Source organism: Dama dama, chromosome 13 (assembly GCF_033118175.1).
Source record: "Dama dama isolate Ldn47 chromosome 13, ASM3311817v1, whole genome shotgun sequence".
NCBI lineage: Eukaryota > Metazoa > Chordata > Mammalia > Artiodactyla > Cervidae > Dama > Dama dama.
Window position 1 is genome coordinate 36,804,880 of NC_083693.1, and position 144,179 is coordinate 36,949,058.

Genomic DNA, 144,179 nt, shown 5'->3' on the forward strand with positions numbered 1-144,179 from the left:
ATCTGCATATCTGAGGTTATTGATATTTCTCCCGGCAATCTTGATTCTAGCTTGTGCTTCTTCCAGCCCAGCGTTTCTCATGATGTACTCTGCATCTAAGTTAAATAAGCAGGTGACAATATACAGCCTTGACGTACTCCTTTTCCTATTTGGAACCAGTCTGTTGTTCCATGTCCAGTTCTAACTGTTGCTTCCTGACCTGCATACAGGTTTCTCAAGAGGTAGGTCAGGTGGTCTGGTATTCCCATCTCCTTGAGAATTTTCCACAGTTTATTGTGATCCACACAGTCAAAGGCTTTGGCATAGTCAATAAAGCAGAAATAGATGTTTTTCTGGAACTCTCTTGCTTTTTTGATGATCCAGTGGATATTGGCAATTTGATCTCTGGTTCCCCTGCCTTTTCTAAAACCAGTTTGAACATCTGGAAGTTCTCGGTTCACGTATTGCTGAAGCCTGGCTTGGAGAATTTTGAGCATTACTTTCCTAGCGTGTGAGATGAGTGCAATTGTGCGATAGTTTGAGCATTCTTTGGCATTGCCTTTCTTAGGGATTGGGATGAAAACTGACCTTTTCCAGTCCTATGGCCACTGCTGAGTTTTCCAAATTTGCTGGCATATTGAGTGTAGCACTTTCACAGCGTCATCTTTCAGGATTTGAAATAGCTCAACTGGAATTCCATCATCTCCACTAGCTTTGTTCGTAGTGATGCTTCCTAAGGCCCACTTGACTTCACATTCCAGGATGTCTGGCTCTAGGTGAGTGATCACACCATTGTGATTATCTGGGTCATGAAGATCTTTTTTGTACAGTTCTTCTGTGTATTCTTGCCACCTCTTCTTAATATCTTCTGTTTCTGTTAGGTCCATACCATTTCTGTCCTTTATTGAACCCATCTTTTCCTGAAATGTTCCCCTGATATCTCTAATTTTCTTGAAGAGATCTCTAGTCTTTCGCATTCTGTTGTTTTCCTCTATTTCTTTGCATTGATCGCTGAGGAAGGCTTTCTTACGTGCTTACATTTTAAAAAAGTGAGTTTCCAAAGAAAACAACTAATCTTTACACATCAAGGAAGTAGAAAAAAAGAATTAAAGAGAAAATGAGGAGAAAGAAGTAGAGCCAAGATTAGGGTTTTTTAGTTCTAAGTTCTGCTCAACTAGACAGAACTAGAGAGAAGCCCGTGTGCTGCAGTGAGGGAGCCCACAGGCCCCAGAGCCCGTGCTTCACCGCAGCAGCTGCCTGCACACCTCGACTAGAGGATGCCCCGGTGCCACAGCGAAGGGCCCGTTCACAGCACCAAAGACCTGGCACAGCTCCTCCCGGCCCCCCTCAGAAAAAGTAGGATCCAACTATATGCTTTCTGTGAGACATGCCCTTTGGATTCAAAGACACAAATGGGTTCAAAGTAAAAGGATGGAACAAGAGATGTCACACAGATAGCAAGCAGAAGAGAGTTGGAGTGGCTATACTAATAATGTTGGTCAAAATAGATTTTCAGACCAAGTAATATTGCTAAAGACAAAGAAGGACATTTCATAATGCCCTTGTGTTAGTGTTAGTTGTTCAGTATATTCGACTCTTTGCGACCTCATGGTCTGTAGCCCACCAGGCTCCTCTGTCCACAGGATTCTCCTTCACTTTTACTGGAAAGTAAAAGTGAAGTCACTCAGTCATGTCTGACTCTACGTGACTCCATGGGCTGTAGTCTGCCAGGCCCCTCTGTCCATGGGATTTTTCAGGCAAGAATACTGGAGTGGGTTGCCATTCCCTTCTCCAGGGGATCTCTTCCTCACCCAGGGAATGATCCCAGGTCCCCTGCATGCAGGCAGACTCTACTGTGTGAGCCACCAGGGAAGCCCCTGAAAGTGTTAGTTGCTCAGTCGTGTCTGACTCTTTGTGACCCATGGACTGTAGCCTGCCAGGCTCCTCTGTCCATGGGATTCTCCTGGCAAGAATGCTGGAATGGATAGCCATTCCCTCCTCCAGGGGATCTTCCCGACCCAGGGATCGAACCCAGGTCTCCTGAATTACAGGCAGATTCTTTACCATTTGAGGCAACATGGAAGCCAGAGAGACCAAAAAAGTTAAGTTCAAATCGCACAAAATGTTCTTTGATCATTCCCAAATGATCTTTGACCATTTCCAAGTCCAGAATGGGATTAAGTTAGAAATCAGTAAAACAAAGTGATTGGGGAAAGCCCCAGATATTTAGAAGTTAAAGATGACACCTGTATAAGTTATATGAGTCACTTTGCTATACAGTAGAGATTGGCACAATATTGTAAATCAACTATACTTCAGTAAAAAATTTTTTTGAAATAAAAAGGAATACACTTTTAAATAACTCCGGGGTTAAATCATGGAAAATCAGAAAATATTTTCAGTCAGTTCAGTCGCTCAGTCGTGTCTGACTCTGCGACGCCATGAACCACAGCACACCAGTCCTCCCTGTCCATCACCAACTCCTGGAGTTTATGCAAACTCGTGTCCATTTAGTCAGTGATGCCATCCAGCCATCTCATCCTCTGTCGTCCCCTTCTCCTCCTGCCCTCAATCTTTCCCAGCATTATGGTCTTTTCAGATGAGTCAGCTTTTTGCATCAGGTGGCCAAAGTATTGGGGTTTCAGCTTCAGCATCAGTTCTTCCAATGAACACCCAGGACTGATCTCCTTTAGGATGGACTGGTTAGATCAACTGAATGTAAATACAATACAACATATCAAAATTTAAGGAATAAAGCTAAAGCCATGTATAGAGGGAATTTATAGTTTTTAAATGCTCATATTAGAAAAGACCTCAAATTGATGAACCTCTATCTTCAAAGGCCCAAAAAGAACAAACTGAACCCAGCTAAGGAGAAGGAAAGAATAAAAACTAGAGCAGAAACCCATTCAATGGAAAACAGCTGATAGAGAAAATTCAGTGAAATAGACCAAAATTGATTATTTTACACGTTTTCTGAGGTTGGTAAGTGTACTGCAGTTATGCAGAATACTTTGTGCTCAGGAAATACGCATCACACCTGTAACCTGTGTTCGGATGACTCAGAAAAAATAATCTGAGTGTCTGTGTGTCTTCTCCCTCCCCGTCAGTTTATATGTTGAACACATAACCTCCAGTGTGGTATATTTGCTCAGGGGGTTTCCATGGGAGTGATTAAAGATTTTTTCCCAGAGAATAGTAGATAAGTCCGTTTTTATTTACACTTTATAATAGGAGATAATTAAGAAGCAAAAATAGATGACAGAGAACAAGTATGTGGAAGAAAAATTTTAGTCATTCTTTTTTTTTATATTTGAGTGTAGTGGATTTACAATGCTGTGTTATTTTCAGGTGGACAGCAGAGTGATTCAGTTATATATATACACACATATATCCATTCTTTTTCATATTCTTTTTCCCATATAGTTTATTACAGAATATTGAGTAAGAGTTCCCTGTGCTATACAGTGGGTCTCTTTTGATGATCTGTTTTACATATAGCAGTGTATATATGTTAATCCCAAACTAGTAATTTATCCCTCACTCCCTTTTCACTTTGGTAACCATAGGTTTGTTTCCAAAGTGTGTGAGTCTGTTTCTGTTTTTAAAATAATTTATTTTGTAACTTTTTTTTAGATTCCACATATAAGTGATAGCATATGGCAATTGTCTTTCTCTGACTTACCTCACTCAGTATGATTACCTCTAGGCCCATCCATTTTACTGCACATGGCATTATTTCATTATTTTTAATGGCTGAGTAATATTCCTTTATATGTATATATGTTGTTGTTCAGTCACTCAGTCATGTCCAACTCTGTAACCTCTTGGACTGCAGGACACCAGGCTTACCTGTCCTTCACTCTCTCCTGGAATCTGCTGAAACTCATGTCCACTGACTCAGTGATGCCATCCAACTGTCTCATCCTCTGTCATCCCCTTCTGCTCTCAATTTTTCCTAGCATCAGGGTCTTTTCCAGTGAGTTGGCTCCCATTTGCAGTCAGTCCAAGGGACTCTCAAGAGTCTTGTCCAGCACCACAATTCAAAAGCATTTCTTTGGCACTCATCCTTCATTATGGTCCTGTTGTCACATCCATACATGACTACTAGAAAAACTGTAGTTTCCACTATACAGATCTCTGTTGGCAAAGTGATATCTATGCTTTTTAATACATTGTCTAGGTTTGTGATAGCATTTCTTCCAAGGAGCAAGCGTCTTTTAATGTCATGGCTGCAGTCACCATCTGCAGTGATTTTGGAGCCCCCAAAATTAAAGTCTGTCACTGTTTCCATTGTTTCCCCTTCTATTTGCCATGAAGTGATGGGGCTGGATGCCATGATCTTCGTTTTTTGAATGTTGAGTTTTAAGCCAACTTTTTCACTCTCCTGTTTCACTTTCATCAAGAGGCTCTTTAGCTGTTCTTCACTTTCTGCCGTAAGGATGGTGTCATCTGCGTATCTAAGGTTATTGCTATTTCTCCTGGCAATCTTGATTCCAGCTTGTGCTTCATCCAGCCCAGCATTTCGCATGATGTACTCTGCATATAAGTTAAATAAGCAGGGTGACAATATACAGCTTTGACGTACTTCTTTCCCAATTTGGAACCAGTATGTTGTTCCATGTCTGGTTCTAACTGTTGCTTCTTGACCTGCATACAGGTTTCTCAGGAGGCAGGTCAGGTGGTCTGGTATTCCCATCTCTTTAAGAATTTTCCACAGCTTGTTGTGATCCGCACAGTCAAAGGCTTTAGCATAGTCAATAAAGCAGATGTTTTTCTGGAATTCTCTTGCTTTTTCTATGATACAGCGGATGTTGGCAGTTTGATCTCTGCTTCCTTTGCCTTTTCTAAATCCAGCTTGAACATCTGGAAGTTCTCAGCTCAGGTACTATTGAAGCCTAGCTTGAAGGATTTTGAGTGTCACTTTGTTAAGCATGTGAAATGAGCATAGTTGTGCAGTAGTCTGAACATTCTCCAGCACTGCCTTTCTTTGGGATTGGGATGAAAACTGACCTTTTCCAGTCCTGTGGCCATTGCTTAGTTTTCCAAATTTGCTGGTATATTGAGTGCAGCACTTCAGCAGTAGCATCTTTTAAGATTTGAAATAGTTCAACTGGAGTTCCGTCACCTCCACTAGCTTGGTAGTAATGCTTTCTAAGACCTACTTGACTTCACACTCCTGGAATGTCTGGCTCTTACATGTACCACCTCTTCTATGTCCATTCTTCTGTCGATGGACACTTAGATTGCTTCCATGTCTTGGCTATTGTAAATAGTGCTGCTGCGAACACAGGGGTGCATGTATCTTTTCGAATTATACTTTTTTCCAGACGTGTGCCCAGGAGTGGGATTGCAGGGTCACATGGTAGTTTTATTCCTAGTTTTTTAAGGAATCTGCATACTGTTCTCCATAGTGGCTGTACCAATTTACATTCCTGCCTACAGTGTAAGAAGGTTCCCTTTTCTCTACATCCATTCCAGCATTTATTGCTTATAGATATTTTGATGATGGCCATTCTGACCAGTGTAAAGTGATACCTCATATACTTTATTGTAGTTTTATTTCTCTAACAATGAGAGATGTTGAGCATATTTTCATGTGTTTATTAGCCATCTGTATGTCTTCTTTGGAGAAATGTCTATTTAGATCTTCTGTCCATTTTTTAAAATATTGACCTGCATTAGTTGTTCATGTATTTTGGAGATTAATCATTTGGTCCCATTGCTTGCAAATGTCGTCTACAATGACAGTTTTACTACTTCTTTTCCAGTATGAATTCCTTTTATTTCTTCTGATTGCTGAGGCTAGGACTACCAAAACTATGTTGAATAAAACTGGCTAGAGTGGACATCCTTGACTTGTTCCTGATCTTAGAGGGAATGCTTTCAGTTTTTCACCATTGAGTATAATTAGTTATGGGTTTGAAATATATGCCTTTTTTATTGTCTTAAGTTCCCTCTATACCCACTTTCTCTAGTTTTTTTCATAAATGGGTGTTAAATTTTGTCAAAAGCCTTTTCTGCATCTATTGCAATGATCATATGGTTTTTATTCTGCAGTTTGGTTATGTGTTCTATCACACGGATTGATTTGCAGATACTGAAAAACCTTGCATCCCTGGGGTAAATCCCAGTGCATCATGGTGTATGATGATCCTTTTAATGTCTTGCTGGACTCAGTTTGCTATTTTTTTTCTGGGCGCCTGATGACCTCAGCTAGCGATCAGAAGTTGTTTTGCGAAGTTTGCTCTGTGTTCAGTTATTCTTTTGATGAATTTGTAGGAGAGAAAGTGGTCTCCCCGTCCTACTCCTCCGCCATCTTGGCTCCTCTCTCTCAGTTTGCTATTATTTTGTTGAGGATTTTTACATTCATGTTCTTCAGTGGTATTAGTCTATAATTTTTATGGTGTCTTTGCTGGTTTTGGTATCAGAGTGATGGCTGTCTCATAGAATGAATTTCACATTGATTCTTTCTCTGCAGTTTTTTGGAATAGTTTCAAAAGGATAAGGTGTTAGCTCTTCTCTCAATGTTTGATAGAGTTTACCTGTGAAGCCATCTGGTCCTGGACTTTTGTTTGTTGAGAGTTTTTCAATCACAGGTACTTAAGATTGGTTTGTTCCTGTTTTCTGTTTCTTCCCGGTTCAGTCTTAGAAGTGTGTACATTTCTAAGAATTTGTCAGTTTTTTCCTAAGTTGTCCAGTTTATTGGCGTATAGTCTCTTATAAACCTTTGTATTTCTGTGGTATCCATTGTAAACTTTTTTCATTCTAATTTTATTGATTTGAGCCCTCTCCCTTTTTTTTAACAGGATGCGTCTGGCTGAAAATTTTTCTATTTTTTCTTTTCAGAGAACCAGCTTTTAGTTTTGTTGTTAGTTTATTTGTCTCTGTTTCTGCCCTGCTGTTTATGATTTCCTTCCTTCTACTATATTGGGTTTTGTTTGTTCTTCCTCTAGTTGCTTTAGGTGTGAGGTTAGATTACTTGAGATACTTCTTGTTTCCTGAGGTAAGATTGTATTGCTGTAACTTTCCTCTTAGAACAGCTTTTGCTTCTTTCCATTGGCTTTGGATAGTTATACTTTTGTTTTCATCTCTGTAGGTAATTTTTTGTTCCCTATTTGATTTCTTTAGTGATCTGTTGTTTAGTGACATACTGTTTAGCCTCCACATAATTCTTTTTCACATTTTTCTTCTTATACTCGATTTCTAATCTTATGGCATTGTCAGAAAAGATGCTTGATAGGATTTGTTTTCTTAAATTTACTGAGGCTGGCTTTGTGGCCCATCATATGACCTATGCTGGAGAATGTTCCATATGTGCTTGAGAAGAATGTGTAGTCTGCTGCTTTTAGATGGAATGCTCTGTAAATGTCAAGTCCATCTGGTCTAATGAGTCATTTAAGGCCTGTGTTTCCTTATTGATTTTCTTTCTGGGTGATCTGTCTGGTGATAATAGTGGGGTGGTAAAGTCCCCTACTATTATTGTGTGGCTTTGACTTTCTTCTTTTATGGCTATTAGCATTTGCCTTATATATTGATACTGAGGTGCTCCTGTGTTAGGGGCATATGTATTTACAATTGTTATGTTTTCTTGGATTGATCCCTTGATCATTATATAATGTCCTTCTTTGTGTCTTATAATCAAGTCTTCATTTTAAAGTCTATTTTGTCTGTTATAACTATTGCTACTCCAGCTTTCTTTTGATTTCCATTAGCATGGAATACCCTTTTCCATCCCTTCACTTTCAGCCTGTATGTGTCCCTTTATCTGAAGTGGGTCTCTTAAAGACAGCATATATAAGGGATCTTGTTATTTGTGTCCAGCCAGTCTGTGTCTTTTGATTGGAGCATTTAATCCATATACATTTAAGGTAGTTATCAGTGTGTATGTTCTTATTGCAGTTTCATTCTTTCAGATTTGATTTTGCAGGTCTTTTTACTTCCCTTCCTGTTTTGGTCTCTTCTTTTTGATTTGATGAACATCTTTAGCATTTTGTTTCAATTGCCTTTTCCTTTGTGTGTGTGCATCTATTGTAGATACTTGGTTTATGATAAGCATGAGGTTTTGGTATAGCAGTCTATATATGTACAAGATTGGTTTAAGTTGCTGATCTCTTTATTTCCAATATGTTTCCAACATCCTGCATTTTTACTCTACTTTTCTTACAATTGCTGGTTTTGATACCATATTTGTGTATGGATGACTTCCTACATTTATTATTTGATTGCATTTATCAGTGAGCTTTCCCATTTGTAATTTTCTAGTTTGTAGTTACGGGTTTTCTTTTCCACCTCGACAAGTTCTGATAGCATTTGTTATAAAGCTGATTTGATGCTGCTGAATTCTCTTAGCTTTTGCGTGTCCATAAAGCTTTTCATTTGAGTGCCTTGCTGGGTATTCTTGGTTGTAGGTTTTTTCATGACTTTAAATATCATGTGCCACATACTTCTGGTCTGCAATTGCTGCTGAAAAATCAGCTGACAACCTTATGGGGATTCTTTATGTATTTGTCTTTCTTTTCTTGCTTTTAATGCTTTGTTTTTTTGTCAGTTTAATATGTGTCATGGCATGTTCCTCCTTGGATTTATTCAGTATGGGACTCTGCACTACCTGGACTTGAGTATTTCTTTTTCCATGTTAGGGAAGTTTTCAGTTAGCATCTCTTCATATATTTTCTCCAGCTCTTTTTCTCTCTTCTCCTTCCTGAACCCCTGTAATATGAATGTTGCTTTGCTTAATGTTGTCCCAGAGGTCTTTTATACTGTCCTCATTTCTTTTCATTCTTTTTTTTTGGTGATGTTCTTTTGTGTTGGAATATAATTGCTTTATGTTGCTAGTTTCTGCTGTACAATGAAGTGGATTAGCTCTATATATACATACATCCCCTTCCTCTTGGACCGCCCTCCCGCCCACCCCCTCTAGGTCATCACAGAGCACCAAGCTGAGCTCCCTGTGCTACCCAGCATTCTCACTAGCTAGCTCTTTTACACACAGTAGTGTATATGTGTCAATACTAATCTCCCAACTTGTCCCACCCTCTCCTTCCACCATGTCCACATGTCCATACTGTTCTTTCAAATAGGTTCATCGGAACCAATTTTTAAAAATTGCACATATAAGCATTAATATATTTTCCTCTTAACTTCACTCTGTATGACAGACTCTAGGTCCATCCACATCTCTACAAATAACCCAACTTCATTCTTTTTTAGAACTAATATTCCATAATATGTATATGTACCACAATCTCTTTATGCATTCATTTGTTGATGGACATCCAGGTTGCTTCCATGGCCTGGCTATTGAAAGTAGTGCTGCAGTGAACCTTGGGGTATACAGCTTTTTCAGTTACGGTTTTCCTCAGGGGTAAATGCCCAGTTGTGGGATTGTGCTGTCCATATGGTAGTTTTATCCCTAGTTTTTTAAAGGAATCTCCACAGTGGCTGTTATGTTTGCATTCCCCTGAAGGCTGCAAGAGGGCTCTTTTTTCTCCACATTCTCTCCAGCATGTTTGTAGATTTTTTGATGATGGCTGTTCTGACTGGTGTGAGCTGATATACTTCACTACAGTTTTGATGTGCATCTAATACATGAGAAGATGCTCGATATTGCTCATTGTTTATTAGCCATCTGTATGTCTACTTTGTTTAGGTCTTTTGCCCACTTCTTGACTGGGTTATTTTTCTGATACTGAGTTGCATGAGCTGCTTTGTATATTTTAGAGATTAATCCTTTGTCAGTTATTTGATTTGCTATTATTTTCTCCCATTCTGAGGGTTGTCTTTTCACCTTGTTTATAGTTTCCTTTGGCTGTGCAAAAGCTGTGTTTAATTAGGTCCCACTTGTTTATTTTTATTTTCATTACTATAGGAGGTATCATACATAGATGACCATAGGTGCATGGGTTTATCTCTGGGCTTTCTGCACTGTTCAGTTTGTCTGTATTTGCTTTTGTATCAGTACCATTCCTATATACAAACAACAAAAGAAAAGGAAGAGAAATTAAGGAAAGCATCTCATTTACCACTGCAACAAAAAGAACAAAATACCCAGGAATAAATCTACATGGGGTCACAAAGAGTCGGATACCACTGAGCAACTGAAAAAACAAAAGGAGGCAAAAGACCTGTATGCAGAAAACTTTTAAGACACTGATGAAAGAAGTCAAAGGCAAATGCGTATACCACCCAAAGCAATCTACAGATTCAATGCTATTCCTATCAAATTACCAACGGCCTTTTTCACAGAACTAGAACAGAACATTTTACAATTTGTATGGAAACACAAAAGACCCCAAATAGCCAAAGCAATCTTGAGAAGGAAAATGAGAGCTGAAGGAAATCAGGCTCCTGACTTGATACTGTACTACAAAGCTATAGTAATCAAGACCGTATGGTACTGGCACAAAAGCAATTATAGATGCAAACTGTACCTTAATTTACTTTATCTCCCCCAAATACAGCAGCATCAGAAAATGTCCATGTTATGTTTTTGGGAAACTGTAAGGGAGGAGACAAATTACAAACCAGTTGGCCCTCAGGAATATGAATAAACACCCATGTAGACTTGTCCTCTGCCAGGCTGCAGGGAATTCCCCCCACCCACCCCCACCCAAACAAGGCCCAACACGGCAGCAGGTGATGACGGTCAGTCTACAGGATTTTATACTAGGTTGTGAAGTTACAGGACACTAGAAACAGTGGGCAAACAGACCAAACAAGCACCTTATTTTAAAAAGTTTTATTCTGCAGATTTAGAAATTTGAGAGTTTTTAATAACTGTAAAAGAAATCCAGTCACACCTAATGATTAACAGAATGTAGTGGTGTAGTATCTAAACAGAAATCGTGCTGATGTGCCATAATAAATTGTCTATTAGTAAAAAAATACACTTTAGGGCACAGCATCGTATCACAAATTACAGTAGGGATACTTTGCAAGAATTTATTCAAACTAGAGAATTCTGAATAACTGTGTCTTCTGAATGCAGCACTTAAAAATGTAACAACTCTGTGCATTCTTTTTTCTTAAAAAATGACCTTGTGTGTGTCATAGAAATGCTGCTTTATTGCTGCAGAAGTCAAAGTTCAAGGCTCAAGAGGTACAGGAGAGAATACAAAGGTAGCCTTAAGAAACTTGGTTTTGTTTTATGTATAAAAAAGGTAAAGTTTATAAAAGTTAATTTACAAACCAAGAACAAAGTGGTATGCACGCATTATGTACAAGCATCCTTAAAACGTCAAAATTTATCAAATGCATTGCCAAGAGAAAAACAACCACTGCCTCTTGCCAAAAAAAAAAAAAAAACCACCCAAAATCATACCATTATTTTCTTCTGGGTGACCACACATTTCTGAAACCACCAAATCCACAATTTTACTCCATCTTTTTCATGATACAGTATCTAGATGCGCACAAGGCCATAAAACTTAGTGATACACAGACAGAATGAGCTAACAATTAAAAACATGAGGGTAAGGCATTCCTGCTGGTCAGTATGTCTGTGGTGATATGGTTAATTTATGGATCCAGAAGAGGCCACGGAACCAGTCTCATGCTTTGGTGTCCTTCCCTAAGAAAAGTGAGTTTTCGTATACAGTCATTGTCTTCACTTGACCCGCACCCCGCCCCCCCCCCCCCCACCAACACACCACAAATTCCCCTTGCTGTACATTTCTGTTAAATCCACTACACTGGTTATATATTTGAGGTGCATTTTTAAAATGTGTGCATATTACTTCATGCATAATAAAATAAATGTGTGTGCAGGCCAGGGCCATAGTAAAGTCTGAAACAGTGTACTTTGGAAAGACTAGAACTCAAATGCACCCCATTTACTGGCTGGTATTTTAACGGAAATCAATGTTAAGTTAAGCAGTGACCATATAAAAGTACAAAAGTCATTACAAAGCATCGCATCTCTAAGCCTCCAGCCCACACCAGCCCCAAATGGGCAGTGGGCAGCATGTTTGCAGGCACGCACACTCAGCCTCCCCCATCCAAACACAGCGCGTAAGACTAACACACTGCAGGATCAACTCCAGGAAAAGGTACTACTTGATAGAGTGGTTCCATTTAGATTTAGTAAGTTTAACCCAGTTTCACATTATTTAATCAAGTTCATGTATTTTAAGGATTAAAAGTGGTCAATAAGGACAGAAACACAGTTTGCTCCAACAAGATAATTTGGATCTCCAGGAAGACACTTGTTTTGCCAGGTTTTAGGATCACCTACAAGAGAAAAAAAAAGTCCACGTCATTTCTGGTTCTTAAATTGCTTGTAATCATGCGACAAATAAAACATTTAGACACAATTTCCCTCTATTCCTTTAGCATACCACACTTGCACCAAAGCTCTTAGTGCTTTTTATTTCATTGCAGACCCAGTGGAATTGAATGACCCAAAAGCTGTTGCAGATTTCTGTTCGTTAAGTTCATGCCTTTTAAAAAATAAATACAAGTCAGGGTGATTATATGCCTGGGACAGTTCCAGTTTGTCCAAGTCCAAACACTCATTAAAAGTACTTTTCTTTCACTTTCAAAAGTCTGGACTAATTGTATGATCACTCCATTTGAGCTGAGTATAAGAACACATTTCTCACACTTGACACACCAAATGAAATCCTCAATTTGGTTCTTAAAGACTCTCTTCTCTGGGAATTCTGGGGTGGTCCAAGTGGTTGAGACTGCTCTTACTGCAAGAAGTATGGATTCCATCCCTAGTCAGAGAACTAGATCCCACAGGGAATACCCCCACCCCCCTCCACACACCCCACCAAAAGACCCTCTCTTTCCCTCTACCCAAAATAAAAAAAGTGAGATTGGGCCAGAGATTCTCAGCCCGCTCTGGCTGTACAGAAAAATCATCATGAAGCAGAAAAATCATCATGAAGCTTCCAAGTCAGTGAGCTGTGTGAGACTGAAGCCAGGCCTGGGCCCTTAATCAGGTGACTTGACATTCACAGTTGCAGCTAAGCAGCCCTGGCAGTGGACTCAGCATGAAGGCTTGGGATGGCCTGTTGTCTCCTGTGTCCATGGTAGTGTTGGTGTTAATCACTCAAGTTGTGTCCAACACAACTTGTGACCCCATGGACTGTAGCCCACTGTCTATGGGATTCTTTAGGCAAGAATACTGGAGTGGGTTGCCATTCCCTTCTCCAGGGGATCTTCCTGACACAGGGATCGAACCTGTGTCTCTTACGTTGCAGGCAGATTCTTTAGTCTAAACCACCAGGGAAGCCTACAGTAAGTCACTGTCAAAGTTGCTGCCTGCATAGCAACAGTTATTCACCAAGGGCAGTTGTACACCCAGGGGATGGTGTCCAGAGGCAATTTTGGGGTCCCAGCTGGCATCTAGAAGCCAGGGAGACTCTCAAACACCCCACAGAACCTTCAGACAGTAGGCTGTCCATTACCTCAGCAATGTGATGGATCACATGAGTTCAGAGGAGTTCAATTCAAAGATACATGTAGGTTTATGTAATACTGCAGACAACAAATTGTTCAGGCACTGAGATAAGCTTTTCCTCAGAGTTGTTGTTAACTATCTTTAGGTTCAAAATTCTTTTCAGTATGCTCGTTTTTCTTGGATTAAGTCAGTAGCTATCAAAATCTACCCTTGACTTTTTAAAAAAGAAATTTATAGCAGAAAAGCATTCCAAAGTCACACAGAATTACACGGAAGCACATTTCTCTTCCAGGTGTAAGTATTCAAATTTAACACAGGAAAAAGTTGTTGCAATCTAAAAAAATAACGTGTTTTATGGCACAAGGAGAACTATTTGAAGCATACTGATTTTCACTTACAGTTAGGCCTCTCAACGTTTTTTGGATTCAAGGACAGTCACAGCCCATACTGAGACCTGACTTGCAGGATATACATTTAAAGTGTAACTTTATTATTAATGTCAATTCACTATCTCAAACTAGGCTAATACAATGTTCTCGGTGGAGGCCCTGAAGAAACAGCTTTAATATTTACTACGTAAAAATTAACTTTTCCCAGAAAATGGGGAACTTGTGAATATATGTAGTATTTTATGTTAGATAGTATTAAAATATGCTCTTTACACCATAAAACTTTTACTCATACTGTACCAAATTAAAAGTGCATAATGGGTCATCTGATTTATCAAAAATTCAGAAGGACTTTTAAATTGTAAAGTGATCTTATACCAAAACTATAGGAAGTTCTGACTTAGTCACCCAAGGAAGTGAGAAATGTGAAAATGCAATGGAAGCCTTGAAATTCATGATCTTGACAGCAAAAAGCCATTTTCAGATAGTGTATTACAGAAATATTTAGGGTTTTACATGGAAAAACCATGGCCAAGTATGATCACAGTGGAAGGTCTTTTATCTCTTAAGTTTCTCTCGTGTATGTGTATACAAACACACACTCTACAAAGTAATATATATACACTTTGTACATTGAGAAATTAAAGAATAGTAACCAAAAACAAGTTATTACATAAATTAAGTCCTTTTTATAAGAAGATGAAAATCCCTATGTATGCAGGACAGTATCAATTCTCCCACCATATCTTAGAAATTTTGACATAATTTTGTTGACCATCATGAAACTGTCCACTTTTGGCCAAACCATCCATGTTAAGAGGCAGAGGCTTCCCCACCTTGCCTTTCTCCTTTATGACAGATGTGCCACAAGGAAACTCCACAACACTGGTGATGCCTACAAGGCCAGAGGAATGGAGGGCGATTGGCTCATGATCAGTGTGGGCAGCGCCATCAGCCCAGGCTCAATCAACGACAGCACCCGAAGCCCCAAAGGACAGACAGAAGACAGCGTACCCGACGAGGAGTCGGATGATTTTAGAGCAAAAGACCAACCGTCAGGAGTCATGGACGCACAGTGTGGTAGGCGCAGCTCCACGGGCTTCAAGAACTTGAGGCCATGGGGCCCACACATCACTAGGGGGCTCAGCAAGGTCTCACCTGGGGGAGGGGAGAGCAGGGAGAAGAGGTTAGACAGCCACTCCTTCTGGACACAGTCTTCTCACCCTTCTCCTAACCACAGGCCTTAAAGCCAAAAGGGGGTTAGTTCTCTGAGAGGCGCTGACCAAGAGAAACGTAACAGACTCCAGATGTAATTTAACATTTCCCAGTAGCCACGTTATAAAGTAAAAAGAAACAGGTGATGTCAATTTTAGTATTTTATATAACCTAATATATCCAAAACATTATTTCAAAAAGTGAGCAATTTACTACATCTCTGGAACATCTAGCCCATCTCAGTTAAAGCAGCCATGTGTCAGGTGCTGAAGAGCAGCACGCTGCTGGTGGCCGCAGGGTCCTGATGGTATGAGACACACGTAAATGTTTTACGGAGGTCACTTGTACCTTATGTTTTTTAATGTTGTATTTGCTACAGAGTTAAGTGAGTGAAAATGATCTATTTAAGGAAACAAGCAAACAATGCTGAAATACTAGAGTTGTAACACTGTTCATGCTTGTGTCATCCTGACTGACCCAGGAAGACTGTGAAAAAACTAGGGCAGAAGCTGCGGCAGCCACTGGGGATGCAGCCTCTCTGTGCAGGGTCTGGGGGTGACGAGGGCTGATCCAACAGCTTTACCTGCACCAAGCAGGCAGTTGCTCTGAGCGAGGCCTCTGGAGTGGGTGTTACCTGTTACCTAATCCATCTCTAGAGCTGCCAAGGGTAAGGGACTCACAGATGAATCTGGGGAAGGGCAGCCAGGACTGGCTGGCAGGCCCCTCCCCAGCAGAAGGAACCTGACAGCAGCCAGATATCCTGTCTCGCAGCCCGATATGCCTGCAAGAGCATGCAGGCTGCTTGAGGTGCGCACCCACCCTTCTCTTTGTCCAAAGGCGGCAGGATGCTGTTGTCGCGGCAGACCTTGAAGTAGATCTCCTGTTCCACCCCCTCAGGAATGGCTCCCTGGGGGATGATGATGCTGACACCAGTCTCAATGGAGCTCAGCACCCCACCATTGCTGTTGAATACGCCACGGGCAGTAGCCACCACTGTATGACCGTCTTCATCTTCATCCTCCTCCACGGCTGAGGGACTGAGTTCAGAAACAACCAATGAAGTACATTGCTAGTGACACACAGAAGCTCCCAGGGCTGTGCTAATTGAGCATATTTCTCCACATCATTAAGTTACTTTAGTAAGTGAAGTTTCAGTGACAGATTCTACTCACTGGGGTAACTAAGCATACACCTCCCAGACAAGTTTTGCAACCAGAACACACACAGCCTGATACACTGCTCACCCAACATCTTACATCCATGAAGCTGGTGTTTAAAACTGATGGTACATCATGCTTTGAGATAGCTTGTTTTTTCCTTCTTAGTGATATGTATGGCAACAGTGGCATCTTAGACATGACAGAATATACATTCACTGGCCCTCCTTTCTCTCCACTGCGGACTTCTGGTGTGCACACATTTCCCTTCCCACCCAGAGCACAGACATCCAGCTCCATGAAGTCATGAGGACCCTGGTGCAGGCAGACACTTGGAGAGGGGCCAGCCCGTTTGCGTGGTCACACAAGGCAGAGAGGATGCGGTACCAATTCTCCTTCAAAAGTGGGGATTTGGGAATCTCCCAGAGTTAGGTTCGAGCCAGGACTAAAGGTGAGCAGCAAGATAGGTGGATAAAATGAAGCTAAGTGTGAGGGCCTGCAGCCTCACTCCTGAGCGGCCAGAGGCAGGGGTGGGCCTGCTCCTTCAGGACCCTGACTGTCCCTCTGCTCCAGGGGCAGCCTGCAGGCGGCCCTGACTGTCCCTCTGTATCAGCAGCTGACGGAGGCTGTCACAGTGCAGACAAGGGAGGGGTTCAGGGAGCTGGCCCCAGGCAGGCGGGCTTCTTCTCATCTGCTCACCATCTGACCACAACTGTTAACAAAGCGTCTTTTTACCCTTGCTGCAAATGAACAATGGGTAAGGAAACAAACTCTTTCTGACACACTCTCCAAGTGTGCCTCCCCAGCTGGAGGTCAGAGGTCAGACAGGGGCCATGTCATGTTGAATGAGCTGCAGTGTCCCTCAACCTGGTTTTTCACACAGCAGGTACAGTGAGTGAGGATGGCTGAGCCACATGAGCAGCGGCTTCCGGACGGCACTAACATCATCTCTGCAGAATCCCTGCTATGGCAGTGGTTCTAGCATTTGGCATGGCGCCACTCACCATCAAGTCTGAGCTGAGATCATCAGGCAAGTACCCCAACTACACCTGACTCACATGAGGCCGATCACCAGGCCGGGCAAAGATAAGACTCTTACCTCACGGGCACTGCTCTCGGCCCTGTGCTAACACTGTTTACTTGGTATTTCAGCTTGTTGTCTGTGTGGACAGAGAAGGTCTCCACACCACTGTCAAACTCAGGAGGCTGCGCAGACTTCAGAAGGGTTTTTGGAGAAGCGGGAGCTTTGGAGGACAGGTCAGGTTTGTGTGTGGTTTCATTCGGCAGGAGATTGTGGTTGAATTTAGGACTTTCAAACTTGCGTTCGAATGGCCGTGCAGAGCTTGTGTATGGTTTTGGTGTGAATCGATTGTATGCTGGCGTGACCGTTTTCTGCGTCTGTTCGACCCCATTAGCTGGAGCTTTCTCTGGGAAACTCTTTTGGGGGTAAAAGGCAGACTGGACGGCATCCTCTCGGGGGGCTGGTCTGTAAGCTGCTGGCTTATTCTGAGATGGAGGTGGGTCCGGTTTGGACACTAATGAGTTCTGAAAATCCAACGACATAGCATTACCTATAAAAACATGCAGAGAAGTACTTCAAAAACTTCTGAAAAAAATTTAATCTGTAAAAATACTGACTATATAAAGTCAACTATACTTCAATAAGAAAAAGTAAAAAGTATATTCAGTGGCGTGAATAAAAACAGAATTAGAAATCCATCTCTCACTGACTATCATGGTTGGCGAGATGGAAAAGATGTTACAATAGGCCAAGCATAAATCCACCTGAATGAACAATTTGCTCATCAAAGTATCAACAAGTAATGTTCTGTGGAGACTATGGTATCTGTGATTCTAAACTTGGTCTCTAGGAATAAATCTTGAAACATTTTTCATCCAACAGAAAATAGAGACCAAAATGCCTTTCCTTCCTGAAACAAGCTTCAACACCACCACCTGGTTGTCTCTCCCACTGTAACTGGTCCTGGCATCGAGTCAGTGCCTGGGGCTGGTTGCCAGTCTGAGGACCACATGACCCTGGTGGCCGTGTGTGATCCTGAGGGAGCAGGAGAAAGCATGGTGTGATAGCTGGGACAGCGCTGATGCACCTGGAGCTGGGGCTGTGCCTCCGGAGACTGGCATCGGAGGAACCCCACTCCAGTGTCCATAACAAATCAGAAGCAGAATGACAAATGTGTCTATGTTAAATCAGCACTACAAAACTCACCATAATTAAAGTCAAAAAAGAAAAGTCAGATTGGGAGAAGCTACTTATAACATGCATAATTGATAAAAATTAGGAGAAAAAAACCTGTATGTTCATAAGCAGGAATCAACCAATAGGAAAACAGGCAAAAAACTGAACAGGCAAAAATACAAGTGAAAACCAGACTAAACCAGTAATCATAGCAACATCACTATTAATTAGGAAAATTAAAAACCAAAACAATACGATTTCACATCCTCTGAATTTGTGAAATATTGAAAGTGTGGTGGTACCAACTCCTGGCAAAGATGTGCACTAACAAGAGTTTCCATGTACAGATCTTCTTCAATTCCCCTCGGAGTGTTACAGCAGCATGGTGAGTATCTCATGTGATTTACTGAATAATGTCCTGAGAGTAAAAAACAAACTGGCTGTCTGGGTGCAGGACAGCTGTAAGGGTGTCAGTTGTTCACCCCTGTGATGGGGTGTCTAACTGGGGCTCTGCTCACTGCCGCTGCTCAGCATCACAAGGGATTGTACTACTCACTAACCTGGGAAAAGACTGAAATTTAAAGTACAGTTTCTACTGCGTGTGTTTTGCTTTTGCACTGCAGTAAAGTGAAATGAAGCGTCATTAAGTCAGGAACCTTCTGTACAGCTGGTGGCAATGTAAAATAACACCAACTGCATTCTATGAAATAATTAATATCAGTGTTTTGACACACTCTTCCAGGAATGAGAGTAAGAGGAAACCTCTCCCAGCTCTCAAGAGACCAGCACAACTTTGATACCAAAACCAGACAAGGACAAGAAAATTATAAACCCCAGTTTCTTGTGAGCATAGTAATATAACTTATCACAGAACAGAATAAAGGAAATCACAGAACAGAATAAAGGAAATAAATCATAGGATCCTCTACAGGAGGATCCTGCATTTGGCCTTCTGTAGCCTCGGATGTGCAGCCCAAGCGGGGGGTGGGCGCTGTGTTGCACCAGTCCCACCAAGGGACTTGTGCATCCACGGATTTCATTCAGTGTGCACGCAAAGTGGGGGTGTCCTGCGGATACCAAGGACAACTACACATAAAGTCAGTTGATAGAATGTTTTCAGCAAACTAGAAGGGACATTCTAAACGTAATCAAGGGCACCCAGAGAAGTCACACACTGCCCATCTGCTCTCCCAAAGTGGGAGCTGGAGCAAAAGAGGTGTGCTACTATCGCTTCTAGTCACACTGCACTGCACGTCCCAGACATTGCAGAGAGGCAAAAAAAACAGCAAAAAAACAAAACAAAAAGGCATAATATTTGGGGAGTAAAAAGTTAAACTTTGTCTGTAGACATGACAGTGTGTAAAGAAAATCCTTGCATACAGTAACATCAAATCACAGCCCTGGGAGTGGACTCCTGTGACTACAGAGCAGCACCATCTGCAGCAGTGGGATGTGAGCAGGAGACGTGGGCTGTGTGTGTCCTGTGAAGGCACCAGAGGGGGTGGGGGTGGGGCTACAGGCCCTCCCAGGGTGTCTAGGCTATGGGCTGGAAAGATGATGGCATGATGGCTCAGAAGAGGTGCACTTGCTGAGACGCAGGACAAAGCTGAAGGAAGCAGGGTGGGGGAGGAGGTGCCTTGGGCGAGGGTCGGCATGGGTGAGGGAGACAGTTTACTGATCACAGGTGTGGAGGACAAGACACAGGCAGACACGCAGGGACACCCCCAAGATGGCCCTGCTAAGACACCTTGTGTGAGGAGGGATGTCACCGTGATTTTTATAAACCACCCTTCATTTAGTTTTGGACATACTGGTAAAGCTCCACGGACAGAAATTAAGCTGTGTTAGGCAGAAAATAATCTATCTAGCTAAAAGGCAACAGTCATGAAAAAGATGTACTTTTAACAAAATCCTTATTTTTCACTGTCCTAAGCCCATAGGTTTCAAGTATGTCTGTCTTACATGTACCCACTTTTACTTAGAAAGTATGAGGCTAACTGTAGCCTTGTAAGTCTGACTGTAACTGCCGTCTGCCCACTCCTGAGCCATCTACCTTCACCGTGCGGCCCCTTGGTGTGTGCCTGGAGGCCGAGAGCTGTGTTGGGGCTGGGGTGAGCACCCTGGCTGTACTGAGTGGGCAGCGGCGGAGGGGGGGGCGTCGCCTGCAGCGGGTCATAGCGCTTCTCCCCGAACGACCTGTCCACAGCTTCAGCCTCAGCAGCCTTCCCCCTGTGAAAAAGTGAGGACACATCAACACCTTGAAGATGGATGCACATTACCAAAGAACTTCCCATTCTTCTAGGCATCCGTAAGTTATTTGCTTTCAATTGAGAATTTCATAATTTATCCCCCACAAGTATGGGTACTCAACCAAAATACACAAACTAAGTTAAGCCGTCATCAGTACCAGAGATGTGAAGACACTACAGATACAGTAAGAATATTAGTAAGACATCCAGAAGATGGCGCCAAAAGGCAGATGAAATTTCGGGTACACTCATAACATTGAAGATGGTTGTTCACAAAAAATTTTAATGGTTGGTAAGTTTAACAAAGTCTTGGCAGTATTTTGAAGAAACATTTATTGGCGTAAATCCTCCTCAGATTCCCATCTGCTTTTGCGTCTAAAGCACTAGCTGGGCACCAGAGGATGAGGCAGGAGTTAGCAGGCGTTTTTGCTAATGGCTGGGCAGGAAATGTTTCGGTTTCTTGGGCACAGTTTCTGTCACAGCTCTTCAAACTCTGCCCCAAAGCAGCCAAAAGCAGCGTTTAAGGGACAGGACTCTGCTGTGTTCAGTAACATGGACACTGTGGACTTTAAATCTGCCCTTGATTTACCAGATCCATTCTCTGTTTAGCAATTCCTTGAGGAGCAAACATTGCTTGATTTTAAGACTCATTTAAACCAAACTGTGCCATGTATGCTGCTTTTTTTCCAGATTGCCAACTGTTCACATGGGAACACGTTAAATTCACAAAGAAGAATCTTTACAACAGGACCCAGAATTGCAGTGCTGCCACCTGAGCGCTGCAGAGTCCTGCTGCCCCTGCTTTACGCACACACACAGTAGCACAGAACTTGGAATGCTCACAGTTTCTGGTCGCAGTCCAGTCACATGGTCACCTCAAAAAACTACACCCTTAGGATGAAGGAAGTCTGCCACGTGTGCACTCCAACAGGCCCGCATGGCATAGCTCACACTAGTATCTTACATGGATGCTCCTGGACCAGCAGTCAGAGCCAGTCTAAGAGTCAAGAAATTTAGGTGACAGCAAAGCCAGCACAAGAGCAAAGTCAAAGAAAACTGTCAATCTAAATTTGCCACAAACAGAACTATTTTTCTGCCTCATGTTATGTTAATGTCTCAACTTGGCTACACTGAACCAGTCCTAGTAGTTAATAGTCCTAGTTACTGAACCAAACACCACTACTGCAGGTGTCCCAAAAGACTATCTAGATGGAAGCTTTTTAAAAGGACATTAACAACCTCTCTGAGCTCAGACATGGCTCCAAATTTCCCTTTCCTGCTGACTTAGGACTTGCTTACCACCACTGTGTAAACGACTTCCTTGTAACACATCCACGTCTGTCTTCATTATTGTGAGTCTGTTCTGCTCAGGTATGGGCCCACCTGTGCCTGCGTGGGATTACACTCCATTCTCAGAACCAAGTTCGCCACCAGTCAGGACTCAACCAGAGGCAGAACCAAACCACACACAACATAGGAACCCCACAGGGGCACAGGTGAGCTTGTAGTTTGTAACCCAGCAAAATCCACAAAAAAGAAAAGCAACCAGAGGCCCAGTAGACAAGCAAACAGAAGGGTGCAGCACGGAACAGGAAGATGATGGGCAGGACCTCGGAGCTCAGTCCCCATGCTGCTCCCTTCACAGCACCCCACGTTGACAACTGGACTAGAAGTCACTAAGTCCCCTCAAGCTGAAACAATGATAGAAGGCAAGTTTGTTCTTGCCTTGGGAAAAAACCAAACTCTTCAGTATCTTCTCTCAAACAATGTCACTCCCTAGCATAGCCTGCTTTTATATTTTGAGAACAAAAACCAAGAAGAATGATGAGAAGCAGCACTGAGTGTGCCAGATGGGAAGGAGGGACTTCAAGGTCAGTCTCTTAAATGCTCACCCTCTTACCTTTGTCAAAGCAGTTGGACCCTTAGAACTCTTTGACATTTAACATCTTTTCTAATATAAGAACCTCACACAGATGACGCCAGGGTCTAAGAACAAAGCTACATACCCCAGGCTGGATAGCATACATGCTGAACTGCTTAGCACCCACAGAAATCAAGTAAGTATGACACAGCTAACATTTCCCTTCAGAACACACTGAACTTTGTGTGACTGACTCCACTTGATGCAAGTGATCCTTTGTTTCATCTTAACTTTGAAAATTTAACGTCTGAAATGAAGTGACTCACTTGGAAGAGTAACCAGCAAACTGTGGCTGAGATTGGGGGTGAGCTGGCCTGGTGGGCTCGGAGAGGTGGCTAGCGGGGACATGGGCGGGAGGCTTGGCCTCAAAGCTTCTCCGATCGAAGTAGGAGAGCTGCTTCCGGTAGTACTCCTCATCCTCCTCAGGGTCATAGTGATTTGCCCGAACGATGTCTTCAGGTGGCTTCATGTGAGGCCTCTGTGGTTCAGGGATCCTGACAATGAATGATAAATGGAACAACTTTTGAGATGTTAACTTGACAAGGAGAACAGAATAGGCACCTCTGACCTTCCACTGACACCCTGACTACTCATGACCTAGCTGAGCGGGGCAGCCATCAAGGCCGAAACTTGGGACCCACACCCACACATGTCACACTCGATCACACACACACGTTAGGAGAAGGGCAACCTGTCTACTGAGCTTGACAACCACCTGGTTAGAAGCAGCTTATCAGAGAAAAGAGAGAAGGGAAGGCAGACAGTGGGGAGCTCCAGCAGGTGCACCATTGTCAGAACGACTGAGAATTTAAGACCTTGATGCCAGGATCAACAGACGATCCTCAGGTAAGGAAGGAGCTAGACAATGATGAGGGAAGGACATGGCAAAGAAAGTCAACTATTAGCAAAGTGAGGTATTGTTACTTAGGCCCTGCTGAGTAATTCAGGAACTCAGCATCAAAAACAGATAAACTAGGTTTCACACCAAGAAGGAGAGCTAAGCTTTCAGTTATTACACATTTACTCCGTGTAGAAGAGCTTATCTGCTAATGATCCCAGCTAAAGGAGACACCATAGTAGTTTATATTTGCATGACAAGCACTAGGCATCAGGAAAACCAGAAGAAAATGTACAAATTAAGACAGTAGTTCCCTCTTTATTACAAGCACAAAAGTGAATCAAACATGCCAGAGAACTGCTGAAACGCAACCCATCACTCAGCAACAGCAGGGGCAGCCACAGTGAGGAGCATGCACAGCAGGTCCCCTGAAGCCTCATTCCACCCAGTCATTCTGGTGCTGACCGTGCTCCTGGCCACGGCAGGCACGTGTCACAGGCTACATGCTCACTAACAGATTATGTTTGGGTTTCCCGGGGTGCAGTGGTTACGACTCAAAGAGTTCCACTGCAGCAGGCATGAACTCTCCCTCCTCAGGGAACTAAGATCCCACATGCCACACAGTACAGCCAAAAAAAAAAAAAGATGAAATTTAGTTCACAGCTATCTGTTTTCTTGTCGCTAAAAACAGCCTGTGTGCCAACAGCACTGTTAAACTAAAAACATCCTTCAGAAGTTAGGGCTCTAAAATTGTATATTAGCATATGTTAGAAATTTGCTAGAAAATTGTTTTCAGATTTGTTTATGGAAAGGATAACAAAGATGTGCTGCAGAAGATAAAATGAAGTTATTTGTCTTTCTACGACCACTGTTTTAGTGGGGACATGGCAGATTTCAAGTGAAGACCAGCAAACCCCCTACCTCCCCGCCCCTCCCCAGCTGGGGCTTGTTCCCCATCCGTGAGGCTGCAGAGCACCCACCTATGTGCTGCTCTGTCATGTTCACTGAGCTGACTCGGAGCGGGGGCTTTTGGACCTGGGACAGGAGCACCTGCCGGTTTCGACATGACTTCTGGAGGCTGCAGAGAAAGAAGACACACATCCTTAGGCAGAGATCGAGAGAAAACAGGTGTCACTTAGGCGTGTTGCACACTCATCACTGAATGTGTTCTGCACACAAGGCAGGGAAACAGTGATCACATATTTACCTTGAAACTAGTGGAATGGCTCTCATCCTTCCTGTTCTCCATGGAAGCAGACCTCTTGTTCTCAAACATCTTCACTCTGGTGAGCACGGATTGTGGCTTCATGGCTGGGTCTTCCTCCTCCTCGGCTGGAGCTGGGGGTGGAGGCAGGGGTTTGGTGCCTGTGGGCGGGAGTTCGGGCTTGTGCTGGGACGAGGGGCCAAGTGGCGGAGTGAGCACGGTGCTGTGAAGAGGCTCGTAGTGGCCCGGGCCTGCCCTGGAGGGGAAGCCCTGGGCAGGCACTGGCTCGTAACTCCGAGGGTACTGGTCCAAGTACGGCTTGGGCTCAGGGGGCGCCTTGGGGCCAGCGGTGGAGTAGGGCTGCGCGTCAGGCCGGTACCTTCCGTGCACGTCGTACCCAGGGGCGGGGGCAGGAGGCTCTTCGTGCCGCAAGGTGGAGGTCCTGGGCAGTGGGTCGTAGTGCGCTCGGCCTTCATAGGACAGGGGCACTGGCTCTTCAAAACGGGGGAAATACCCTCGTTCTGTGGGCTCCGCGGGAGGCTGACCATCAAGAGGCCGGGTCTGGTAGGGCTGCTTGTCGTCGTAGTAGGGCCACTGCTCCTCGTAGGTGAGGAGGCGGTCGTCATAGCGCAGACGGTGGTCATAGTTCCGAGCAAACTGCTCCGGGTAGCTAGAGGCATCATATCTGTATGCGGGCTGCTCCAACTCCCTGCCGGCCTGTCGCTCTGTGTACGGAGGCTGCGGCTCGTAGCTCAGGCCTTGCTCCTTGTCTGGCCTCTGCCCAGGGTGAGCTGCAGCCGGCTGCTTCAAGACATGGTTCTGTCTCATCGTCTCCTCGGGGTAAGGGTCCTTCCTGTACACCTGTGTAAACAGCTACGCGTAAGGACACAGGCTGGCTTCAAATCCTAGTCTAGTAAGAGACAGAAACGACATGTTCTACCCTTTATTACCAGGACAGAAAGAGATTAGTGGAGAAAGCAAGTTTAAGTGAAAGCTCAAAATTTATAATGCAAGTAGGGGCTTTTATGTTTCAGCATGTATCGACACTAAATGAAGTTTAGTAGAAAATTAAAGCATTCAGCTGTTGATTCCACTTGATTGGGACACTGAAAATAAATCATAAAGAAAATTTATGGACATAATAGTTTAGAAAACATAAAGTAGTTTACAATGGATCTGAAACGATATATTAAGAAATTTTGTAAGATTCTCAAAGCCAAACATTAAAAAAACCTATAAAAGTATTAGGTACCAATCCCAATTAAAAGGCCTATTTAAAGAATCAGGCACCACTGGAAGCCATGCAGACTGCAGAACCAGATGACTCATAGTGATTTGAGAACATGGTGTTGAGCCCACAGTAAAAGCAGAGGACACTCGAGGGAAAGCAGACGTGCTCATGTGGCAGGCTGACGGGGAGCAGCGGGTGAGGGCAGCCCCCGTGGCACAGGTACCTTTGCTGGGCCCACATGCGACGACAGGGACGGCTCTGGACCTCTGAGCTGCACGTGAGTGGCCTCAGTGCCTGAAGCTCGTAAAGAGTCGGCGTGTGGTGAGTCAGAGGAGGGGGGAGCTGGGCTCGGCTCCTCCAGTCTGACATTAGTTAAGTCTACGTGAGGATTAACAGCAGAGGCTGATGCTGCCGGGTTTGTTTCAGGCGAAAGGTAAGGGCCTGGAGATGAGGCTTCTGCTTTCTGTGAAGTGTTTAAAATATTTTAAATATAATGCTTCTGTTCACTGCTAACTCCCCACTTCCATTTATAGTGGTTGATAGACATACATTTTAAGTGTGCTGAGTAAAAAAACTGTGACCTCATGTCCTGAATTTTTAAATTTCAGTATACTGCTGTGTGAGATTCTAAACACACAAAGTTTAGAATTAAGTCCTTGGTATTCTCAAGTTGAAATTAAGAGATTAAATCTTAACCTGGAGAAAGGACACCACATTCTTTAAGTCAGTCACCACATCCTAGACTTTGATAAAGTACCTCCACCTGCAGAACATTGATGCTGCTGCTTACCTGTTGAGAGGCTGTTTTAAATCCAGGGGAGTCTATTCTATGGCCTGGCTGTGGCTGCGCTTGTGGTGAGTAGGGAGGATATGCCTGGTGGTCAGGATGCATTCCAGAGGAGTCCTCTCTGACAGGCTCAGAGGACCGGGTAATGGCAGACTCCGGGGGAGTCCCCACCTCATCATTTAGGGTCTCATCTAGTTCTTGATCAGTGTAGGCCCCGCCTTCTGTATCTGTGTCTTCATAGTCAGAAGTGTGTCTACTGTCCGTGCTATACATTGAGTATTCACTACCTGGGGCTGACAGGTAGGACAGACGATCATCATGCAAATCAAGGTCATCACTTGTAGCACCATCCGCCTGGGTCAAATAAAAGTAAATTAAAAATTTTATTCAGTAGTTTTGTAAGAGATGGCCTTTATTTCACAAGGGGACTGAAAAGGATACTTGTCCTCGGAGAAATCACAGCTATGTCTAGAGGCTTCTGCTGAAAAGGTCAAGACGACTTCACAAGCACACATTGCGGACACACAGAGCACCCTCGGATATCTGAAGGGCCTGCATGAGTGAGGTCGGCTGGCTGGCGTGACAACACTGGACCCTGATGTCCAGCCCCAGAAGACAGCAGAGGAGCCCTGGCCCTCCTCTGGTTCGTGGAACCTAGTCACTTGCTAGCCTGTCAGCCCAGAGCAGGGTGAAGAGGGGGATGTGGCCAGGCCAAGCTCACAGAAACAAAGACACACCAACTAATAGAACATCGCGCATGAGACTGACTAGGAGATAAATGCCACAGTTCAAGCTGAGTAAAAGACCTTATGTATATATGAAGAAACACTACTTTTTAAAAGTTGGTATTTGGCCCTAGAGCTTTTATAAAACACAATGGAAAAGCATCAGCTAAGTGCGGGCAGCCTCACTAGGAACTGCTGTTAAAACATAACTCTGCAAAGATGCAGTCAGTGTCTAGTGGGGGGGGGGGGGGTGGCCACCGGGAGATGCAGGAACAATGCTCTACACAGGATTAAGAGCTGAGTCAGCTCCAGGCTCCACGGAGTGTCTCCTGAGCCAGTGAGAGAGAACACACAAGTCATCTGAGGGAACGGGAACAACAGGCTGTCAGCGCATACTGATGTGAAGCTACTGCCTGGACCACACACAACTGCCGCTCCCTGCCCTGGAAGACCCAGAGGTGGGGTATGGCTTGAGAGCTGGAAGATGTGGAATGCAGAATTCTACCAGCACGGACAGACAAGGCCTGAGCCGCCTGAATAGCACTGCCCCCAGTCTTGATCCTGGCTCTGCAGGAGCCTGATCCTGAATGCCTCTTCTAGGTGGGAAAAACTAGCTGTCCCTGACCAGCAGTTTGAAAGCCAGGGATGATGGGCAGAGTCTCTCCCACTGCAAAACATGCCTGCTCTCTCCACTCTAATCTCCACTTGCAGAGCCTGCAAGACTATAACCCAGGGGCCAGTCGGGGCAGTACTTACGGCCCTAGGGTTGAGCAACTCAGAACCCTCTGATCTGCTGCAGGGTATGAAATGCACAAGGAGCAAGAACCAAGCGCTTGGAGCCAGAGATGACATATGCCTCCTGTTAAGAAAGCCCCAGGATGACTTTTCTTGGTTCAGTAGGGAACATACAAGACCATCAGAACTGCAGAGAGGAACTCTTCCTGGAAACCAGGTGGAAGTAATTAATTAACTCAGAGGAGTTCAGGGTGGAAATGAAGAGAATCTGTTTAGTTTAAGAATCTCTTTAAACAGAATCTCTAAGTTTAAGAATCTATTAACACTAGAGTGGCAGGGGGGGCATAAGTCAAACTTGATTTAAATTGTAAGACCTTTTCTGATTTACAAAATGCATCAACCTATTATTCTAATTGTAAATGACTTACGAGACCTATTAATATAGGTCATTTTAATTAATTTTTATTAATTTTCCTCACACACAAAACTAGTTGGGGAGTTAGATCTTCATTTTAAAATCCAAGCAAAGGAAGCACACAGTAATATCAGAGAACTCACAGAAAACTAAGATTTGTGGAATAAAAAAACCTCTCAGATAGGTAGGCAAGTATATTTTGTGCGTTTATAAAGTAATAGCTAGTGCTAACAGTCTAGCTGACAAAGGCTGCTAGCGGAATTGTGTTGTCCTGGATGGTTAGTATGGAGTGGAGGTGATCATACTCACCCAAGGCCACAGAGGAAATAAGTTAGTAAGTATGTCGTGGGAAGTGCTGCAGTGAGTTGCTCCACCTCTATCTGTCAAGTTCCCGGCTGACACGTCAGTGGTCAGGGGGGGTCTCATGATCGCATGTGAGTGGTACTGACACGTGACTATGGGTGGGAGCAGCTAACAGCACCTCCAGATGTCAGCATTAGGACATCTCTTCTCGCAGAGGTGGTGTCTTCCAGGTAGGAAGCAGGGGTCCTGAGCATGCAGCATGCACTGCACTGGCCTCAGGGGCCACAGCCAGGCAGGGGAAGGGGGAGCGTGCAGGGGAAAACACAGCAGAAACAAGCCGACGAGGAAATACAGAAACAAAATCGAAGAGACATTCTCAACTTTCCCTAGCAGCAGAAACACACTAATAATGTATTCATCTGAAGGCAAAACACATTTATAACAAAAAGTTCTTTAACTGTGTATTCTGAGAAAAGTATTAACTCCCAACAAAATCAACATCCTGTGCCATTAAGAACTGCTAGAAGCCCAGACAGGCCAACAGCAAAACGTAGTGCATGCTACTGTACAGAACACCAGAATACAAAGCCAAAAGTCTGGGCTGCGTAACTGACTTTTCCAGTGTGTCTCAGGGATGTTAGTTAACAGGTACTGATGCAGAAATCCCTCAGGGACAGACTCAAGGCCATGCTTGCAGCAAGCAGCAGAGCCAAGTCCCTCACTGCAGCCCCTCCAGCCCCTACCCACGCTGCTGTGTGTCCATGCTGCCCCAGGGCCGGGTCTGAGGACAGTGGGCCCTGCCCATTCTCTGCCTTTTCCTCCAGACAAGTCCTGGATCTCACATGCAGAGGACAGCACTTTGGGGACCTTCATCAAGCCCATTTCCAGAGGAGGAAGGAAGCCAGGTTCACACTCATTCTCGGTCAGGTGGGTGGAGTTGGGAGCTCAGCCCTGCTCTTCAACATCAAGAATTCTGAGACAGAGAACACTGCCGGATGGTAGCTCAGTGGGGCAGGAAACTTCCAAATCCTTTACTAACAAAATGAATTCCATAACCCCACATGCTAATTGTGAAGACCTAGACACTAAAGCCGCTGATTCCTCCAGTACGTTGATCCAAGTAGAAAACGGTGTCTCAAAGGCTTCTTATATGAGTGATCAAATGGGTTAACAATAGGAAACTTCTTACCTTTCCCTCAGAAACCCATACCAACTGGTTCTGTTGTTGCTGGATTGCTTCTTTCAATGCACCATACCAGCCATCATTCATTGAATTTAAGTTAATTGTAGCTGAAAACAGACAACAGCATTGTTCTCTGGTTAGAACACTGCGACCAAATAAGAATTCACTCAACACTGCTTAGAGTTCAGCCTCCACCACTGAGTTCTCTGACAGATGATATCTGAGGACACACCCCTGGAAATGTCTATTTTGGCATCAAACCATTTCTTTCCATCAACATCTGCCATTAACACAAGAGCAAGCATAACAGGCAAAGGTTATGTGAGTTTTAATATTTAAACAACACAACATTTCTGCCCACATATTACTGCTCAGAAACTGTTAAGATGAAAGAAGGCCTTTAACGTACTCGTAAAAAGATGGTGATTATTTTTACGAAGTTTGTGAGACCGCTCATATAACTTCCTGGCGCTTTTCCGAGATTCTGGACATAACCTCATCCGCATTGTTTTCACACCCTGCTTAGAGTCCGGGTTTAGGAATACCACGATTGGATACCACTGGGCATAGTTCAGACGGTCTACTGCATTGGGCGTTACATCCAGTAAGGCATGTTTGTCCTACAGACAGAAGGAGAAAGCAGACACAGACACAGGTAACTGACAGCCATCACCTTTAGAAGTCCTACCCAAGACTATGCTCCGACAGGAACAGATGTTTAACTCCAAACTGTCTCAGGAGCATGTCAGGAAAACGTGTACTGTCAAGTTAATGCTATATACTTTCTAGCCCAGAAGTCTTAACGAGCTCACTTTTTTTTTTTGCTTACTCACAATGTTTAATTTATAAATTGAGTTGCACAAAGATATTTAAAACCATATATAGCAGGAAATACATTACATTTAGAAAGATTATTCTTTACCATTTTTATATTTTACACCACCTCTCCTGGCAGCTCACTTTTAAGACAGCCCCAATACTTGTGAGCAGAGAGTGAAAATAAGTTTAACACACATTCCTATCATTTGAGAACCAAAGGGCAACCTGAACGGTCCCTACTGTGACAGCCGCAGACTGCCCACGTGAGGACACTGGATCCCTTTCTGTGGTGCTAACAGCTCATCTTCTGAGGCAAGTACTACTTACCGTCCCTGACACCAACTGTTACAATGTCTGACTTAATATTCTCATGGTATGCCAGTAACAAGTTGAGAAAAACCACCTCTTACTTTCAATTTAGCCAGACTCATCCCACAGCGTAAAATAAACAGGTCAACTTTCAGGAACGTACCTGATCTATTATCTGCTTTATCGTGTGGAGGCGAATAATGCCGGAGCTGCGCTGGTCAGTTCCTGCATCCCGAGGTTCACTTTCTAGTCAGGAAGTCAAGAGAGAAACAAAACATCAGATTTCCACTGGTGAGACCAGGCCCTCGGCTTCTGGGCAGTAACGACACCGTGGGCTCCACCTGCTGGGTGTCAGCAGCAGTCCCGTGTCCCCCCTGGCCCACAGTGACAGAACTGCGGCCATCTGTCCTCTCTAGGGCTGCCCCGGCTGAGAACACCTGGTGACACCAGAGCTTCACACCAGAAGGCAGGTGGGCGCTCACCCCAGGTGCACTATTCCAGGGGTGCCCCCACCCAGCAGTTGAGCAACACTGGATGCAGTGTGATTAGTTTTAAAAACTAATATTGATGAACTTGCTTCCATTAAAGTCAAGAAAGTTAAATTATAAATTATATGTTTGGTCCAAATATTTAAGTTTAAAGTGATGTGAGTTTTTAAAGATGCATGTTTTAAAAAATGTTCCAGCAATTCTGAGGCAGAGACGTCGAAGTGAGGAGGTCAGGCTGAGGGACAGGGGAACGAGGCTCTCACAAGACAGAGAGGGCTAGCTTCCAGTTCGCTGGACACAGGCAATGATGGGGAAACCACCTGGGAGCTCTGGCTGGAGAAAATGCTACCAGTTTCTAAATTCAAAGACTCTCATTCAATTCAAAGAGGGTATATAACTAAGCAATCTGAACCCCTTTTTGTTAAGACCCTGGTTGTACAATAAACCCAATTAAATCCATTAATCAGTCCTTAAGACAGAACTCTGTAGGTCTTCACACTTGTTCTTCCTAAATTTAAAAGACTTAAGCTTGGTGATGGGTGTTATCTATAACCACCAACTTCTTTAGGCAAAGTGCTATCTATAAGCACAACCGAAAAAAGATCTCTTCTGAAAAGACTAACAAACTGAGTAGAGAATCAGAAGTGAACATTTTCTAAATTGCTCAAATTTTACTATCATTTGTCTGCATCTTCTGAGTTTCAGGACACACATGTCTTCATTCAGCTTCACCAGCAAGCAAATGAAAAGTAATGTATACAACACAAATACAAAGGCAACACCCTGCTCATGTAAACCAGTCCCTGGAGCTCACGGCGCCACAGGGGCAGTCAGAGCGCTACAGCAGCAGCAGGGAGTACACCTGTCTCCAGGAATTCTAATGAACCCAGCACACATACACACACACACACATAAAGCTATGTACTGGAGTGTTTACACCCAGCAAATTGCACAGATTTATGCATCCTCGTGTTAGTAAAATATTAATTTGAAACAAACTATAAAAACAAAGGCTAATCAAACCAGATTGATTATAGAATAGATAATAAAATGAAAAATGAGTTATCCACTAAGAAGGAAAATGGAGTATGTGCTTTTCTAAACAGTATAAAACCTCCTAAAAGTATGAAGGGTGGGGAGGGTAGAGGAAAATACAATAGGGTAAAGTTTAGGGTGATGATGAGATATGTCAAAACTAATTTTCTAATTTTTTCCAAATACAAAATGGTATATTTCTAATTAGGAAAAATGTTTTTAAAGTTTTTACATATAAATTAAAGCAGGCATAAGGGGTCGTAACTAAGTCTGTGGATTTAAACTACCATGGTAGTTAAAATAAGGAAACTGAAAGAATCTGCAAGCAAAACCTGAAGGCATTTAGAGCACTACTTCCTCAGTATCTACACATAATATCTACATGTAACACCAAAGCACTATAAATGTCTGCAGTGACCAACAGCATAACCATGCTTCTATTACCTTCTGACATTGATATTTGAGTTCTCTATTTGCTTAATGACTAAAAAAGCCGGGCTGGAGCCAGAAAGAGCTGGGTTCAGAGCCGAGTGTGTGACTTAACTGGTAGTCCTCATGACACCCCAACTAGGGAGGTGGGCAGTGCACCCAGCTTGCCGAGCTCTGGGTGAACATTTGGACAGCTGCCCCGGGATATTGTCAGGATTAAACGTGACTGTGGGCTAAGGGAGAGGGACCTGGTAAAGTAAGGACACCATCACTCAGATTTCCCTCCAATTAAACACGTGGGGTCAGCAGCAAATTTTCACTTACAAAAGTGTTACTTCTATCAGGTAAATGTGTCAGATCTACCTTTAGAGTAGCAGCTAGTAAAGAAACACCCTCAACCCCACTGAAAGTCTGCATCGAGACCACTTACTTGCGATCTGGTAAATATCTGGCTCCTCTCTTGCCAGCTTCTCCCTGGCAACATCAGCTATTGGTCCAAAAATGGTTACGGGCCTCAGGAATCCAGCTGAGAAGATTCAGATGAAAAAAACATAGTTTATGCTTTTTCTGTCTTAGGCAAACCGACATTAAAAGGTATTAGGCTGGTCGACAGGAAACAGACTACCTTCTCGAAGAACCACCCTCTCATACGCCGGGAACTTGGTCTGGACTGGCTGGGCCGAGAGGTCTTCTCGGCTCTTGCGCAGGTTTCTCTTGGAGCTGCGCAGGCCGCGGAACCTCCAGAAGTCAGCGCGGTCTCCCCCTGCTGTCTTGGGAAGTGTGTACTGCACACTGGCTAACTGCTCAGCTCTACACAAGAGAACACAGAACAAAATGCACAGACTGGTGGTGGAACACAACATCAAAACCCCGGACAGAACTTTGCATGGAATGTAAACCTTAATGCTTAAATTAAAATAAAGGAGTTTATAAAACTAGGTGAGTCTTAGACATGGTGAGTACAGTGAAGACTCCCCGTGGGGCTGAAACCTTTTCCTCATTCCTTTACATGCTCTGCGAGACGCAGCGGAGCGCTCATACCTGTTCTTGTTGGGAATGATGCCACGTTCCACCTCCTTATGGTTTTTGCCAATCCGAATGGCAAGCCAGGAGCCCAGCTTCCCATTGTACAGAGTGTCCACAACACGGAACACCTCTCCTTTGTTAAAACTGAGTCCATAGGGAGATTCCTTCTCATATTCAAAGTGGGTTCTAATATAGAAAGAATCACCCACATCGGATTCTACGATGCGACGATAAACTAAACGGAAACAAAATGTAATCAATAATGAGTGGAGAAAGAAATTAATATGAATAGAATACATTAGGTGAAGATTCTATTGATAACGTTAGCAATGACAAAAACAACCATATCCAACTAACAGTAGCTCCTTCCTAAATATTGTCTCGTGGGCATTACCGTGAGCTCATGACATGGTGACTATTGGCACTCCCCACTCCTGGATGAGGAAACTACTGCAGACACCCATCAGGCAACTCGTCCAGAGCCACATGTGCTTCCTGCTTCGGTCACCTAACAGGCCCACCTCAGCCCTGCACAGACGCTCCTGCTCTCTAAACTGTGGCTCTCAAATGAGGGCAAGTCCATACCCGTCGGGTGAGAGGGCTGGCATGCACTGAGACGTTTCTGATAGCAGCAACCATGTGCTGAAAGAAGGTGTGTGCACTACAGACACCTAGTGAGCAGAGGGAGGACATCTCAAACAGCTTGAAGTGTTAATACATGGGACGGCCTTCACAACATTACTTGGTTCAAAACATCAACAGTACCAAGCTTGAGAGACAATGTCTGTTCTAAATGAAAAGTGAATCTTCTTAATCACAGAAAATTAGTCATTCTCTTGAAATTAATGCCAACAAACATCAGAGCATACTGCTTAGGAAACATCAATACAAAATTCAGAAGCTGCCCAAGTACAGTTCTGTGTGGAAGAGTATACAATTTTCCCATGGATGGCACCTTAAACAGAAGACCAGAGACTGTGGCTGGTCCCATTATTGTGCTGTGCTAACAAGGACAGTGTAAGATTGTTGATGTTGTTTAGTCACTAAATCGTGTCTGACTCTTTGTGACCGCATGGACTGTAGACCACCAGGCTCCTCCGTCCATGGGATTCTCCAGGCAAGAATACTGGAGGGGGTTGCCATTTCCTCCTCCAGGTTATCTTCCCGACCCAGCGATCGAACCCGCATCTCTCGAATTGGCAGAATTCTTTACTACTGACCCACCAGAGAAGCGCCACAGTGTAAAGGCTGTGTGCCCCTAAATGACAAAATCCGTGGGGTTAAAAAACTCGTTTATCACTTGCCTTTGAGTGATTTATTAAAAACATTAACATTAAAATTCCTTTTTAAGTAGTCCAGCATATCTCCAGGTTTATTTTCTCCATTTCCTGAAAGTAACTCACCGTCTTTCTTTTTCTGAGCCAATATGGTCACTTCTTCTCCTTTTGGGAGGTCAAGCAGGAAGAGGACAGCTTCTTCTCTTATGATATTTGTGAAGTCTACATTGTTTACCTGTTAAAATAACGTTTCACAAATTACTACTGGCCATATTTTAAGATAAAAAGCATTTAACTACACAGGAAACAAGTATTTCTAGAGTTTATCTACTCCAGAAATATCACATCTCCACAAGTTAAAATATTTATTTTTGGAGAAAAGACCCTAGTTTCTAACAAGCAGAAACCAAGTATATAAAGTGAGTTAAAGTATAAATTCATTTAAACAGTGACAGTGCCATGCAATATTAGAGATCATACACTGCAAATTCCAATCAGTTCAGACCAAGAAAGCCAACATCTAATTCCAATGACTTATTATTGTAAAATCTCTTGATTTAAACTTTGAAATTAAAGTCCTGACTGTACAACAGAGCCCTACTTCTTAGGACTCTCCGAGAAGCAATCAGAAGGAAACACCGTGTGCGCTGGGCCACCTCAGTAAGAGCATGTGTACAACACAGGCTCAGAGTCTGCCAGGTCAGTGCTCACTCGTATCAGATACCCCTGAGGACCTAATGTAAATGTCATCAGTGACTGTATGCAGGTAACAGGGAGATTTCCTTCTACTTATCTTCTGGAAATTTTCCACATTAAGAGAAAATGTTTTCAATATATACTACCTTAATGATACAAAACAAAAATAAATTATAAGAAATATTTTTAAACGACATACGATTACTTCAAACAGCATATGGAGTGGGTAAGAGAATAGGTCTACTTAATTATCAACGTTGTATCTGAGAAAACACAAACATTGTAAATACAACATCGAGTGGAAATCAGCCAGGCAGAGCCAGTGAATGCCCTGACCTTCTTCCATGCAAGTGTGAAGGGGAAGGGGGACAGAGCAGCCACAGGTGGCCACCACGGCCTGAGGGAGCTCACCCCATGCTCAGAGGGTGGTTTCTGACTGTGAGCTGCTGCCTCAAGTGACCAAACCCAACATGGAGACAGGGAAGCAAGAGGAAACGGGGGTTGCTGAACATGTGCCAGGTTTTAGGAAGAATGATTAAAGAAGGTAGTGGGCAAAGAACTGAAACATTGATCAACTAGGAGGGCCAGAATGACAGTGTCATAGAATCCAAAGAAGAAAGTAATTACTTAAGGTTAAAACACGAGTAAGAAATACAGAAAAACGAGGGCTGAAGATGCCATCAGGTTGGTGGTGCCTCACGGAAATCCACCCTGAGCCGTGGTGAAGGTGGAAGGCAGGCCACATGGCCTCATGACACAAGCTGGCAGGGAAGGAGGCCACCTTACCTGCAAGTTCAACAGCCAGAGGAGAAAGACAGACAACACAAGGCAGATGAGGAACCAAGGGGCAAGGAGGGAGGACTCAGAACAAAGGAGTCAAGACTCTGGGGCAGGAGGAGAAGGAAGAAGAGAGCAGAGCAGAGGTGAGGCAGGAACTCCCACTTGAGAGCTGGTCCATATCCAGCAGGAGGTTTGGATATTTTAAAAAGAGAGGAGATGAATAAAGATGGTACTATGTTACTAGGTAACACTGTTTATGGAAAAGAAACAAAAACACAAAGAGCCCACTGGCACACTGCCTCTAAGCTGGGCCTTCCTGGACTCTCATCCTTGTGGATGTGAAGCTTCAGAGTAAGAGCAGCTTACAGGTGGACCCGATAGACACACCCGCCTTGGCACACCTGAGCCATCACTGGGTAAGGGGGCCCCACAGGCTGCATACCTGATGCTACCCTGCTGGCAGGCTGGGGCCCACAGCAGAGTCCAGCCAGCAGGAATGCTCAGCTGAACTGGAGATAACTAGGAGACCTAGTGGGCTCTAAGACTTGGTTTTTCCACATTCTACAAATATGAGTGATTAAAATAAAACCAAAGCTGCATACTGTGCAGTCACACTTAACATAGACGCGAGCACAGCAGAGGCAGGAACCTGATGGAGTCCCACGTTCTTTTAACACAGATTACAAGCTCATCATAACAGATCTGCTATGTCTGATGCCTTGCTCTAGAAACCTAAGTATCTGAAACCATGTGTGCTGATCACGGACATACCCTGAGGATCTGGTCGCCCTCCTCCAAGCCTTCTTTGGCAGCAGGGCTGTCTTCGAGAACACCAGCTACAAATATGCCAACATCGTTTCCACCAGCTAGCCGCAGACCCACACTATCTCCTTTCCTGAATTTTACTAACTTCATGCTGGGCCTGTTAAAACAAATACTTCATTTGAACCAGTTAAGAGAAGCTTAAACAGTTACAGCAAACTGCTATAATGAAAACCATATTAGAATAAAACAAAGGACCATCATATCTGGAATTTCCCCCATATCACTGATTTACTTAATAAAATTTAGCATTAGAACTCCAAATCAAATTTAATAGCACTTTCTTTTAATTTCTAGCTAACAAAAATAAGTTCTGAAATATCCAAATGTAATATGTTAGTACTGTTTTACATAATAACTGTAAAATTACTTCATGAAAACATGTTTTCCCAACTCTGACTCTTGGATATGTATATTAACAATGGCTAATAACTGAGAAGTCCTATTGTACAAAGGTAGAAACTGAAGTGTAAATTGACAAATTTCCCTAATACCAGGAGTCAAAATCCAGCTCTAAGCACTGTGCCCAACAGACAGTGCTTTTCAAACTCCTCAGCCAGGGGCTCTTGCAGTAGCTCACACAGCTTACTTGCTCTGAAGCCCCTTTGAACTTTAAACCAAAAAGCTCACCATCCAGCCTTTCTGGATGAGCCCATGTTAATTTCTTCATGCTGGAAAGAATGGAAAAGAACTAATGAAGACACATTAATTCCTCTACTATCGGCACAGGGTCAAAACTCTTGACACTCCTGAAACAAATACTAAGAATGCCACAGAAGAATGGCTACTAGTAACTACAGATAACCCTTTAGGGTAATTAATAACAAATTACATACATAATTACAAATTACCCTTCTAGGTTTCCATAGCTATCCCACATTCAGAGACAAGAAGACACAAGTCTTTTACACCTATCTGGACATGAAATGTAGAAAAGTTCTTTTAAAGTAACAGTGAGCAAATAAGTAGAAGTTAGTAGTAACTAAAAAACACAAATCAACCAATGAATGAATGAGTTGAGGGGACAGAGACAGATGCCTACTTCTTTAAACCAACTAAAGACCACCTTGGCTTTTAGGACTTACAAGGTAGTCCCACTAGATCTGGTTCCTCCACATGAGCTAACGATGAACTGGGCAGAAACCTCAGAGCATGTAGATCAGACAAGGTCACTTACTGCCGGGGCTGGTGGCACTGGAGGTCCCTCGAATCTATGGATCATGGATGGTGAGCCCCTTGCTCGTGGTGGAATCTACTTTTCCACCTGCATCAAGAGCCTCCTCTCCCAAAGTCAACCATCCAGAGAGCTCTTTTAAGCACCCCCTTAAAGTCCTTAAGATTCCAGGGCCCTAAGTCCTCCCCTAACACTGACCAACCTAGAGCACCTCAAAAGGTAACAACAGTGGACTGCAGTCTGTGTCCTTCAGGAAGACCTGGCTTTTAAAAACCACCATTCGAGAACAGCTCCAGGCTCCACCTCAGGGTCATGTGACCGAGATGGGGTACTTTACTCTTGGCCCTCTGTTGTATCCACCACACACAGCAGCAGAAGCCTCTGCTTCAAACACATCCAGAGTGTGAGTGAGCAACCCCAAATACAAACCCTGCCCACTCCTCAGTTCTCTCCATGTCTGTCCTTTAGGGCTCCTTCTGGCAAACAAGGCTCTGGAATCTAACAAAGTTTTGGTAAAACCTTAAAGAGTCAGGAAAGTGCTCGGGCAAGTCTTAAGAAAGGAAAAACAAGAAGATAATTCCTTTCATTTATGAAATTTTGAATTATCAGTTACCTAATATTAAAATGTGTAATTTTAAACTTGTGACACTCCCATCTATTTCAGAAGCTATTTCTCCCATGCTGGGTCTTAGAGTAACAACCCAATTTCCTTCAGCACAGAGATCAGATGAGAGCAGGGATCTAAATCTAACCTACTTTAGAAGATTCGGTAATTTTCTATTATTCACATCCTGTCACCTCTCTTTTTCCCACAGAGGCATCAAAAAACTAGATGATTATGACTGTTTGAAATATGGATATTAAAAAAATCTACATCTCAGTCTCAGTATATAAGATACAAAGTAATGAAATGTTTGGAAATCAAACACTGACTTCTGAGGTGCTGACTGATCTAGAGCAGGTTCTCAGTCCGGGTGATCCTGCCTCCGGGAACATCTGGCAGCATCTGCAGGTGTTTTTAGTTGTCACAACCAGGGTGTGTGTGTGTTCACATGCACACTACTGCCCCCCGCTGGCTAGGGATGCTGCTCAGCACCCACAATGTATAGGACACTCACACGATAAACAGTTATCTGGCCTCAGTCAGGGTGCTGAGATGGAGAAACTTTTTTTTTTTTTTATAAAGCTAGGGATTGAGAATGCCTGTGAAAATTCTCATGTTTAACTAGAAAGTTTTTCTTCTTTTTGGTCACACTACATAGCATGTGTGATCTTCGCTGACCAGGGATTAAACTCATGCTCCCTGAATAGGGAGTGTAGACTCTTAACCACTGGACCACTACAGAAATCCAGAAAACAATTTTCTAATTTCTGATCCAAAACCTAGGTAGAAAATAGTGGTGAGAAAGAAGTAAACATTCGAAGAAGTATGTTTTCCTCTAATCTCTGATTCTATCATATAAACAATTTAAAAACTATAACAAACGAAAGTCTAATCAGAGCATTATGCAGCACACACTATGTATAAAAGCATTTGTAATACAGGTCACAATTGAACACTCACTCTAAACCATGATCAGTAACAGGCAGAGAAAACAACGCAAGTTTAAAGCCACATTACCGAAGAATGCCATCTTCATGAGTTGAATTGGGCAGGACGCCATCAGATGGACTAACGGGCAAATCCACATCTGGCTGTCCTACCTGGGCATACACAGGCTTTGGTTCTGAAAGAAGAGAAAATCTAAGTTGTGCAGCAAACACTGTACAAAATGGAATAACAGTGCAAGCAACCACTGCATAACCAAACAATAAAAAGTCTGCAAAATACAGTGGAAATCGAAGTTCAGAGAACCTGATCAGGGACATATATACTACATATGTGTCTATCAGGGTACATTTTACAGTCGTATATTCTGATATCTTTATATGTATGTACATTGCATGGTCACCTATGCTTTCCATAGCTCCAGCTGTTAAAGTCTGAAAGAATCTACTTTTTAGGGAAGAATAACAGAGGAATGTATGAAGAGAGAATCCTTACATTTCTCTGCTGGGACTGTCACTTTCTTAACTACTGTAACATTTATTTTTAAATATCCACATTCCTGAGACTAAGCAAGCAGAGCAGAAAGAGGTTTTGGGAGAAGGACCTGAGGGACAATAGAATCGGAACCTCTAGGCCTTTTAAGCAACCCTGCAGGATATCTCAGAACCCTGCAGGTTTTCATGTGTGGTCTCGTATCCAGTTCGTCAAGGTACACTTCATAAAGAGTTTCTGAAAACACTGTCCACTGGCAAGGTAACTTCTAATGTTTCCCTTTAATGAGCAGTGTTTGAAAAACAACCTCACTCACTGTGAACAGCTGTGAACCATGAATAATTTCTACATAGAATATTTGAAAAACATTCAAGAATGCCTACTCATCTACAGTGACCTCCTATCCACGTAGAAAATGCTGGAGACATAGAAAAATTCCATGGGTAGTTACCTACATAGGTAGTAGGTAACAGCAATAGTAGCAGTAGTAGTAACTGTATCTTTGTATCTCCTGTAAATATAATTCTGTAAATTGTAAAACAGTTTAGTTTGACTGAATGTTTCCTGCACTTCATATTTCGTAAGTGAGGCTTACCTGGAAGATTGGGTGCTTGTTTCTCATTTCGCTCAACTACAACTTCTTCCACTGTTTTAGGTGTGTGATCATCTGCATGCTTTACCGGAGTTGAGACAGCCCCAGGTTTCGAAATTCTCTCTTCCTCTCTGCTCCGGAGACTGTACATCAGTAAAACAAAGTTATGAGCACATCATGAAAATCATTTGTAAAGAGTACAAGAACAGCCAAGACAATGTCAAGAAAGGATGACAAAGGACTTCCTCTAAAAGATATCAAAATACTGTAAAAAACTTAGTAATTAAAACTAGAGTAGCACTGCCACAGATCCACGTCGAAAAACAGAAAATGCACAGATACTTCTGTAGGACCAAAGTTTATCATGGAAGCAGCAGGCCAAAGCTGCTGGAACAGAATAGTGTGTAATGAGCAGTATCAGAACTGTTCACTAATATAGAAAATCTAGCTCACTGCATATATCGATGACATAAAAGTAAATCAATGTCAGATAAAGCCCTAAACATAAAATACCATTTTAAAAAGTATTATCAAAAATACTTTTAAAGTAAGTCCCAATTAACAAAAGCCATAATATATCAAGTAAATACATAAAAAGGTTTAAAAGGTATGAAATAATTGGAGAAAATGTCATATGTAGAACCAAATGAATTTTAGAAGTTCAAACAACCGAATATTAGCAATTTGACCAAACAAAATGTAACAGAAGTTCAATTTAAAACTACACATTGATCCAACAATACATATAATAAGGATTTGATATTTAGCATATATAAGAACTATACATCAGTTTAAAAGAGACAATTCAGGAAAAAATGACTACTAGGAAGAGGAAATTCACCAATAAAGAGTGAATAAACACAGACAATAAACAAAAAATATTCAACCTCACTAGTAACAAGGCAAATGCAAATACAAAAAACTAGAGCTCTTACTACTCGTGAGAGTTCTCCAATCATATCAAGCTGTAAGAAGGACACAGAGATACAGACATTTGGAAAAGGACAGTAGAAATAAGAGTAAACACAAAAAAGAGTGTACAAGTATTTGAGGGAAAAAGAGGAGTTATTTATCAAGACAATAACAACAACAAAAATGCACATACACAAAAACCTGGAATCCTACTCTTAGATTTATCCTGAAGAAACACACACATACATGTCCAAGACTTTATAAGAATATTTACTCTGATAGCAGTTCGACTAGCAATAAACAAAACTCAGTGTCCATCAACAGTTTCCCCAGAAAAATACAAACTATAAAAAGTGAACTTTTCTATCTATCTATCTATCTATCTACATATATATAAAGAGGCCAATACATATGCTTCACATAAAAAGATAAGTCAAGATCTACCATTTACTGTATTGGTAGAAGATTTTATAGTGGAGTTCTCCCAACTCTGGAAAACCTAGTAGTATTTTTCTTCAATCATCCTAGATCACAGAAAAATATAGAAAGCTTCCTAATTCACTTTTTAAAGACTTATTATTGTAGAAAATCCCATACATACATAAGTCACTTCAGTCGTGTTTGACTCTGTGAGACCCCAGAGACGGCACCCACCAGGTTCCCCCGTCCCTGGGATTCTCCAGGCAAGAACACTGGAGTGGGTTGCTATTTCCTTCTCCAATGCACGAAAGTGAAAGTGAAGTCGCACAGTCATGTCTGACCCTTAGCAACCCCATGGACTACAGCCCACCAGGCTCCTCCGTCCAAAGCATTTTCCAGGCAAGAGTACTGGAGTGGGGTTCCACTGCCTTCTCCAAACCTTAGGCTAACAGAAGCTTAACACCCAAATCTTGATAATTAACAGTACCAAATAAGAAGACACAAATATTTTAAAAGATAAATGGAGGTGTTCTCTCTAAACATCCCACCCTCGCATTATCAAGGGTGAAACAGATCACCAGCCTAGGTTGGATGCATGAGACAAGTGCTCGGGGCTGGTACATTGGGAAGACCCAGAGAGACTGGGTGAAGAGGGAGGTGGGAGGGGGGATCAGGATGGGGAATACATGTAAATCCATGGCTGATTCATGTCAATGTATGGCAAAAACCACTACAATATTGTAAAGTAATTAGCCTCCAACTAATAAAAATAAATGGGGAAAAAAAAAAAAGATAAATGGAGGGGGAAAATTCCAAATAAAATACTAAGGGAAAATAACACTGTATTAGAGGATTATTATAATGATACAGTGGTCACAGGAGGGCTGTTTCAAGAGTACAAGACTGGCTCAGCATTAGATGTCTACCACACAATTCTATCCAAACATTACAGAAAAAGTTAATACTAGCCAAATGAGCATGTGAAAACAATCAACAGCCATTCCTAATAAAAGTCACAAATAAAGCAAAGATCAGGCAACATAATAATGAAACTATTTTCCGAAACCAAGAGCTATTATCATATTATGTAGTTAAACACTGAATCTATTTGCTCTAAAATCAGTAACAGCACAGTGACACCTGCCAACATTACTGTTATTTACCACTATCTGAACTCGGATGACAGAATCATGCAATAATGCGCCTGAAATACTGGCAGAAAACTTTAATGAGTATAAAAGAATATTAAAAATTATTTGAATTAAAATAACTTTAATTACATTGAGAATTAAATATCCTCAACAATCAGATGGAAATGAAAGGGTAAAAATATCTCTACAACAATAGCATTAAAAATTATACATCTATACAAACCTAGACTAGGGGAGCTCTCCCTAAAAAGCAAGATAAAAATTCAAAAGCCATGAAAAACCAACACCCCAGAGAAATGAGCAACAGAAATGAACCAGAAATATACTAAAGAAGAAATTCAACATGGATAATATCACACAAAGATGGTCAGTTCCACTACTAGTCAGGGAATCAACTGATAAGAAGTTACCGTTTTGCACCCACCAGACTGGTACACATGGAATTCTGAGAAACGAATGAAAGCACTGCCACGTATGTATCACTGAATCACTTTCCTACACACTTGAAACTAATATTGTAAATTAAATATACTTCAATTTTAAGATAAAAATGTAAACACTACTTTTGGAAAGTAATCTGGCACTAACCATGAAAAATTTTAAATGCCAACACACACTTTAAGTATTTTAGCGGTTAAAAAAGCCAATATACGAACCCATGGGCAAAAATGAAAAAGACCTAGAAAAAGACTTTCCATAATATGGAAAATTTCTGATCAAATGAAAAAGCTAAAAGGATGCTTACCTTGTGTTATGTGACATAAGCTAACAGCTGGGGAGTAACGTGCAGAGCCTGATATTTTAAGATTCTTTGTACAACACACAGAAACTCTATATATGATGCTAAACGTTGACACAAATACAGAGAAAAGCTTACTTCAAGTCTAAGATCCAGATGTAGTGGAGTTGGTAGCTGTGGCCTGTGCCACTTGTTCTAATGAGCATAAAATGCTTTCATAATTGAAGATAAAAAACTAAAATCTTAAACTTACAATGAAACATGTTGTAACCAGAGATACGAAAATAGCCCCAAAACAAAATGTGAAGAACAAATGGCAGAATACATGTAGTGCGACACCACTGAGGTATTAAAGACCACTTTTTCCCACAGCTGCGCATGTGCACGCGCGCGTGCACACACACACACACACACACACACACACCCCACCCCCCCCGCCCCCATGTGCAGAACTACCAGACAGATGGCGGTGACACCGGTTCACAAAGGGGGACGCAGATACAACAGCAGCCCAGAGAAACCTTAGATTTATCTTGACTGTTTCAATTTTCAGGTGGCTCAGACAGTAAAGAAATCTGCCTGCAATACAGTAGACATAGGAGCCATGGGTTCAATCCCTAGGTGGGAAAGATGCCCTGGAGGAGGGGGCACGGCAGTCTTCTTGCCTGGAAATCCCATGGACAGAGGAGACTGGTGGGCTACAGTCCATAAGGTCACATCTTCTTATAAAAAGACTGAAAAATTTTAAAGTATTTTAAAACAATGATTATTTAAAGATGAGATTAAGTCTAACTTTAAAGAATTTGTCCCTTACCAGGAAAAAATTTTCTTCCTGATGTCCTCCTGAAAGAATAAAACATATGCTTTTTTTATAAGAAAAGTTTTCAGAGTTCTATTTTTAAGTTAGTTTAACTACTCTGGGGAGGGTGTATTCCAGTTTTAAATAATATGTATTAAAAGAGCTGCATGTAAGTAAAACAGTCTTTTAGTAAAATACACACACACACACACACAAAACACACACACACATATGCCAAGATATTTTCTAGCTCAAACCAGAATGAACTACTTTTAAATCATAAAAGGTTAAACTTTTTAGCCATTGCTTATATAACAATGGGGTGGGCTTCCTTGGTGGCTCAGATAGTAAAGAATGTGCCTGCAATATGGGAAACCCAGGTTCAGTCCCTTGGTTGGGAAGATCCCACGGAGAAGGGAATGACTATTCACTCCACTGAGCTACTCATTATTCTTGCCTGGAGAACTCTATGAACAGAGGAGCCTGGTGGGCTACAGTTCATGGGGTTGCAAAGACTCAGACATGGCTGAGCAACTGACACACGATGTATTAATATCTCACATACAAGTAGTCTCAGTATAAATAAATACAATTAAGCTATCTGCAAACTGTTCTAGGCGATTCATAATAAAAACAGCAATACAAAATAGTAAATTCTTCTTGCATTCTTTGCTCTAAAAATACAAATGTACATATGAACATTTTGAAAAGAACACAATTAAAGAACTACATAATTTTAATAGTTCTACAGAATTCTGTTGCTTTCCAACTGGCTTAAAACTATCTGTTTAATAAAGATCAAATTTCTGGACTTTCCTGGCAGTCTCATGGTTAAGAATCTGCCTACCAATGCAGGGTTTGATCCTTGGTCTGGGAAGATTCCATGTGCCTCGGGGCAAATATGCCCATGTACCACAACTACTGAAGCCTGTCCATAACCAGAGAAAACTGCATTCAGAAGCCCATACACCATGTCTAGAGTTGCTCCCATTCTCTCTAACCAGAGAGAGCTCACACGCACCAACAGATCTTTTTTTTAAGTTTTAAGTTTAAAAAACAATTTCCAATTCCAATCGATTTTCTTCCTTTCCTGTAACTGAAAAAAAAAAACTTCCTGAATCTACAACATGACTAAGTAACACTGATGATAACTAAGAATCAAAGGTAATATTTTAATGTGCACATCCTCCCCAATGGTAACAGGCCTTGTAATAGGGCTCCTGCTCCGTACAGCACACAAAAATCCCACAAGTATTTCGTTTTTGGCTAATTTTCATTCTCTTCTGACTACCACCTTTCATTAACGTAATTACTACACCTTAACACTGCAGATCAGTGGAACTCACATCATTCTATTAAACTGTTCACACGATCAATATTTAAAAAAATCATTATTCTTATTAGTGCATTTCCATTATCTACCAAAAGGTGGAGGCATTATTCAATACACACAGATCTAGAGCCATGCTGTTAGTACAATCATGAAGAAAGTCATTTATGTAGCTTGAAATTTTCTAAAACTTATTAAATGAGGTGAAATCAAATAATACATTTTAACTCAATATAGTTAAAATATTAAGAACCATAAATCATGAAGTAATCATAATCAATTACAATAAATCAGTAAGTAATCATAAATTATAAATGAGGTATTTTACACATTGTTTTTTGGTGTACTCAGCCATCAAACTCCAGCATGTATTTGAAAGCATTAGCTGCTTAGTCGTGTCTGACTCTTTGTGACCCCATGGAGTGTAGCCCGCCAGGCTCCACTGTCCATGGGATTCTCCAGGCAAGAATGCTGGAGTGGGTTGCCATGCCCTCCTCCAGGGCATCTTCCTGATCCAGGGATGAGAATCTTATGTCTCCTACATTGGCAGGCGGGTTCTTTACCACTAGCGCCACCTGGGAAGCCCCAAAGTTCTGTAGAGCACAAGTGTTAAGATAGTCTCTGAGAGAGTTTTTAGTCACATAAACAAACTCAATGGGAACAGAGCCTTAAGTCTTATCCCATCAACTGTGTGTGAGAATAGCAGATATAACACACACTCAACCAGATCAGCAATAGACGGCTTTAAGAGCAAGACTTCAGGTGTGAGGTCACAGCTGTCTGGGGCCATTTAGTGCAGGCAGAGAGCAGGCAGCTGGGTCAGAGGGGCCTGGAGAGACCCGGACAGGGGAAGGGGTTTCCTCCTCCAGGTCCCCTCAGTAGGCAGGCCGCAGGCGGAGCACACTGCGGGAGGGCGGCTCAGCGGCAGCAGCTTCCTGACACTTCTGAGGGTGCTCAGGCACTTGGTCTCTGACAAGACAGGTCCTCAAGCACTGCTTTCCCTGGGCCCTTGGAGGGCAGGTTCCCTCTAAGTCCACCCAGCGACACCCCATAATAAGCCTCGGGCGTGTGGGGCAGGCTCCACCTCAGCACCACTGCTGTTGACCTCCTCACGTGTGATCCACACATTCTTCAGAGTTCTCTTTCATTTCCTAACTGGCTAATCCTCCTATTAAACCTGTTCTGCTGAAACTGTGCTGTTTCTTGGACCCTGATGAAATATACCAGACTGTCAACTCTTCAAGTTTTATTTCTGATTTCTAGCTCTCAAACACCTCCCAATGGACTGGTTATATCTTATTTAAAAATAATCTGAATATAGGAAATAAACTGAAGCTGAATGTTTACTGTAATAAGACACCCTTTTATAAAGCCCATTTCCTGTTACCTAAGAAATGACTCATCCTACAAAAGCAAATTTATACCTTCTTTTCAGAAACATTTACTGCATACAGGTTGGCAAGAACTACATAGTTTAGAAAGAAAACAAAAACTAGGTGCCCTTTAAAGACCACAGGACTATCTCGCCCCTAATTAACAGTAAAAAATAGAAACTCAGAAAGTAACTTAAACCAGGCTCCCAAGTTCTTCTCCACTAACAAGAGTTCAGGACGGTGGGCCCCTAACACATATGAGGAAGAAAAACCAAGGTGCACTCAAGTCTGGTAACTCAGAATGCTCCCACCAGTTAATCCCCTAAGTTATACATGCAAACACACAGATATTACACACTGCAGTTTCTCCTTGACAGCAACTCAAAAATTACAGCACGGCACAATGGATTAGAGGGTGAGCAAGGCAGAGTGAGCGCTATGGAGATTCTGGGCAGGTGCTCAGGCAGAGATGCCAAGAGCTGCCCCTGGGCATGCTGAGAGAGCAAGGAATGACCACCATACATCCACTGGACTGTATCTGCAAGCTAAGCTCTCACAATTTAAAATCTGTTCTTTATACACTGCAACATCTCCTAGAAATACATGTGGTGTATGCTTTTGAAGAAATAATGACTGTACTGCTCACTGTGACAAGGGGCTTTCATGATACCTATCAGTCTGCACAGAGATTCTCCTCCTGCGTGTTCGTTTGTTTCGATGGTGACAACATTGTAACCTAGCCACCTGAATTAGGAGAAAACAGACCCATCATTCTGCAAGTGTAATTTTTGAAGAAATGAACAGCTTTTAGTAAGGAATGACTGAAGAAAAACTAAGAAGGAAGGGCTTTTAGTAAGGAATGACTGAAGAAAAACTACGAAGGAAGGGCATCCTTGCCAGGGCTTCACTGGTTGGGTGACTGTTAGGCACTTGGATTAATGTTTTGAGTAAAACAACCCTGGACTGTGCAGGATGTTTGGCTGATCTTTTAATAAGACCAGTGTTACCACACTCTTCATTTTTTATTAACATTCTCTCAAAGGAAATAAAGAACTGTCCTACATTATTTAAAAGCAGAAATAAAAGTTCACATACTCATCACTTTTATACGTAAGTGAAGTGGTCTGTTTTTAAATATTTTGTTTTATACTGTACTTGTATAAGAAAATAATTCCCAGCTGATGGAGTAAATAGAATGTATACTTTTTACTTTAAAAACAGTGACAATAAAGTACAATATTTAAGCTTGCTTTGGTACCACTGGGCCCACAGTCTCTGCTTAGAAGTTAAAATCCATCACTACATAATATCCACAACATCACTACACCGGGGTCTCCACTAACTAGAGAAACGTTATCAACTGTGACCCTGCCTTCAGCTTGGACCCTTACAAAGAGTACAATAAACAAAAGGTCACTCTGGAGTTCTAATCCAGTAACCTAAAATTCCCAAGGATTGAAAATAACAGTCAGCGCTTACCCTCAACAACAGAAGTTCAGAATAGGTCATCAACATTCCACTCACTTTCCAACATTACAAAGAATCTTACCAAAAAAACCTTCAGTAACAATTCAACTTAGAAAACAACTGTTTTAAAGTTTCACATTCTCCCCAACCAACTTTCCAAAACCAGAAAAAAGAGAAAAATTTCCAAGAACTCCAAAGCACTGGCTCCTCCGCTTCTGTGGTCCACCCCACTGGCTGCCATGCTGTTCTCCCAACAAGCTGAGAGCTGTACTCTCTACCTTACTCTGGACCCGTCCTCCACTGTGGCTCCTTCTCACTGGCTCCCCTGAAGACAAGGTGACCAGAGAGAAGCCTTCTTTCCATATATGCATATGTATATAAGAAATGACTAAGTAATACAAAATATAACCTTTACAATTCAAATTTTCTACATATGAACCATATCCTAATTAATTTGAGCTTTTACTGCAATAGAGTTTTTCAACAGTGTACCTGCCTACGATAAATCAGTAGCACAAGAGTCACATTAAAACAGTTTATACAACAGAACCACAGCGTAAACATATGTTGCTCCTCTACAGAGAAAACTCACAAAATGAGCCTGGTAAGTAACTCTAACAACTAGGGAGAGTGCAGTATAGCTAGGCAGAGGCTTGGAACTCACTCTGCACCTCAAATACTCTATAGTGACGAGTCCCCTTACTGACAGTCCTGTCAATCAGCACGAGGCAGTGCCCCAGTGAGGACCCCCAGCTCCATCCTGAGCAGAGTCTCAGTCCAGAGCAGGCAGTGGAACGACACTGAATAAAATATACAGAACAAACCTAGCAACAAGCATCAAATGATTTAACAAAATCACTGTAATAATTCTCTCTACACACATACCATTTTTTAATTTACAAACAAAACTATTATAACATCCTAGACCAGGGAGGGACTGGCAGACTTTTTCTGTAAATGGCTCCGTGGGCCAAGCACTCTCTGCCAACTTTTCATAATTATGACACTGTAGGATGGGTTCCAATAAAACTTTATTTGCAAAACCAGGCAGTAGGCTGGATCTGGACCACAAGCTGCAGTTTGGCAGCTGCTGTTCAAGACAACAATAAGGGTACACCGTTCATCTGATTGTAAGGAAGAAGTGAGCACGTGTGTTGTGCTCAGAACTCAGCTCTCTAAGAAAAGAACATCACGTAGAGGAACCTACGTAGGTCACAAGGGAAGGCTCTGAAGGTTTCTGTTCCCTTGAGTAACCTTCCCCTTCTTTCTCTACTCCAGGAAGGGCAAGCACTTGAGTCAAAAGGCCAAGAGGCCTTAATCTCTTGTCAACAACATAACCCTGGACTTTATCCTTAAACTGACTAGCCTATGGAATGAGGAAATCTTCTTAGAAATGGCCAATGTGAGCACATGTGGACAGTCTACAGCATGAACTGTTCCTACTACTAATCACCGTAATAAAGGAAGCTGCTAGTATCTGCGCCAGGTGTTACAATCACCTTTCACAACTTTGTGGTGTTTGATGCCTTCTTTGTATCAAATGAGGAAACTAAAGCTCAGAGAGGGATTCAAGGTGGTGCAAGTAACCAATGACGGGCAGGGGCTCAAACCCAGGAAAACTGGCTTCAAAGTCCAAAGAGATGACTGTATTCTGTTGCTTCTGACAATAGAAGGTTACTCCATTTCTGACAAAATGAAGGTTACTATTCTCAGCAGATAACTGCAGTCTTACAAACACACAGATATTCAGAAATCCAGGGAGGGGCAGTAGTGTTTTACACACTCAACTGAAACTTTTTTCACTTGTCTTCTTGTATCACTTTTTAAACCACAGAATTATAACATTTGTAAAACAAAAGCATCTGTTCAAACAAACAACACAAGGAAAATGATCCATGGTGTTTTTTATACTAGGATTTTACTCTCCTACTATATCTAAAGCAGGATGAAACACATGCTGGAATCAAGACTGCCAGGAGAGACATCAATAATCTCATATAGGCAGATGACACCACCATTATGTCAGAAAGCAAAGAGGAACTAAAGAACCACTTGATGAAAAGTCAAAGAGGAGAATGAAAAAGTTGGCTTAAAACTCAACATTCAGAAACTGAGATCATGGCATCGGTCCCATCACTTCATGGCAAATAGATGGAGAAACAATGGAAACAGTGACAGACTTTATTTTGGAGGGCTCCAAAATCACTGCAGATGGTGGCTGCAGCCATGAAATTAAAAGATGCTTGCTCCTTGGAAGGCAAGTTATGACCAACCTAGACAGCTATTAAAATGCAGAGACATTACTTTGCCAACAAAGGTCCATCTAGTCAAAGCTATCGTTTTTCCAAGAGTCGTGTATGGATGTGAGAGCTGGACTATAAAGAAAGCTGAGCAAAGAAGAAATGATGCCTTTCAACTGTGGTGTTGGAGAAGACTCTTGAGAGTCCCTTGGACTGCAAGGAGATCCAACCAGTCCATCCTAAAGGAAATAAGTCATGAATCTTCATCAGAAGGACTGATGCTGAAGCTGAAACTCCCAATACTTTGGCGACCAGATTCAAAGAACAGACTCATTGGAAAAGATGCTAGGCAAGATTGAAGGCAGGAGGAGAAGGTGCCGACATAGGATGAGATGGTTGGATGGCATCACCGACTGATGGACATGAGTCTGAGCAAACTCCGGGAGTTGGTGATGGACAGGGAAGCCTGGAGTGCTGCAGCCCATGGGGTCACAAAGAGTCAGACATGACTGAGTGAGTGAACTGATACTGAACTGATATCTAAAGTGTTTCTCAAAATGTAAAGACCCTCTAAACTAAAATTGCACAGTTGTCTGGGTTTTAATAGTAACTTTATGGAGGAAATAAAACCTTTAAGCAACTGGTACTACTTTTCATCCTGCCTTTAGGCAGGCTAGTTAAATTTTCAGGAATTATATATCAGCACAAACATATGGAAATAAATCTGCAGACTTTTTGTCTTCTGTAGCCGAAGTACTATCGTCTCCTTAGGATCTACTATGTGGTAACACGCGGAAGAGAATGCTATTATATTAGAAACTTAAAGTATTATTCCCTGCCTCCATCCCAGATGAACTCAGAAGCAGGCCCAAGATTCTATATTTTTCAAAGATCTAATATAATTGGTGTCACCTATAGAGAATACTTGAGGCTCCCAAGAGAAGTAAAACATTCCAATATAATAGGAAGATACCTAAAAAAAAAGTTTTAAACCCTCTTCAACATTTAAAGTTACAGATGCCGAATATTTAGGAAATCTAAATGAAAAATGTAGGTACTAAAAAGACCTATCTGAAGTTTAGAATTTGGTTACAATAAACAGATACAAATGGCCAAAATTTTGATGAGTATTTCTTTCTTTTTAAAGGAAAATCATGTCCAAACGGCTTGCTGCCAGCCTGGCTTCTAGGGGAGAGAACTGTGTTAGGACTGCACCTCACCCCATGACTCATCTGGTTGTCAGTTCTATTGTTGTGTATGTGCTGTAGGCAGCTGTCCTTTTCCAGGTAAGGGGTGCACTGTGTCAGCAAGATTTTCAGAATTAAGATGTTAACGTACAGCAGTTAAAACTAGTAATCAAAAAAAAACAAAAACAAAACTAGTAATCAGTTATTAGTTTTGCATGTGACATACTATAATATTCCTTAAAAAAATCATTATAATGTTAATTACGAAGCTCAGGGTTAATACAATTTATAAATCTAAAATCAAATTTAGAGAGAATCAGCTTTACAAATAGCTAAAATCAGAAGTGTGCAACAACTGTGTCAGGGTGATTTCTGACAGTCTTCAGGAAAGCTCTCTTCCGAAAGGTACTTCTCATTTGCTTCCTCAGCATCCTTGGGAAACACTCCCTGTATCCACTTCTGGGCATTCTATCTGTTTTGTTTCTCTTGGCAATTTTAGTGACTTCATGGCTTAGGTGAACACCACCCTCATGCAAGTCAGTCACAAATAATCACAGTGAATCTTAAACCGGTCAGCTCTGGACTTGACTAAGTGCACAAAGAAGAGCTCCACGTGGACTGCTGCTAAAACCTAGGTCCACTGTTGGCCAACAGAGCCCTGTGCACATCCAGAAATCTTACATAAAATGCTACATACATGTATCTGTGAATGTGCATCTTTCTGGAGAGAAGGATCATTTTTTTTTCCCCCAGATTCTCAAATGTGCATGTGACCCTCTCAGACCATAAACTCAGGTAAGTCACATAATACTAGCATGGCAGACCCTTTGACGTAAATAAATACCACACAGTGTACTTTACAGGGGAAAACAAAGTCCAGGGTAATCTCCACTAAAAGACTTCTACTATACACATTAGTTTGTCCTAAAGCTTGTTAGCATCTTCTAATGCAATGGATCAGCAAACTGTAGCCAAGAGCCACCTGTTTTTTTTTTTAAATAAAGTTTTACTGGAAAACAGCCATGCCCATTCATTTATGTACTGTCCACAGTAGTTTTGAGCCACTAAGACAGAGATGAGTGGTGGCAAGATTTGGATCACATATCTAAAACATTTACTATTTGGCCTTTTATGAAACAGTTTGACTGACCTCTGTTATTCTAGCTAAGAAATACATAAACTGATAAAGAAACAAAGCAAATTTAAGTAATCAAAAGAAAATCTATCTTCTAGTTTTATTTCTTAGCAAACCCAGAAGCGTGCACCAAGCACACGCCACTGTCTCACTTTACACAAGAGAGGGATTACCTGCCACTGCTGGGCTGCTGTGGCGAGTGTCGAGAATGGTCAGAGGGCTCAGACCGCTGGTCAGGAGACCGAGAGCGGCTGTGACGAGGAGGCCGGTCGTGGGATCGACCTGAATGGTCTGATGCCAATGACTGGATTTCTGAAATATCTGTTAAACAAAAGGGTGCTGTTTATTTTCCCAAGATTATAGTAAAATATAAGGCACTCCAATGATAAAGGAAATAAAGTTACTAAATATAATTTCCCATATAATGGTGGATTTAAGCATTGACTTAAACATGTCCAACCTTCCCACTTTAAGCAACAGATCACCTTGAGGGTCTCTAGAAACAGAACCACACTCACCGTCCCTCTCAGAGGCGTCAGCAGAGTGGATGCTGTCGGAAAGGTCAGGGACATTCAGCAGGGTAGCCCGCTCATCTCTCTGGACCACCATCTTTAACTTGCCCTTAGACCTCTCGATCAGCGTCTTCGCATCTGTCAGTGACATGTTTTCCGTCACGGTACCATTTATCTGCAACAGAAAAGAAACTGTAGTTTGAAGCTAAATGACAAAAATACAAGCATTAACTTAGTGAGACACAGACAGCAATATCTCAGCTGCTCCCAGGCTTGCTCTGAGAGCTATAATATTCCCTTTACACTTTCCTAAACTATCAAAGTACTCCTCCTTCCCGAAATGATAAACCTTCACTATACTCACTACACGGCTGCTCTGCCAGAGGAGCCCACATCACACCCTCTACCTCTTCCTGGCCACTTTCTGTGACTTAAGAGCAAACCAATAAAGCTGACATTTCAGTAACATCTGGAGGAGTCATCAAAACCACTTAAAGTGGAACAACAGGCAAATCTGTCTACAAAATAACTCCTGTTAGTGAATAATATGTGTCTGGAGCTATTAATTCTTCAGGATGACACAATGCCCAAAGAAAAGCATCAGTGTTGACATGGAATAATAGTCATGGCAGGCTATACAGTCCCCCAAATATTGATTTCTAATTCTTCTTGGAAAAATCCACTCAAATATGAAAAGGAGCTATGTGGGCACACTAGAACTTGTTTTCTATTGTAGTTCATCAAAATGTTAAGAACATGACTATACCTTCAATACAACATCGCCTTCTTGAATATTGCCATCTCTTGCTGCCAAACTATCTTGTGAAATTTCCTTCACAAATATATGGCTGGCCAATCGAAGACCATATTCTGAAATAATATATTTAAATGTCTTTAGTGTAAAATCCCAAGACACTTAAATAAGAGTTTAAAAGTATGAAATGAATAATCACCACACAAAGAAAGTTTTTAAGTACAAGCAGTAAGTTATTCTTGGCCTTCCTGCAAAGAAGACATTTCCTCGTGTCATCATTAGTTGTCACCATCAGTGTGAAAGCACAGGGCAAGTCCGTGGTCCAACAGCAGACTGACACTCATGCCCTCACTGTGCAGACAGAGAGGAATCTGAAGAGAAGACCACCCCCTCTGACCTGTCCGGCTGATACACCAGGTTCTTAGGTTTTAATGATAACAATTCTGAAAACAAATACCCTGGGAAGCTCAATGTATTACCACGTGTATACTATTTTTGTTTCCCCCAGTTCCTACAGAAGAGGATTTTGGGTCCTAAACCCATCCAACTCTGAAAGGCACATGCAGAACATCAGCATGAGCCACTAGAACTAGGGCCTGGAAGGAGCTGAGTGGAGAGGGGAGCAGTTAAGGATGCAAGTCCTTCCAACAGCCAGCAGAGCACCCAGGATGCAGCAGCAGGAACAGGACCTGTGGGCAGGGGAGCAGTCAGAACTAAAGACATTACCGGCAGAGTCCAAAAAACCATCCAGGGGCCTGCAGAGTGATGGACTTTTTTTTTTTAATTAGAACAATATACAATCAGTATAATGTCTATAGGAACAGGATTGCTCCTGGTTGTGTTAGGAATCCAACTGGGGGCAAGAAAAATAGAAGGGAAATAAGTGTTATTTTTAAGGTGGGCTAAGACCTGCTACTCAAATTTTTAGAAGTTACATCAAAGTTACAGTTTAACTCAAGGTAAATATACAAAGAGGGTTGACAAACAGAAAGAGAACTGGGACAAAAAAAAAAGGCTTTAGAGAATCTACGCAGTCCACTCGGTGCTTCAGAAACAGTCATCATATCTCTCAGAAATAAAGTGTTGATTAAAAGACTGTCCTTATTTAGGATTTAAAAATTATAAATGGCCAATACAAAGATGACTCTGAAATATTCCCTGTATATGAAAGCATCATTTATCCCAAGTATTTCTCTGGTAAATATGAACAAGGTGGCAGGCTCTACAGATACAAGCAGCAAGCAAGAGGCAGCCCCGCGCTCGGGCAGCAGGGCAAGGATGTCACCAGTCCAGCTTCAGTGGAGCGCAGAGCGGGCAGCACAGCACTCTGTGCCGGGGAGGGGGAGGTGGTCACAGAGAGCACCTCCCCCTCAGCCCCGAGAAGCAAACACTAAAGTTGAAGCTTCATCTAAGAAACACTGCCACTAAAGCTGAAAAGTGAGGTTGTCCGGTAGGGCAGTGGCACAGACAGAATGGCTAAAAACAGACACAGCAAAAGGCATGAAGGAAGACGAGGCAGGTTTGATGAAGCCTAAGTGTAGAGGAGTCAGACACAGCAGCGCCCCAGAGGCCCTGTAACCCAAGGAACACAACCAACAGGAGCCCCAGAGACGAGCTCACAAGGGTGAGCGAGTCCAGTTAAGAAAGGGTGGTGTGGTGCTCCTCACTGAGCCCCATCACCCCACCGCCAAAACCCATACAGGTTAACTTGACAGTAGTGATCATTTTCTAGTGTGTATGCATCTCAAGCATCACACTGCACAACTCAGATATACACAACTTTACATACTAATACATACTGTTGATCACACATCAGCAACGATGGGAGAAGAGAAGGTGCTGGTGGCTTGGAATGAGGGGTGGGGGTGGAGAAGGGAGGAGGAGGACAGGAGGGTGGATGTGCGCTCAGCAGACACAGGAAAGCAGAAGGGAGATGGTGGCACAGGTAATCACGCCACAATGAGCATGGCTGGCCTGAGACACCAGGTGCAGAAGGACAATCAATGGGCTACCGTGTAAGAAACATGAGAAAACATTTCAAGAGGGACATGGGAGTTTCGCTGGAGATGTGCAGAGTCTGAGGGCCACAGAGGACGCTTCAGTGAACAGGTCTGAGCCAGCTGTGACCCTGGGGTGCACACAAGCATGGGGAAGAAGCTGCACCATCATGAGAGCTCCTCAACACCCCAGGGAGACCCCAGGAAAGAATTCACAGAACACTGGAAGGCAGGATGAGTATAATGAGCTTGCCAAGGATACAGAAGGTGGGGGAAGCCCTGACACCCACAGCATTGAAGAAGCCAAGAGAAAACATGAAAAAATGGAGTGGTGAATTGTGAAATGGTGCTGAAAAGACAAGATACAGACTGGAAATTCCTACCAGATTCAGTGTGACCAGTTCCAGGAGCAGATACCAGAGCACCCACCAGATACCGAAGTGTGGGGCGGTGACTAGTTCTGGGAGCAGGTACAGAGAGGGGGCTGAAGCGTGGGTGGTGAACGAGAAGCAGCAGTTCTGAACACAGACCGTCTGACTAAGGAGGCCCGTGGACAAGGGGGAGGGAGCCGTGAGTAGCGGATGCGTCAGGTTTTGGGAAAGCAAATGAAAGCCAAGCTGGAGAGACTATTGCACCTTTTCATCAAAGCCGTCATCACTGGTGCTTTCTTGAGTGGGAGAGACATACCCAGAGCAGTGCTGCAAGGCCACCACTGGACTCATCCAGTATGGACTGTGACTACCTGAGGGCAGGCAGCTAGGCTGCAGCCACAGAGTTCTGACAACTGTGTCCTTTCTTTAGAGTAGCATCCCAGCTCTCCATCTGGGGCAACAAGCTGCCCTCCCTCCCCACCCAGTGCTCTCTTCCTGGATGCGGATGCAGCCCAACCCGAGCCAGACCACAAAGTCAACACTGCGCTGCAACCGATGCAGGGACATAGGACACCTCCTACTCACAGAGCTAACCTAACACTCCTAATGGACACGTTATCCGCTACAACAAAAAAGTAGAGGAAACCGACGACCCCTGAGGTCTGCAGTAACAGGATGTGCTTTTAAGCAAAATGTCACAAGAACAAGGGTAACAAAAGACAACAGAGCAAAGATGTCAAGAGACAGCAAATTTACTTCTCATTAAAATCAGTCTTAAAATTCTCATGTGAAAATACTAAGTTGGCAGAAATACCTTCATTCTTCCGCGACTTCACCAGGGTGACTTTGGTGGGTCTGGCAGGCTGACTGGAGGCCACAGACCGCCTGTCTGAACGGGGGGACAGACTCCTCTCCCGACTGGCACTCCTATCTCGGCCCCAGCTCTTCTCGCTCCTCCTGTTTGCCAGGGCCCCACGGCCACTTCTCGGGTCGTGCGCCTCCTCGTCATAACTGTCCTCTTCGTTCTCAGACACAGGTTCAGGATCAGGACGACTTACTGGGATCTGAACTTTCTTCTTCCTTCGAATGGTCTACCATAAGAAAGGGGATGGTATGAGCTGACGGATGCACCTTCAGTTCTTTGGAGAGGAAAATCACATTTTTCTGGTCTCATATTAATTATGAATAACAGACATAATAGATAAATAAAACCAATTACTAAGAAACACATTTCCATACTGGTTATCTTTCCTGCTTTACTGGTAAAAGACCTGGGTACAAAGCACATTGAAATCGAGGGCTAATAAAGTTTTTACTTAATTCAGAACATCTTCTACATGTAATAATCACGAGCTTAAAGGGGAACTAGTAACTGCCAGTGGTCTGAATAAAGGTGGGATTGCTGTACTCTGAACACCATTGAGCATCCTGCAGAGCCACCAAACCACTGCAGGCCCAACTCCGTTCCTTACAAGCTTCAGAATCCATCAGTACCAAGGTCCACAAGTGTCCTGTGGAAACTCTAAGAGGCAAATTCACTGCACCTCTGCACTAACACTGGACGAGTATGCGGGACCTAATAACTTCATGATACTTTATCAACATAAACTGCTCTCAGATTCTCTCTCCAAAATGTGTAACTTCTGGTCCAGGTATGAACGTCTTTTGGCTTTTTTTCCTGGCTGGCTCTGGTGCTGATTAAGTTTTCCTGTCCATTTCTTTCCCTCACTTTCTGGAAGATCAAGGTCTGTGTGCACTGTCTGCTCACAAAGGGGCCGCCTACTCCCTGGCCTGCACCCTGTCTCCCCACACTGTGTACACTTGCTCTCATCAGAGATCTGCAAGATCTCCTTGAGGAACACTCCTCATCTTCTACTTCTGACACCATCATCTACTAAAACTCTTACCCTGTCCATCTTCTTTCTGACTCCTCCATGCCCTCCTGTTCTCCTAAGTCCATCAACTCCCTCCTAGTTTCAAGAGCCTTCTTACCAAGTTTGAAGAGATGTCAGTCATGGGTATTTAAATGATTTTCTCCAGCCCCAGGACCCCACCGCCCTGAGCCGGCTGAGTCAGGACCTAGCCGCCCCAGAAGGCCAGCACCAGCCCCTGTACTCCCAGGGCCCTGTGGCCAGAGACCCCAGGACCAGCCTGCCTACCCTGGGCACTAGTCCTGGACACACAGGACCCTGAATCCATCCACCAGCAGGCCAACACCAGGACCCCTGGCCACACAGCCATCCACCCAGTTCTACCCACCACCAGCAGGCGGACACCAGGACCCCTGGCCACGGAGCTTTTTAATAAAATCTGATATCCATGTATGATTGAAAAAAAACTCAACTAAGTGCATATAGAGGAAACATAGCTCACATGAAAAACGTCATATATGAGCTCACAGCTAACATCACACCAAGTGGTGTAAAGCTGAGAGCACTTTCTCTAAGACAAGGATCTCCACTGTCACCCTTTCACTCAAAGTACTATTGGAAGTCTTAGCTCCACCACAAGAAAAAGAAATCCAAACTGGAAAGGAAGAAGGACAACTGCTGATGTGTGAGGATGACATGATACCACAAAGAAAATCCTAAAGACACTACCAATAAACTACCAGAGCTCATTGATAAGTTCAGCAAAGTTGCAGAATAAAAAACTAATATACAGAAATCTGTTGCATTTCTATACACTAACAACAAACTATCAGAAAGAGAAATTAAGAAAACAATCCCATTTATAAATTACATCAGAAAATAAAATTCCTGGGAGACAATCTAACTAAGGAGATAAAAGACCTATATTTAGAAAATAGAAAGACACAGATGCAAGAAACTGAAGACAAGAGGCAAAGATGGAAAGCTACATCAAGTTCATGGGCTGGAAGAATTAACCACACCACCCAAAGCAATCTACATATTCAGTACAATCCCTCTCAAAATACCAGTGGCATTTTCAACAGAACAAGTAACTCTAAAATGTGTATGGAAAAACAAAAGACTGAAAGGAAAAACAAACAAACCCAGAAATCATCCTGAAAATGAAGAATAAAGCTGGAGGCAACATGTGTCCAGATCTCAAACTATACTATATGGTTACAGCCATCAAAACAGCATGGCATTAGCACCAAAACAGACACATAAATCACTAGAACAGAACAGGAAGCCCTGGAAGATGAATCTAGACTTAGACAGGTAATTCATCCTTGACGAAGGAGGCAAGAATATATAGCCTCCTCAATAAACGGTGCTGGGAAAACAGGAAAGCTACATGTACAAGAATTCCACTGGACTTCTTTCACACCACACACAAAAAATAAACTCAAAATGGATGTAAGATTTAAATGTAAGATCTGAACCCATAAAACTCCTAGAAGAAAACACAGGCAATACACAGATCTGCCTCCTCAGGGAAGGGAAAGAAAAACAAAATATAAGCAAATGGAACTACATCCAACTAAAGAGCTTTTACACAGTGAAATTAACAATCATCAAAACGAAAAGGCTGCTGACAAAATGGGAGAAGATATTTGCAAATGACATGACCCATAAGGGGTTAATATCCAAAATATACCAAGAACTTACAAAACTCAGTATCAACAAATACATAAATCAATAACTTGATTGAAAACTGGGCAAAGGGTCTGAATAGACATCTTTCTGAAGAAGACACACAGATGGCTACAGGCACACAAAAACATGCTTGATATTACTAATATTCAGGGAAATGCCAATCAAAACCACAATGAGATATCACCTCCCACTTGTTAGAATAGCAATTATTAAAAAAACAAGGGCAAATGATGAGCGTTGACGAGGGACAAGTGCTGAATGTGGAGAAAAGGGAAATACTCATGCTCTGCTAGTGGGAATGTAAACTGGTGCAGCCACTATGGAAAATAGCCTAAACCCATCTCAAAAAATTAAAAATAGAACCACCACATCATCCAGCAAATTCCACTCCTATTTATCCAAAGAAAACAAAAGCACTAAACAGAAAAGATGTTTATGGGAATGCCCTGGTGGTCCAATGGTTAGGGCTCACCTTCCACACCAGGAGGCTCAAGTTCAATCCCTGGCCAGGTAACTAAGATCCTACAAGCCACAAGGCCAAAGGAAATTAAGAAAAGAGAGAAGACATGTGCACTCCTATGTTCACTGCAACATTATTTACAATATCTAAGAAACAGAGGCAATGCAAGTGTCCATCAATAGATTAACTGATAAAGAAGATTTGATACACACACACACACACACACACACACACACACACGAATACTACTGAGCCATGAAAAAGAAATAATGTTGTGCCATTTGCAACAACATGAATGGACCTGGAGGGCATTATGTTAAGTAAAATAATATATGGAATCTAAAAAACAGATGAACAAACCTAACAAGATAGAGATGGAGTTACAGATACAGAGAAGAAATGGGTGGTTGCCAGAGGAGGAGAGAAACAGAAGAGAGAAACCAAGAGGTACAAACTTCCAGTTGCAAAATAAATGGGTCATGGGTGTGAAACATATGGTGTGGGAAACACAGTAACTATGTAATACCTTTGTGTAGTGACATAAGGTAGCTAGACTTATCTTGGTGACTTTGAAATGTAGAGAAATACAGAATCACTGTGTGGTTAAAAAGGAACTAACACAGTGTTGTAGGTCAAGTATACTCCAAAAACAAACAAATTTATAGAAAAAGAGGTCAGACTTGTGGTTATAAAGGTGGTGGGGGATTGGGTGAAGAAAATCAGAAAGTGTTAAGATAAATGAGTAGTAGGGGATGTCATGGAAACATAACAAATATAATTAAAGTTGATAAGACTAAATTATAAGCGTTTTCATCTCAAAGAAAAAAATTTTTTCTATTCCTTTAATTTCGTATCTCTATGAGGTGATGGATGCTCACTGCACATACCATGGTCATCATTCCATGAAGCCGTATCAACCTGCTGCACCCCTTCAACTTGCACAGTGTTTGCTGTCACCTGTGTCTCAATAAGGCTGGTCGTGTGCCAGGACAAACCATGATCCTGTGCTAGGCCCCCTTAGGGTGGCCACATTCCCCTACTCTATGATGACGTCATCCCCTACAAATTCATCTTACTTCAAAGAATCCTTTCATTTCTTCAGCAATCCTCTCATCTACCCCTGGCTGCCTTAGATTCTGTGGAATCGACTAACAAGGGTGCCCCAAACTGTTCTGAGACATCATTCATCTGGGCTGATTTCCAGAGATCAGTCACTTCACATCCCCTCCACTCCTACATATTTTCAGTATCTCATTTATTTAGTCTTCCTTCCTGGTCTCAAAGATAAGTCCATCCTCCTCCTTATGAGCAACACACTTTCAGAGGAGCTTATTCTTATCCCTCCCCTCCTGCATGACCTTTCCTCATCAATTACCACCCCCTGCCCCAGGTACCACCCTATTTACCTGCAGTCTGTCCTCTGCCTACTAACTGGCATATGCATGTGCTACTCATTTCCAAGTCATCATCTTTTCTCTTCTTTTTGTGACTGATTTTATTCAAGGGCTGCTCCACACTTAATACCATACCTTCTGACCACCAAGAGTGATCAGAGAAGGCCTCTCGGAGGGAATAACATTGAAGCTGAAGGTCAGCAAGGAGCAAGACGCTAGCATGTGGAGAGGACAGGCAGCCAAGGCCTGTGCTGAACACAGAAAAGGCTGCCAGTGCTGCTGCTCCCAGTACTGCCCTGCTGAGCCCTTCTCAGCAACATTCCCTGTAAGGCACCCCTAACTGCCTCCCTGAGTCTCGTCTCTATTTCCACCTCCTACATTTGGTATTAGTAAGGTATAATCATATCCATCCAGCTTGTGGATGAATCACAAGCTGGAATCAAGATTGCTGGGAGAAATAACAACAACCTCAGACATGCAGATGACACCACCCTAACGACACAAAGTGAAAAACTAAAGAAAGAGGCTCTTGATGAGGAGAGGAACAAGAGGAGAGTGAAAAAGTTGGCTTAAAACTCAACATTCAAAAAACTAAGATCATGGCATCCAGTCCCATCACTTCATGGCAAATAGATGGGGAAAAACGGAAACAGGATCAGATTTTACTTTCCTGGGCTCCAAAAACACTGTAGATGGTGACTGCAGCCTTGAAATTTAAAAACGTTTGCTCCTTGGAAGAAAAGCTATGGAAAACCTAGATAGCATTATTAAAAAGCAGAGATGTCACCTTGCGGACAAAGGTCCATATTGTCAAAGCTATGGTTTTTCCAGTAGTCATGTGGGTATGTGAGTTGGACCATAAAGAAGGCTGAGCACCGAAGAACTGATGCTTTTACACTGTGGTACCAGAGAAGACTCTTAAGAGTCCTTGGAAACCAAGGAGATCAAACCAGTCAATCCTAAAGGAAATCAACCCTTAATATTCATTGAAAGGACTGATACTGAAGCTCCAATACTTTTGCTACCTGATGTGAGGAGTTGACTCACTAGAAAAGATCCTGATGCTGGGAAAGATAGAAGGCAGGAGGAAAAGAGGGTGGCAGAAGATGAGATGGTTGGATGGCATCACTGACTGGATGGACATGAGTTTGAGCAAACTCTGGGAGATGGTGAAGGACAGGAAAGCCTAGTGTGCTGCAGTCCATGGGGTAGCAAAGAGTCAGACAGAACTCAGCAACTGAACAACAACAATAACAAGATATAAACAGGGCTTCCCAGGTGGCTCAGTGGGTAAAGAATCTGCCTGCAAATGCAGGAGATGCAGGTTCAAACCGTAGGTCGGACAGATCCCCTGGAGGAGGGCATGGCAACCCACACTAGTATGCATGCTCAGAGAATCTCATGGACAGAGGAGCCTGGTGTGCTACAGTCCATAGGGTCACAAAGAATTGGACAGGACTGAAGTTATTGAGTGCGCGCGTACACACACACACACACACACACACACACACACACACGGTATACACACGGTATTGAGCGTGCGCGTACACACACACGGTATAAACAAAAACAAAGTAACCAATGGAGTCCTCAAAGCTTTCCCTATCATTCCCCTAGGATAGTGAGTATACACCACTCTGAAATCTGTGCCTGAAACCCTCTCCATCTCTGGTTATGTGCATTATGCTGATGACCGTGTGTACCTCCCCATGGAGCCTGCTGAAATTCAAGTTCTGTATTTGCACCCAGTAAGTGTTTAACTCACTGAAAAACATCCAATCCTGCTATGATTCTCCATTTATACTATGAATAAACCCAAAAAGGCTTGCTGATCATTCCTGATTTTAACACCAGTATCTTCTCAGGTTTTTTTTTTTTTTGATGAGGACCACTTTTAAAATCTTCACTGAATTTGTTACAGTCTTGCTTCTGTTTTATGATTTGGTTTCATGGCTTCGAGGCATGTGGCATCTTAGCTCCCTGACCAAGGACTGACCCCTTCCTCACCCCCTGCACTGGAAGGCTAACAAGCCTTAATCACTGAATTGCCAGGAAGTCCCAACTCTGAAAATTTTGACACAAAAATTGGGGGAAAATGCTTACTTCAAAACAGCTTAGCTGAAGAAAAGATTCAAATATAAAATAAAATAATGAAATTACATAGGTACCAGAATAAAACACAAGATACACACTTTTATAACTCTGCTAAGCACCAAAGGCTTAGACTTCTGTAAGCACCAAACGCAGTCAAGTAAAAGTCTGACAGATATGACACGATAAAAACGAAAACATTTCATGATGAAACAAGGTAACAGAAAAAGAAACCAAAAAATACCATAAACTTACACACACTCAAAAAATAACTGGAAAAACAACATATGTTGTATATACAACAAAAGGCTAATCACCTTAATATAGAAACACTAGTGTGACAGCATCACGATGGAAGGGCAAAGGACAGGAACAGGCAAAGAAACATCACGGGAAGTATACACACCACATGATGATCAAATCCACCTGTAACTTAAAAATCCTCATTTGACCCAAGAGAAGCCACTGCAATGAGAAACCTGGGCACCACAACTAGAGTAGCTTCCACTCGCCCCAACTAGGGAAAGCCAGTGCAGCAATGAAGATCAAGCACAGCCAAAAAAAAAAAGCTAAGATTCCTCTTTGACATAAGTTTAGTCCATCAGTTTGGCAGAGATGTCAAGGGCTGATGAAACTGGACTCTCTCAAAACCTTACTGGTTCTCTGACTGGCAAAACAGCAACCCATATACCTCAAGTCATTCATGCCACCTGACTCCAAAAAGCCACTCCCAAGGAAAGGAACTGAACAAGCAGGTAGAAGATGACGATCCTTAACACAACTTTTAAAAAATACCTGTGGGAGCTGGACACTTAAATGCCCATAAGCAAGTGGGGGAGGAAGAGTGAGGTGTGCACACACTGAGACACTACACAGCCATGCATTCACACACTCAATTGAGCATTCACATAGCTCATCTCTGGAAAGTTTCTGCCCATTCACTTCATAATGCTTTTTTTGGTATGTTCAGAATTTTAGTAAAAATTATACATGTTCAGTACGCTATAAATACTTTTTCTATCTTCTCTTCACCTACTGTTAAACAAAATGAAGCCCATTTATGGTAGTTATATTATCAAAGGAGTTCTAAGATTTTAATTCAGTGGAAAAGAAATTTACTGAGCCTAACACCCCGGGGGCGGGGGGTGGTGGTGGTCTTAGTTTATGGAAAGATACAAACTGACAACCATAAATATGTAAGAGAAGAGGGAAGAAGGAAGACTAGTAGATCAGAAAGCAGGAGGGAAGAAGCTGGTTACTCCGAACTGGGCAGGGGTGGGGAGCATATATAAGATCTGAGGTTCTTGTTATGGCTGGAGGTAAAGATATCCTACAATGAAAGGCCACATTCTAAGATACTATGGTTTTATCCTCAAACAGTGATAAAAAACTTGGCATCAACAGATGACATGATCCACTCTCTTTAGATGCAGAAGTGAACAACTACCCTTTGCTGACTGAACAGAATTCCAACCAACCCTCTACAGCTTCTCCCTGAAGAGTAAAAATACTTGCATAACCTTAAGTCCACCTTCCCAAATTACGCAGCCAAGCACAGGGAGAGGAAAACTCAGGCTGCTTCGTACATGTGCTGTTTCAAATACATAATAGAAAATCATTGCTTCTCATAAATCATTTCTATGGTGAGAAAGTCTGGAGTACAGGTAACAATTTCCTGGATGTATTACTGATGTGGAGCATACAAACTAAACATTCTGCATGAAAAAACAAAACAGTTCTACATTCCAGAAGAATGAAGTTGGAGCTAAAGCCCGTAACTTCAGGTACAGGAGGAAAAATTCAATTTATCTAAGGTACTCAACTGGAATATGCAGCAACTCAACCAAAGAACACTTATTCAATTTATAAAAACCAACAGTTACAAAAATTAGCAATTTGCTTCTGTAAACACCACAATCTCATGTGTTAAAAACTGTGAAAAAACTCTACCATCAACTAGCCAGTCTGCACATGAAACATACTTTAAGACAACATCAGAGTCACAGCTGTAAAAACACAACTACAATGAAAGTTTTGAAAACACCAGTACATTAGAAGCTGCCTGTCATTTGGAATGCAGTAACTGAACACTGGCAGCGCTGCCATGAGAAAAGTAGGGACACTGCTGCAGAGTGTCCACACCAGTGGACATGGCAGCCTGCACCCAGTGAGAGGGCCTCCGACTGGGGGTGAGGGCAGTCTCAGGAAGCACCCCTCTGGCTCTCAGCACAGCTCCCAGAGGTCATACCAAGGCAGGCCTCCTGACTCCAGCTCTCTCCTCTCTGCTGGGTCCACTGTGGTTCAGCCAGTCTGCTGCAAAGCAGAAGATTCTCAAGGGACAGGGTAGGTCAGTCTCTGCCTTCTGTCCATACACAGGAGCCAAGGCCTCATAGAACCTCAATCAGGCACTTCAGAGTTTAGATGAAGAAGAAACGGGGCAGTAAAGCGGCTAAGGTGCTCCTCTATGTAGAAATTAACATGTATGTATTTTTTTGGCCACATGCGTGTGGGCATCTAGTTCTCAGACCAGGGACTGAACCCATGCCCTGCAGTGGAAGCACAGAGACCTAACCACTGAACAGCCAGGGAAGTCTCTATGTAGATATAATTTTTTTAAAGTAGGATTTTAACATTAAATCCATTCTCTGTCACAACTGCCTAGTTTTAACTGTGATTTGAGGCGAGTTACTGAGAGATTACTGAACTTTTGTCTGTTACTAAAAACAAAAAAAACAGGGAAAAAACCAACTTCTTAAATATGAAGAACCTAGCAAACATGAAAAAACAACAAAAGTACCCTGAACAACTGGAACAAAACAACCCTTACCACTCTCTTTCCTCAAAATGTAGCACAGTAACAAGGTAGCAACACTGTATGTGTTTAAGGGATGACATAAAATTTACCCATTAAACAAATCCTGTAAGAGAAAAATAGGGCTATAGACTAAACTGATTATATGTCAAGATTCCATCTAATTTAAGTGTTTTTTAAAAAAGAAAATATTAAACCATAAAGAAGTAACTATTTAAACAGGAATTCCTTCCTTTCTCTAAAATCAAAAAAATCCTGGAATCTGAGCTTTGAGAAAATACACACTAGTGACAAAACACACCACCAGTATCAGAAGAGGTGCTGTGTGGGTAAATAACTAACCTTGAACTACTGTCCCAGATTTTATTTTCTTAAATGGGAGGAATGAAATCAAACACCAAAAACATATCAACAGTACAGCTGGTACCTTTATAAAGTCAGAGGTAAAAACACTTACAATTTTTGCATTTTTCCCGCTTTTCCTTAGTTGCTGAACAGCAAACGCATGCTCAACATTATCCATGGAGACGCCATTAACCATTGCCACTCGGTCATTTTCCCTAAAGCAGAAAAATGGTCAAAACAACATGTTAAACAAAATCACACAGATAAGTTTATAAAGGTGTTTTCAAGATAGGATTTTAAAAAGATATTCTCATTATGGGCTAATTAATCTATCTTCAGATCAATAATTATAAAAATGTACAACTATTTTCTTTCAGTTCGCCCACAAGAAGTGTTTACCAAGTAACTAATCACAGGTCATTTATTATTTACCTATTAATACAAAGGTTCCTGAAAGGATTGAACAGGTATACTGCTGTTGTTGGTCAGTGGCCAAGTCATATCCAACTCTTTGCAATCCACTGGACTGTAGCCCGCCAGAATCCTCTGTCCATGGGATTTCCCAGGCAAGAATACTGGAGTGGATTGCCATTCCCATCTCCAGGGGATCTTCCTGACTCACAAATCGAACCTGGGTCTCCTGCATTCGCAGGCAGAATCTTTACCACTTGATCCACCTAGGAAACCCTGATCAAGTACTACAGCACACAAGATGACTTCTACTGGTACAGTTACATGCATTCAATGATACTAGGTTGTAAGTCTGGAAAAAATTATTCTATCTTTAATGATAAAGCCTTTCTCCTTCCAGTTTTCTTTCAGTCCTCCTAACCATACTCATGTTTTTGCAAGTGCATTTTTTGCCTCTTTTCAATCTTGCTAATCTTCCTGCTTAACAAGAAATGGTAAGACTCTTGGTGAGCAGCTCCTGAAGACTAGATTCTACTCCAAACTGAGTAACAAGTTTTCTTTTCACTATCTTTATTTTTTACAGTGACCTACTTATGGTAAGTGAAACTAGCTTTCCATTTATGACAGATAAGCATAAACACATATTAATTTAGAGGCATCACTAGCATGACATGCTGGTGGCAGAGGGCAGGAGAGTCCCTGTGACCTGTGCCCACAAGGAGAAAGAAGCGCACTTACTGCAGCTGTCCTTCCGCAGGCCCCCCCTTCAGCACGTCTGATATCACGATGGAGGTTTCCCCACTCTGGAAATGTGGATTATCTCTTCCACCAGATATTGCAATTCCAAATCCAAATCCAGGAGCCTGAAGTAACAATTAAGAGTAAAATGTCATTATTAGGACATCCTCTACAATCAGTCCTATACAAAACACTCCTCGCTTGTCCAGACACGCATGAGGATGAGAGATTCTGGTATGGGAACGCAGCTCTTAATGAATGTAATGCTGGGTGGAACTGAAAACTGCCAACCACGCCAATGTTAAGAACCAGAACACACTTAAAAATTCTCAACACTGAAATTCTCAGTTCCTTTTTGCTTATCAGAAAGTTTCCTGAGGGAATTGGTGGTGCCCCACAAACACTGGCAAACAATTCACAGAATGACAGTTTTAATAAGCATATACATCAGAAGCTATTTTATATAATACCAGTAGATGTGAAAATCAACTTCCTTCACTTACACTAAGAATCTCTATTGAAATAATATGCTATAATGTCTTTGTACACTGTATTCAACAGAAAGTCCATTAACTTTCAAGCATATTTATATATATATATATCAAGCATGTTTAATTATTATATTTCTAATTAAATAAAATTATAATGAATTAATAACTTCTAAAAAAGCTGAAAATCTTTACCATGACTAAAGAAGGTCCAGCACAGAGAAAAGTCAATAGTTCCAAGTTATGTAAAAACCGCCTGATATCCAAGAAAGCCACACATTTGCCATCTAAGCAAACACCCAGCATTTTCCAAGGGCTCCAGAATCAGTGAGTCAGGGGTCACGTGTTCACATAATGTCCTTCTGTGCTCCATAACTCAGACCACCTGAGGACAAAGGTGTCATGTTCTTCCACAGCCGTCCTGTCCACAAGATGATGTCCACCAGAGAGGGGTCCATCATGACCTCTTGCACCCCAGAGTCTACTGAAACAGCCGAGGAGGAGGAAGAAGGGGAAAACTCTTCTTCAAAGAGAATAAACACCAGCAATTCCACTCCTAGGTGTACTCCCAAGAGAAATGAATATGTGTGCACGCAGAGACATTCACACCCACACACAGCAGCATCTTTAACAGCCAGAAAGTGAAACAACCCAAATGTTCATCAACTGATGGACATGGTCTATCCATAAAGTGAACTCCTATCTGCAACACAAAGGAGTATAGTGTTGACATGTGCTACAAGATGGGGAACTTGGAAAACAATGCTATCTAAAGGAAGCCAACTACAAAAGACCACACACATATCATACAATTGTTCTTATATGAGATTTTCAAAAAAGACCAACATCTACAAGGAAAAGTAGACTGGTGATCTGCTGAGGGCCAGTGGAATGGACCTTTGTTGGCAAAGTAATGTCTCTGCTTTCTAATATGCTATCTAGGTTGGTAATAACCTTCCCTCCAAGGAGTAAGCGTCTTTTAATTTCATGGCTGGAATCACCATCTGCAGTGATTTTGGAGCCCAGAAAAATAAAGTCTGACACTGTTTCCACTGTTTCCCCATCTGTTTCCCATGAAGTGATGGGACCAGATGCCATGATCTTAGTTTTCTGAATGTTGAGCTTTAAGCCAACTTTTTCACTCTCCTTTTTCACTTTCCAGTGGTCATGTATGGATGTGAGAGTTGGACTGTGAAGAAAGCGGAGTGCCGAAAAATTGATGCTTCTGAACTGTGGTGTTGGAGAAGACTCTTGAGAGTCCCTTGGACTGCAAGGAGATCCATCCAGTCCATCCTAAAGGAGATCAGTCCTTGATGTTCACTGGAAGGACTAATGCTGAAGCTGAAACTCCAGTACTTTGGCCACCTCTTGAGAAGAGTTGACTCACTGGAAAAGACCCTGATGCTGGGAGGGACTGGGGGCAGGAGGAGAAGGGGATGATAGAGGATGAGATGGCTGGATGACATCACCGACTTGATGGACATGAGTTTGAGTGGACTATGGGAGTTGGTGATGGACAGGGAGGGCTGGCTTGCTGTGATTCATGGGGTCGCAAAGAGTCAGACACGACTGAGCAACTGAACTGAGGTGGGTGGAGAGATGGGGGAGGAATGGCTTATGAGTACATTATTTCTCTTTAGGGGAATGAAATGTTTAACAAGTGACTGGTGATGGTCCTACAGCTCTGTGACTAAACTAAAAAGTCACTAAATTATACATTTTAAAGGGTGAATTGAATAATATGTGAATTACATTACAGTAAACCTACTGCCCTCCCCGTCTCCCAAAAAAGGGCTAATTCAAAAAACAAAACAGAAAAACATCTGGGTGGCCGAAGTAAAGGCAACTGCCTGAATCTATGTCTCCAAAATAAGACAAAGCAAATCACTACACAAAACCATACCTTTGGTATAATTCAAAAAAACAGAATATCCAAATTTCAAAACAGCTAGACACAGCGCTCAAATTTCAAAAATAAATAAAACAGGAAATGGTTAGAAAGAAAATAACTATTAGCACACAACTAGAAAACAGAAGAGACTACACAACAAATTCAAATGAATGGGATAACTTAGATAATGGAAAATTTTGTAAGGAAATATAGATTATTGAAACTGACTCTATTAGAAATTAAGTTTAAACAAACCAGTTACTGGAAAGGAAACAGAGATAGTTATATGAGGGAATTATCTCACAAAAAATACCAGGCACAGATATTTCACAGGGGAATTCCACCAACACATCAATGTCCAGAGAGCCCTGGTGCTCCATGAATCGTTCCAGAGCATTCTAACATTAAAGGGAGATTTCTGAACTCTTCTCAAGAAGCAATAACAACACTGACATCTAAATGTGATAATGACTCCCCATGATCAAGACAGAGCCCCCTCCAAACAGTACAGCCTAACACCATTTTTAAAAGCCTACATCACACAAATACACCATGAAAAGGTGGTTTATTTCCAAAAGTGGTGTATTAGGAAAGCCATTATATAAAGAGTTATATACTAGTAAAACTAGGGGAAAAAAAGAAAATTCAGAGATTAAATTCATAGAGCCTGAAAAGGCCTCTGACAAAATCCAACATTCACGACCAAGGGGTGGGGGGTAGGAGGGCGAATCAAGAAGATGCTTTCAATCTGTTTTATTATTTCCTTTTTTTCCCACACACATTATTTGAAAAGGAGAGGAGTTACTTTAGAAAGTCTTTAAGGTAATGATGGATATTCACATTTCATTTTATATCAGTAAGTGACAGTTTCTGAATAGGAGGCTGTAGTGTGCAATCTGAAAATGACAGAGAGGACCTTCTGTATTTGTTGTTACATGAACACCCATCCACTGGCCCATTCTGCACCTTGAATGGATATTTTATCCACTGTGATTTTATAATAGCATGAAAGTGAAAGTCATTCAGTCATGTCTGACTCTCTGCAAACCCATGGACTGTCCAGGCCAGAATACTGGAGTGGGTAGCCTTCAGGGGATCTTCCCAACCCAGGGATCGAACCCAGGTCTCTGGCATTGCAGGCGAATTCTTTACCAGCTGAGCCACAAGGGAAGACCAAGAATACTGGAGTGGGTAGCCTATCCCTCCCCCATCTTCCCAACCCAGGAATCAAAGCAGGGCCTCCTGCATTGCAGGTGGATTCGTTACCAATTGGGCTATCAGGGAAGCCCTATAATAGAAGTCTTACAGTTCAGTTCGGAGAAGGCCATGGCACCCCACTCCAGTACTCCTGCCTGGAAAATTCCATGGATGGAGAAGCCCGGTAGGCTGCAGTCCAGGGGTTGCTATGAATCGGACACAACTGAGCGACTTCACTTTTACTTTTCACTTTCATGCACTGGAGAAGGAAATGGCAACCCACTCGAGTATTCTTGCCTGGAGAATCCCAGGGACGGGGGAGCCTGGTGGGCTACCGTCTATGGGGTCACACAGAGTCGGACACGACTGAAGCGACTTAGCAGCAGCAGCAGCAGTTCAGTTCAGTTGCTCAGTCGTGTCCAACTCTTTGCGATCCCAAGAACCGCAGCACACTAGGCCTCCCTGTCTATCACCAACTCCCGGAGTCCACTCAAACCCATGTTTATTGTGTCGGTGATGGCATCCAACCATCTCATCCTCTGTCATCCCCTTCTCCTCCTGCCCTCAATCTTTCCCAGCATCAGGGTCTTTTCAAATGAGTCAGCTCTTCGCATCAGGTGGCCAAACTACTGGAGTTTCAGCTTCAACATCAATCCCTCCAATGAACACCCAGAACTGATCTCCTTTAGGATGGACTGGTTGGATCTCCTTGCAGTCCAAGGGACTTGCAAGAGTCTTCTCCAACATCCATACATGACTACTGGAATAACCATAGCCTTGACTAGATGAACCTTTGTTGACAAAGTATTGTCTCTGCTTTTTATTTATTTTTTTTGCTTTGAAGCCACTCTTCATTCCCTCCCTGGCCCTTCCCCCACTCCCAGCCCTGCGGGCTCACAGGGTGCCTCCAGGGCCCGTAGGTGGTGCAGGGGTCTTGCCTGTGACCTTGTTGGCACAGTCCAGCAGGGCAGTGTGAATGTCCTTGGCACAGGCAATCTGGGCTTTGATGACCGCCAGGTACTGCGGGTAGGGCAGGCTGTCAGGCTGGACGGCATCAGGCTTGGTGGCTGTGGGCACCAGTGTTGGAGAGTGCTTGGCACTGTTGCAGCTCTGTGACAAACACTCATGTGCCAGGCGCAGGCAGAGCTCTAGCTGGTCACAAAGTGCATAGAACTCTTCCAGACACTTGTCAAAGCACTGAATGGGTCCATCGCTGCTCTTTTGTCCATTGTCAATGTTAGTGTTCTGAATCAGGTTCTGGGCTGCAACCTTCATCAAGGTCTGTAGACTCTCCTTCAGCTGCGGGATGAGCATCTTATAACGCTGCACAGGATCGAAGTCCTGTTGCTGTTGCTGCAAAAGCCCGCTCTGGGCAGGTCCCACAAGTTGTGCTGGTGGTTGTGGCTGCTGCTGGGAACCCGACCCACCAGCTGAACCTGGACCCGATACACTAGCGGCAGAAGAAGTCGCTGAAGCCTGCTGTTGGGATGCAGCCATCTTTGCCCCGCGCCTTGTCTCTGCTTTTTAATATGCTGTCTAGGTTGGTCATAACTTTCCTTCCAAGGAGGAAGCGTCTTTAATTTCATGGCTGCAATCACCATCTGCCGTGATTCTGGAGCCCAGAAAAATGAAGTCAGCCACTGTTTCCCCATCTACTTGCCACGATGAAGTGATGGGACCGGATGCCATGATCTTAGTTTTCTGAATGTTGAGCTTTAAGCCAACTTTTTCACTCTCCTCTTTCACTTTCTTTTTTTTTAGTGTGTGTGTTAAAAGTGAAGTTTATTACAATACAGTAAGTGCAAGTGTTATTAAAAATGCTGGTTAAAATCATAAAGTGTCTATATAATTTTTCTAGTATAAATATTGGAAATAACAACTTTAACAATTCTATAAGTACACAGTACATCGAAAACATAAAATCACATACAAGGCTAAATATCACTGCACATTATCATTTTAGGTATCATTTTTCTGATCCCAGCATCATTCCAGAATACAAAGGGGTTACAAACGTCAAGGTTTCAGTGTTTTGAATGTATGTCAGTTATCACACATTAATAATGCTTTAAAATCATTGCTTATAGTCTAATCAAGTGGTTATAGTTCCAATAATTCCTTTTCTCGATAGGTCTTGGACAAAAAGTTGAGCTAGAAAAGCTGTGATTACAAAACCTAGGATGACATTAATTCTCAATGATTCATTTAAAACTGGCATAAAGTGTTATTAAAAAATCCTATAGGACATGGAAGACAATAAGTACATCACATGTAAATAAAATTAAGCAGCTCACCCTCTGCTTGCTTACTTGGCTCCATGTCTCTGTAGAAAGGAGAAGCTGAGCCATAAAGAAGTGCGGGCCACTCAGAACTGCTGGGAGTGTGTGTTTTTGGGGGGTTAGGGGGACTGGTGAAGGTGGGTAGGAAACAGCACAGGGAAAGACTTGGGGAGAAATGTCAGACTATAAAGGTAAATTAAACAGTATTACTTGTCCACTCCTCCCCATCCTGCTGAAGCAGGGGACAGTTCCAGTCCAGCCTCCATCCACTGTCTCCCAGCAGGGGCTCTGTTCCCCTCCACCATGAAGACAGCATTTGCTTTTCAGACAATGTGAAGCCATGGCTGTTCGGTACTGAGAACACTTCCCAAACCTGAGGAACAGCCTATAAATTATGGGTTTGGACACTGCACAAACCAAGGAGAATCTGAACTAGGCCTCAACATGAGCAGAAGGGAAACAGCTTTTTACAAGCAGCTAATGCCCACACAGGCTAAGTGGTTCAGCCAAGGGGACAGCAATGCTTATTTCTTCATGAACATGCTTCTCAGACTTTCATGTGCATAGGATTCACTTGGGAGCTCACCAAAGTGAGCTGGGTTGGAGGTGGGGCCACAGGTTCTGCATTTGTAGTTAAGCTCCTATGGACCACACTTTGAGATGCTGATGCTCCTAGCCTATGGACCATACTTTGAGAAGAGTCTGCAACACAAAGACAGGGCCACAAGTATATGCTGGAAGTCCTGAGGAGAGCTGAGATAACCCCAGTGTTATAGACCCACCCAAACGCATCCCTGGGCTACAGGTGGAGACGTGGCACAGAGTGGGCAAATGTATGTTGACGTATTTTAGTTCCTCTTCACTTTCTGCCATAAGGGTGGTGTCATCTGCATATCTGAGGTTATTGATATTTCTCCCAGCAATCTTGATTCCAGCTTGTGCTTCTTCCAGCCCAGCATTTCTCATGATGTACTCTGCATATGTTAAATAAGCAGGGTGACAATATACAGCCTTGACATATTTCTTTTCCTATTTGGAACCAGTCTGTCGTTTCATGTCCAGTTCTAACTGCATATAGGTCCTGACCTGCATATAGGTTTCTCAAGAGGCAGGTCAGGTGGTCTGGTATTCTCATCTCTTTCAGAATTTTCCAGAGTTTCTTGTGATCCACACAGTCAAAGGCTTTGGCATAGTCAATAAAGCAGAAATACATGTTTTTCTGGAACTCTCCTGCTTTTTCAATGATCCAGCGAATGTTGGCAATTTGATCTCTAGTTCCTCTGCCTTTTCTAAAACCAGCTTGAACATCTGGAAGTTCACGGTTCACGTATTGCTAAAGCCTGGCTTGGAGAATTTTGAGCATTACTTTACTAGCGTGTGAGATGAGCAACCTAGACAGCATATTAAAAAGTAGAGACTGTGCCAACAAAGGTCAGTCTAGTCAAAGCTATGGTTTTTCCAGTAGTCATGTATGGATGTGAGAGTTGGACCATAAAGCAAGCTGAGCACCGAAGAATTAATGCTTTTGAACTGTGGTATTGGAAAAGACAATAAGAGTCCCTTGGACCACAAGGAGATCAAACCAGTCAATCCTAAAAGAAATCAGTCCTGAATGTTCATTGGAAGGACTGATGCTGAGGCTGAAGCTCCAATACTTTGTCCACCTGATGTGAAGAACTGACTCACTGGAAAAGACCCTGATGCTGTCAAAAATTGAAGGCAGGAGGAGAAGGGGGCAAAAGACAATGAGATGGTTGGATGGCGTCACTGACTCGATGGACACGAGTCTGAGCAAGCTCCAGGAGTTGGTGATGGACAGGGAAGCCTGGTGTGCTGTAGTCCATATAGCCACATAGAGTCGGACATGACTGACTGACTGAACTGAACAGGACACCTCCAATTGGGGGTGTCCTTCTCCAAAACTGTCCTTTTCTCCACAAAACTGAACTTACCACCAATGTTCTTTAAAAAAAAAAAAGCCAAACTTTGGCCCCTTTCTTATCAATGTTACTACTTTTTATTTGATTCATTTTATTACATATACATGTAGTTTATGTGATAGAGCTACAACAGTTTTGAATTTTAGGTATTATATTCCATAAATATTCCCTATATTTAAAGTTAAATTTTACATGTGAGAAGAGCATTATATGCTGAGTCCAGAGACCTGCAGTCAAGATGCTCCTCTTTGGGACCATTTCCCTAGACCTTTCTGAGACTTAGTTTATTCCATGTGGTTATTGACACCTGTCGTAATGCTGTGAAAGACTGGGGGCAGCAGAGGATTCAACGGTTGGATGGCATCACTGACTCAATGGACATGAATTTGAGAAAACTCTGGGAGATAGCGAAGGACAGGGAAGCTTGGCATGCTGCAGTTCATGGGGTCACAAAGAGTCTGACATGACTCAGTGACTGAACACCACCACAGAGAATTAAATAAAGGCTCTGAAACATCCATAATGCACTCTAAATATACACAATGGCATCCAACCAGATAAAACAAGCCTAGCTTAGCTTATATCCTCACCTCAGTGTAAATGCTTACTTCTACCCATCATACACTAGTTGGAAGCTACTCAACAAACATGCAGAATTCCACCCTCCTGGCCTCTTTTCTCAGAACAGCTTTATTGACATATAAATGCATGTCACAACTCGTATCAGTACTTCATTTCTTGTTCAGCAATATTCCATTGTGCAGATGTAACACATTTTGCTTATTCATCATTGTTGAATGGGCATGTGGGCTATTTGCAGTTTCAGGCTACTGTGAATAATGCTGCTATGAACATTCATGTTTAAGCTATTCTGTTGGTATCCATCTTCATTTCTCTTGGGTATATGCCTAGGAGTAGAGCTGCTGGTCACATGTAATTCTATGTTTACCTCTTGAATACCTTGGTTTACCACAGCTGGCTCTGCCAGCCAACATCCACATCTTCATCAACACTTATTACTGTCTGCTTCTGTGATCACAGCCATTCCACTCTCACTTTTGACATCTAGTTCCCTGATGGTCAATGCCACTGAGCACCTTTTCATATGTTTACTGAATAGTTCTGTATCTTCTTTGGAGAAATGTCTCATTAAAATCTTCAGTCCATTTAAAAAACTGAACTGTCTTTTTACTTCTCAATTTCTGTATTCTGGATACAAGTCCCTTCTCATGCATCCTTCGTGCTCAGTCGCTCAGTAATTTCCGACTCTTTGTGATCCCATGGACTGTAGCCCTCCAGGGTCCTCTGTCCATGGAATTCTCCAGGCCAGAATACTGCAGTGGGTTGCCATTGTCTCCTCCAGAGATCTTCCCAACCCATGGATCAAACCCGCATCTCCCTTGTCTTTCTGTGCTGCAGGCAGATTCTTTATTGCTGAGCCACCAGGGAAGCCCCTATTATCAGATACCCAATTTGCAGATATTTTCTTTCTCCCGTTCTATGGGTTATCCTCTTCACATTCTTACTGCAAGTTTCTTGGTTTCCTTTGAAACACAAAAAATTTTACTTTTGATGCAGCCTCATTTTACCTGTTTACTCTTTAATTGCTTGTATTTTCAAGATCTTACCTAAGAAATCACTGCCTAACCTGAGGTCATAAAGACTTATTCCTATGTTTTTTTCTAACTTACATTTAGGTTTTGAGCATGTAGGTTAATTATGTTCCTGGTGTGAAATAGGAGTCAAAATTCACTAGTTTCCATGCGGTTAACCAGTTGTCCCAGTACTATCAGTTAGGACTATTCCTTTTTTCACTGAATTATCCCGGCCCCTTGTTCCAAGGTTATTTATTCAACTGCCTCTCTATTTGAAACACTTATCTGCTTGACCTTGTATTATCTATCTCTTAACTAGATTCCTTGCTTTCAACACACTTTCCCCATTTAATTTTTTTAGTTTTAGGTGTACAACATACTGCTTAAATTTTTTTTTACTCACATATAGTTTATAATATTATTTTCAAGTATACAATATCACGATACAAGTTTTTATAGATTATACTTTCAGTTACTACAAAAATATTGGCTATAATCCCATCCTATATAATACAACCCTATAGCTTATTTTATAAATAGTAGTCTTATCTCTTAACCCCTCTACTTCTATCTTGAACCTCCCATTTCCTCTCTTTACTGGTAACCACTAGTTTGTTCTCTATATCTGTGTCTGTTTCTTTTTTGTTACATTCACCAGTTTTATTTTTGATTCTGCATATCGTCTTTTTCTGTCTAGTAAGTGTAATCCTCTCTAGGTCCACCCATGTTGTTGCAAATGGCCTTATTTCATTCTTCTTTATGGGTGAGGAATATTCCATACCATCTGGTGGCTCAGACAGTAAAGAATCTGCCACCCGCAACGTGGGAGAGACCTGGGTTTGATCCCTGGGTTGGGAAGATCCCCTGGAGGAGAAGCATGGCCATCCACTCCAGTATTCTTGCCTGGAGAACCCCCATGAACAGAGGAGCCTGGCAGGCTACAGTCCATGGGGTCGCAAAGAGTTGGGCACAAATGAGCAACTATGCACAGCACAATATTTCACCGCATTTATGCACCACACCTTCTTTACCCACTCACCTGCTGATGGACACTTCGGTTGTTTCAGTACCTTGGTTATTGTAACTAGTGCTGCTAGGAGCACTGAGGACCATGCATCTTTACAAATTAAATTAGTCTTTGTTTTCTCCGAATATACACCCACAAGTGGAACTGCTAGATTATATGGTAGTTCTATTTTTGGCTTTCTGAGGAACCTCTGTACTGTTTTCCACGGAAGTTGCACTAATTTACATTCCCACCAGTGTACTAGGGTTTTCATTTCTCCACATCCTCACCAACACTTGTTATTTGTAGACTTTTTGATGATGGCCATGCTCAAGGTCCCAAGAGGTCCTGGGATTGGTGTCAGTCTGTTGGCAGGTAGGGATGAGGTCCAGGGGACCAAAGGGCTGATGCCCACCCACCAGTGAGTAGAAAGAGGTTCAGGGCCTAGTACCAGCCAACTGGTGGGCAGAGGCAGGTCCTGGGGTCTCTGGCTGCAGGGAACCCAGGAACCACTGGTGAGAGGGGCTGAGGCCCAAAGGGTGCTGGGCTAGTGCCCGCCCACTGATGTGTGAAGCTGCTCTCAGGGCTGTGCCAATTCCCAAGTGGGTGCAGCCAGGTCCCCGGGTCTCTGGCTATAGGCCCTGGGGGTCCTGGTGCTAATGAGTTGGAAGGATGATTCCAAAATGATCCTTGCTAGCAACCAGGGGCCACAGGTTAGAATGAGCTCCCCAAAATGGGCGCTGCCATGGGGGCCCCTGGGAGCCCTGTGGTTGCCTCCTGACTCTCTAGGAGGACCTCCTAGGTAAGAAGGTAGATCTGATCCAGGTTCCTTTCAAATTACTGCTCTACCTTGGGTCCTGGACAGTGTGAGATGTTCTGTGCCCCTTTAAGAGTGAAGTCTCTACTTTTCACAGTCCTACTGGTGTTCAAAGCCAAGGCCTGGGGTTTCTGGGGGCTCGTCTTCCTGGTGCAGGACCCCTGGGCTGGGGAGCCTGATGTGGAACTCACATTCCACTCTTCAGGGAGAACCTCTGCAATTGTGATCATCCTCCCAATTTGTGGGTCGCCCACCTAAAGGTATGGGTCTTGACCATGACTCCACCCCTCCAGCCCATCTCATGTGGCTCCTTATCGTCTTTAGTTGTAGATCTTTATATGCCCGATCTTGGTTATCAGTAACTGCTCTGTAAATAGGTGTTCATTCTGGTGTACCCACAAGACCAGGTGAGCTCAAGGTCTTCCTTCTCTGCCATCATGGCCAAGCCTCTCTCAAACTTCTCTCAACCCTGTAATTCTTTAGTATAGAAATATCATTTAATCTTTCACATATAATAATTTTTCAGAAAATAAAAAAGTAGAGGGAACCAACTCATTCCTGAGCATTTATTCATTTCTCAAAGAACTATAAACATATACATACGTGTTTTCTAAGGGAGAACATCTGAAAGTAAAGAAAACCATGGGTACGTCATGGGAGGGAAGGGTGGGACACAGGGTCCCCTGAATGCACTACCATCTCAAGCGACAGACCTGGCACCTGCCACTACTACAGCCATTATATACACGACTACTAAGCACCCAAAACGTGGCTATTCTTACCACGTTTGAAATGTGCTGAAATTGCAAGATGTGCACCAGTTTTCTAAGACTCAGTACGGAAAAGAAAAAGCAAAGTATAGTGTATCAATTTTTAAATATTAATTACATGCTGAAAATGACAGTATTTTGGATATACTGATTTAAATAAAGATTATAAAATCAATTCACACACAGTTTACATTTTTCAATGTGAAGACTAGGAAAATTATAATTACATTGTGGTTTTTATTATATTGCTAGTGGGCAATGCTGTTATTTTATCTCTGAAAAGCGACTATGTTGAATATATAGGCCTCCTAGTAAATTAAGCTTCATTGGGCATAACTAAGTACACCAAGCACTAAAAGGATAATGCAAGAGGAGATGGGATAAACCACCACCTGGGGCATACATTCACCTATCACTGAGGATAAAAAAATCCGTGAGGCAAGGAATGCTGTCTATTTCTTTTCTGATAAACTTCCCTGAACTACAACAGTGCGTGGCATAGAGTGGAGCTAAATTACTCAGCTTTGAAGGATATAGGATTTCAATGGTTTCTAGTATTCTAAGAAGAGAGTTTCCTCTGAAGATGCAAACAGAAGAACGAGGAAACACAGAAGCATGTCATATATTATTCTGGACAGTAAACAGCAGAAAATGGTAGTTTAATCCACAGAATTTTTATTCTTTTGAAAAACAAAGTTACCTTCACTTTTCACATAACTGACATGGGATGTCAAAGAATATGGATTTGCCTTTATCTGTCAAGACACAGTGTCTATAACTCCAGGTTACTGCCAAAAGCATATAGCCTCAAATTATCTCCTTCACACTACTGTTCCAAAAGTTCACTTGGCTCACCTCTAGGAGAATGACTGTCTCACTCCTTTGCCAGTGTTTCTTAAATATGTGATGCTAGAAGCCACAGCCCTCCCTTTCAAACATGTGGTTTTAAACATACACATGAGGGGTTCCATCCCAGACTGAAAGAATTCAGATCTTGAGGAGTGGGGATGATCCAGTTACTCTTCTTTACAATAAACCTAGAGGGCTACTGCTCTCCATCAGTGGTCAGCAGACCATGGACTGTGGGCTAAATCCAGCTAGCTGCCACTGTGTAAATAAAGCTCTCCTAGGACAGAGCGACACCCATCTGTTAACCCACTCTCTATGGCTGCTTCTGCAACCATAAAGTAGCTGTGACAGAGATGCATGCCCTGCAAGGCCTGAAGTATTTATTAGCTGGCTCTTCACAGTAAAAGTTTGCTGACAGTGCTCTAGATAGTCCATATTTTATTCTGGATCAACTCAGAAAACCAAAGGAAAGACATCTGGAAGACAGTTCGGCAGCCTCAGAGAATGAAGTCAACTGAATTATGCTTTGGTGTTAAGTCTCTGGGCTTACAGTGACAGGTCTATTTTTAAAAACCTTCAAAAACGCTTCCTGAAGCGTTGCTGAGGATTTCCATTCTGTCCTAGTCTCTGATGAGGCCCAGAGGCACATAGCTCTGTGTTCCCGGCACAACAGTAAACATGTTTGAAAACCAAAGAATTGTGAACTATACAAACTCATTTTCTCTTCGAGTTATTTTTTGATGACATTTTTCTGGGCTGCTACCCTCCTCAAAGCAAAAGAAACCTGAAACCCAGGAAGAGTGAGAGAACAGAATCCACACTGATCTTCTCTTCAGACAGAAGCTCCAGACCTTTTCCTTAGGACCACCACTTTCATGAAGAGCTTTTAAATTAACACATTCAGAAAATCACTTTTGTTTCTTCACCATTCAGAATGTTTTCCTACTTGGCCTAAGCCAATGAGATAGATCTGGAGAAAATAAACTAGCATTTGCCCAAAACTGAGAAAACCTGGCAAAACAGTAAAAAAGGAGAAACATACTTTAGCTAATTTAAGTGTCTTATTTTATTTTACTTATTTAAAAACTAAAAAAGGTATCAGAGGAAAAAAAAAATGTAATATGGTATGTGGTTAAATGACACCCTATGGTCTCAAATGATCTAGCTTCTACCTTAAGAAATTATAAAAAGAATAGCAACTTAAACCCAGTATAAGTAGAAGAAACATTAAAATAAGAGCAGAAACCAGTGAAATACAAAGCAGAAAATTTTAAAAAATCACTAAGAAGAAAAACAGGTATTTTGAAAAATCAAGATAATTGTTGTAAACCTACAGACTGACCAAAAAATGAGAAGGCACAGATTATCAGTATCAAAAATGAAAATATTATAGACCCTAAGACATTAAAATACAGGAGTGTTATGAACAACTTTATGTCTATAAATCTGATAATTTAGATAAAAGGAACAAATACTTTGAAAGGTACAAACTACCAAAGCTACAAAAAAAAAAAAAAAAACTCTCCAAAAGCTAAGAAGAAATATATAACCTGAAGAGTCCTATACAAAATCAAAGAAAATAGATGTTTAGTTAAAAGCTTTTTCATGAAGAAAACTCCACAACCAGACAGCTACACTGTGAGTTGAGAGAATTTCAACTGTACACGGAGTCTGCCAGGAAGCACAGCAGGGAGGAGACAGGCAGCCTTCCTCACTCCTAAACCAGCACACACACAAGAAAAAAGTACTAACCAATATCCTAAACCAGCACATACATGAGGAGAAAGTACTAACCAATTCCTAAACCAGTATACACGAGGAGAAAGTACTAACCAATATCCTAAACCAACACACACACATGAGAAAAAAGTACTAACCAATAACCTAAACCACCAGTACACACACAAGGAGGAAGTACTAACTAGTATCCTTCATGAATGCAGAAACAAGTGTCAAAAAAAAAAAAAGAAACAAGTGTCTCCACAGAACATCAGCAAATCAATCCAGCCATATGTAAAATGAGCAATACATCACAACTAGGCAGAATTTATTCTGGGAATGGAAGGCTATTCAACTCCAAAAAGCAAGAAACTGAACATACCAACAGACTAAAACCTTTAGAGTGACAACTTTAATCAATTTAATGATAATCTCCATCAATACTTAGTAAAAAAGCATGGGCAAAAATACAACATCTACTTATGACTTTAAAAAAAGGCCTTTAGCAAAGTAAGTATAAAAGGGCACTTCCTCAACCTATTAAATGGCAAAATAGAAACACAAGGCCACTTCTTTAACCTCATAAAAGGCATCTACAAAAACCTTACTGCCAACATCATACACAAGGGTGAAAAAGATGTCTGCTCACAGTACCTATTCAACAATATCCTGGGAGTCCTAGCTAGGACAGTCAGGCAAGAAAAAGAAACAAACAGCTTACAGATCAAAAAAGATGAAATAAAACCACTTCTATTCACAAATGACTGCCCACATAGAAAAATGCAAAAAGAAATCTACCATGAAAGTTCCTAGAACTTGTAAGTTTAGAAGTTCCAAGTTCACTATTAAAAGAAACAAAAATCAACTGTATTTCTACCTATTAATACACAATCAAAAACTGAAATTTAAAAACTACTATTTACAACAGCATGAGGAAACATAAAATATGCTTGTACAAAAATCTTAACAAAGTGTGTGTAGAATCTATATGCTGAAAACTACAAAACAGTACTAAGGCAAATGTAGAGACATACTACATCCATAATTTATACTGTTGAGGAATACTCAATACTGTTAAGATATCAATTCTCCCCAAATGGATCTGCAGGTTCAATGCAACCCCAATGAGAATCCTAGCAGATTTTTCTGTAATTTGACAAACATTCTAAAATTCATATAGCAAGGCAAAGGAATTAGTTAAAATAATTAAGAAATAATAGTACATTTGGAGGAGTCACACTACCTGATTTCCACACTTAATATAAAGTTACAATTATCAAGGCAGAAATAACTAGCAAAAGGATAGACACATAGCTCAATAGAACAAACTAGGGAAAGACCCACACATACATGGTCATTGATTTTTTTTTTTTTTTTTAAATTGTTTTTGATGTGGACAATTTTTAAAGTCTTTACTGCATCAGTTACAGTACTGTTTCTGTTTTATGTTTGGGATTTTTGGCTGTGAGGCACGTGGGATCTTAGTTTCCCAACCAGGGACTGAACCAGCACACTCTGCACTGGAAGGCCACGTCTCAAACACTGGACCCCCAGGAGAGTCCCAGTCATTGATTTTTGACAAAGATAGAAAGCAATTAAATGAAGAAAGGATAACCTTTTCATAAGTGGTTGTTCAAAAAAGTGGACATCTGTATTAAAAAAAAAAATCCCTTCCCTTATTTTATAATACAAACAATTAAAAAAAAAAAAAAAAAAACTTCCAAAAGAAAATAACAGGAATAATAATTGGGACCTTGGGTTTGGCAGAATTCTCAGATACAAAACTAAAAGCAAAATTGATAAAGGCAAAAATGAATAAATTAGACTTTATCAAAATTAAAAACGTATGCTCTACAAAAGACACTGTTAAGAGCAGGGAAAAGGCAAGTCACAGAGAAAAATATGTGCAAAACAGTATCTAGTAAAGAACTTGTATCTAGAAGATATTAAAACTTTCAAAACTCAGTAAAAACTTCTGTGCACCAAGGGATACGGCCAACAGAATGCAAAGGTAATCCATGAAATGGGAAAAAAACATTTACAAGTCATGTATCTATCTGATAAGGGATTAATGACCAGAATATAGAAAAACTCCTACAATTCAACAAATAAAACCCCAATTAAAAAATGGACAAAGGAACTGGGGGAAAAAAAAGGAACTGAACAGATGGTAAATCCTGTTATGTGTATTTTGCCACAATTTAAAAAAACAGTAAGTGTAAAAATTAATACACAGAAACCTCAATTAAAATAGAGTTAGGTGGCCAGCAGGGGATGCACTAGTGCACTGTGCTACTAGCAGAGCCCAACAGGAGTAAGACTGACTTGCTCTTCCTGCCTGTCAGGAGCTCCACTGTGACAGACTGTCACAACTCAGCCAGTGAACAACCACAATACCCTGGGCTCTCAATTCCTCTGGTGGACTCGCTGTTTACTTCAGCCCTCCCAACTTCCTTTTCCCCTCCATAAAAGAGTACCCTTCTCCACTGTCTGCTGGGGTCCTGTACTGTCTCGCCATGGTTGCAGACCCTTAACTGCAATTCTTTGTTGATCTCCAGCAAACCCACTTTTCCTGGAGAAGTAACTGTTACTGTGTTGTTTAAGGTCAGTATAAGAAAACAAACAATTAAAAATAGGCAAAATATGTGAACACAGTTTACCAAAGAATACTGGAGTGGGTAGCCTATCCCTTTCTACAGGAGACGTTCCCAACCCAGGAATCGAGCTGGGGTTTCCTGCATTGCAGGCGAATTCTTTACCAACTGAGCTATCAGGGAAGCCCTAAAGAAGATATATAGATGACAAATAAGCACATAAACAGATATGCAACATCATTAGTGTTTCAGTTCAGTTCAGTCTCTCAGCCGTGTCCGACTCTTTGCAACCCCATGAACGGCAGCACACCAGGCCTACCCTGTCCATCACCAATTCCAAGAGTTTACTCAAACTCAGGTCCACTGAGTCAGTGATGCCATCCAGCCATCTCATCCTCCATCGTCCCCTTCTCCTCCTGCCCCCAATACCTCCCAGCATCAGGGTCTTTTCCAATGAGTCAACTCTTTGCATGAGGTGGCCAAAGTATTGGAGTTTCAGCTTCAACATCAGTCGTTCCAATGAAAACCCAGGACTGATCTCCTTTAGGATGGACTGGTTGGATCTCCTTGCAGTCCAAGGGACTCCTAAGAGTCTTCTCCAACACCACAGTTCAAAAGCATCAATTCTTCTGCACTCAGCTTTCTTCACAGTCCAACTCTCACATCCATACATGACCACTGGAAAAACCAGCCTTGACTAGATGGACCTTTGTTGGCAAAGTAATGTCTCTGCTTTTTAATATGCTATCTAGGTTGGTCATAACTTTCCTTCCAAGGAGTAAGCATCTTTTAATTTCATGGCTGCAATCACCATCTGCAGTGATTTGGGAGCCCAAAAAAATAAAGTCCAACACTGTTTCCACTGTTTCCCCATCTATCTACCATGAAGTGATGGGACTAGATGCCATGATCTTAGTTTTCTGAATGTTGAGCTTTAAGCCAACTTTTTCACTCTCCTCTTTCACTTTCATTAAGAGGCTTTTTAGTTCCTCTTCACTTTCTGCCATAAGCATTTAGTCTTTAGAGAACTACAAACTAAAACCACAATGACATACCACAACACACCTATTAGAACAGATAAAAAGGAGGAAGAAAACAACACCCCAACCCTGATACAATCAACTGTTCGTGAGGATACAAAGTAACGAGTTCTTATGAGCTGCTGGCTGAGATACAGAATAGTACAGAAAGTATGACAGCTCCTTATAAAAGTTAAACATTCACTTACCATAAAACCCACAACGCTGCATTCCCAGGAATTTACCCCAGAGAAAGGAAAAGGTATGAGCATACAAAAACCTGTATACCAGAGCAGATTTATTCATAATCACCAAAAGTATCCAGGCTGAAGAATGAATAAGCGAATTATTCTATATTCATACAATGAAATGCTACTCAGCAAAAAGAAGGAACTAACTACTGATACAAGTCCATCACAGAGAAATCTCAAGTGCATTAGGTTAAGTGTAAGAAGCCATTCTCAAAGGACTACATACTATATGAGTTCCTCTCATGACACTCTGGAAAAGGCCAATGTACCGAACAGAAACCACCAATGGTTGCTAAGCACTGAAGGTGAGGGCTTAGGGCTCACTACAAGTTGCACACGGGAGAACCTCAGGGTGACCAACAGTTCTACATTATCTGCAGTGGTGGTTATGTGACTGTCACAGGGATAAATGCACTTGGCACACTCAGGATTGTACACCAAGGATGAATTTTAATGTGCGTAAATTACACCAATAAAAACAATGAAGATATTAAGAAAATTAATAAAATATGATAAAACAGTATCAAATTATTCTACAAACATTAGCCAAATGACATGACGATATACGTTTAATCTGATTTAAATATGTTATCTATCAGGATATTTCAAACAAATTCAGGCCATACCTTAGCTCTATAAATTAAAAGTTAAGGTTATTATTATGATTTTTTTTTAACTATTTAGGGAGACACACAAAAAAATCAAGTATAGTTTATCTGAAATCACTGTTTCTTTTCAAAACAATTAATTTACCCGTCAAGTGATGGGACCGGATGCCATGATCTTAGTTTTCTGAATGTTGAGCTTTAAGCCAACTTTTTCACTCTCCTCTTTCACTTTCATCAAGAGGCTCTTTAGTTCCTCTTCACTTTCTGCCATAAGGGTGGTGTCATCTGCATATCTCAGGTTATTGATATTTCTCCCAGCAATCTTGATTCCAGCTTGTGCTTCATCCAGCCCGGAATTTTGCCTGATGTACTCTGCATATAAGTTAAACAAGGAGGGTGACAATACACAGCCTTGACATACTCCTTTCCCAATTTGGAACCAGTCTGTTGTTCCATGTCCAATTCTAATTGTTGCTTCTTGACCTGCATACAGATTTCTCAGGAGGCAGGTCAGGTGGTCTGATATTCCCATCTCTTGAAGAATTTTCCACAGTCTGTTGTGATCCACACAGTCAAAGGCTTTGGCATAGTCAGTAAAGCAAAAGTAGATGTTTTTCTGAAATTCTCTTGCTTTTTTGATGATCCAGCAGATGTTGGCAATTTGATCTCTGGTTCCTCTGCCTTTTTTAAATCCAGATTGAACATTTCAAAGTTCTTGGTTCATGTACTGTTGGAGCCTCGCTTGGAGAATTTTGAGCATTAGTTTTCTAGCATGTGAGATGAGTGCGGTTGTGAGGTAGTTTGAACATTCAGAAAACTAAGATCATGGCATCCGGTCCCACTACTTCATGACAAACTGATGGGGAAACAATGGCAATAGGGAGAGACTATTTTCTTGGGCTCCAAAATCACTGCAGATAGTGACTGCAGCCATGAAATTAAAAGATGCTTGCTCCTTGGAAAGAAAAGTTATAACCATCCTAGACAGCATACTAAAAAGCAGAGACATTACTTTATCAACAAAGGTCCATCTAGTCAAAGCTACGGTTTTTCCAGTAGTCATGTATGGATGTGAGAGTTGGGCTATGAAGAAAGCTGAGTACCAAAGAATTGATGATTTTGAACTGTTGGAGAAGACTCTTCAGGGTCCCTTGGGCTGCAAGAAGATTCAACCAGTCAATCCTAAAGGAAATCAGTCCCAAATATTCATTGGAAGGACTGATGCTGAAGCTGAAACTCCAATATTTTGGCCTCTGATGTGAAGAACCAACTCACTGGAAAAGACCCTGATGCTGGGAAAGATTGACGGCAGGAGAAGAAGGGGCCAACAGAGGATGAGATGGTTGAATGGCATCACTGACACTATGGACATGGGTTTGAGTAGGCTCTGGGAGTTGGTGATAGACAGGGAAGCCTGGCGTCCTGCATTCCATGTGGTCGCAAAGAGTCGGACACAACTGAGCAACTGAACTGAACGGAATTTACCCGTTGCCTATCATGTCCAGATTCAAAGATTCACAAGATCGTGGCTTAGGAACATGACTTTCCCCTTCTCTAACTTGCTAGTAATGGACACAGCGGGTAGAAACAGTACGTGTAAAACGTCTGTCTGTTCTCTCATCTCTTTCTGCACATTCTCCAAGGAGAACGGGAATCAGCAATCAGCTCTCTTTCGAGGGAGGAAAAGGGCAGCACAACTTTATGCCAAGTACAATTATGTGGCATCAGCCACATTTTACACCTGTGGAAACCAAAGTTTTACAAGTGAGTTGGACCACGTGTGCTCATTTCTAAAGGGAAGCAGGGAGTGGAGTGCTAGGATTCAAATTCCAAACAGGTTCATTTCAGACAAAGCTCTTACTTTTTTCTTTTAACATAAGTCTTTTAAAGCTATCATTTACTTAATCCTCATTTCAGAATTTTCCATCCAGTTCTAGAGTCACATGGCATGCGGTATCTTAAGTTCCCTGACCAGGGACTGAACCCATGCCCTCTGCAGTGGAAGTGCACAGTCTTAACCACTCGACCTCCAGGGAAGAACCACAAAGTTCTTACTCTTACCCAGATCACTGTGATTTGCTCTCTGACCATCTGCAATTGCTTAAGCAACAGCTTGGTTCTACATATTTCAAAACAAGGAATATATTTTAAGATTTTATTACTTGCATGACCTTGTTCAATTTTAAACCCCAAGCTTACAATAAGTACTTATATACTCAGAAACACTAAAACAGTTTACACATTTACACCAGCATATGGTGTCTTTTATCTGATCACTCAAAACTTAAAACATAAACCACCTGATTTCTTAAGTCATGATTAAAAACAGCAATATACAAATAACAACCGAAAGGATATATGAAAAAGTAATCATGCTCACTTTTGACCTTAATAAAGAATTTATTGCAACTCTAATTTTAAACAAAGGATTATAGAAAAGTTCTTCCCCTTTCTTCTGGCTTCCTGACATCTGGCTTTCCTCTATTGTTTTCAGAAACTGCCAGGATCCTGAGTTACACAGATTATTTACTCAACAGAACTCACCCTGTGAAGTGTCACCGTGTGTTGTTCCCATATAGCTGTTTCCTCCATTGTTGTGTTCTGACAGAGGAAAAGAAAAACAATTATCTTTTAAGAGAATGTCTTTCATAAAGTAGATGAGAACCTCTAGCAAACAATTTAGCACAGTAAAATACCAAAATCCATACTTTTAATATCAGGTACTCTGAAAAGCGCTTAACAATTACAGATTTTTTGCTTGCTTCTGTTTTTGTTGTAAGAGACAGGAAAGTACACACAGGAACTTCCTTTGTTTTAACTTAATTTGGACAGACGCCACTCTCACTTCAGGCCAGCTGAAATCAGTGTTCAAGCTAATTCTGCAACTTAACAGTGACAGAAGTTAGTACAGCATTTTTAAAGTATCTAACAACATAAAACATTTAAAAGCTTTCCTTACATTGTGCAAAGAAAGGAAACAACAAATACCTCCGAACTCAGTAATTATAAATATACATATTACAGGAAAAGAGATAAGACCATTTGATAGGTTTGGTCAGTGGTTGCTTCAGTATCAGCTGAAACACTACTGCTCAACCTAGTTTCATTTTACTACAGAATTACCTTCATGTTTTGTTTATTACTCTGAAGGAAAAAAAAAGGGTGGGGCTTTTCTAGTATACATATCATGCACACAAGCTCATACCAAAAGAACAAACAATTCCACCCCTCCCAAAGAATCCCTGGGTAAAATAAGTCATGTGCGTGCCCAGACTTGCTGCTGCTCAAATGTCCGTATAGTTCAGGTTCTTCTCCTGTCAGAGCTTTTACTGAAGCGGGAAATAAATCACTATCTAAAGGATGGGCACTAAGGAATTTAGAGTAAATTTCTTATAAATTGGGTTCATTGCTCTTGGAAGTTTAAAGTAATTCAATATCTCTTAATGTTATCACTCTCTGCAGCTGGGGTCGCTGAACATACAGACATTTACAATTTGTCTAAAGGCTTTCCAGAGTTATCCAAAGGTAGGGTGGAAGGGAGAAGGCTGAGCATGACACTGCCAGGCCATCGCTGTCACCCAGTGTTACCGACGTCTGTGCCACAGGTGAGCTTTCCTAGCGCACTGCTGTCATTAGCATCATGAGAGGGTATCCACCATGGAGCCGTGGGCCCACTTCTTTACTCAGCAAATTTAATCGAACATTAATGCCCCTTGAGAAAATGAATCCCTATAAAGAAAGCCCACTTCCCTAAATTCAGAGCCACTAGATTAACTTTCCTGCCAGATGAACAAGAGAGGGAGAGAAAGGATCCTCTGTCCCCTCCCATAGATAAGAACTGTCCACTAACGTTTTGTTTCAATCTTGCAGTCAAGTACAGCAAAACCTCCTTTTAATGAGACCTCTACTGGAAACAAAAGCTGTTTTTTGTTTAAAAAAAAAAAATGACCAAGATCTATATGTTTTTAAAAAATTCCTCCATCAATGTGACACAGTGATGATAGGACTAATTCTGCTAAACAGAAGGAGTTCTACTAAATTACACATGATAAAAATAATCTGCAACTGCCAGTTTGTCCAAGCTTAGCTGACTTATGAAAAATAAGAAGTGCTTGCATGGCTCTAGCTCATCATGCCTGGATCCACTTCTTTAATCAGCAGCACTGCTTTTAAATCCTTTCCTAACAAGGGCAAACTGAAAGTGATCTGATACCAGGAGAGAATCTCCATAACATAACCTTTGGAATGAAAATTTATGTCCTGCATATAGTTTGAATGGCCACATAGCTTTTCATTTTGTAAAAGAATATAAATCAAATGAGAAAACTCATTTAACGTGAAGGGAGGAAAAGTAGATTCTGAAACAGCTTGTATACTGTTATCCTCATTTTTAACATGATCACTTTCAAATAGAGCAAAGTTTAAACATGAATAGGAAAACAAAGGATATATAAAAGGATATATAGAATGTTAACATGATCATCTTCAAAGTGAGGGGACCATGGGTGATATCTCTTCATTAGGTTTTTTTTTTTCCTTTTCTTTCTCCATTCCCAAGCAGAATTGCCAAAATATTTTAAGACACATTCATTAAATCCCACTTTGAACTTCAAATATCTATTTTTAACTTTGCTTTTAGGAAAAATCAAGTAATATTTAAGATTACTTTATGTTACTTACAAAAATTACTGTGTTACAAAGGGGTTTATACAATAAGGTCTTAAATGTATAAGCTTCTAGAGGAGTACAATAGGAGAATTTTAGATTATTTTACATAAGGGGGGAAAAAAGAATTCTAAAACAATGGTTCTCAGCATTTTATCAAAATTAGTATGTTTCTTCAGAAGAGCACACACACCTCAACCAACTCAATGGGTTCCCCAGAATGGGTAACACAGCAGATCACTTCTCTGATAAAGCCGAACACAGCTTTATTAGCTCAATTCACCAGAGGGAGACCAATGAACAAGACAGGGGCCAATAGAGAATGAAATATGAAGAAGAATGTTCAGTTAGGCTCTTAGCTTACACACTAAACCAACTAAATCTATAACATAAGTTGCTATGCCCTGTTCATCCTTATTGCTTAAAACACACAGAGGCACACACAAGCATTCCTAGTTTAAACCACAGACCACGCCATGTCTCTCCACATGCAGGCCTTTGGCTTCTGTCACTGGCAAAAAAAGCAGCAAAATTCTATCCACTGTTGTCTAACTAGGCAGATTTTATGAGGACTTCTAGAAGGCACTGAGAGGTGAATAAGTGGATAAAAACAGAGATATGTGAGAATACAAATACAGTAAAGTACAATGGTAGATTCAGTTGATGAGATTCAAGTCCTCACTGTAGTTCTTTCAACTTTGCTCTATTTGAAAGTGACCATAAAATGCTGAGGAGTGGGGAAAGCAGATTCTTAAATCAGCTTTATGAAGGCTAAAACTGAAATAAAACATTTTTAATACTACTAAATTTGGTACTTCAGAAATTTTGATACTTTAGAAAAAGAAGGAAGGGGATTTTCTCCACCCCAGGATTTTCTCCTCTGGGATGGAGAAAGAGAAACTGGGCAGGCAGGCAGGAAAATTTATTTTCACTGTGAGTACTTCTCACTTAATAGTATTCTGTTAAGTTCATCTACTACTTACTCAAATAAGTAATTTAAAAACATCATCCTTATTATAAAATTGCTTACCACTCATCATTTTTCTTACTGGGGTAAAAAAAAGCATAATTGTGTAACTCACACAAGGATTTTCTGGTAGAGTCTCATTCCCCAAATATTCAGGCTTGTGGGGAGACCACAAGTGACAAAGTGTTGCTCCAATAAGAATGACTCCAGCACTATCACCCCTGTAATTCTGAAACATGCTGTTAAACAGAAAATGAACAGGGCACGAACACCAAGATCAGAGCCCCAGTCTGCCATTAAATAGGTAAGGAACCTTAAAGATCCCCATTTAGAGAATGGGATACATCAACTCAAGGAGAAAGCCCTGTCTAGCTCCAAAATCCTACTAGCCTGTAATTCCAATTCCAAACAGGCTGCAAATTCATTAATTAGGTAACCAGTGTGGACATCAAGAACAGTGACACTCTTGGTCACTGGGCTCTGAGTTCTACACCCAACTTTAAAATCAGCATCCACTGACCAGAATCCCAATTTCTGAAGGAGCAAAAAGCTGCATTTCAGAAAGTGCCAAGAGTTTGTTTGGTTTCTTTGTTGTAAGCTCCAGCTGGCAAAGATACTACTCAGATCATCAACTGTGAGGGGCTTCCTGCCAAAACTTCAGATCCTAATTTTAGGCGGCTTCACTGTCCTTTCAGCAGATTCCAAGTGGTGGAAAGACAGGAAGCTTCAAGAATGGACAAGACGAGGAGAATCTATATCTGTTGTTGTTCAATCACTAAGTTGTGTCCAACTCTGTGCGATCCCATGGACTGCAGCACACCAGGCTTCCCAGTCCTTCACCAACTACCCGAGGATGCTCAAACTCATGTCCATCCAGTCAGTGATGCAATCCAACCATCTCATCCTCTGTCGGCCCCCTCTCCTTCTGCCTTCAATCCTTCCCAGTATCAGGGTCTTTTCCAATGAGTCACCTCTTCACATCAGGTAGCCGAAGTATTGGAGCTTCAGCATCAGTCCTTCCAATGCATATTCAGAGTTGACTTCCTTTAGGATGGACTGGTTTGCCATCCAAGGTACTCTCAAGAGTATTCTCCAACACCAAAGCTCAAAAGCATCAATTCTTAAGCGCGCAGCCTTCTTTATGGTCCAACTCTCACATCCATACATGACTACTGGAAAAACCATATCTTTGACTATATAGACCTTTGTTGGTAAAGTAATATCTCTGCTTTTTAAGACACTGTCTAGGTTTATCAAAGCTTTTCTTCCAAGGAGCAAGTGTCTTTTAGTTTCACAGCCACAGTCACCATCTGCAGTGATTTCAGAGCCCAAGAAAATGAAGTCTGTTGCTGTTTCCATTGTTTCTCCATCTATTTGCCATAAAGTGATGGAACCGGATGCCATGATCTTCGTTTTCTGAATGCTGAGTTTTAAGCCAGCTTTTTCACTCCCCTCTTTCACCTTCATCAAGAGGCTCTTCAGTTCCTCTTTGCCTTCTGCCATAAGGGTGGTGTCATCTGCATATCTGAGGTTATTGATATTTCTCCTGGCAATCTTGATTCCAGCCTGAGCTTCATCCAGTCTCATATTTCACATGATGTACTCTGCTATAAGGTAAATAAGCAGGGTGACAATATACAGTCTTGACATACTCCTTTCCCAATTTGGAACCAGTTCTTTGTTCCATGTCCAGTTCTAACTACTGCTTCTTGACCTGCATACAAGTTTCTCAGGAGGCAGATCAGGTGGTCTAGTATTCCCATCTCTTTCAAAATTTTCCACAGTTTGTTGTGATCCACACAATCAAAGGTTTTAGCATAGTCAATGAAACAGAAGTAGATGTTTTTCTGGAATTCTCTTGCTTTTTCTATGATCCAACAGATGTTGACAATTTGATCTTTGGTTTGATTCCTCTGCCTTTTTCTTTTTCAGATTTTTTTTTTTCATTTATTTTTATTAGTTGGAGGCTAATTACTTTACAATATTGTAGTGGGTTTTGCCATACATTGACATGAATCAGCCATCTCTGCCTTTTCTAAACCCAGCTTGTACATCTGGAAGTTCTCAGTTCACATACTACTGAAGACAAGCTTGAAAGATTTTCAGCATTACCTTGCTAGCATGTGAAATGAGCGCAACTGTGTGATAGTTTGAACATTCTTTGGTCTTGCCCTTCTTTGGGACTGGAAAGAAAACTGACCTTTTCCAGTACTGTTGTGACTACTGAGTTTTCCAAATTTGCTGGCACATTGAGTGCAGCACTTTAACAGCATCATCTTTTAGATCTGAAATAGCTCAGTTGGAATTTCATCACCTTCACTTGCTTTGTTCATAGTGAGGCTTCTTAAGGCCCACTTGACTTTGCACTCCAGGATGTCTGGTTCTAGGTGAGTGAGCACACCATTGACGTTATCTGGGTCATTCAGATCTTTTTTGTATAGTTCTTCTGTGTATTCTTGCCACCACTTCTTAATAACTTCTGCTTTTGTTAGATCCACACAGTCTCTGTCCTTTATTGTGCCCATCGTTGCATGAAATGTTCCCTGAGTATCTCTAATTTTCTTGAGAGATCTCTAGTCTTTCCCATTCTATTGTTTTCTTCTATTTCTTTGCATTGTTCACTTAGGAAAGCTTTCTCATCTCTCCTGGCTATTCTATGGAACTCTGCATTCAGATGGGTATATCCTTCCCTTTCTCTTTTGCCTTTCACGTCTCTTCTTTTCTCAGCTATTTGTAATGCCTTCTCAGACAACCATTTTGCCTTTTTGTATTTCTTTTTCTTAGGGATGGTTTCACAAATCTCTGTCCAAAGTTCTTTAGGCACTCTGTCTATCAGATCTAATCCCTTGAATCTATTTGCCACTTCCACTGTATAATCATAAAGGATTTGATTTAGGTCATACCTGAATGGTCCAGTGGTTTTCCCTACTCTCTTCAATTTAAGTCTGAATTTTGCAATAAGGAGTTCATGATCTGAGCCACAGATCATGACGACCTATATCTGGGAGAAGACCAAATCCAGGATGAACTAAATTAAAAGTCAGTGTTCCCCAAATGTAGGAAAAATCTTAACTCCTTAACATTAACTAGACTTACAGCCAGTCAAAACCTATCATCCTTATGGCTGTAATTTTAAAACAATCCATTCATTTATTCAATCCAGACTTTGATATTAAGTGCTATAGAGGTCAAGAATAGAACCCTCTCTTCCTGAGGGGCTCAAGGAGAAGGTTTAGAACACTAGATAAACGGTGCATACGAGGTGCCACAGCAGGCTTGCTGAGAAGATAGGAGACTTGAGTCCCCAAGAAAGCAACATTTGAGTTTAGGCTTGAAGGATGACCAGGAAAGAAAGTGGGGAAAGACGGCTCCAGAGAGGAATCAGCATGTCCACAGGCTGCTGCGGCGGCACACAGAGCTGCCGTCATGCAGGTAAAGAGCCGCTGGAGCAGTAAAAGGCCCTGTAACGTCAGGCTAGCAACAGAGGGCTCAGTGGAAAGACACTAAGGACCCATTCTGACACTGGGACGTGGAAGACAGAGTTGAGGCAAGGAGACCAATTAGAAAGTGGAAGTTAAGGAAGAGGCGCTGAAGATGGTGGTGAGAGGCTTCTGAATGGGACAGCTGCATGAAGCAGCCAGCAGAAGAGATGACGAATTCAGTTTTTAGTTGCCTTTAAGTTGCGGTGCCTGTGGAATACTGAAGCAGAGAGAGAGGCAGTAGGCTGGTGGATACAGGAGATCTGGCTTAGATAAGAATCTAGGAGTAATCTACAAACTAGTTCTGAACCCAAGGGAAAAGCTCCAATTACCAAAGCACTAAGCTGACCCGGTGCAATATAAGTACTCTAAGGGGAAAAAGGAAGAACCCCAGGGACTTGAGAAGGAACAGCCAGCAAGGAACTCACACAAAAATGTCACTTGATAGTGAAGGACAGGGAAGCCTGGAGTGCTGCAGCCCACGGGGTCGCAAAGAGTGGGACACAGCTGAGAGACTTAACAAATGTTCAGAAAAGATGACAAAATAGAAAAATCAAGATATCATAAAAGAATATAATTTTCATGTATTTTTAAACTGTTGGACCTTTCCATATCAAATATGTATTTAAAATAGTTTACTCAGGGTCATCTCTTAAAGCACACTGGGCATTCTTTGCTGACATGGTTCTCACTAGGAAAACCAGGCAGTAAACAGAGTAGTCACACTCTGGTGGCTCCTACTGGGCTTTTTCTTCTCTGAGCAGAGCTGCTGCACTCAATTGTTTCTGAATTCTCCTGCCCTATAGTGTTGGGTTTCTTTTTTTTTTTTTGCCTTCCATCCAAAACAAAAATAGAAAGCAAGATCACCTATTGAGATAAGGTGATCCAGAAACTTATGAAGTAGAGCCTAAGTTTTAGTGAACAAAACAGATGCCCCCGTCCCTCTTTGACCTTTTTTGTTGTGGTTCAGTCGAGTCCAACTCTTTGCGACCCCATGGACTGTAGCCTGCCAGGTTCCTCTGGCCTTGGAATTCTCCAGGCAAGCATGCTGGAGTGGGTAGCCAGGCCCTCCTCCAGGGGATCTTCTCGTACCAGGGATGGAACCCGTGTCTCCTACCTTGCATGCAGGTTCTTTACTGCTGAGCCACCAGGGAAGCCCCTTTGATCTTCAGTTAAGCATTTAATTTCAAATGTGATCATTGCTACACAAATGAAGTAAAAAGGGAGAGACTACTGTATGTTCTAAAAAGTGGGGAAAATATACATTTGGATTGATCTGAAGGGTTATTATGCAAACTTTCAAAACAGAGATGTCCTGTTCAAGAGATAATAAAAAAGATAAATTTGAAGTCAAATGAAGAGAATCAGAAATTCAGCAAATCTCAAAAATACAAGATAAAAACTTGATGAAGCCTAAGAACTAAAAATAAGGATCCAAGTAACTGCAGCAATTGAACCTCAACTGAACCTCTCGACCTCAACTGAAAGTAACCGAACGAAGGGTCCAACACGCTGCTATTTCAGCTCCACTGGACTTTCTAATGCTTTGCTGCATATACTCCTTGGCTGAGAATTTAGGAGACATCAGATGTTTGATGAGATGGATATGATTAAAAAATATTAAGAGCTAGAACAAAGACGTTAAGTGGATCTAGAATTTTTTTTGGCTGATCAAAATTTAAGCAAGTTTACAGATAAACTGCCTATTTGCTGCTGTCCTAAGATCCAAGTGAAAGAATATCAGCTAAGTAAGTCACCATTAACCACTACAGGCACACGAAAGGATAGTTACAGACACTCCCAAAAAATCAGTGCTTTCCAGTTATCAGCAATAAAACTTCTTAGGTTGACATTTTCTAGTGGCTGAAGATGGATAAAAGACCTCTCGAACTTTTTCCAGGTAGAAAGGGAAGGAAAAGAGGCCGCAGAGATGGAGAAGTGGTATTTCTGAGTGTTCTCTGTGCACCAGTCCTGTTTTATGGTACATTATCCTTCACACACTCAAGTCCTAGAGGGAAGGATGAGTAAAAAATGTAAACTGCTTTGTGTGTACACTAGGAGTGAATAAATGCACTGAAGATAATGAGTGGCGGCTTTCCATTGCTATAAATAAGAAAAAGAGGGAGAATAAACTGAACTGTATGATGTGAGACCGGACTCTGAGGTATCAGTATAAACCCATGGTTTAAACACACATGCAGACAAATACAAAGGAAAGAGTCCTGTAGATCCACACACACACCCCTACTTCCCAGCTGTCTGCTGAGAGCCTAGCAGCACGAAAAGCCCAACAGCAAAGAGCACGGCCAGCACAGAGACCTTAACTTCTAAATACTGGTCTCTAGTAAAACAAACTAGAATTTCTCAGAAAAGGGGTTGGCTTTAGGGTTAGGTCAGAGAAAATTCAGGATGAACCTGGACTATCATGAAGCACGAGAAATGAAAGGACTGTTCAAAAAGTTATGGGAAGCTGTCAAGATTGCTCAAAAAGTTATGGGAATTTGTCAAAGAGAACACAGGAATCAGCAGCAAAGAGTTTCTAGAAGCCAAATCTGGAATAACTTGAGCAACAAAATAATGATAATAATACATTTTTAACCCATAAAATAACCCATGAATCCATATGATGTAATCAAATATGGAAATGCAAAAGGGACAGCTCCTTATTAAGAGTGGAATTTCAATTAACAAATGTGGAAGGAAAGGGGGCTACAGAATTACCATCAGGAAAACTCCACCAATTGCTGCCGATGAAGATCCACCCAGAGAGGATAAAACTGGTGGGTGAGTGCTTGAGGATTAACATGATTAGCACAGCCTCAATCCTCTCCTCCAAAATATTTATAAATTAGAAATATAATAATTTTCCAGGAGAGAACATCATCGTAACCAAACTAAACATTACCAACAGTAAGATACATCACATCACGAAGTTCTTGACATGGCGTACAACATGATATCAAGTATTTTATAATATTCTTGCCAAAAATGCACCATCTCATCCCAGTGATGAAAACACAACAGAAACAGAACTAAAGAAAGTGAAAGTCACTCAGTCGTGTCCAACTCTTTGTGACCCCACGGACTATACAGTCTAAGGAATTCTCCAGGCCAGAATACTGGAGAGGGTAGCTGTTTCCCTTCTCCATGGCCTCTTCACAATCTGGGATCGAACCCAGGTCTCCCACATTGGAGAGGGCTTCTTTAGCAGCTGAGCCACTAGGGAAGCCCAAGAATACTGGAGTGGGTAGCCTATCCCCTCTCCAGGGGATCTTCCCAACCCAGGAATCAAACCAGGGTCTCCCATATTGCAGGAGGATTCTTTACTAACTGAGTTATCAGGGAAGCAAAACCAAACTAAAGGGCAGTCTAAAAAATAATCAGTTCTTTTCAAAAAGTCATAACAGAGGGAAAAATGAGGATCTGTTACAGATTCAAAGACACCAAAAAGAAGTAACAACTAAATGCAAAGTGAAATCCTGGAAGAGAAAAAGGACGAACTAGCAAAGTTCAAAAGTGGTCTGTCATTTAGTTATTATTGGATTGATGTGAACTTCTTATCCTTGATAGACATTCTACAGTTACAGTTATGGGAAATGTAGGGTGAATAGAATGAAAGATACAACTCTAGTATTTTTACAACTTTTCTATAACATTAACTCAAAATTTAAAAGTTTTTCCATAAACAGAGACTACTTAGAAACTGAGAAAGAATGTACAAGGGCTTAATTTCTAAAACATACAAACAATTCATGCAACCCAATATTTAAGAAAAAAAAAACCAATAAAAAAACAGACAGAAGACCTAAACAGGCATTTTTCCAAAGACATACAGATGGGCAAGAGACACATGAAAAGATGCTCAACCTCACTAATTATTAGAGAAATGCAAATCAAAACTACAATGAGGTATCACCTCACACCTGTCAGAATGGCCATCATCAAAAAAATCTACAAACGATAATTGCGAGAGGGAGATACTTGCATGAACCCAGACTGTCATACAGTGAGCTAAGAGAAAAACAAATATCATATAGTATCGCTTATGGTACAAATGAATTTACTTGTAAAGCAGAAATAGAAACAAAGATATAGAAAACAAACCTGTGCACACCTAAGGGGGATGGGGGTGGGATGAACTGGGGGATCAGGACTGACATAGATACACTATTGATACTTTGTAGATTGATACTAAAGTAGATAACTAATGATAACCTATTATACAGCACAGGGAACTCTACTCAATGCTCTGTGGTAACTTAAATAGGAAGGAAATCCAAAAAAGGGATATATGTGTATGTCCAGCTGAGTCACTGTGCTAGACAACAGAAAGTAACACACTGTAAAGCAATTATACTCTAATAAAAATTAAACAAACAAACATACATCACCCTAAAAATAGAGCTACCACATGATCCTGCAACCCCACTCCTGGGCATATATACAGGGATTAAAAGATACATACCATTATATATAAAATAAACAGGGACCTACTGTATAGCACAGGGAACTGCAATAGCAGGATCAGCAGTAGCTGATAGTAACCTATAACGTAAAAGAATCTGCAGCTAAACACTTGAAACATGACATTATAAATCACTATGCTGCTGCTGCTGCTAAGTCACTTCAGTCGTGTCTGACTCTGTGCGACCCCACAGACAGCAGCCCACCAGGCTCCCCCGCCCCTGGCATTCTCCAGGTAAGAACACTGGAGTGGGTTGCCATTTCCTTCTCCAATGTATGAAAGTGAAAAATGAAAGTGAATTCGCTCAGTCATGTCCGACTCTTAGCGACCCCATGGACTGCAGCCTACCAGGTTCCTCCGTCCATGGGATTTTCCAGGCAAGAGAAGTATACTTAAATTAAAAGTAAATATTCACAGAGCAAAAAAAAAAAAAAAGAGGAAAGAGGAATGATAATGACAAGAGTTAAGGAGCTCAAGATTGCTGGTACCAAAAAATGTCATCTTGATTACATGTGCTTTGAGCAGAACATCTAAGAAGTCACATTCTGAGCTATCATATATAGGCAAATTTGTCAAATTCCTAACAAAATCAAAACCATTCTTTCTTTAGATGCTAAAATAAAGAAAATAATCAACTCACTGAAGGAACCTGAATGGGTAATTAATATACCTGTTTTGTGGAGTTTCTTACATTTTTCCTTCTCACTAAACCACTATTTGATTTTCAAAAAAAAAAAAAAGGTTTCAGAAAATCTTTTCAATTTCTAAATAATAAAATATATGAAAAACCATGCTACTTTTCTAACAAAGCACTTAATGAAAAAACAGCAAATCTGTACAAATGTGTACACTACACATTTCTTTAAAAGGTCACACCTTTAAAATCAGCCTCCTTACTTCACCTCAATCCTAAAACTAAACAAATCACAGAATGTCTGAGGTAAGGTCACAAGCTGCATCTCAGCTGCTTAGCCTCACGCAGGCTCAATCCCCTGGGCCAGACAGCTCACTAAAATTAAGGTGGGAGCAGCAACAGATCAGGTTCAGTGAGAAGGAAGTAAATGCACCAGTTAGAATGACAGTCACTGGGTATCAAAGCTTAAGACTTCTTCCACACACACCAGAGAAGCAGCATATTTGTTTTCACATAAAACTGGGCTTTTTAAAGTAACCTGCAAAAGTTTCATTTTACCTCAGACTTTCCAGCTTGTGGAGCCTCCGGGCCTTCTCTTCTGTGTCAGTGGTCCTCTATCAGAAACATCCTGCCATCAAGAAGCTCAATCATCGAACTGGACTTCCATTTCAGTAAACGCTTCATCCACTGCTTACCATCTTTTCATAACCTTCTGCTCCTATTCCCAGGGCAAATCTATATCACTTTTTAGCTGTAGCCAGTTGGGGCTCTTAAAGGCATAGTGCCTTTTTTTTCCTGCTTCGCTAAACTTGTTTCAAATATAAGAGCTTAATAAGCAATTTTTTTTAAATGTAGAAAAATAATCTGCAAATATCTAACATATATATATATACATATATGTGTGTATATATATGTGTATGTGTGTGTGTGTGTATATATATATATAAAATTCATATCCAGAAAACACAAAAGAATTCCTATCAACAAAGACAGAGCACCTAACAGAGAAGATGGACTGCGGTCTTGAGGGGAGCACTTCAAACAAGAGGACATCAAAATGGTCAGTAAGCTTGTGAAAAAAGTGCTCTACTTCCTTACTCAACAGGGTAATACAAATTGAAAACACAACTAAAAGCTACTATACAACCATACAAGAAGCTTAAAAAGAACAAAAAAACAGTAATGAACACTCTAATCAGAACTCGGCACTGGTGGGACTGCAAACTGGTATCACGGCTTTGGGAAACTAGCAAAAACTAAGCACATTGGATGACCAATCAACAGAAACGTGTCCACATATGCACAAGAATTTATGTATAAGAATGTTCACAAAAGCACTATTCTTAACAGTCAAAAACCGGAAACAATCTACAATAATCTAGATGCCCACCAATGATGCAACATTCAGTCAATGGAATATTACAGCCATGAAATGAATAAACTCAACCTACGGAATCCCTGGTGGCTCGGACGGTAAAGAATCTGCCTGCAATGCAAGAGACCCAGGTTCTATCCCTGGGCCGGGAAGATCCCTGGAGAAGGACATGGCTACCCATGCCAGTATTCTTGCCTGGAGAATCCCATGGACAGAGGAGCCTGGCGGGCTACAGTACATGGGGTTCCAAGAGTCACACACAACTGAGCAATTAATACACATAAGTAAATACGGATGAACGCTGCTCCATACTGAACAGAAGAACCCACACATAAGTACATATTTCCATTTAAGTTTAATAACAGGCTTAAAAAAAAAAAAAAAAAAAAAAAAAACACTGCAGAAGAAAAGGTCCTGGGGCAAACTATCAAGTTATGGCCTCTGAAGACTCACCATAAGGCGCATCCACAATTAATGGTGTGACACTGAGGCATGAGTAAATAGACCACGGAATAATGGAAAAATTCTTAAAACAGAAAGTGAAGTCGCTCAGTCGTGTTCAACTCTTTGCAACCCCGTGGACTGTAGCCTACCAGGCTCCGCCGTCCATGGAATTTTCCAGGCAAAAGTACTGGAGTGGGTTGCCATTTCCTTCTCCAGAGGATCTTCCTGCCTCAGGGATTGAACCCAGGTCTCCTGCATTGCAGGCGGATGTTTTACCATCTGCCACCTGGGAAGCCCTACCTTCCAATAAATGGAAAATCAGTGTGTGAGAAAAGTAATGTCTCAAGTCACTGAGATAGAGATGCACTTTTTAATAAACGCTGCTAGAACATCCAGGCTGTCACTTGGAAAAAACATATATTAGATTTATATCTCACCAAGCACAAGAATAACCTTCCAATGAATTTAGAGATCTAAATGTAAAAAATGAAATGAAAGACATAGTAGAAGAAAACTTGAGTGGATTCCTCTTTAATGATGGTGTAGGCAAAGGCTTTCTAAGAATAACTCAATACGTAAGGGATATACAATAAATTTAAATACACAAAAGATTTTAAAAGTATGCCTGACCAAAATAGAAACATGAATATTTTCATTTAATTATGACTGAGTCTGAACATTGTTTCAAACCTTAATATCCTTTTTGTGAAATATCTTTTTCCCATTTTTTAACTGAACTTTTGTTCTCCCTGCAGTTTTGGATTTGTGAGAGTCAGTATCTCAAGTGTGAGAGCCAGTATGAGCCAGTATATCTAATATATAAAGAAATCCAAAACTGCAGGGAGAAGAACAAAAATTCAATTAAAAATGGGAAAAAGATATTTCACAAAAGGATATTACAGTTTGAAATGATGTTCGGACTCAGACATAATTAGAGAAATGCAAATTAAAATAACACCAAGATAAATCCAAAACTGCACAGAGAAGGAAAAAAATTCAATTAAAAGTTGAGAAAAAGATATTTCACAAAAAGGGTATTAAGATTTGAAAAGATATTCAAACTCAGTCATAATTAGAGAAATGCAAATTAAAATAATACCAAGAATCACAAGCTGAAATCAATGTCGCTGAAGAAATATCAACAGCCTCAGATATGTAGATGATACCATTCTAATGATAGAAAAAGTAGAGGAACTGAAGAGCCTCTTGATGAGGGTGAGAGAGGAGAGTGAAAAAAGCTGGCTTAAAAACTCAACTTCAAAAAACTAAGCTCATGGCATCCAGGCAAATAGAAGGGAAAAAAGTAGAAGTAGTGACAGATTTTATTCTCCTGGGATCCCAAATCACTGTGGATGGTGACTGCAGCCATGAAATTAAAAGACGCTAGTTCCTTGAAAGAAAAGCTATGACAAACCTAGACAGGGTATTAAGAAGCAGAAACATCACTTTGCTGACAAAGGTATAGTCTGTATAGTCAAAGCTATGATTTTTCCAGTAATTATGTACTGCTGTGAGAGCTGGACCACAAAGAAGACTGAGTGCCAGAAGAATTGATGGTAACTACCACAGGGAAAACGCAGACCCAGAAATCCTACAGGACAAACAATTCTGCTCCTCACCAGTAAGACTGCACCACAGGCGGGCAGAACAGAGCCAGATGGGGGGAGTCTTACAGCTTAGAGACTGCAGACACACCAACCACAATGGGAGGTGTTTACTTGGATGCGGAATTTTTTTTTAAATATGTTTCAAGAGGAAGTTGATACTTCAGACAAAAAAACTGCACACTGACTAAATGGTGGATTTTTTTCATTTAGAAATTATTTTTAAAGTGTGGTAACAATATAACTTTTTTTAAAAAAAGAGTTCTTGCAGCATGTATACTATCTATGGTGAAACAGATCACCAGCCCAGGTGGGATGCATGAGACAAGTGCTCGGGCCTGGTGCACTGGGAAGACCCAGAGGAATCGGGTGGAGAGGGAGGTGGGAGGGGGGATCGGGATGGGGAATACGTGTAAATCTATGGCTGATTCATATCAATGTATGACAAAACCCACTGAAATGTTGTGAAGTAATTAGCCTCCAACTAATAAAAAAAAAAAAAAAAAAAAGAGTTCTTGGACTTCACTGGTATTACAGTGCATAGGAATTCCCCTGTCAATGTGGGGGACACAGTTCTTGGTCTAGGAATATCCCACATGCCTCAGGGCAACTAAGCCCATACATTACAACTACTGAGCCTTAGTGCTACAACTAATAAAGTCCACTTGCCCTAGAGCCTGTGCTCTGTGATGAGAAGTTACCACAATGAGAAGCCCACACACTGCAACTAGAGTAGCCTGCCCACTGCCACAAGAGAAAGCCTGTGCACACAGCAATGAAGACCCAGTGCAGTCAGAAACAATAAGTATTTTTTAAAAAACTACCTTTAAATAGAAAATGTTATCTTTTAGAGATACATACTTTGCTTTGGCCACCTGATGCGAAGAGATGACTCACTGGAAAAGACCCTGATGCTGGGAAAGACTGAGGGCAGCAGAAGGGAACAACAGAGGATGAGATGGTTGGATGCCATCATTAACTCAATGGACAGGAGTTTGAGCAAACTCCAGGAGATAGTGAAGGACAGGGAAGCCTGGTGTGCTGCAGTTGATGGGGTTGCAAAAAGTCAGACAGGACTTAGCAAGTGAACACATTTAAATATTAGCAGATGAGAAGACAAGTCTGGTATTTGCTTTGAAATAATGGGGGAGACAATACAATGGGTAGAGAAGTATAGATGGAACAAGACGGCCATAACTGACAACCAGGCCTTGATGCTAGTGTGGGGATTCATTATACTCATTTACTTTTGTATGGTCTTGAAATTTTTCCACTTAAAAAAAATGGGGGTGGGGGGGTGGGGGGTAATTGAGGGGACTAGAAGTTAATTACTGAATCTAGGAAAGGCCTGACCAAGAATCCTGCGACAAGATGCCAAGCAGGTAAGCCACGCTTCAGCGGGCTGGCTCCTCCAGCAGCTGTCTCCTCTTTTTGTAAGGACAAGTGCACACGTCCTGGAGACGCACAACAACTTCTGCAAGTTTCTCGGCTAAATGTAACCTGGTCTATGAGCAGTAACAAGCACCAGAGAAAACGGTGCCCCTGGTCTAGAAGCGGCATCAGATTCTAATCAAATAGGCACCAGACAAGGAGGTAACACGCTGTTGTGCAGGACAGGATAGGGAGAGCACAGGGTGTTTTCTGGGCTCAGAGCAAGGCTCTCATGGAGAAGAGCTGGGCCAGGGCTCTACGAGGAAAATGGTCACAGAGGCCGCAGAGATCTGGCCACTCCAGCAGAGAAACAGCCACTCCCAGCCGAGGCCACACCCAGAGGAACAAGGTGGTCTGGGAGTCTAGCTTTGACCTCGGCTTTTTAAAATGAAGGAAGAACCTGCCAGACCAGAAGTGGCAGTTCATCGAATCACAATCATCTTCAGCAGCCTCAACACTGACCTGACCAGACACACAAAGGAAAAGCAGCTCAAACTGGAAGGACTGGTTTGGGTGCATACCAAGACCCAGAGCATAGCTACAAGGAAACCTGGTGGGGAAGGTCCTAAGATGTGCGGTGGCTTTCAGAAGAGGCTCTGCAGAGACTCAAAGACCAGCAGGTCCTTCTGAGACATAATTAAGTAGACTACCTCCACCAGGACCGGGCCAGGAGTCAGGGCTGAAGTCACCACTGCAGATGCTGAAATGGGCTTATTTAATAAGCTGATAATCAGTTCTTTAAAGAAAGAAGAATTGGCACAAATGCTGGGTGAACAAGGGACAGAGAGTCCCTCATTTCTTCCAGGTGGAGAAAACAGTATGTGCAATAGCCCTAGGGTAAGAAAGCACTTTCCACATTATACTTTCACAATATCTACATTTATTATATGCTCAACACTGTGTTAAGCTCGGTGATAATGTGACACATCAAGGTGACCTTTGCTCTCATGGAGCTTAAAGTCTAATGGGAGAATCAAATGATTAAGAAATGTCACAACTCAACCTATTATCACAAGCTTAAATATTCTAAAGGAAAGAATGAGAGCCATGAGAGGAACTAAAGACAGTCAGGAAGTTCAGTACCTGCTCAAAAGGACAGTGCAGGTTGAGAACGGAGCCCAGGGTGGCAGGGTGGGGAGATGCATGGTGAGGCTAAAGGAGTAGGCAGGGACCAAATAACCCTGTAAGAATTTATTGAATTTATTGTGAAATTTGGTCTTTACTTGTAAAGGCAATTAAGATGCAGAGGAGTTTAAGGAGGAGCACATGTACTGGGGCCATTTTAAAAAGACTCAATGGAAAAGACCTGACGCTGGGAAAGACTGAGGGCAAAAGGAGAAGAGGTGACAGAGAATGAGGTGGTTGGATGGTATCACCTACTCAATGGACATAAATCTGAGCAAATTCTGGGAGACAGTGAAGGACAGGGAAGTCTGGAGTACTGTAGTCCATGGGATTGCAGGGAGTTGGATATGACCTAGCAAGTGAACAAGAACAACAAAGGGAGACGAGGTGTGATATATATGTGCGTGCATGCTAAGTGACCCTATGGACTGTAGCCCACCAGGCTTCTCTGTCCATAGGGATTCTCCAGATAAGAACATTAAAGTGGGTTGCCATGCCCTCCTCCAGGGGATCTTCCCGAACCAGGGATCAAACCTGCATCTCTGAGGTTTCCTGCTTTGGCAGACGGGTTCTTTACCACTAGCGCCATCTGGGAAGCCCAACATGTGTTCACATGTGTCTCTGTGCGCTAGAGGAGCAGGATGTGAACGGTAGACAATACAGATGGAACAAGTGGAGAGATACGAGGTGCTCAGGTGAAAAGGAATTTCCTAATTGGTGATTCACCATACTGAACAGGTCGCCCAACTGGACTGGGTGCACTGAAGTAGGGATAGTCTTTCATCTCTAATCCCTAATTCATCAGAATAAAGACTGCATCTCTTCCTCAGCGTTACTGTAAAAACATTTTCGAAAGCAACTCAGGAACTTCCTCTGGACCACAGCACATCTTACTGGTCTGGGGCTCAACCAACCTCCATCCTGTATTAAATAAACAAGTACATACACACACGAATATACAGAGTAAGTAGATGTTTGTGTGAGTGTACACACACAGAAATATCATAATTCCCATACTCCTCTTCCCTGCTATTAAGATGGGCTTCACTGAGCATGCCAGCTAACATGGCAGTGCCCCTGTTTCAGGCAGAGTGGCGTGTACCAGCGCCCTGAGTGTGGGTGCTGGGACCACGCCCTCCCCTGTGAGAGGGGAACAGTGTTGACTGGTGGCTCCAGATGCAGACTCCAGAGCCTGAACTCAGGATACAGGGACACACACACAAGGTTATTCAGTGACAACCTTCTCAGTTCTTACCCTGCCTGACCTCTCTCTGCACAGGCATGGTCTGGTGACAGATCCCTCTTTGGGACTCTCTGGTCCCCAGCTGGTCTCCCTCTGTGCCACGACACTCAGACCACATGCAAATTAAGAGCTTCATCAAAAGACCATCAAGAGAACCACCACATTGGAAAATACACCTACAACACATAACCAACTAGCTTTTATCCAAAGATAAAAAACGAAGCAAGTCAGTAAGAAGATAATTCCAAAGAAAAATAGGCAAAAGACTCAAACAGGCCATTAACATGAAAAGTTGCTCAACTTCATCTAGTCAAAAAAATAAAAAGAAAATGAAAACTTCAGTGAGATTTACTAGAGACCAACCAGAAGGGCTAAAATTAGTGTCTGATAATACCAAGTCTTTGTGAAAATGCAGAGCAATAAAAAGTCTCATTCACTGATGATGATGAGTATAAACCGGTATAATCTTTCTAGAGAAGACACTGTCTACTAAAATTGAAGACACACTAAACAATCCAGGAGCAATTCCATCCCTAACTACATCTTAAGAGAAATATGTGCACATGTTCACCAAGAGAGTTACCCCAAGTGTTCACGGGAGCATTATTCTTAATAGTCCAAATTAGTAAATACCCCAAATGTCCATCAACAGTAATAAACTGTAGTACAGTCACACAATAGAATACTAAACAGATATGAAGATGAATGAATTCATAATGTCACAACACACGAATCTTTAAAACATAAATTTAGAACAGTGCCTGTCTTGGGGAAAGAATGGAGTTGGCAGGAAGAGCCTAACACAGGGGTCTTAGGGTAGGACAGCAGCTCTGTTGGCAGGATAATGCTGCCAGGTAGGGATGCTGTCAGGTAGGGGTGAGGGAGCAAGTGAGGAGCCCACAATGTTGTATGCCCTAACCTGGGTGGTGTTTACATGGGCATTCACTTTGTGGTAATTCACTAATGTACACATGCTTTCTGTACTTTTACATAGATATTAAGTTTCACAATAAAAAAGTACATTAAAAAAAATGAAGTCAGCTGGCAACATGTAAGTCAAAGTAACTTACATAAAATCTGGGATTCCGACCTGTCCTGAAAAACCAGACAATTTGGGCCTGCCTTCCTCCAGGCCAGCAACAACCCGCTGGGGTTGGGCAAACACCCTTCCTTCAGAGCAGCTCCTGCTGTCTGGCCGCACTGCACCCTCTCTTCCACCCTCTGGTCCGACTCCTGTGCGTCACAGTGCACCTAACACCATTCCCTCCTCCTCTCCCTGACACTCCTTACAACACAGGAACGTAAAAGCACGTGCACGTGTGAATTACAAAGCCTAGAATCAAGTATGCCGCTAGCCAGAGCAGTAAATTTAACCTCAGATTCCTCACCTATAAAACAGATGTCCTAGGAGCGCCTACAACAATTGCTAAGATGAGACAATGCACATAAAACAGCTAGCTTAGTATTCTCATGGAAACAGCACTCAGTATTAGGAGGATTTTATTTATTATTAATACACAGTTCTCATATTTATGCCTAGAATGTAAATCTGCTTGCCATGGCCACCGAGTTCTGACTATACAGGAAATACAGTATCAAAATATGGGTTGATATACATTTAATTAAATATCCCTACATGTATCACTATTTAAAAAAGAAAAACAACATATAAATCTTCCAAAGTTCCTTTACATGACACCACTGGGAAAGACTTCCTACGATTATACTTTGAAAAGTACACTTGTGTTTACTTGTTTTTGCCAAAGCACATATTTCTCCCCATCAGGGCTTTTACTGGTCTCATCGGCGTCAGGTGAATGGATACTTATGAAAATACACTTTAAGATAATGGATTTTAAGACCTCAGTCATAAAATGCCCTCAAAATTAAAACTGACTTTTCAAAGTAACATCCTATGAACACCAAAAGCAGCTTATTTTTCACATACTTTTTGTGTCCCAATGCCTAGCCAATATACTTATCTAATTCTTGCCCTTCAGTAAAGTACATGTTTTTCTCCAAAACCCCACAGAAGTCTAATTCAAACTACTTTTTCCAGAAGCCGATCTGGCATTAAGTCCTCCCTAAAAAGGAACACTATGAATTTTATCCACAACTACAATGAAAGCTAATGAACTAGTCACCCTCAACACCCATCAACTAACAGACACCACGCTGAGCAGGAGAAGCCATACACAATAGAACCCACACCGGAAGATTCTGTTTGTATGAAGTTCACAGGCAAAACCACAGTGTTTACAGAATGTGTAAGTGGTAAAATTATAAAGGAAAACTAGAAAATAAGTACTATGGAAGATTCTTGTGATCTCTGGAGAAAGCAGGTTATGACAGAAATGGCCTGCTGGGGTGCCAGTCCCACCATCATTTACAGCATTAAAACGGCCCTAAGTACAGCGCAGTGATGTGTTCACTGCTCTACTTCTACCACCTACAACCGTGCCCAGTACACACTAGGCTAGCAGAGAATACCCGCTGAATATAGAAAACAGTTTCAAAGCTCCAAACTCTTAGTATTTCAGAGCTGACTAGACCCTAAACATAACAGTGACAGACAGCTTACTGTCCATTTTCCATTTCAATATATTCAACATATAAATAAATTGCTTTGTAATTATTAACCTTTTTGTCCTATTCAGACTTTCACCAAATGCATGCATACAATACATACACGAATGTATCTAGAGTCAACTGAAATTTTTCTTAATTAACAAAAGAAAATGCAGAAGCTCATGTGTTACACCAAGTCCAGGCTCTAAACAGGATTCCATGATCTTTCCCCAACCAAAAAAGCACACCAGAGAGCTATGCTATTGTATCAATAAGATGACCTCAAGTGAGTTTAGAGGAAAAAATGCAAAATTCTTTTGATCTTAAAAATGACATATTTCACAACTGATTATGACAATATAGACCAACTAGAAATTATAAGCCTTTAGAGGACAGGGATCCAAAACAAACTGTGCTCAACTAATGCTCACTGAACTAACAAAAAAGAATGTCATTACTGAGGGCCTCCTAAATTTTAGCATTATGTACTGAATTGGAGAAGACTCTTGAGAGTCCCTTGGACTGCAAGGAGATCCAACCAGTCCATCCTAAAGGAGATCAGTCCTGGGTGTTCATTGGAAGGACTGATGCTGAAGCTGAAGCTCTAATACTTTGGCCACCTGATACAAAGCACTGACTCATTTGAAAAGACCCTAATGCTGGGAAAGATTGAGGGCAGGAGGAGAAGGGGACAACAGAGGATGAGATGGTTGGATGGCATCACTGACTCAATGGGCATGGGTTTGGGTGGACTCCGGGAGTTGGTGATGGACAGGGAGGCCTGGCGTGCTGCGGTTCATGGGGTTGCAAAGAGTCGGACACAACTGAGCGACTGAACTGACTTGAGAGAACAATCATAAATTAAGTTTAATTCACTTATCAAAACTGTGCACAAATCCAAAAGATTACTAATGACAATTTGAAAAGAGTGAAAATCCCTAAAACAGCCAAGAAATAAAATGAACTTTCACTCTTTAGGATGTACACTATTTTAAAAAACAAAATATATTTCAGGCAAATTTTTTAAAAAATTTAAATTAAACCAGATATATGCTAATTTTATGTTCCTATTTAGTATCCAAGTAATATTCATTCCAGTCTTCAGCTCCCTCTGGGCACGATAAACTAGAATGACTGAGACCACTCATCAATCAACTCATTTCCCAGCATGCTACCAGCATGAGTGAGTTAGGGTGTTCTAACATATACCAAAATGCACCTACACAGAAATAAAAACCTGTCTTCTGATACATCCCAAAGTTAAGGGCTTTCTGAGACTGAGTATTTAACACAATAAATCTCAAATGGTAATTTATGGTACAAATTTTGGCAATATTGATTTTATCATGTTAAAACAGTGCTTTGAGTCACTATCTTCATCCACTTCTAGGATATAAAATGCAATTCCCTACCCTTGTAGTCACCACACATGTCTTATTACTATGGATCTGTTTAAGAAGGCATGGAAATCAAGCACCTGGCTAGCCCATCAAGGAGCAACTTGAACCCACTCTTGTCTGCAATAAATAAATTAGGAAGTACTCTAGGTCACCAAAAGCAAAAGGCCTATTTTTATTGCTGACTTGTATTAGAAACACTGTACTGAAACAGGTCCAACTTAGATTCAAAACTTGGTGAACTGTTCTAATGTCTCTTTCTACAAGATTTAAAAGTTAAGCTAAAGAGATTTTTCAAGATTCCCTTCGAAAATTCAGAGATGCAAAGCAAGTTCAAGTCAAATGTTTCAGAATCACTCTAGAAACTATCTTTTAATCTTAACATTTGATCAAAAACTCTACTAATAAAAAAGAACTCTGCTTGTCCCAGAGCTAGTCTCCAGCCCCAGGAGGCTGGTAAGTGTTGGACGTTGAGTGGGTGACTGCACAGGGCCTGCAGTGAGCGGTGGCCAGGCAGCCAGGGATCAGTGGCACCACACTTAAGATTTACAGTCAGACTCCTAGTCTTTCATTGGATTCAATTTTTATCATGTCAGAGCTACATCAATAAACAGGATTACATTTCCAAATTTTTCACCAAAATTATTATTTTTAATGACATTTTCCTTAGCAGCTAGTCTGTCTTGTTTATACTCAGTTCTATTCTTAGAACGACACTGAGTTTACATTTGGTCTCTAATAGAAAAAAGATTAAAGAATAAGTAAAAGTCAGAGCCAGTACATTGTTAACAGGATTGAAAAAAAGAAAAGAAGTGAAACTACTGTAATCTTTCTCCTTCAAACCAAACAGGAAACGGGACTCCATCTACTAGCCCACAGCTTGGAGAACTGCAGATGGGTCTTAACGGCATGACTTGTAGGTGTGGATGGCTGACCTCTGTCACTCACTGACAGTCACCGAAACACAGCATCGGTCTTTCTTAAATACAAAATAAAAGTTTTCAAGTCCCTAAAATGAAATCATCACCATTCTCAAAAAGGAAAGAAAAGAAAAAAGGGTCTTTCCTAATAGCACAGAGCAATTTCTGCTACTAAACAATCGGGCGGGGGGCGGGGCAGAACTGTGCAATCTGAAAAGCACCTATCTAATGGAACTGTCCTAAAACGAACTCGAGAGCTGTAAATGTGGTCAGGGATTATCAACCAAGGATATAAAGGACAATTCTAACCATAAGCGTCTACAATGTCAAACACACTAACATAAAAAATTAAACATCTTTCCCTTAAATACTATAAAAACATTTCTAGTTAAAAACAGGACATATGTATACCTATGGCCGATTCATGTTGATTTTGATAAAAAACAAAATCTTGTAAAGCAATTATCTTTCAATTAAAAACAAAGAAAATTTTTTAAAAGTATTACACAAACTTGATAGGTACAGAAAAATATTACCACAGTGAAGCTCAATAAACACTGAAAGACACAAATGAATTTTCATAAAGCACCATGATTTTTCAGTTTACCTTTAAAGTAGCAAGAGGGCTTCCCCAAAGCAAATACACACCAATCACAAAGTATCAAAACTAAAACTGTCATAGTAGCCACGCAAGACAATTCCCATCTACAAGGACTAATTTTGTAATTATTTTTGTTCATTTAGCTATATTCTACAGTTTTTAACTTTCAAATGATCAGCTATTAAGGATACAATAAATCAATTCCTACTAAGTGCCTTAAATAATTTCCATACTAAAGTACACTAAAATTTTAGAAATAATCTGGGGAAAAAATTGGAAACTTTTAAGCGGAGAAATCTGTAACAGAACAATGCTACATTTTATTGTTTCCTCTGGAGTGAACAGCTTGACTCCACAAGCTGCTGAACTTCCTTCAGACTCTCTGATTCAACCAATGGGAATGTTTCTAACTATTCCTGTCATTTTCTCACATAATTAAACAATTTCTTGGTGAGACAGAACTATCCTCAAATTCCTGGTTTCAATTTTTGAATCATTTGCATCAGGTACACTAGTGATTCCGTTTGCAAATTCAGATATATATATATATATCACAGATTAAAACTTTTCCTTTATTACGTAAGTTAATATACCCAGAGAAGCCCTTTCCACTGAGGACTTTTTTTTAAGCCTCCTACACTTTCTTCTAGTATTTTATGATTTATCGTCTCTGCATGTTTTTCAAACATTTCAAATGGATATTTTTGGAGGGGGATGGCCTAAGGGCAGAAACAACATATATATTTTCAAAGGATAGTCAACAGTCCCAGCACCGGATACTGACATCCTTTCTCTCCAGAAATCTACCCCGTTATTTTTATCAGTCTCAATTTCCTCTCCTGTAGGTTAGGTGAATTTGGGTAAGTTACCTTATCTGTTTCAATTTCTGCATCCAAAAACTGGGGATAACAGTAGTGTTCATTTCATAGGGATACTATAAGAATTAAAAGTTAATTCACGTTAAGCACTTAGAACAATAGCTAACACACATTAAATGCTGATGACCATAATCACTAAAAACTCGTAAACACACAGATGTTTCTGGACTCTGCAATGCCAATGTCTATTCCTGAACTAAAACACTGCTTCAAATTACTCTGAATTTATAACACATCAGATTTTCTAATAGGGCTTCTTCTTCTGAACTTTCACAATTATCCATTTATTTTATCAGATAAACCTTCTCATAGACACATTAAGTTTTCTAGAATACCACGCTGGAATTTCATTTGTAATTGTATTAACATTTATACGCCAACTCTAGGAAATGTGATATTTTCTACGATATCCTCCCCATTCAGAGATTATATTTTCTCATTTCACTTACTGAAGTTTTATGTCCTTTAAAGTTAAGTTACCAAAAAAAATAAAAATAAAAAATAAAGTTAAGTTACCAACAATCGCTGTATTTATTCCTAGGAAATGGCAACCCACTCCAGTATTCTTGCCTGGAGAATCCCATGGACAGAGAAGCCTGGTGGGCTACAGTCCATGGGGTCGCAAAGAGTCGGACACGACTGAGTGACTTCACTCACAACCTTTTTGGAGAAAGATTTAGTGGCATATATCAGAATTTTAAATGCACATAGATACCCTTTGATCCAGAAATTCCATTTTTAACAACGTGACACACAGTAATACCACACACATGCAGAAAAATAAAGGCTATTTATTACAAAATCCTGGAAGCAAGTTAAATGTGTATCAGTAATCATCTGTAGCCTATTCATGGAATGGAAAAATATTCAATCATTACAAAGAATACAGAATCAAAGATACTGACTTAGAGCAGAGTTCTACAAACTATGCTAAAAGCCAGAAAAGCAAGCTGCAAATTAATGTCTTTTTTTTTTTTTTTTAACAGAAGTGGGGGAAACAAAAATATCACATGTAAAGTATTGAGTACATTCACAGCCTGGTTCTTATTAAGCATTTTAATCATCTTAGAAAATTAAATGTGACTTGGTTCGTTGAGTATTATTTCATTTCCCCCATCTTTTACAGCCTTTCTCTATATAAGATTTCACAGTGGTCCCAAAACACAGCATTTTAGAAAAATAAGCTTTCAACTGACATTCTACTCAAATATTTTAAGAATGCAAACGTCCCTAAAATGTAATGTTTAACTACTGATACTTGTTAATATGCCATAAAATCTCAACACCATAATTCATGAGGAAAAGTATGACTCCTTCTAAAGCATCGTTTTACTATGGCAATCCACTGAAAACTTATTTCCCCACGTAAGTGAAATATCCTTTTTGGATATCAAGTGCCAGAGAGCACACTAGAGGAACACAGTGGCATTCTCTATAATATGGAAACAAAGCCTCTTCTCCCCGGAAAGCAAGTCCCAGGAAAGTAAATAGTGTAAGGCTATTTTAAAATCATGCGAAAATTTGCCGTTTATTCTAAATCTTTAGATCAAGTTTTACCTTTAGATTGGTCTTTATCAATGTAGAGCAAAAAGGTACACATAAAAGTTTTCTTAAAGAGAGCACACTAAATTCCTTACAAGAATTTATTCACTGCTAAACGTAACCGCTAACTGCCAGCCAAAAAACAGTCTTGAGTTAAGAAACTTTAGGGCCTAATTATGCCTGGTCCGAGATGTTATGAATAAACATCTCAAACAGAAAAGAAAAAAAACAAAACAAAAACATGACGCCAGCACCTGCTTAAGCACCTGATACTACTTAAAGTAATATATTGATTTTTAAGCGAGATTTTTACTCTTCATATTTCTGTATTCCCGCAACCGTTTACGGTGAAAAAGATTAAGCTGTACAAAAGGAGAAAAGAATATTAACTGATTTTTAGAAACTTCAGCTTTTTCATGTAACATACAAACTAGCTTCAAAGCACTGAGAAAATGGCACAGTACTTCAAAGCATATGAAAAAACTGATAGGAAAACGTTACTTTTTTAACGAACCCACAGGTCTTTGCCAACTTTTATTTTTAAAAGTTCACTGTCCATTTTCAAGGGCATTGTGCGGTACTTTTAAAAGTGTACCTCGAATTAAACTCTTAAAAAGTGTTAGGAAGTTAGTTTTTCCAATGTCACCTTAAATAAATAAAACAGCGAAAAGATCCAACCTACTCCACAGGGGCTGAGTGCCGTCCCAAAGCCATGTCGCGGGCGCGCGCATACCAGCGACAGTGACATCAGACCGAAACCACACGGTTTCGCCAGGGACCAGCCACTCCCGCAAAGACTGCAGCCGCCGGGGTGGCCCCGGCCCGCCCGCCGCGCCCCGCGCCCGGCTTCCCGGCGGGACCTGTTGCGCGTCCCCGCCCGCCCGGCTCCCTCCCGCCTCGGGCCCAGGCTGGAGCCGGGACTAGGGAGTGACGCCGCCGAAGTGCACCTGCCCGAGACCCGGCCGGCCCCGGCCCCGCCACCTCCACGGCCAGCCCGGCAGCCCACGGGCAGAGGGAGAAGGGCCCCCAACGGACGCTCCCCGCGGCGCTCACCTTGGCGGCCGCGGCCCTGGCGGACATCTTGTCTCTCCCGCGCCGCGCAACGATCCTCGGACCCGAGACTCAGCGCCGCCAGCCGCCGGCTCCTCACGCCGCGGCCCAGATAAACATCTCCCGGGAGCGAGCGGGGCGGGGGCTGGGGCGCCGGAGAGGCCCAGCCCACAGGGAGGGGACTCAACTCGGACAAAAGTCCGCGCCGCGCCCGCCCCGCCCGGGGCTCCCCGCGGGGTGCGCCCGGCCGGCGCCTCCTTCCGAGCGCTACGCCCGCAGCCAAGCCACGGGCACGTCGGCTCGCCGCTCGGATGCCTCGGGGCCTCCGCCGCCCGCAGCCCGCCCGCCGGCTCTTCGGGGGACGCTTTAGCACGTAACTTTCCGGGAGCGAGCCGCAGCAACGGGACGTGGCGTCGGCGGGCTGAGCCGGGGCCAGCAACCGCGGAAGGCCACGCAAACCTGCCGGCCCGGCCCGGCTCGGCCCACTGAGCATGCCCGGCCTTGGGGTGGGGGCTGGGGCGGTGCGATCGGCGGGGGCGGGGTCGTAGCAGGAGGGGCGGGGCCACGAGGGCGCGGGGCGAGCGGCCGGTCAGCTTCCTGTCCGGATGCGACCCCTGTCGCGGAAGGAAAAGCCCAGTTTCCGAAGTAACTTGGAGACGGAGTTTCCTGTTTGTTCGCAGCACGGGTCCGGCGGAAAGCGCCCCCGAGGAGCGAGCCCCCGCATACCCAGCCTTTGCGACTTGGAGAGAGACGCCCCTGGCCACGACCCCCGCTGCCCGCCTGCCTGATCCTCGCTGGGAAGTGCTTCCAGGCTGTCGTAGTGGACGGACCGACTGCCCCGCGAACACTGGTCACGGGGTCATGGGCACCCGAGGACCCACCCACACGAGGCCTTGATAGAGATCCAGCACCACCTTCCAACAGCCCATGTAGACAGGGATCCCAAACGCATATTTTTGGCATCAAAAATGCTGGGTTTCTCAATGGCGAGGGAAGGGGTCGCGCCGGGCAGAGTCGCGAGGACGTTGGGTCCACAGTCCAGGGGACCGACCCGCAGTGCAGACGGGCTCGCTAAACACCAAAGAGTATTTCAGAAACCTCTCCCGCCCTCGTTGTTCTGCACTCTGTAAAACGTAAAGCTCTCAAATGGTAACCTCCTAAAGAACCTAGTGAGTTAAGTCGCTCAGTCGTGTCCGACTCTTTACGACCCCATGGGCTGTAACCTACCAGGCTCCTCCGTCCATGGAATTTTCCAGGCAAGAGTACTGGAGTGGGTTGCCATTTCCTTCTCCAGGGGATCTTCCTGACCCAGGAATCGAACCCGGGTCTCCGCATTGCGGGCAGACGCTTTACCATCTGAGCCACCAGGGAAGCCCAAAGAACCTAGTACAGTGCCTCAAGAGGTACAAAAGAAGTGGAAAAAAGCAGAAACGATGGTTTCCTCTTTAGAATTCAACTGTAGGGAAAACCTAACTTAACCAAGAAATACCTGCCTATCATACATAAAAATGAATTAAAATTTCAAACTAAAATACCATACATTTTGCAACCTGAAGCTACGGAACTAAAGTGAACGTCGTTCAGCCGTGTTCTACTCTTTGCGACTCCGTGGACTATACAGTCCATGGAATTCTCCGGGCCAGAATACTGGAGTGGGTAACCATTCCCTTCTCCAGGGGATCTTCCCAACCTAGGGATCGAACCCAGGTCTCCCGCGTTTATGGAACTAAAAGCGTTCTACAAATCAAATCCTTTCTCTCTTCTCTCCCTCTCCCCACCCTACCCCCAAAGAAATGATTAGTCACTTTTGTTTTAAAGTCATGTTGGATGTGACTTTTGCTTTTGGACAAAGTATTATTTATTCACTTCAGAAGTGTAATGAAAGATTTCTTATATTTTTTTATTGTGGCGTTATTATTTTTTATTTTCAAAGGTGACTCTGGAAAACCTTCCACGTTATCTTTATTAGTCTACCCATTTAATAAGACATGCAGTCAGCATGACCTGCCCAGAACCAGACACCATGCCTTTAACAGACCTAAACCTGGAAACATTTAAAACAAAGGCAGAGACCTTTTCTCTTTCCTCATTTGTCACTTTTCACCAGGCCTACTGTACCTAAGTTAAATGCTAGATTACATAATGATATGTCAAAGATCTAATATATCTGATGACAGTTTATTTTAGTTTATTTTTGCCATGGTTTTAAAAAATGAAATTAAGCAAGAAATTTAAGCTTGAGAATACTATGCTTTAAAAATTAATAAAAACATTTCAATAATTGTATCCTTTAAAATTTTTTCTAGTGGTATTTATATCTAAATTAAGCTGTAAAACTTTTTTTAATGTATTTCCAATTCTCTAAAGAATGAAGGGAAAGTTTTTGTCATTTGTAAAAATAAAGGTAAAACCTAGTTGTCAAGAATTTAAAACCTATCTCCATTCTTACAGTTTCTTTCTTAGAAAATGCTTTGATTAGAAGTGGAAAACATAAAGCCTAATTTCAGATAGTTGCCCCTTTAACAATGAAGAGTTCATCCACTGAACATCAAAAAAAAATGTTCACATTATACCACAACTTTAATGTCTATGTATGGATGTTGTTATAGCTCCTCTGGATCAACTACATGAGAAGAAATACAAGCAAATTTGAGAGTCTCCTTCAGAATTACAATAAGCTTTAACCAAGAATCTCTTTCGATTGCAGAGACTATTTCTGGTCATCTAATGCAAACTGAATAGGAAACTAAAAAACCACAACACTTACAAAGACAACTTCCTGTGGGATTTTTGGTGTCTGTGGCTCAGAGTGAAAAAAAAAGAAAACAATGTGTACAAAATCTTTATTATAATCTTTTAGAACCATTTATTAAAACGGCTTTGACCAAGTGAACAACTATATACCCACATTTTATATATGTGTATTTATGTTTGTATTACCAAAAATATCCTTAGAAAACTTATGTGTTATATAGTATGAGCGGTGAGTTTACACATGAAATACAAAGGGGAAATATTATGGCACTGCGGAAGAAGAGGAGACAGTCTTGATGATGTCACAAAAGAGGATATATACACAAAATACTAGAATTAGGAGAATTTTATCAGAGCATCAGAACAGCAATATAAAATAAGTAATTCTACTCTCACAGGGTATCTTAAAAATTCTAAAAATTGCTTCAGAGTTTTCCTCCACCAATAAGAGTTGTATAACACTTAAACAGAGAAATGCTTTGTGAGGCTCATAGCGTTTCTACATTTCACAGACCAGTAAAATTTCACACCCACACACACACAAAACCACTTTGGGGTACAATATAGGATGACCAATTTTTAATCTTTATTTTGCAAAGTGAAGACATTTTAAAATAAACATTATGAACTGTACACTTACAAATGGTTAAAATGCTAAGTTTTATATAGATTTCGCCACAGTAAAAAAAAAAAAAAAAAAACCAAAAGAACATTACGTGATATCACCAATACCATTTCATTTTTTAAAAGGACACAGAAACACTAAAAACAGGACTTTTTAAATTCAATTCAGAATAAAGGAAGAGCTCCTCCTAAGGAAGAGTGGGGCCGTACTTCCTCTGAGCAGGACAAGGCAGGCTCTCTCTCTTTAGGTTCCTGAATGTCACACAGCCAAGCCCACTGTACACTCCATAATCCCATGGAGTCCATGACTGTAATCTCCTCTCCTTCACAGCTCAGTTCCCCGCCTTCTACACTCTCCCAATGATCATGATCACTGAAACCCCCCTCCCAGCCCAAGCACAAATTTCACAGAGAAAATAGAAACAGAGGAATGGAAATTCCCTTATCTTCCTGCCAAATATGACAAATATGGCGCACGCACAGACACACACACACACACACACACACACACACACACACATACACTCTCTCTCTCTCTCTCTCTCTCTCTCTCTCTAACACCTGCTTTTCTCCTCGCTCCCTCCCACTGGGCTAGGAATCCCATTTGGGTGGCTGGCCCTATCAGTTCTCCCACCATCACCTTTGTCCTCTTTCAGCTAAAGGATTCTACCTCTCAGAATTCATGCTTCCCCTAGTGTCTCACATCTTAAAAACAAAACCCTCTGACCCACCCAGGCTACCTTCCTAGGTGTGCCAGCACTGCAGCTATACAACCCGGCACTGGGAGGGTCCTGCAACCTGGGTTTAATGCTCTGACTCTGAACAATTTTCACTTTGGATTTGTGTTTAGTAACTGAAGGTTGAGGGACAATGCAGGGCACACTGGAGACCTGGGGCCTCAGCTCACACTGGCCCTGGCTCTTGTGGCCTCTGGGGAGGGCTTCGCCAGGCAGTCTGTGCCTCTCTGCCTGACAGGGATAGGCAAGTGCTGGTATCACAGCATCCTGGGTGAGCAAAGCCATCGCTCACCTTGGTAGGAGGGGAGCCTCTTGATCAGCCCGCACTCGGGTACCAGGGCTTCCCAGCCTGGAGATTTAAGGATTCTTGCTGGCTGCTGTCCACTGTGGATGTGGCAGCTTGGCTCCCCTAGACTCTGTGCCCAGCCTGGGTGTTTCAGTCAGGCGTTTGATGAGAAGGGGGTTCTGGGAGGCCCAGCAGACAAATGGGACCCGCAGGGTCCATGAGGGTCTGTCCTGGCTGTGATTATCCCCAGGCCCAGGGGTGCTCCCTGTGCCTTTGAGTGGGGAGTGGGGTCCACTCTCGCCTCAACCATCCTGAGTTGGTTGAGGCTGGTCTCTTCTACTGGCTTGAGAGACAACTCCAGGAACAAGCCCTGACATATCAAGTGTATAATTCAGCTAAGTCCTCATACAAGTTCTGATCTCTGCATCTAAAACCAGCCCAATACAAAGATACATGATAAATCATCTGCACCTTTAATAATACTTTGTCCTGTGTTTTGAGCAAAGGATCCCACATATTCACTCTGCACTGGACCCCACAGGGACACAAGCAGTTCAGAGCCCACCCCTGCTAGACAGCGTTCTCTCTGTTCACGACAAGCTGCCTGAGACATACCCTGCCCTGCCCGACTCCTGTATCTCTGTGATCAATTATGTAAAAGACTTGAGCTATAGACAAATATTAAAAGTCCAACTGGCCCACATTGCCCATTCCCACTACCCAGGAATAACAGTATTTAAATCTAACTAGAGAGTATATACCAGGTCGCTTTCTGCATATTTATTTATGCATATACATGGAAAAAGAGAGAAATGTGTAAATACATAGCAATGCCTGTTTTCTTTAAACAAATGATAGACTACATTTACTATCTTACAATTTATTTTCTCACTTAATATTTTTGTCTTGGAGATCATGTCAAACAAAAAAATCTACCTCATGATTTTTAAATGGCTGTCTAGCATTCCACAGTATGGATGTACCATAGTGTATCTAGGGTTTCACCAGTGGCTTAGAGGAGGATAAAGAATCCACTTGCAATGTGGAGACCCAGGACTGATCCCCGGGTGGGGAAGATCCTCTAGAGAAGGTAATGACGACTTGCTCAAGTATTCATGCCTGGGAAATCCCATGGAAGGAGGGGTCTGGTGGGCTACAGTCCATGGGTCGCAAAGAGTCAGACACGACTGAGCACACACATGCACATACTTAGTTAAAATAAAAATTTTAAACTGATACTGTCAACTTGCCAACCAAGAATATTAGGTGAACCTATCCTGTCTCCCTCACCCATATGAACACTTGGTATTAACCTTATACATTTCACCTGTGTGGTTAACAAAAATGGTACATTCCTTGGCATGCATTTCATTTAATCCCTTTTTTCTATTGGGTTACTTCTCTTACCACTTTGTTGAAGTTCTCTAAGGATCCCTTTGTATTTCATGCATTCTAAGTCTTTTTAGTTTACTGTCTGTGTGTGTAAGTGTGTGTGTGTGTGAAATAAAATTTCATTTGGAACAATTTTAGCTTTACAGAAGAGTTGAAAAGATGGTACAAAGTATTCCCTTATACCCTTCATCCAAGTTGCCCCAATGTCAACATTTTATATAACTCTGGTATATGTGTTAAAACCAAATAATAACAACAATTTTCTAACATTATTAACAAAAATGCATCAAGTTCTACCAATTTCAACTCTAATTTCTCTAATATTCTCCCAATTTTGCCAAGCCGCCTTCTTTCCAAATCTTATGAACACAATTTTGGCCATGTTAATTTTGAGGCTCTAGAATTTCTCAAGTTCAAGTCTATGAGCATGACTATGTAGGAGGCAGAGAATGAATTAAAAAGTCAACAGAAGACAACACACAGGGTGCACCTGCAGTCTCATGGTTCTTACTCAATAACATTTTAAAAAATGTCTTTCTCATCTTGCTATTTTTTTTTTTTTATTGAAGTATAGTTGACTTCAACTATACACCAGGGCTTCCCTGCTAGCTCAGAAGGTAAAGAATCCGCCTGCAATGAGCGATACCTGGGTTCACTCCCTGGGTTGGGAAGATCCCCTGGAGAAGGGAATAGCTACACACTCCAGTACTGTGGCCTGGAGAATTCCATGGAATGCACAGTCCATGGGGTTGCAAGCAATTGGGACATGATTAAGTGATTTTCATTTCATACAGCTGATTTACAGTATTGTGTTTCTGCTGCACAGAAAAGATACTCAGGTATATAAACACACACATATATATTCTATTTCATATTATTTTCCATTATGGTTTAATTCAGGAACTATTTTTCTCAGAGTCATCTTTGTAAAAGAACTTCTGTGAGATATTTTCTCAGCTTCAGACAACAAATGGAAATTAGAAGAAATCTTTCTATTTCATTTTAGTTTTCAGTCTGTTTCCCGAATGTACCAAACTCACTGAAGAGACAGACATATTTCTTAAAAGAAGCTAAACAGTGTCATCTGACAAAGAATATTTGGATTGTTCTTTTACACTTGACACAGGTAGGTGTGATAAAACCTTTATAATACTAGTCTTTTAAAACAAATAATAACCAAAAAATATAGAAAAGCTAGTGGAACTTCATTGAAAAAGATGTAAATTTTTTTTCTATTTAAGATAATTTCTAAAAGGAAATATATTTGCAAAAGAAACACTGGAAGGAAAATTAAGAACAAATGAAAGGACTTGCCTTCAGAGGAGGGAGGTAACCCTAGTAACATGAGACTTTTCTAGGCAGACTATATTGCAGTTTTGACTTTGGAAACAAAAATGTTTTACATATTTTTAAAAAATGAAATCAAGAAGAAAAAAGGCATCTGCAAAAACTGAAAACCAACTGGGTTGAGAATATATACATTAATTTGGTGCCCTAACCATACAAAGAAAAGAATGGTTCCCAGTGACTTGTCCAAAGTACTTTGATGGAATTCTCAGTGGAATATTTTCTAAGGAAAAGGGCATTACAGAGAAAACTTAAATTTCATCCAGTCGGAAAAGACCCTGATGCTGGGAAAGATTGAGGGCAGGAGGAGAAGGGGGCAAAAGAGGACGAGATGGTTGGATGGCATCACGAACTCAATGGACATGAGTTTAAGCAAACTCTGGGAGATAGTGAACAACAGGGAAACGTGGTGTGCTGCAGTTCATGGGGTTGCAAAGAGTCAGACAGGACTTAGCAAATGAAAGTCTGTTACTAATAATATCAGCACTATTATTTCAAAACTTTTATTTATGTCTGTGTGTGTGCATTAACTAATCTGAAACTGTTACAGACTTACTAGTGTACTAATACATAATAATGAGCTGTTTTATATGTGTATTATCTATTAGTATACTTAATATATATTCGTTATTATTTACAATAATCTATAATATTAGCATTATCACATTATGTATATAATAGTTCAAAGTTTTCAAAGTAATAATGCTGATAGCATATATTATTATCATTAGTATACATGTTTTCACACATTAGTTAATATATCAATACATATTAGTGTATGTTAACAGACACTGACCAAAACTTTTCATTGAAAAGAGAAGAGTATAAAAAACAAAGAAGTTAAATAAAAATTTTGCAATTCTAATTTAAGTTAAAAACTCAATTATACTTGATTTTTAAAATATACTTAAGAGAAAAAGAAACATGTATGTATTTATATGTACCAGGACTCCCTGCGGGTATCAAAATTCATGGAGGTCCCTTATAAAAAAATAGTGCAGTATTTGCATATAAACCAATGCACATCTTCCCATACACTTTAAATCTCCTCTCAGTTCAGTTCAGTTGCTCAGTCGTGTCCAACTCTTTGCAACCCCATGAACTGCAGCACACCAGGCCTCCCTGTCCATCACCAACTCCTGGAATTTGCCCAAACTCATGTCCATTGAGTCAGTGATGCCATCCAACCATGTCATCCTCTGTCGTCCCCTTCTCCTCCTGCTTTCAATCTTTCCCAACATCAGGGTTTTCTCAAATGAGTCAGCTCTTTGCATCAGGTGGCCAAAATATTGGAGTTTCAGCTTCAACATCAGTCCTTCCAATGAACACCCAGGACTGATCTCCTTTAGGATGGACTGGTTGGATCTCCTGGCAGTCCAAGGGTCTCTCAAGAGTCTTCTCCAACAAGATGCTTTGCTTCTCCAAAAGCATCAATTCTTCGATGCTCAGTGTTCTTCACAGTCCATACGTGACTACTGGAAAAACCACAGCCTTGACCAGACGGACCTTTGTTGGCAAAGTAATGTCTCTGCTTTTTAATATGCTGTCTAGGTTGGTCATAACTTTCCTTTCAAGGAGTAAGCGTCTTTTAATTTCATGGCTGCAATCACCATCTGCAGTGATTATTTCCCATGAAGTGATGGGACTGGATGCTGTGATCTTAGTTTTCTGAATGTTGAGTCTTAAGCCAACTTTTTCACTATCCTGTTTCACTTTCATCAAGAGGCTCTGTAGTTCTTCTTCACTTTCTGCCATAAGGGTGGTGTCATCTGCATATCTCAGGTTATTGATATTTCTCCCAGCAATCTTGATTCCAGCTTGTGCTTCTTTCAGCCCAGCGTTTCTCATGACGTACTCTGCATATAAGTTAAATAAGCAGGGTGACAATATACAGCCTTGACATACTCCTTTTCCTATTTGGAACCAGTCTGTTGTTCCATGTCCAGTTCTAACTGTTGCTTCTTGACCTGCATACAGGTTTCTCAGGAGGCAGGTCAGGTGGTCTGGTATTCCCATCTCTCAAAATCTTCCACAGTTTATTGTGATCCACACAGTCAAAGGCTTTGGCATAGTCAATAAAGCAGAATTAGATGCTTATAATACCGATACAATGTAAATGCTGTGTAAATAACTGCCACTGTGCAGCAAATTCAAGTTTTGCTTTTTGGAACTTTCTGGAATTTTTTTCTGAGTATTTTTCATCTGCAGTTGGTTGAATACACAAAAAGCCCACAGATACAGAAGGCTGACTATATATATGTGTCTTCCAGCTCTTGTCAGAGAAAGGACTAAAAACAATAAAAACTAAATAGCAATGAGCCCAACCACTGCCCACACTGTAATCTCCAGCCAAGAATGGATGATTACAAGAAACATACGAGACAGGCTTCCCTGGTGACACAGATGGTAGAGAATCTACCTGCAATTCAGTAGATGTGGGTTCAATCCCTTGGTCAAGAAGATCCCCTGGAGGAGGTTGGCTACCCACTACAATATTCTTGCCTGAAGAATCCCATGGACAGAGGAGCCTGGCAGGCTATGGTCCGTGGGGTCGCAGAGTCAGACACAACTGAAAGACTAACGCTTACTTACTCCCCCAGATATCCTGAGATATACTGTGCCAGAAAGCAAGGGCACTCTCATGGAGTAATGGTGCCAAGGGAGACAGAGTCATCAAGTAGCTCCCAAGGCCCAAAGATGAAACAATTTGAGGCTCAAAAAAACGCAAATGATTGAAACACACTGAATATCTAAAACCCATGATGAGTTCATAATACAAGCATACGTCATGTTATTGAACTTTGCATTTTTTATAAACTGAAGGCTGTCAAGGATGGCTAGCATTTTTTAGTAACCAACTACTTTTTAATTATTGTATATACATTGTTTTTTCAGACATAATGCTGTTATTGCACACAGACTACCGAATAGTGTAAACATATATCTTGTATGCATTGGGAAATAAAATAATTTGTCTGACTCTACTATGATACTCACTTTATTGCAGTGGTGTGGATTAGAACCTTTCATATCTTCAAAGTCGGGCTATAATATCAAAAACAAGGGGAAAAAAAGAAAGAGATACCCAAAACCACTATGAATTGAGTAGCTATGGATATAACTAGTGCACCAACTCCTTATTCTGTAAGCCATCAATTAAAAGGATCAGCTGTTCCCACGCTGCAGATAACTTAGTGACTCTAATTGATGAGGGAAAGTTCCTTATAAAAGAAACTCCAGCTAACAAAATCTGGAAGAAATGAAAGAGTTAGGAAATCATTGCCTTATAATAACTGAAGTAACAGATTTGTATAATGATCATCAAAGGGTCAGCCCACCCATCAACGTTAGCATCAATGAAAGTAAGACAAGCCTCACGTGACGAGACTGGAAGCATGGGGGTCCTCTTTAAAAAGGACACCTGCTCTAGGAGTGGCCCTGAATGAAATTCACCCATTGGGCAACTTTCACAAACAAGAGATGCTAGAGATGCACATCAGTTCAGTTCAGTCCAGTTCAGTTGCTCAGTCGTGTCTGACTCTTTGCGACCCCATGAATCGCAGCACACCAGGCTTCCCTGTCCATCACCAACTCCCAGAGTTTACTCAAACTCATGTATGTGCATAGAGTTGGTGATGCCATCCAGCCATCTCATCCTCTGTCGCCCCCTTCTTCTCCTGCCCTCAATCCCTCCCAGCATCAGGGTCTTTTCCAATGAGTCAACTCTTCGCATGAGGTGGCCAAAGTATTGGAGTTTCAGCCTCAGCATCAGTCCTTCCAATGAACACCCAGGACTGATCTCCTTTAGGATGGACTGGTTGGATCTCCTTGCAGTCCAAGGGACTCTCAAGAGTCTTCTCCAACACCACAGTTCAAAAGCATCAATTCTTCGACGCTCAGTTTTCTTCACAGTCCAACTCTCACATCCATACATGACTACTGGAAAAACCATAGCCTTGACTAGATGGACCTTTGTTGGCAAAGTAATGTCTCTGCTTTTTAATATGCTGTCTGCTTTCCCTCCAAGGAGTAAGCGTCTTTTAATTTCATGGCTGCAATCACCATCTGCAGTGATTTTGGAGCCCCCCAAAATAAAGTCTGACACTGTTTCCACTGTTTCCCCATCCATTTGCCATGAAGTGATGGGACCAGATGCCATGATCTTAGTTTTCTGAATGTTGAGCTTTAAGCCAACTTTTTCACTCTCCTCTTTCACTTTCATCAAGAGGCTTTTTAGTTCCTCTTCACTTTCTGCCATAAGGGTGGTGTTATCGGCATATCTGACGTTATTGATATTTCTCCTGGCAATCTTGATTCTAGCTTGTGCTTCTTCCAGCCCAGAGTTTCTCATGATGTACTCTGCACATAAGTTAAATACGCAGGGTGACAATATACAGCCTTGACATACTTCTTTTCCTATTTGGAACCAGTCTGTTGGACCTGCACGTCAAATGATCCCATAAGGAAGCAGCCACACAAAAACAGAATGTGGGAGGTTCTTTGTAGGAAAACAGACCAGTCTTCAAAGCCGATCAATAGGAAAAAGAAAAGAAAGGCACATTGGGACTGCTATGGACTTTATGTGGGTAGAATCCTTTCCAAATCTACCTGCTGCAAAAAGAGACAACTGGGAAAATTTAATTATGGACTAAGTGCTGAGAATACCACGACATGACCATGGCTGGTGGCTACCTAAGCAAGGTCTCCTTTTTCAGGGGAGGCATATTGAAACATGCAGAGCTAAAATAGCACCATGGGACTTGCTTGAATATACTTCAGCTAAGAGGAAACTTTTAAAACAGAGGTCAAAAAAAGGCAGCAAAATACTGGAAATTGTTGAATCCAAATGATGGGCATATAAGAGGTTTAATGTGTTATTCTTTCTACTTCAGGGTAGGTCTGAATGTTGGTATGCATTTGAAATTTGTTATGAAAATACTCCCGTCAGCACAGGTAGATACATTGCAAATAACTGTGATAAATTCCTGCCAACCCCTTTGGATGTCCCACTGCAATATGATGTGGCAGCTCTTCTTGGCATGAGGAAGAGTCCTTCTTTTCCCCCTTGAATCTGGGCAGCAGCATGACTTGTTTCAAAGGGCAAACATAGCACAAGCAGAGGCCTGAAAAGCACCCAGCTTGCTCTGTCTCGTTGCAGACACCCCGGCAACCCCCAGGAAGGAACCCAGGTTAGCCTGCTGGAGCGGTCACAGGGGAAAGAAATGAGATGCTCGGGTTGACAGTCTGCCGGCCTCCAGACATATGAGTAAGGAAATTCTAGACCCACAGTCCCAGCCAAGTCACAGGCTGATGGCATCTGTATGAGTGAGCCCAGGTGAGTCTAGCAGAACGAACCACTCAACTCACCTGAGCCCAAACAGCCAGCCCACAGAACCATGATTATGTTTAAAGATGCTAAGTATGGGGGTGGCCTGTAACAAAGCAAGGACAAACTGATATGTAAACTAAACCTGAAGAGTACTACACAAACATATGCAAAACATCATCAGCTTCTTAGTACTGTGGGGCAAAGGCACGTGCTCGGTTAGGGTATCTGAATGGGAGTTTCAGAGCACTGGAAAATGATGCACCGAAACTGCTCTAGAGACAGGGCAGGCTTGAGTAGTCTGCCTCCTTTTGCATGTATAATGAGAGCTAAAAACCAATCAGTCCCTCCACAGATAGAGGCAAGTATGGCAGATAAACTTAAGAGAACATTTTTTTTTCTTTTCAGGACTAAAAAGGTCTGGCTGTGACCCTGGTCACCGTCATCAGATGAAGCACAAAAGCCTTTGGGATGGTTCGCAGATGGCCCTCCCTGTCTCCTCAGACACACCCCAACTAGCCAGTGCTAGAGAGAGCCTGGCTGACCCTCCCTCCCCCTAGGGCCGCGGTGGGGCTGCCTGGCACCCAGGAACACATCTGGGCCACCTTCCAACAGGGCAGATTTCACCCTGTGAACCCCAAGAACAAATCATGTCTCCTCTTTACAACAGATGTTTACCAGCAGATGATGGATTCATGGGATTAATTAGAGAGTGCTCAGGGCGTCACGGATAAACTAGGCAAAGTCACTGAGGTACACAGGGATGCTTCAGCTAAGGTATTTTTTACTAAAAGAAAATATGAAAAGATTTTAAACTATGATCAATTTAGCTGAATCACACAACTTTAAAATTATCTTCATAAGGGCTGTGTAGCTCATCTTAGTGTCATTAGCAAAATACTGTACTTGTAAAAGAAAATTTCAACATAGTTAAATATTTCCCCAAATATTTCTCCATAATAGCTATTTATTTGGAAATATTTGAAAGTTAATTTGCTCCTTTAATTTTTGATGAATATGGCTATTTTCAGGACAATAGAATTACTTTTCACACCCTTGCCACCAGATTTACATGCTAATTTATCCAGTCTCTTCATTTATATTTTTAAAGGTGCAGTATGGTTTTTTGTAAGTACGTTTTTTGTTTGTTTGTTTGACTTATTTATTTTTGGCTGTGTTGGGTCATTGTTGCCATGTGGACTTCTCTAGTTGCAGTTATCCAGGGCTATTCTCCAGTTGCAGTGCCCAGGCTTCTCACTGCAGTGGGTTCTCTGTTGCTGAACACAGGCTACAGGTGCACGGGCTTCAGTAGTTGTGGCACTTAGGCTCAGCAGTTGTGGTTCCCAGGCCCTAGAGCACAGGCTCAATAGCTGTGGCGCAGAGGCTTAGTTGCTCCGTGGCAGGTGGGACCTTCCTGGATCAGGGATCGAACCTGTGTCTCTTGCATTGGCAGGCAAATTCTTTACCACTGAGCCACTAGGGAAGGTTCCTGTAAGTACATTTTTTAAAGCACAAGAATCTTGAAAGTAAATAACCATATTTTATACTATTTTGAATTAGCAAATTATTATTCAGTAAATGCTATAAAAGCTTTTTTGAACTATGGATTTGGATTAACATTATGCAACAAGGTTTAACAATATTTTGGGGAAGAATGGACTTAAAAAAAATTTTTTTTAAGTGGTGGCTGCTTTGTTATCTGTGAAACTACACTTACAGAGGACACATGGAAATCTGAGGCGGAGCTGAAGGTCCACCAGGAACTGAGGGCCCCGGACATATCCCTCACCTGGGAGCGGCTGGGAGAGCCTGGCAGCTCTGCCTTCTCTTTTGGAAAGAGCCACACAAAGGGCTAGGAAAAGCCATTAACTCATTATCTTTCTACTTAAAACTAAAACAAATGTTCTCTTTGGCCAACGAAGTGTGGACACACATGCTGAAAGCATCAAAGAGAACGTGATGGAAATATCTGGAAAAGGTCTTCTGGGACTAAGGTTTCCTTATCTGCACAGCAGTGGGAGTGGGAGATGGGGGCTGACTCCCAGGGATTCGTGTGGGTGGGGCAGGGCTGGATTAATTCTAAGATCCTTTCCAGCCGTGACTTTCAGTGATCTGAACAGTCAAAAACTGAAGATCTTTTTCATTCCTGAGGCCATGAGACCACCATGGGATGTGGTTATTTGGAGGTCTTACAAGTTTTGGAAATATACATATTATAAAACCATATACTTTGTTTCTATGAAAAGCTAACATTAGACCAGTTCAATCTAAATGTGATTAATATTTCCACAAGAGACTACATATTTATATAAAATGAAAAGTTTTATAACAACTGGGCAAATTAAAAAACACATAAAAATCCAGCTTAATTTAAATCTGTGTGTGAGAGTATATGTTTTGAAAGGGTGTGGTTTCCTGTCTGGGTTGTTTGGAAACATTCTGACAAAGCCAAATTCACTTCTCTGATATCCTAATTCAGCAAGGAACAGGTGCCTAAAATAGCACAGAAAAGGATATTCCTATACATATAATCAATTTAAATCAACTAAGAACAGTGATTTTAAAAAGATTTCTAATCTGCATTCTCCTAATTCCCTTTTAGAGATAGTCTACACAATTAGCTGAATTGGAAAATGTAGCAACACTTCACATACTTTTCACTCATTCATTCATTAATCCTCAGCAAATATTTCTTCTTTGGTGGCTCAGACAGTAAAGAATTGCCTGCAACGCAGGAGAGCCAGCCAGGTTCTATCCCTGGGCCAGGAAGATCCAGTAGAGAAGGGAATGGCAACCCACTCCAGTATTCTGCTTGGGAAATCCTATGGACAGATGAACCTGGTGGGCTGCAGTTCATAGGGTCTCACAACTGAGTGACTAACACTTAATTTTTTACAAATATTTACATATCTCTTAGTATGTGCCAGAAATAATGTCTTTTAATTTTTTTTCCAGTTTTTCTTTTTCATACTCCTGCTTTTGTTAGGTATGAGGCCATATTCAGATGACTCAAGCATACTTGTAAAACTGAAATATAGTTGATTTACAACACTGTGTTAATTTCTGCTAAATAAAAAAATAATTTTAAAAGAATACCTTTAAAATATGGTACTAAAACCAGAATGCTCTCTTACTAAGGGAGAAACCCCTGGGTTTCTCTGGGTCACCCCTCACATGACAGTGTCAGGAGGAACAAAGAGATATCCAAGTACTTTCTTACTCTTCACCATCCCCACCCCCCACAAGGGAAGTACAGTTCCGGCTGGACTTAGCAATAGTCAGAGAAGCACAAGCTAAGAGAAGTTATTCTTGTAATGACCAACTTTTAGACAGTCAGTCCAGGACACAGCAATAATAGACAAAAAAACATAATAATATAACATTTAATAAGTAATTATACACATATTATTGCTTTAACCTAAAAAATAGGTACTGATGGAAATTATATTATTCTGCATTATTTCTCTTTCTGTTATATAAATGTTATTATTTAAATAAAACAACAACAGAATTTGTTGAGTGGCAACCAGTAGTAATTAACAGGAGTAAAATGATGCATGAGAAATATGTAACAATATTTTTAAATGTATCTTGTGTCCTCTGATATAGCAATTTAGCTAATTTAAAATCATTTACTAAACATCTAGATTTTGTAGGCTGTAATGGTGCAACTATTCTGTGTCATACTGTAATGGTGCATACATGACTATGAGCTTGTCAGAACACACAGAAGTGTACAACACAAAGAATGAACTCTAACGTTAGCTATGGACATTCAGTGAGTGAGTGAAGTGAGTGAAAGTCGCTCAGTTGTGTCCGACCCCTTGCGACCCCATGGACTATAGTCCATGGAACTCTCCAGCCCATAATACTGGAGTGGGTAGCCTTTCCCTTCTCCTGGGGATCTTCCCAACCCAGGGATCGAACCCAGGTCTCCCACTTTGCAGGCGGATTCTTTACCAGCTGAGCCACAAGGGAAGCCCAGCTATGGACATTAGTTTTTTTTAAATGTTAAGTCCCTCTGCATTTAATAACTTTTTTTCCTTCAGCATATTTTGTCTTGTAATTAGTACAACACTGTGGCTCTCTTACAGTCACTGTTTGCAAGATATGTCTTTCCCATTCTTTTACTTTCAACCTCTTTGAATCTAATGGACTTTTTTTTAAAATCCAGCCTGACAATCTGTGAATTTTGATTGGAGTGTTTAATCCATGCACATTTGGTGTTCTAACTTATCTAGCTGGAAGTATCTCTGCCATCTGGATATTTATTTTCTATATGACTCGTGTTTTGTTCCTCTATTCCTCCTCTATCGCCTCTTTTTCAGTAAGTATATATTTTGTTATGTATCATTTTCACTTTTTCATGGACCTTTGGACTATGGTTTTAGTTATCTTCCTGCATGCTAGGTCACTTCAGTCATGTCTGACTCTTTGCATTCCCATGGACTGTAGCCCGCCAGGTTCCTCTGTCCATGAGATTCTCCAGGCAAGAATACTGGAGTGAGTTGCCATTTCCTTCTCCAGGGGATCTTCCTGACCCAGGAATCAAACCTGGGTCTCCTGCATTGAAGGCAGATTCTTTACAATCTGAGCCACTACTATTTTACTACCACACACACACACACACACACACAAATGTCCTGTTCCTTTCTGCTCCACAACACCATAGGGTATTAGTATCATTACTGTTTCCTTTCCCTGTAATATCTGTCTGCCTTTGTCAAGCCCACAGGACAATAATGCCTGGTGTCAGTCCAGTGCGATGACATCAAGCTAAATATCCTCTCAACAAAAACGAGCAGGTTTTCAGACTTGTGGTAATTCATTTCCACCTCTCCAAAAATGTCCACACACTTCATATCTATAGGCTTGTTAATCAGGTTGTCTGCATCTATAAATTCATCAAATGAGCTACATCTAAAAGATCCACTGTTTTATAAACTCTTCATTTTGAAACAATTACAGATTCAGGAGAAACTGCAAAGCAATGTACAGGGAAGTTTCATGTTGCCTTCACCCTGCCTACACTGAGGTCAGCACCAAACACATCGCCAGGACAACACTGCTACCAAAAATGCACACTGGACCACCAGAGACTGTCTGGATTTCATGAGCTGTCTGTGCATGGGTGCCTGCTCTATGCTGCTTGTTTTAACCACAACCACCACCATCCCCCAAGACATTCACTCACACTCAGCCTTTCCCACAGGGCTCCCTCCTGTCAGCCCTTCATAACCACACCCATCCTGTGCCCCACTCCCTGACCCGGCAACTAGTGATCTGATCTTCATCTCTGTAATTACATTACTTCACGAATATTACATACATGTAATCACAAGGTATGTAAGCTTTCAGAACTGGCTTTTTTCACTTGGCACAGTTTCCCTGAGATTTCCGCAAGCGGCTGCACATCCCAGTGGCTCATTCCCTCTTGGTGCTGAGTGGTGTCCAGGGTATGGATGGATCACAGTCTGCTCAACCATCACTCACTGAAGGATACCGTCATGGACAAACCTGCTATGAGTGTCTGTGTACCAATCCCAGCATGGAAATAACTCCTCACTTCTCTGGGATAAATGCCCAAGAATTCAAAAGTGAATCCATGTTTAGTTCTGAAAGAAACTGCCCACCTATTTTCCAGGGAAGCTGTACCACTTTACATCCTCACAGCAATGACTGAGGAATCTAGACGCTCTGCGTCTTCAGTATTGTCCACAGGTTACCCTTTAGCCACTCCGATGACTAAGTATGTAATTGTATCTTAGATGGTTTTAGTTTACATTTCCCTAATGGCTAATGATATCAAACAGCTTGTCAGATGTGTGTGGTTTTTTTTTTTTTTGCGACACCACAAGATCTTCATTCCTGATCAGGAACTGAACCCGGGCTCTTGGCCCTGAAAGTGCAAAGTCCTAACCACTGAACTGCCAGGAAATTCCCCCATTTTCCCAACAAATTTTTCTTTTCTGTTATTTTGAGAGTTCTTTAAACAGTCTAAATATAAGCACTTTGTTGGATTCCTGGTTTGCAAACATTTTTTTCCAGTAAACAGCTTATCTGAATCCTTTCAACAGACTCTTTTCCAGAGCAAAGTCTGTTTTGATGAATTTAAACTTATCAATTTTGCCCTCTTATGAATCACATTTTTGGTATCAAGTTTAAGAGTTCCCAGCCCTGTTCTAAGTCCTGAAGATCTTCTCTTACATTTTTTTCTAGAAGTTCTATAGTTTTACGTTTTACATTTAAGTTTGTCTTTTTTTTTTTTTCAATTAGCAATAATCGCACCTCGTAAACCTCACTGGTTACGATACTGCCACTGTGCATAGCTCATCTATCATTCTTCAGTTCAGTTCAGTCCCTCAGTTGTGTCTGACTCTTTGTGAACCCATGGACTGCATCACACCAGGCTTCCCTGTCTACCACCAACTCCCAGAGCTGGCTCAAATTCATGTCCATTGAGTCGGTGATGCCATCTCATCCTCTATTGCCCCCTTCTCCTCCTGCCTTCAATCTTTCCCAGCATCAGGATCTTTTCTAATGAGTCAGTTCTTCGCATCAGTTGGCCAAAGCACTGGCTTCAGCTTCAGCATCAGTCCTTCCAATGAATTATCAGGGTTGATTTCCCTTAGGATTGACTGGTTTGATCTCCTTGCTATCCAAGGTAATCTCAAGAGTCTTCTCCAACATCTCAGTTCAAAAGCATCAATCTTCAGCACTCAGCTTTCTTTATGGTCCAACTCTCACATCCATACATGACTACTGGAAAAACCATGACTTTGACTTTGTGGGCAAAGTAATGTCTCTGCTTTTTAATATGCTAAGTTTGTCATAGCCTTTCTTCCAAGGAGCAAGTGTCTTTTAATTTCATGGATGTAATCACCATCTGCAGTGATTTTGGAGCCCAAGAAAATAAAGTCTGTCACTGTTTCCATTGTTTCCCCATCTATTTGCCATGAAGTGATGGGACCAGATGCCATGATCTTCATTTTTTGAATGTTGAGTTTTATGACAGCTTTTTCATGCTCCACTTTTAGTTTCATCAAGAGGCTCTTTAGTTCTTCTTCACTTTCTGCCATAAGTGTGGTGTCATGTGCATATCTGAGGCTACTGATATTTTTCCCAGCAATTTTGATTCCAGTTTGTGCTTTATCCAGCCTGGCACTCCGCATGATGCATATAAGTTAAATAAGCATGGTGACAACATACAGCCTTCACATACTTTTTTCCCAATTTGGAATCAGTCTGTTGTTCCATGTCCAGTACTAACTGTTGCTTCTTGATCTGTATACAGCTTTCTCAGGAGACAGGTAAGGTGGTCTGGTATTCCCATCTCTTCAAGAATTGAACAGATTTCTCAGGAGACAGGTAAGGTGGTCTGGTATTCCCATCTCTTGAAGAATTTCCCATCTCTTGTTTGTTGTGATCCACAAGTCAAAAGCTTTAGTGTAGTCAATGAAGCAGAAGTAGATGTTTTCCTAGAATTCTCTTGCTTTTTCTATGATCCAACCGATGTTGGCAATTTGATTTCTGGTTCCTCTGCCTTCTCTAAATCGAGCTTGAACATCTGGAAGCTCTCGATTCACATACTGTTGAAGCCTAGCTTGGAGAATTTTTAGCATTACTTTGCTAGTGTGTGAGATGAGTGCAATTGTGTGGTAGTTTGAACTTTCTTTGGCATTGCCTTCCATTGGGATTGGAATGAAAACTGACCTTTTCCAGGCCTGTGGCCGCTGCTGAGTTTTCCAAATTTGCTGGCATATTGAGTACAGCACTTTAACAGCATCATCTTTTAGGATCTGAAATACTCAACTGGAATTCCATCACCTCTGCTAGCTTTGTCCATAGTGATGCTTCCCAAAGCCCATCATCATTTTTAAACTACCCAAGTGGATAAGTTACACCTCTCTCAGAGAAAATAGTTCTAAAGCAAAGATGTAATTTGAACTTGTGGGAACAGTTTTAGTTGAGAAAGTTGCCCTTATCTGATGACTTAACTTTTAAACAGTCATTAAAAAATGAGTCATCTTCTCATCATATGAGTTTTTGCCTCAACCTAAATGTAACAGCAAACAAATTGGGTGCAGTTGCTCCATCTTTTCCTAGGTTTTTTACATATCATCAAAGACCATTAAGCAGTTCTGAAGAAATAGCATACAAATATTCAGACCTCTTTTCTCCATTCCCATCCTCAGTGTGTGTTCAAATCAGAGAAGGACATGCCTTTTTTTTTTTTTTTTTTTTAAGGACATGCCTTTTATCTGCACTTTGGAAAGAGGATTTGGCGGGTGAGGGTGCAGGGAATACTATTTTATGTCAGGTCAAAGTTTTAACATCACATGATGCCTGAGAACAACGCCAGCCATTGGGTCGACAATCTCTTTGCATTTCTATAAATGCAAACATTGCACTAAGTGCTTCTAAACATTTTGAGGAAGCTGAAAAGTAACCAAACACTTGCATTAGGAAAGCATCTCAGGTGAATCTTTTTAGGAGTGTTGTGTTTGAGGTGTGCAGGCATGTAGCATGGGAGACCATTTCAGTTTCTTCACTCAGACTAACTGGGATTCACATGTGCTCTGTCTGCTGAACAGGCAGATAAACAGAGTAGGACAAGATATCAACAACCCTGCACTGTTTGCTTACTGAGATATCATTTAAACCTTCACGGAAACGAACGAGTTAGTAGCTCAGTCATGCCTGACTCTTTGCGACCCCAGGGACTGTAGCCTGCCAGGCTCCTCCATCTCTGGGATTTTCCAGGCAAGAATACTGGAGTGGGTTGCCATTTCCTTCTCCAGGGAATCTTCCTGACACAGGGATCAAACCCAGGTCTCCTGCATTGCAGGCAGACTCCTCATGGTCTGATCCACGGAAATGAAGATGATCTGAAATGTCAATTTTCAAATCAAAACACTCACAGCTGGGTAGAAGACTTCTGCTGCCCTGATCTGACGCACCCCTGACCTACTGCAGAAGCAGGATGTCGGACAAGCCCTGACAGGATCAGATCTAAGCCACACGGCCCAACACGTCTGCCAGGGAGATTTCCTCTTTCTTTCCCACGTGGCACATTATTGCAACTTCTGGATTGGGAAATGTAACCTTCCTCAGTTTCACAAAGTAGTCGGGCAATAAGGTCGTATTGCATTCCTGTGGCCTGCCAGAGAGTCTTCCACACCAGCTAGTCTCAATTGCGTATTGGTGTCTTTAGCGGAGATGGGGGACTTTTGATTGACTGGGAAATACCTGCCTATCTCAGCCCCAGTCGGTGGGCTCCCCCTCTGCACTTCCACAGCCCCTTCCCCGTGCCCTGCGCCCAGTTCGTTCTGGGTGCTGCACTCTAGGCTCTGTTTGGGCCACCTGCTCATCCTGATCCAGTCCTCCAGGTCCCCGTGCATCTTTTTGTTTGTTGTTAAAATTTCATGGTCATTCTGTCTTTTTCAGTGAGGTCTGGGCAATGCCGCCACTGCTATTGCAATTGTTTTCATGTTAATTATCTGAATCCTTAGAAAGCATGATCATAATGTTCCCAATGTTTAACACTTTAACCAGCACTATCTCAACACAAAGCACACAGTTAGCCAACAGTCAACACTGAATTCTTAATGCTTGGGTTGCACCACCCTTAACTACACACTTAAACCTCCCAGGCTGGGTGATGCAACAACGGTGCCGATTTACTCTGACCTGCAAATTGTGGTGCCACCAGCGGTCAGCGCAAAGAGTGACAACTGGCACAGAAGGCAAATAACCCACACAAGACCCATGAAACACTAAAATGGTGTTGTTTCCAGCCCCTATTTGGGGCCAGGGGACCATCTTACGGGCTTTGTACTCCCCTTCACCCAACCTTCAGTACCCATCACCAGAAGCCAGGGTTTCGTGTCCCAGGGTGAGGTTTCTTGGGACACAGGATATTAAGTGCTAGAATGAGGACACGCCATGCCAAGGTAGTCAATGAGTCCCTCAGGAACACCACAGAAGAGCCCTCTAGGGGGCCCTGGGCCAGGATGACCCCGCTCTCTGGCTCCAGTGGAACCTTTCTGGACAACCAGGGGGAGACGGATCAGGGAGCAGATAAACGGGCATGCCTCCTCCTCCTTCTCAGCTACATCCCCACTTCATCCCCAGACCAAAAGTTGTAACTGTCCACTGCCTCCTCACTCCCCAAAAAGAAGAGGGGCAGACTCTGAACCTGGAGAGCGCAGTGTACAGACTTCCTCAGACATCGCTACTCAAGGCACAGAGGAGAACTGCCCGCAGCAGCACCTGCCATGAACACAAAGCACTGGTCTTCACTATCCACTATTTTTCTGTATTAGATGCCACGGGCCATTCTGCATGTTTGGGATACAAGAAAGACTAGAGAGAACATCTCTCTCTTCAAAGAATCTCTCCTCCTAGAGAAGGAGACGATATACGAGATAAGAACCAGAGAGCGAGATGGAGAGAGCAGGTGGAGACAAGGGAAGCAGAGAACAAGGAGGTTTGCTTGGATGGAGGCTTGGGGAAGGCATTCCCAGGAGGCAAGTCGGTGGGAGGGTAACATCTGACACAGAAAAATATGGACCTGACAATAAGTCCCTGTTTTTCAAAGTGCTTGGAGCACATTTCAAAGGGTGCCACCACTTTGAGGGCAGGAGCTGGTATTTCCCATGAGCAGTAAGGAGACCCCCACCAAGAGTGCACGTGACTGTATGCGGTTGAGAAGAAGGGGAGGCAAGCCTGGCAGCATCCCCGCCAGCCTAGAGGGCTAGGTTTCTCCGTGACCAGACGGTAGGGGCGCTGATCCCCATGCCCCATGCAGTCTGGACTGGAGACGGGTCTGGCAAGTCCATGACAAAGAGCTGACCAAGCAGAAGGGCAGGGGGGAAAATATTTCAGCAAAAATATTTAACCCACTGAAGATAATTTATATCTGCATACAAACAACCTGCTGATTAAAACGGATTGTTAACTGCTCATTAAAAGAAGGTCTGTCCTCCAGGACCTATACTTTGGAGCACTTAGTTACCACTGAATTGGAATCACAGTATCAGCAAAGTAGAGAAAGGCTGCATTTATTTATATGCTATAACTTTACTTCTTTGACTAAGTAAATTTATACCATTCACATTGGTGGAGATGCTGTCCATGGACTCCACGTGGGGTCTGCTGGCAGAGCCCACAGGATGTGCTGAGAGAAGAGACACCAGAACAGGGCAAGAGAGAAGCCAAGGAAAATGCTAAGATTTTTTATTTAAGCTACTGAAAGTGTGGAGCCTCCATCAAGTAAGATCATATACCGTGTGGAAAAGCAGGTTTTGGTAGCTGATGTCAGCAGCTAGTTTTGGTGTGTTGTGCAAGAGGCTCGTGTGGATGTCCATGGAGAAACACACGGTCAGTGTGGGAAATGTGATTGGACTTGAGGTCCAGGGTGAATGCAGAGATCATCAATGTGAGGTTCTCTCTGAAGCCATTGGTGGTGAGCTCACACAGCAGGGGCTGTGAATGCACAGAAGAGACCCAGGATGGAGCATGCCAGGGTCAGAAGTTAGGGAGAAGCAGCCTAGGCGACTACTAATGAGGAACCAACAAGACGGAGGACAGTGTCTTAGAAGCCAAGTGAGGCTGATGTTTGAAGGAGGAGGGACTGATCAACTGTGAACCATGGCAAATGCTATCAACTGGCTAAGAATGACAACTGACCAAATGGACACCCCAAATCCTCACAAAAGCTACGTTAAACCAGTTTGTAATCTTTTAATAAGTCCTTATAATTAAACACAACATTTACAGATGTGTTTATCTCCTTTCCTAAATCTCACTGAAATGACACCAAGTTATAAACACACAAGGACAAAGAGACAGCACTGGTCAGGAAGTGTCTCCTTCCTCTCCCTCTCCCCTAAAACCTTAATCAGACCCTGGAATCTATTCCAGACAACATCCCAACAGACCCTCAAAATGCTTGAAGCAAAAACTGACAAAGATGAAAAGCCCCTCCTTGCAGTTAGGAACTGCAGGCTCCTCTCAGCAGGTCTGATTAAAGTTTATAGCACTAAATACTTGAATGGAAAATGCTGGGAGGTCTCAAATTAATAACCTAACTTCCTACCTCAAGAAACTGGGGGTGGGGATAGGGAGAGCAAATTCAGGCCAAAGCAAACAGAAGGAAGTAATACAGATAAGACTAAAACCTAGCAAAATTAAAAACAGAAAAACAAAAGAAAAAGCAAAAACCAAAAGGCTGGTTCTTGGGGGAGGAGGATCAATAAAATTAAACAAAAGTCTAATGAGACTGCCAAACATAAAAAGAGAGAAAACACAAAAGACCATTATCAGGAATGAAATAAGGGACATCAGTACAGATCCCATAGTCAGTGACAAGATAACAAGGAAATCCCATGAACAACCTTTTCAAAAATTTGAAAACTCAAAAGAAATGGACTAAATATCTCAAACCCCCAAAACTACCAAAACTCAACCAAGATCAAATAATCAATCTGAATAGTCTTGCCACCTTTAAAAAATGTGTATCTAACTTTAAAGCTTCCAAAAGATAAATTTCCAAGGCCAGAAGGATTCACTGGGGAATTCTACCAAACATTTAAGTAAGAATTAACACCAATCAAGGGCTACCCTGGTGGCTCAGCAGTAAAGAATCCATCTGCCAACACAGGGGACATGGG

At 41.7% G+C, this 144,179-nt stretch overlaps 2 protein-coding genes and 1 pseudogene across 8 annotated transcripts; all 3 read right to left on the reverse strand.

Moving 5' to 3' along the window:
• Positions 1–10,705: 10,705 nt before the first annotated feature.
• On the reverse strand, positions 10,706–119,197 carry TJP1 (tight junction protein 1). Of its 7 annotated transcripts, none has more exons than XM_061158878.1 (28): positions 119,043–119,197; positions 91,196–91,252; positions 69,629–69,753; positions 68,592–68,694; positions 58,626–58,902; positions 55,456–55,559; positions 54,696–54,864; positions 54,351–54,498; positions 41,428–41,567; positions 40,413–40,518; positions 37,567–37,717; positions 35,446–35,554; positions 34,058–34,277; positions 33,642–33,826; positions 33,447–33,542; positions 31,228–31,310; positions 30,346–30,556; positions 29,943–30,043; positions 26,579–26,929; positions 26,012–26,251; positions 24,561–25,418; positions 24,334–24,431; positions 22,782–23,009; positions 20,399–20,574; positions 17,248–17,719; positions 15,811–16,028; positions 14,851–14,934; positions 10,706–12,210 (listed from the first exon to the last, which is right to left on the reverse strand). In XM_061158878.1, the coding sequence occupies exons 1-28, from the start codon at positions 119,067–119,069 to the stop codon at positions 12,116–12,118; spliced, it is 5,232 nt and encodes a 1,743-aa protein (XP_061014861.1). In that variant the 5' UTR covers positions 119,070–119,197; the 3' UTR covers positions 10,706–12,115. The 7 variants fall into 7 exon arrangements, with proteins under 7 accessions (XP_061014861.1, XP_061014860.1, XP_061014859.1 ...); XM_061158877.1 differs by having other exon boundaries at positions 14,830–14,934; XM_061158876.1 differs by having other exon boundaries at positions 14,791–14,934.
• Positions 74,042–74,726, reverse strand: LOC133067874 (mediator of RNA polymerase II transcription subunit 29-like). Its single transcript, XM_061158875.1, has one exon. It carries the CDS (start codon positions 74,699–74,701, stop codon positions 74,099–74,101), a length of 603 nt encoding a protein of 200 aa, XP_061014858.1. The 5' UTR covers positions 74,702–74,726; the 3' UTR covers positions 74,042–74,098.
• Positions 119,198–137,709: 18,512 nt separating the features above from the next.
• Positions 137,710–137,836, reverse strand: LOC133068742 (U4 spliceosomal RNA; annotated as a pseudogene).
• Between the last annotated feature and the right edge of the window lie 6,343 nt (positions 137,837–144,179).

What these genes read in the sequence shown, in the direction of transcription:
- LOC133067874 (XM_061158875.1), bottom strand. Translation starts at nt 74,701, where the DNA reads ATGGCTGCATCCCAACAGCAGGCTTCAGCGACTTCTTCTGCCGCTAGT.
- TJP1 (XM_061158876.1), bottom strand. Translation starts at nt 119,069, where the DNA reads ATGTCCGCCAGGGCCGCGGCCGCCAAG. An exon ending in CATGAAGATGGCATTCTTCG is followed by an intron (nt 37,718 to 40,412) that starts GTAATGTGGCTT and finishes TTGTTTTAACAG; the next exon opens with GCCCAGCATGAAGTTAGTAA. An exon ending in TATGGGTTTCTGAGGGAAAG is followed by an intron (nt 26,930 to 29,942) that starts GTAAGAAGTTTC and finishes TATTTGACCCAG; the next exon opens with GCGGATGGTGCTACAAGTGA.